The 121,896-nt window shown below is 39.4% G+C and overlaps 1 protein-coding gene and 1 pseudogene across 19 annotated transcripts; both read right to left on the bottom strand.

Moving 5' to 3' along the window:
* Positions 1 to 9,200: 9,200 nt before the first annotated feature.
* SMAD1 (SMAD family member 1) lies at positions 9,201 to 87,653 on the bottom strand. Of its 19 annotated transcripts, none has more exons than XM_063603933.1 (8): positions 86,327 to 86,429; positions 68,817 to 68,924; positions 53,073 to 53,648; positions 28,302 to 28,559; positions 25,663 to 25,779; positions 21,444 to 21,665; positions 14,304 to 14,560; positions 9,201 to 10,584 (listed from the first exon to the last, which is right to left on the bottom strand). In XM_063603933.1, exons 3-8 carry the CDS (start codon positions 53,470 to 53,472, stop codon positions 10,441 to 10,443), a joined length of 1,398 nt encoding a protein of 465 aa, XP_063460003.1. In that variant the 5' UTR covers positions 53,473 to 53,648; positions 68,817 to 68,924; positions 86,327 to 86,429; the 3' UTR covers positions 9,201 to 10,440. The 19 variants fall into 19 exon arrangements, with proteins under 19 accessions (XP_063460003.1, XP_063459996.1, XP_063459997.1 ...); XM_063603926.1 differs by lacking the exons at positions 68,817 to 68,924; positions 86,327 to 86,429 and adding exons at positions 84,900 to 85,073; positions 85,256 to 86,015; XM_063603927.1 differs by lacking the exons at positions 68,817 to 68,924; positions 86,327 to 86,429 and adding exons at positions 54,710 to 54,847; positions 85,256 to 85,293.
* Positions 87,654 to 110,645: 22,992 nt separating this feature from the next.
* Positions 110,646 to 112,061, bottom strand: LOC100988229 (nicotinamide/nicotinic acid mononucleotide adenylyltransferase 1-like; annotated as a pseudogene).
* Positions 112,062 to 121,896: the final 9,835 nt, after the last annotated feature.

The raw sequence follows: 121,896 nt of genomic DNA, 5'->3' as shown, positions 1-121,896 counted from the left end.
CCCTCAGCATTTGCTTGTCTGAAAAGGCTCTTATTTCTCCTTCACTTATGAAGCTTATTTTGGCCAGGTATGGAATTTCTTGTCTTTAATAATGTTGAATATAGGCCCCCAATCTCTTCTGGCTTGTAGGGTTTCTGCTGAGAAGTCCACTGTTAGTCTGATGGGCTTCCCTTTGTATGTGACCTGACCTTTCTCTCTAACTGCCTTTAACATTTTTCTTTCATTTTGACCTTGGGGAATCTGATGATTATGTGTTTGGGGATGATCTTCTTGTGAAGTATCACGAGGGGGTTCTCTGCATTTCTTGTATTTGAATGTTGGCCTCTCTAGCTAGGTTGAGGAATTTCTCATAGATGATATCCTGAAATATGTTTTCTAAGTTGCTTCCATTCTCTGCATCTCTTTCAGTGATGCCAATGAATCATAGATTTTGTCTTTTTGCATAATTCCATGTTTCTTGGAGATTTTATTTTCATTCTTTTTTCTTTATTCTTGTCTGACTGTCTTATTTCAGAAAGCCAGTCTTCAAGCTCTGAGATTCTTTCATCTTTCATCTTGATCTATTCTGCTGTGAATACTTGAGATCACATTATGAAATTCTTGTAGTGTGTTTTTCCAGCTCTCTTGGGTTGGTTACATTCTTTTCTGTACAGGCCATTTTGTCTGTCAGCTCCTGTATCATTTTGTTGTGATTCTTGGCATCCTTCAATTGGGTTTCAATGTTTTCCTGAATCTCAATCATCTTTGTTCCTATCCATCATCTGAATTCTATCTCTGTCATTTCAGCCATCTCAGCCAAGTTGAGAACCCTTGCTAGAGAACTAGTGCAATCATTTGAGGAAAAAAGGCACTCTGGCTTTTTGAATTGTCAGAGTTCTTGTGCTGTTTCTTTCTCATCTTTGTGGGCTGATATTCCTTCGGTATTTAAAGTTGCTGTCCTTTGGATGGTCTTTATTTTATTTATTTATTTATTATTTTATTATTTATTTTATGGTTTTTGTTTTATTTTATTTATCCTATTTAATGACCTTGGGGGTTTGATTGTGGTATAAGGTGGATTCATTTGACTGGCTTCATTTCTGGAAGATTTTAGGGAGCCAGGCCTCAGCTCAGGACTCCTAGACTGCATGCTGTAACTCTGGGGAACTGGTGTTGGGTCCTGGCTTTGTTCTCTGGCTCCTTGAGGTTGGAAACCTGCTGCACTGGAGGGGCTGATGTATTCTTCGGCTGCTAGTCACAAGCTAGTCACAACACTCCAATGGGTAGTGCCAGCCAAAGCACTTTGTAGGGCACTAGCAGTGGGATCTATCCTTGTTTGCATAAGCCAGCAGCAGCAGCAGCAGCAGCAGCATGGCGGGGTGCACACTCATTGGCTGCAGAAGGTTGCTAATGGATACCAAGGTGTCTGTCTCTGTGTGGGCATTTGCAACAGCAGTGGTGGCAGCATGGCTGAGAGGTGCTGGTGTGGGGGACATGAGGGATTCTGCTGGTGACTGTGCATACATTCCTGCCAGTGGTGGTGTTAGCATGGGGGCAGGGCACTGTTGGGCACAGGACTATGTGCCTTCTGTGCACGTTCACACCAGCAGTGGTGGCTACTTAGGGTGGGGGCACATCCACTGTTTTCTGTGCCTAGTTTTGCACCAGTGGCAGTGACAGTGCAGGGATGAGGCACTGGTGGGGTCATGGCTGGCAGACTGTGTGTCTGCCAACACTTGACAGCAGTGACAGTGTGGTGGGGGAAAGGGGCAGGGTGCACTCATACCAGCAGCAGTGGCATGACAGGGTGCACACACACATGCCTGCTGGTGGGGAAAAGGAAGCAAGGTCTGCTGATGCACACATGCACTGGCGTAGTGATGTTGGGGGTGGCTGTGTGTGAATGCATGCAGGCAAATCAGCGCAGGGGAGGCTGCAGTGAGGAAAGTGTGTGAATGGGCTGGTGCATGTCTGTAGGAGCTGCTCTGCTTCCACTGGAGCTGTCTTCCAGTCAGGCATGGTCTGCCAGCACAGGAACCATGAATGTGGGCCCCCAGGAGGTATCCTCCCTGGGCACCCGAGGCTGCACTGCAAGTGGGCATGGCCAGGCTGGGGTACCAGGAGAGGCCACTAGACTGAGGGGTGCTGAGGTCAGGCTGGCCCCATCTTATGGGCAGGATCACCCTGCAGAGTTCAGGCCTGACAGTTCTATTGGAGCTAAAGTCCCCTGTGGGAGTGAGCGGAGCCTATGGTCATGGGCATCCCTGGCTATGCTCCACTATATGTACTTCTGCACAAAACCCTCTGGGCTCTGCACCAGCTGGAGTTCTGCCCCTACCACTTCTCTGAGCAGCTCTCCTTGTCAATTCAAGTGGCCATGGTGGTCATGGAGTCTCCTGCTGTCAGGATTCTGGAGGTCTATGGTGAGAGTGGGTTGCTCCTTGCCTGTTCAACTCACCCTTTCCCCAGGAGTCACTGGGGGCTAGGACCAAGTCCCAGTGTGCGGTGGCCCCGTGCAGGGTTCCCAGCTTCCTCCCCCTTTAGCCCAGCATCTGTGTCTTCTCATCATCCACTCTCAATGCCTTCCTTCTGAAGATCTGTTAGAAATATGCCAGTCTTCCCAACGTCCAGGTTTCTTGGTGGCAGATATTCCTCCCGGCTGTGTCTAGTCAGCCATCTTGCCATCTCTCCTCAAGTTTTAAGTATGGAAATTCCCTGCCTTTTAATTATCAGCCAACATTTAGTCTGAATAGATCATGGCCTTTCAGTTGCAAACACTGAGCTTCCAGATCTGTTGAGGTGGTTTTACAGTTCCAGTGCTTGAAAACTGCAGGCCTGAGGTTTCCCTACAGCACTCTCTTTGGGGAGCCATTGCTTTTGAAACCACTTAAGAATTATGAAACTACACATGGTACACGGTTACCAGGCACAATAAAAAGTAGACTTTTCAGTAAATTGCCTACAATTTGTGCAATCCCAATTATCCCAGAAAAAGTAAAAACAAACACATGTATATGTAACAATAAATATTGTGGCCTACAGCTCATCTTTTATGTTGGGTGAAACCTGAATCTGGCTCTTTTCTTTTCTTTTCTTTTTTTTGGACTGAGTCTTGCTGTGTCACAGTGCAGTGGTGCAATCTCAGCTCACTGCAGCCTCTGCCTCCTGGGTTCAAGCAATTCTCCTGCTTCAGCCTCCCAAGTAGCTGGGATTGCAGGCATGCACCACCACGCTCAGCTAATTTTTTTTTAGTAGAGACAGAGTCTCACCATGTTGGCCAAGCTGGTCTTGAACTCCTGGCCTCAAATGATCCACCTGCCTTGGGTTACATGTACTGGGATTACAGGCATGAGCCACTATGCCCGGCCAAATTTGGCACACTTTGAAGACACTCAGCAAATTATTTCTTTTTAATAAGTCCTGGTAGTACACAAAAATGCAGGCATAAAATGAAACATTCTTTTAAGAAATACCTACTGTTCTAAATGATTATATTATATCAGCCCAGGAAATACCAGATGTCCTATGCTTATGGTCCCTAGAGTTGGCAATAGACAATGAGCTTTTCAGAGATTCACTATTGTTTCACTTGTGGCTAGAAATACAGTGTGCTTTGGGAAGAAGAGAGGTCTGGCTGAGATGAAAAGATCTTGTATCCCCATCGCCATATTCCTTTCCTGCTATTCTCTCTATGACCTTCTCGCTACATTCCATTCATTCCACTTGCTGGGTGTGCTCTTATTCTGCATATTACTGACATAGTAACATATGGGGAAGCAACTAGTTCATACCTGAAATATGAGAAAGAAGGAGACTCTCAGGAGCCTGGGAATTCTCAGCCAGTATGCTTCACCAACCTAATTTTCTTCACCCCACACTTCTTTCGTTTTTCTTGAGTTCCTACTTTATTTAACAGTACCACAACCTCTGTGAACTCAGCTAGAAATTCTTCAGAAATCCTTCTAAAACCTCAGGTATAGGGAATCTTTAAAAGATACACAAGACAGAAGATGAATGTCTACTGAGCTCTGGTATAATACCTGCCTCTGCCAAGCATGTGGAAGATCATTCTGATCCCAGGATGACAGATGTTGCTGATTTGCCCTGGTTTTCTTTCTCATTTATCTTCCTTTTCAGACCCTTGTTCTGGATTGTTGATGGTTTAACTTTTGTTTCTTCACTACAGTGGCTCTGCCCCTCCCTTTCCCTATTTCCACTGTAACATTCACAGTGTCTCCTGTATCACCATAGATAACTCAAATGTCTATGAGACTAGACAATATCATTCATTCATTCTTTACTGAAAGCCTGCTGTGAGTTAGGCACTACCTGGTGATGCAAGGAGGAGCAAAAACACTTCGCTCCTCTCAGCCTACTTCTTGGTTCCTTGATTTTCCTCTCCTCCAATGACTTTTGCAACTCTGTTTCATATTAGCAACCCTCGTGAAATGGCCTTGGTTCAGGATTTATTATCTCTGAGAATTTCAAGATGCTTATCTTCTCAAATTTCTCTGGGGGGAAGTAATGATTGAAGACTGCGGACATTCAAACTGAATGCACTCTTTGCTGTCATCTCAGCTTCCCAGCAACTCCCTTTGGCTTCTTGCTCCTAGTTTGATTCTTAGCCTGCTCCACATAGGCCATCATTCCAATGATGGTCATTAGTCTGACAGAATTTCCCCAGGACTGCTTTGCCGATCCTCAACTCTAAGCACTTTACCATTCTTTTTCTCTGATTTGGTCCCCAAATTCCAGAGACTTTGTATGATTATGTGGACTGAATCCACCTCAAGGTCATATCACCCAACCTCTGCAGTGCATATTGATACTTCTTGGCAGTGCTTTGCTTTATTACTAGTGGACTCCTCTCATCACAGTTGGCTGCTCTGACCTTTCTGTTCTTCAGCTCGGTCTTAGTCCCCTTTGAGTGGATGACCTCACCAAGAGGCAGACATCATTGAACAGGCATGTCCATAGCTCCTTGTTCTAACAGAGCCTCTCTCCATAGCTACTCATCTCTCCAGCCAACTCATTCTATCCTCTTTGTGTCCTTCTCATCAATAAACTTTTCTAGAATCAAAATGCTTTTGAGCTGGGCACAGTGGATCACACCTGTAATCTCACCACTTTGGGAGGCCAAGGTGGGAGGATCACTTGAGCCTAGGAATTTGAGACCAGCCTGGGCAACATAGTGAGACCTCATCTTTACAAAAGAAAGAAACTCTTTCCTCCACTTTTTTTAGTCCCTTGTAATCTGGCTTTATGCTGCACTCCTACAAAACTTTAAGGTTATCAAAGACTTCCTAGTTACTAAGTGTAAAGTTCTTCTAAATTCCATCCTTCTCTATCTTGTAAATCAAGCCCTGCTTGTTGAAATGCTTTCCTTGGCTTCTATGATTATTTCTCACTCTTTGTTAGCTCCTTTCTCCCCCTTATGTGTATGCTTGGCTGTTGGTTTTCTCCTGGCCCCTGTTCTGTTTGATCCTTGGGTTGAGATCCCTAGGACCTAAAATCCTTGGGAAACATCTCATTTCTTAGCAGAACATACACAAGATTCTTAATGGCTTGGCCCCTTCCTACCTCTCCATTCTCTTACTTACCATTGCATATAATTGTCCTACACCCCAGCTACGCAGAATTACTGGTTGTTCCCAACAGTCTTGCCTTATTTTCTGCCTGGTACACATTTCCCCCTCCCCATTCCTTGCTGTGTAATACCTATTATCACAGCAAGACTCAGTTCTGAGGCATTACTCCTCTGAGAAGTCTCCCCTTACTCCTGTCTGGGTTATGTACTGTTCTGTGCCCCTTGCTATCATGGCACTGTGCCATCAGTCTATTTACTTGTCTGTCTTTCCCATTAGAGTTCAGGCCCCTTGAGGGCTGGGCTGAGATTTATTCATTTTTTTCACCTAACACAGTGGCTAACACAGGATTAGTACTCAATAACTGCTTTAAAAATGGAGTCAATCATCATCTTTTTACTAAGCAAGTAATCCAACTAACCTCTAGACTTGCATTTCCTATAGCATGCTATCTCTGTGCCAGGTTATCATCACCTAGTGCAAGGATAAACTAATTCAATTATCATGGGTTAATACAGGTAATTTTAGGTTTCTTCTTTTTGTTCATCCCGTACTTTATGGGCCTGGCACGCTTCCGCTGCGTGACTCTGCTTGTTTATTCCATACTTTAAAAATCTTTCATGAACAAGTATTATTTTGGTTAAAAGAAAATGATCTATTTAAAAAAGATTATCTTTTTTTAAAAAGTCAAACATTTTCATACTGTATTACTTAATCCTCATTTGCTTCTAAGGAACAAAAACCCAACTGAAACTACACTAAGCAAAAGGCGAGGGGAGGGGGGCATCTGTACAGATTCTGGTGTATCCAAGGACAGCAAAGAACAGAAATGTGGCAGGTCTTGGTAAATCCTAGACCCAGGACACTGGATGCCCTGAGATTTCTGTCTCTTCTTTCTTGTCTCCAGCCCATGTAGCAGGTGAGATGACAGGGGACAATTCCTAAGGTTTACTGTATCTTCAGCCATGCAGAGACTTTACTTCTAGCTCCAGAATTCCCAAAGAGCAGATTCCACCCAACAGTAGCCAGAGGGGATATGTCATGCAGTATGATAAATCCCAGTCACCCTGAGGCCAGGAGGCACATCTTTAAAAATTGGGGGGTAGATGCTGGGGCATGGCAAACAACAGGTATCTGTCTTGGAGTCTTCTCCTGCCCACAAGTTCCTCCAATTATCAAAATGCTTCCCATCATTCAAGCTCAATCTTAAATGCCACTTCCTCTGTAAAAACTCCACTGATCTCCATCCAACCAAGTCTGAACTACTACTTCTTCCCTCTGTGCTCTTCATTCTACTTTATAGTAAGTGCATGTGACTGTAAACTCACGAGAAAGAAGAATATAGTATTTAATAGAATTAACTCAAGATTTTAAAGTCAGATCTGAATTGAAACTCTGATTTCCACACTAACTAGCTAGGTGACTTTGGGCAACTTATTTAGCTTCTGAGTTAAATTTCCTCATTTATAAGAAAAATGGCAGCCAGGTACAGTGGCTCATGCCTGTAATCCCAGCACTTTGGGAGGCTGAGGCGGGCAGATCACCTGAGGTCGGGAGCTCAAGACCAGCCTGACCAACATAGAGAAATCCCGTCTCTACTAAAAATACAAAATTAGCCAGGCATGGTGGTGCATGCCTGTAATCCCAGCTACACGGGAGGCTGAGGCAGGAGAATCACTTGAACCCGGGAGGCGGAGGTTGTGGTGAACCAAGGTTGCGCCATTGTACCCCAGCCAGGGCAACAAGAGCGAAACTCCATCTCAGAAAAAAAAAAAAAAAAAAAAAGCAAGAAAAATGGTATAAGGAGTTGGGGACAGAGTAGTATCTCATATGTCCTTGGGGGGATGACAGACAATGTTTGGGAATCCCTTGCAGAGTCCTGGAACACAATAGGCTAGGCACTCAAGCATTGCTAGTTTTCTTTCTCCAGGTTTCTCTCTCTAGACTCTGAGTTCCTCAAAGATAAAATCTTCCACTGTGTTTATTAAATACTTCAAAGGTAAGTAGGTCTTCATCAAACATCTCTTGAATGAAATTCCTTTCAGGTGTCTTCCCAGCCAGATTTAGCTGGCCGTATTAACACTTATTAAGAGGTTCTAACTGCTTTGCATGTATCGGCTTAAACTTCATAACCCCAGGAGGTAGGCTTTATTGTCTCCATTTTACAGATAAGGAAACAGGTGCAGAAAAACTAAAAAACTGGATGGAAGTCAAATACTATTAAATCAAGAATGAGGCAAGAGCTCTAGGGCCCTCCACTTCTAATAGTTGATTTTTTCCATTCCTTTAATTAAACCTTTCCAAGAGACTTAATAGCCTCCTATGGCTGATGACAATGGTCTTCCTAAGATTTCACCAAAAATACATAGAGTTGCACTTAACCATGAGGGACCTACTTATGCACCATGTTGCAAACTCCACAGGTCCCCAACCAGGAGATTTCAATTTACTGGATGATCCTGGTGTTTTATCTGATAGAACTTCAAGCTGGCTACCAGCATTGCTACACCCAACTAACAACTTGCCTAACTGTCCCACCAGGCAACCATGGGAACTCAAAATTGGCTTTTCACTAGGAAAAGGATGAGGAATCCTAGCCTGCGTTATCTCTTCATTGTTAAGCTTAATAATTTTAATATCAACTTTTATTATATCTCACCAATCACTATTATCTAGATTGCCTGAGCTTGAAATGACTTAGGTAAGTGGAAAATAGAGCGTATGGGGGAGTTCAAGTGATCCCCATACTTGCATGGCAGATGTGTTTTTAAGGCATCTTCACCTCAATTTTGTGACAAGGCACAACTATATTATTTCCACTTGACAAATGAAGAAACAGAGATTCACAGAAGTTAAGTGACCCAGCAAAGATGTGCGTGAATTTGTGTTATAATGTAGGACTTCTGTCTGGGGCTTTCTCTAATTATATCATGATGTTTTTTGGACACAAAAAGCAGCAGTAGAAATTTTTCCTTAGTCATAGTTTAGGGAATAAATGTATTTTGGGGGTGAAAAAGCAAGGCATTCTTTTCTTTAAAACTAGGTTTAAAAAGGGAGGGTCCTTATATTTCAGGTCTCATAAACACACTCCAGGAAAGACACATAAAAATGTAAAGGAGAAATAATAGCATCTATTGGGCCAGGAAAAAATCTAAGTGTCCTTCAATCTGTGTCCCTCATTGGTAAACTTTTTTGTGGGGGAATGGGTACTGTTGGGATCATCCCAGCCTTAAGTAGACTGCAAAGGTAGTCATCTTCTCCTGCTGCAGTGTGAGTTCTCATCCCTCCCCCTTTATTACCTCCTCCCACAGTCACGCTTGTATCTTCATCTGAAGTTTAGAAATTGTTGCTTTGGTTGACTGCATGGTACTAACCAAAAAGTGCTGCTGCTGTAATTTCTAAAATTAAAAAGTTTATACACTTAGATTTTGGTAGTTTTTCTCAATTTTTCAAGGTGTACGTGTCCTTTGTTTTGTGATTTAAATTGGCTCTGGTCTCTTCATGCTGCTGTGTTCCAGTCTCTGTATTAGTAATTTCATTCATGTTTGGTGGAGGATATTTGAGAAAAAAATTCTCAGAAGAGTAGCAAACTTTACTGATCCTAAAATCTAGTAGGTGAATAAAGGAAATGACAAATTTTTAATCAAAGTAAGCAATAATGACAGGTTTATTGAAAATTTCCAGTAGAGAAAACCCACTAGTTTTGGAATAAAAGTACTCAATGTACGAGAGCATAAGTGAATACAAAAGATTAACAGAAGGAAAATAAAGCCAAACATAGTACAAAAAAATTTAAAAAGTTTGAAATGAATTCAAACTGGGATGTTCTTTAAATCCTCCAAATATTTAACAGAGTTACTAAGTTTGGCAAAAAATTCACTTGAAAATTAAAGCCTATTTCTGTACTGTAAACTCCGTAAAAACTGCTTATTAAATTCAAGCACTCCATATAACTGGTATTGAAACATGTAGGCAATTTCAGAATAGCAGGAATTATTCATTTGCTCTCACAGTTACATGAATTAACCAGCTGCAGAACTGCTTTTTGAAGAGTATGAGATAAAAGAATGCCAAGAGAGAGAAAAAAATGATAAAAATCTCTAAAAAATGGAAACACAGCAAAATTCAGGTATCAGTTTGTTTCTTTAAAGCAACAAACTGAATTTTTACAGTATAGTCTACATTTGCAGTTGTCATTTCCCTCTTCCCCCCACCCACCTCAAATACTCCTAAATTCACTAGTCTAATCAATTCTTAACTTCCAAATACTCTGTACATACATATTTAGCAAAAAGCATATGCCTAGCATTATTCTGACAGCAAGTATGGTCAGCATACAATTTTAGAAAGATTATTATGTATATCATCAAGATTAACCTTTACTTAAACGAACAAAACCATTGCTAAACAAATAGTTTTAAAATATTATGAAAACCCATGAAAAGAAGACTCAGCATGGGCTCTAAACCTGATAAAACACGTTTCAGAACAACTATTAATGCTAAACTTCTGCCCAACGATGACCTTAAAGTGCCAAACACCAAAGAATCTCTTAGGATTTTCTAATAGACAATTTGCCCCTGGCTTGGCCATCTCTCCTTTAACTGTACACAAAGTCCTGCTAGAAGTCTGCATTTTAGTTGATTTTACAATAGAATGTTACAATGTAAACTAAACAGGTTCTTGATATCAACAGTATGTTACCAAGGTGTGTTTTTTTTGTTTTGTTTTGTTTAAATTTCTGAATCCAACAGTTGGTCACAGAGGTCAAGTATTATCAAGGCTCCTTTGTCAGTTCTCAATCGTGTCTGACTCATCCATCCTTCAAGTACATGCAAGGCTCAACAGTTTTCCAGAGGCAGATGCCTGGGGCCATTTAAGATACAGATGAAATAGGATTATGAGGTGAACCCATTTGAGTAAGAACTTTATCCAGCCACTGGAGGGGGCCGTGCAGATGTATCTCAATCCAGCAGGGGGTGCTAGTAACATCCTGGCGGTGGTATTCTGCTCCCCAGCCCTAGGAAAAACATACTGGAGGTCATTTAACTTGTTTAACTCAGTGGTTAAACTTATTAAGTAAGAAGAGTTCACATAACCAAAGACTCTGATTAAAGCTATGCATCTTTCCTCCCTGACCCCCCACCCCTGGGGAGAAAAAAACACACATGCACAAACGCACACATAATTTCGCAGGCAATTTCAAGGGATGGATGTTAGCTCCCCAGGGTCCATCCATGGATTCCAATAAGAATTGCTGGTCTTGAGGAATGAAGGTTTTAAAATACATTATAAAGTTATCTTAATAAAGACACTTTAAAACTTTTAATTGCCCATTACTGATAGTAATGTAATAGCTATTATTAAATTCTCATTTTATCATCAAGAAAATAAAACAAAAAAGCTATGCTAGACAGACTGACATTCAATTTCTTCCCTATTCAGCCACTGAAGGTCCCCCTATCAACACACAGCTCTTGATCTTTCAATCTCTAAGCAAAACGGGCAGGAGTACATTCAAGTATCCAAAAAGCTATTATTGACACCTAGCCATTGCCATGAATACATTCTATCATTCATTTGTACAAGAAGGTAGCTTGGCAGAATTAGTGCATTAAGACAGTACAGTTCCATAGAATAAAGTCACTATGAAAAAGAGAAAAGTAACTGCTACTGCAAAGATCAAAAACTCATTGGTGAGGGTGGACAATGAATGTGAAGTTCTGATTAATCCTTTAATCACTGTTTCATGAGGAATATCACAGAAGGTTGGGTTCTATTTATTTCTGCTATCTATCTACTCCCGTAGTTTTAATAAATACATCTGGGGCCAGGCGCGGTGGCTCACACCTGTAATCCCAGCACTTTGGGAGGCTGAGATGGACAGATCACCTGAGGTCGGGAGTTCGAAACCAGCCTGGTCAACATGGTGAAACCCCATCTCTACTAAAACCAGGTGTGGTGGTGTATCCCTGTAATCCCTGCTACTTGGGAGGCTCAGGCATGAGAATCACTTGAATCCAGGAGGCGGAAGTTGCCGTGAGTCAAGATGATGTCACTGCACTCCGGCGTCGGTGACAGAGAGAGACTCTGTCTCAGGCAGGTGATCACTTGGGGTCAGGAGTTTGAGACCAGCCTGGCCAACATGGCAAACTCTGTCTCTACTAAAAATACAGAAATTAGCTGGGTGCGGTGGCCACACGCCTGTAATCCCAGCATACTCGGGAGGCTGAGGCAGGAGAATTGCTTGAAGCTGGGAAGCAGAGGTTGCAGTGAGATCGCACCATTGCACTCCAGCCTGGGCGACAGAGCGAGACTGTCTTAAGAAAAAAGAAAAAAAAAGAAAATATATCTGAACATTAGAACTTGTATGAACTACATCTATGTAGATATATATATCTACATAGATGTATGTACACTCATGCATTTGTAAATATAAACAAACTCCTAAAATTAATTTACAGGCTTATGTGCAGGTTTCCTCCATCAGATAGCAAGATCTTTGAAGGCAGGAATTTATCTTTACCTCCAATATATAGCATAATGACAGAAAGCAGAAGCTCTATAAATATGTGTTCAGCTGAGCTGACTTGGAATTTTCAGACATAGAATTTAAAGTACAAATAATTTATAAAATGTGTTTTATGTTAACATCCAAAAATGATCATTTTAAAAACAGCACAAGATTGGCTATTGTTAGTAAAATGTTCTAATTTCTTTAAAATGTTGAATGGGAGAGGATAAAGTATGCAGTCCTTATAATAAAGAACAGTTTTGTAAAAACAGTGTGCAAATTTTTTGTTGCTAATACATGATAAACAACTTTTCTTTAACATTCAGCAGGATTTTTAAATAATATTTACCTTCAGCTCTCCAAATCCAACTTCCAGGCTAAGTTCATTATATCTTGTATAACTCTCCATTCTAGTGCTTATCAGATTATAATTAAAGATATACTAGGGCATAAGGATCTTGATGATAGAGACTTTAGGTGCTTTTTCATCTTTGTATTACTTCTCTGAAATAGTGCTAAAATATCTGCTGAATGAATGAAATCTAATAAATTTTGAATGCATAACTTTGCATTATAAATACCTTTTATTAGTGTAAAGGTTGTTTTTACTTGTGTAAAAGTAAATTATTAAAACTCTACAAAAGTAAAATAATTAAAATTGATTGGGTAAACAACAAGAAATGAGTTTGAGCGGAAAGCTAATTGGAACATTAAAGTCATAAATTCTCTTAGAGTGATCCTTCAATAACAGACTCACTGAGGGACCTCAGTAATAATTACCACAGTTCTCAACTCCATCCACCCCCATTTCAAAGACGATAAACCTGAGAACCAGAGAAGAAATCTGTGCCTTAATCACACAGTTAAAATGGCAGAAAAAACTGGAAACCGCATCTCGACTCTCAAGAGCTGTTCTTTCCTCCACACCAATTAAAACAATAAACAAAAACACTTCTGGCAGGTCACTGTTCTTATTTTAAAAATCATTTGAGCCAAATGCTAAGTCAAAAATTAAACACCACATGTTAACAATGAATAAGATAGTTCTTTGTAGTCCCATATGTACATAGCATACAGGTTAACCTCTTTAAAGGGTAAAAAAATTTTCTTAATACTAACAAGGTACCAGACTCAGCTACAAATAACTGTTGAAGTATACTGCAAAAAGCAAGCAAGCAAACAAACAAACACACAAAAACAAACACTAAGGGAACACACTGAAAATCTAAGATGCTTTAAATAAGTAGGAAAAGTAATTATATTCAGGAAAAGATATCTTTGATCTAAGGGATGATTAACAAGTAAGGCTCCAAAATTATCCTCAGTAATAAATACATTACAAAACAGGTTTAACAACAAGTTTGGTGAGCTTCTGAAGAGAAGACATAAAAGGTAATTGCCTCACTCAAATATATAATTAGTTCTGTTTCTCAAAGTACGAGAGGATGAAATTTATTTTTGAGAATTCAGAGACAGGTCAGTTACTAGAATAAGTCACTGACTCAGAAATCTAATCAGACATTTAAGGTTTTTAAGATTTCAATGGCATCTTAAAAATTTGTATTTCTCAGAGGCAGAAGATGAGACAGCAAAAAGATCAATTATTATGAGCAATGTCTTTAACCTCTTCCCTCATCAAACCTTACAATGCAATCTTTGAGCTAAGGCATCTATTTATCTTGGGCAAGGGCCTTATTAACTTCTGAATTGTAAGAAAATCATGAGGCTTACTGAAACCACTAAAAAAAACCTGACCAAACACAATTTCCAATGTGATGAACTTTAATTTTTACAAAAAGATCACTTGCTTACTGTTGAAACAAAAACAAGCATTACCATCATAAAAGTACTAAAAACAAAGAATGAAAAGGAAGATATGCTTACTCAACTGATCTCGTAAAACAACCATGTATTTAAATTATATGTTAAATATATAACATATTCTACTGGTAATACAATAGCTAAATTGGTGCTATCTGAATAAGGAAAAGGCTAGTAAAACCTACTGCTATTGATATTTAATACAAGTACTCCTATGTTCCAATGATATTTTCCTAATAATTGAAATTTTTGTTAAAGTTTAAAAATGCCTAGATAATAAGTCAGCTAATATGATAATATGTTATCAAGAGGATATAGATTCATATATCGCCAAAAAAAAAAAAAAAAAAAAGGAACAGCAAAAGTATGTTAGGCCCTAAATGGAGGAGTTGGAGCTCACTTACCTTCACAAAGCTCATACGTATAGTACACATTTTTGTAAGCTCATAGACTGTCTCAAATCCATGGTTCACAGACTGTGCCAATAACTGAGCAAATTCTTGGTTGTTAAAAATTTTCAGACTACACCCACTAGGGATCTTGCAAACAGTAGTAGGATGAAATCCATGATGGTAGTTGCAGTTCCGACTTTGCACAAAGATGCTACTGTCACTAAGGCATTCGGCATACACCTCCCCTCCAACATAATAAAGATGAACTCCTATAGGAAGACAAAGCATATCATTTAGTTATTATTAATTTTTACAGCTCAAAGGCACCTGTGCAGCTTCAACACAGAAACTTAAATATACATGGATTTAAACTTTGGCTAGTTAGCTAGCTATTCTCTAGGTCCTGTACAACAGGAGTTCCCAACCCCCGGGGCCATGGACCAGTATCAGTCCGTGGCCTGTTAGAAACCAGGCCACATAGCAGGAGGTGAGTGAGCAAGCATTACAGCCTGAGCTCCACCTCCTGTTAGATCAGCGGCAGCATTAGATTCTCATAGAAGCAAGAACCCTATTGTGAACTGTGCATGCGAGGGATCTAGGTTGCGTGCTCCTTATGAGAATCTAATGCCTGATGATCTGAAGTGGAAGTTTCATCCTGAAACTATCCCTTTCCCATCCCCTGTAGAAAAATTGTCTTCCATGAAACTGGTCCCTGGTGCCAAAAAGATTGGGGATGGCTGATGTATGACTGATAAAATCTTAGTTAACTGTATTAGTTAATACAGTATCTAGGAGGTTTCTAGAAAATAACACAACAAAATGTTTTAAAAATAGTAATAGGCCAGCACAGTTGTTCATGCCTGTAATCGCAGCACTTTGGGAAGCCATGGTGGACAGGTTGCTTGAGCTCAGTTCAAGACCAGCCTGGGCAGCACGGTGAAACCCCATCTCCACAAAAAAAAAAAAAAAAAAAAAAAAAAAAAAAATACAAAAAATTAGCCAGGCATAGGGGTGCACGCCTGTAGTCCCAGTTACACAGAGGCTGAGGTGGCAGGATTGCTTGAGGCAAGGAGGTTGAGGCTGCAGTGAGCTGTGATTGAGCCACTGCACTCCAGACTGGGTGGCAGAGTGAGACCATCTCAAATAACAACAATAACAACAACAACAACAACAACAACAACAACAACAACAACAACATGTAGCAATTTCATTTTGGTAAGTGATTAATGTCCTATTTGGCCACACATTGAAAGTATATTTTCACTCTAAAAAGATAGCATAATAAAACCTGGATGCTATGTATTTACTATAAAGCGCTCTTGCATTTATTGTACAGCTAAGATGTTTGGAAAATTTTAGAAAGGGAAGAAAGGAGAAAGAGAAGAGAGGAACTGGAAAGCCACAGGTGGAAGAAGTATTGCCGAAAGCTGTAAGATATAAGATCCAGTAAAAAAACATGAAAATGAAACTAGAAAAGTCATACTGTGTGTGTAAAATTAGATCTCACTGAACTATCACCTGCTCCAAACTTCTTCCTGTGAGACCCAGAGTGCTTAAAGTGTAGGAAATTGGGCCTACCCTGCCTTTAAAAAAAGGAAAGTAGGGGTAAAAAAACTCATTCTCACAAAGCCCCACACCATTATGGAAGATGACTTTATACAGGTCACCCAGCAGCGTTAGATCCCATGTGGGTTTAAATGATCCACCTTGTAGGTAACTCTGGTATAGCTTAGTCAAGGCTATATTGTGTCTCACAGAAAACATTACAAGTTGTGTTTATATGTATACACAGCGGTTAGGATTTCTGTAATAATTAAATAGCTGCTAGAGCAGAAGGCCATTTTTTTGGCCTGATATAGAGAAAACAATTTAAGAGTGTGTGTGCTACTAATTTTTCCTGATAAAAATGACAAATTTTCACCCTGAAAAATCAGAAAGTAAATCAAAATATAAAGAAGCAGAAAATATTATCACTCTTTTAGTGACTCAGAGGCAATAATTATTAATAGTTTGATACACTGTATTCAGTTTTGGGTATCATTAAAATGTCTTTGCAAACATTTAAAATATCTCCATGATTGTATGAATGTTTTTAAAATGATTTTCCCATTAGTGGACCACTGGGATGACAGCAATGTTCTGCTTTTATAGTTAATGCCATGATAAATGTCTCTGGACAATTTTTGATAATATCCTTAGGAGAGATTCCTGGAAGTTAAATTATTGGATCGAAGGCTGCTGATTAACTCTGCCAAATGACTTTCCAGAATGCATCAATTTACACTGTCACCAGCAGTGTAGGAATGCTTTTCTCATTTCACCCATGCCAGTACTGAATTTGAGTGTAGAGCAAAAACAAAATGTCCCTAATTTATAGTTGACAAATAATTGTTTAATTTGCCTGTGAGGCTGGATATGCTCTCGTAGTTTATTAGCCATCTGCGTTTCTCTTGTGAATTCACTGTTCACATTTCTTACCTATTTATCTCACTGGGGTCCTATTTTTTTTATTTTTTAATGAACTGTTCATGTAAGAAGGATATACTTTCTTATTTGCTTCCCTGTTAGTCCTTTGTCTTTTAATTTTATTTGTGACATATTTTTAACCTACAGAAGTTTGCAATCTCTTAGTCAAACCTCTTATGGTCTTTTGTTGCTTTTTATGCTTAAAAAATTTCCACCTCTCTGATCAAGCATATTTTCTTCTAGCTTTTTAATTGTTTGACTCTTGAAAAACATTCAACTCATTTATCTGTTTGCATATATGGTATGAGGTCAGGGTTTCTCTTTCCCAGCCTCACCCAAACGCTAACTTGGTTATTGTAGAACCATTAGAAGACTCTACTGATTTGCTATGCTTCATTTAACATACATTATATTTTTATAACAGTATAGTCTGAGTTTAACTCATTCTGTTTTGTCTACACACTGGTTTACTTGTAGTTTTACAATGTTTTATTAACCCTAATGCCGATAATTTTTTCTTTACTTTTCCATTTACAAAGTTAGCTAGCCTCACTTGTTTATCCTTCCAGGTAATATTCAGAATACATTTTCCAATTTTCAAAAAAATCACATTGTGATTCTGAAAAGAGTTGTTTTAAATTATAAATTAAATTAGATGGAATTAATATGCTTAAAATGTTCTCACAATATTAAGCCTTCCCTTTAAGGAACACAGACTGCCTATTTATTCAAATTGTCTTTCTCTCAGTAAAATTTGGTTTCTTCATGTAATTCTCACATATTGCAGGTTCAGATTATTTCCAAGAAACTGATGTTTTCTGTGGCTATTGGGAAGGGGATATTTCCCCTTTCATTATATTTCTAACTGGTTATTACCAGATTAAAGGAAACTGACTTACATAATTTTTAAAAGATAGATTCTTTGGAGGTTTCTAGATAAATAATCATATCATTTGAATAGGCACAATGCCCAACCATAATACTGGCATGGATGAAGGGAGAAAGGCACTCATATATTTCTGGTAGGAGTGCAAATTCATTTTATGTATGTCTGTATTTATTTATTTATCTATTTTGTTTTAATTAATTAATTAATTTATTTCGAGACAGAGTCTCTCTCTGTCACCCAGGCTGGAGAGCAGTGGCTTGATCTCAGCTCATTGCAACCTCCGCCTCTCAAATTCAAGTGATAACTTTGCCTCTGTCTCCCGAGTAGCTGGGATTACAGGCGTGTGCCACCACACCTGGCTAATTTCTAATTTTTAGTAGAGACCCGGGTTCCACCATGTTGCCCAGGCTGGTCTCGAACTCCTGACCTCAACTGATCCACCTGCCTTAGCCTCCCAAAGCACTGGAATTACTTTTTGGAAAGTAATTTGGTGAAATATATCAATGGATTTTGATATACTAATTTCACTTCAAGAATCTATCCCGAGAATACTGTCAATCAAACATATCATCTACACATAATGATCATCTTGCCTTATTTCCATTATCTATAATTGTATATTTGAGTACACTACTAAGGGCATCTGGAACAATTTTAAATAACAGCATTCCAAGATTCTTTATTTTCTTAATAATGTTTTAGGAGGAAATGTCCCATAGCACAGTTTTTCTTTGCTACTTTGGGATAAGAGTCATCTTTAGAGTTTAACGAAAAGTATGTCTTTCCCTCCCAAATGTATGCAAAATTGTGTTTACATACAATTTCAGAGGTTTACAGACCACAGAAAGATATCTATGTATGTTATGAACCTAGGTTCTAGCATTTCATTATTAAATTTACAGTCAGAGTTTTTTCCTTTAATTACATAAGAGAATATCTATCAATTCCTAATTTAAGAGTTGGAGTTTTCTTCCCCTCAGGATTAAATGTTACACTTTATCTTGAGTGCTTTTAAAGCATCTAATAAATAACCTTTTAATCTGGTCCACTGTTCTAAATTTCATAGTAGGTCACTGTTTCATACTTTTACTCTGGAAATAATTTCAAATTTTGTAGAAAAGTTTGAAAGGGAACAAAGAAAAACAGAACAAAGAACACCCATATAACCATTATCCAGATGCATCTATTGTGACAATTTACTCCATTTGCTTGATCACTTGGGCTCTCCTTCCCCACTGCTGCTGCACACGCACCGTGCATGTGTGTGTCTGTATGTATGTATGTATGTATTGTAACACAGGTTTTGGATAGACAGATGGTGAGTAGACAGGTATCTTTATACACTAATTTCTTCCTGAACCACTTCCTTAAATACTTAAGTATTTCCTAAGAATAGGGATAGTCTCTTATATAGCCATAGTATAGCTGGCAATGCTAATACATTTAACATTGGTCTAATCTACCATTCATATTCCAGTTTTGCCTGCTGAGCTCAATAATGTCCCTTACAGTATTAATATTTTTTCTCCCGTTCAGTACAGGATCATGTCCAGGGTCAGATATTGCATGCAGGTGTCATATCTCTTTAACTGCTTTTAATCTGGAACATTTCCATAACTTTGTCTTTTCACATTGATATTTTGAAATAATTACTCCCCCTTCTTCACCCTTTTTAATAGAATGTTTCTTGCTTTGAGTCTGTCTGATATTTCCTCAGGATTAGATTCGGATTTGCATTCTCAGCTGGAATCCTGCGTAGGTGATGTTATGGCCTTCTCAGGGTATGACATCTGGAGGTATATGATACCCATCTGTCTCTCATTGGTGATGATAATTTTGATCTCCCAGTCAAAACAGGGCATCAATTATACAATTACAATTAAAATACAAATGATACGGTTTCTCCACTGTTTAGTTAATGCTTTTTATTCTCCCTTGTACTAACAGGCAGTTTGAGGGTAAACACTCTTAAGACCATGCAAATAAACTGATTCTCATAAACATTTTCTTTATATTTAGCATCCATTGATGATTCTTGCCTGATCCTTACTATGATGGTTGCAAAATGATATTCAAACTTTAGCACTGACTCTACATTTATCAACCAGCCTTCCCCATTCACTTATCTATCTATTTATGAGTATGGACTTATAAATTTGTATTGCTTTTCAATGGTGTAAAATTCAATACCGTACTGAGGCCAGGCACAGTGGCTCACACACCTGTAATTCCAGAATTTTGGGAGGCCAAGGCAGGCTGATCGTTTGAGGTTAGTTCGAGACCAGCCTGGCCAACAAGGTAAAACTCAGACTGTACTAAATATACAAAAATTAGCCGAGCGTGGTGGTGCACACCTGTAACCTCCCAGCTACTGAGGAGGCTGAGGCACAAGAATCACTTGAACCTGGGAGGTGGAGGTTGCAGTGAGCCAAGATCACACCACTGGACTCCAGCCTGGGTGACACAGGGAGACTCCGTCTCAAAAAAAATAAAATATAAATAAATAAATAAATAAATAAATAAAATGAAGTAAAATTCATCACTGTAATTATTTTGGAGCTCAAATTGTCTGAGAGCTGGCCAGTGGAAGGCCCTCTAAGTTGGCTCCTGAGGCATGCCCCATGAGTTCCATAAGCATTTCTTTACTTTCTGCCACAACAAGATGCTCCAGGGTCCTCCTATGCCTACCTATCCCAGCCTAGGGGTAAGCCATTTCTTCAAGGAGCCCTAGTTCCTTTTAGTGGGACATGGTATTAGCGATGATGATCTGAACACTAGATGTGCTTATTGCTACTGGGTATGTATGCTTCTGGGCCCTTTCAGCAGGCAGATCAGAAACTATACGCAAGTAAAAACGCATATACATACCCATGCATACACACATACGTAATACATGAGAACATAAACATGCATACATATATACACATATGTATTACTAAAATCAGAATTTTGCACTGATACCTCTATTCTCCTTCACAGGGTTTACTTTTTGCTCCCCTCCGCATTTATATGTCTGTTTTCCACAGTGGAAACCCAAGCTCCCAACAATATCCACACATTTAGTCATTTGCTTCATCTTTACATATGAAAGTTTCAGAATGGTTTCACTCATACTGCTACGAAATAATCAAGTTTACTAAAAAGAGTTCGGGATTTATTTGAAATCCTACCCCTACTCTATCTACTCCACTCAGCCTAGGCTGAGGATATATAGTCACTTACTATATTCATAACTTACTAGTTTTTTGGTCTTTATTTTTTCTTATTATAAATATATCCATGCCTGATTTTTTGTTCTTTTGAAGGTGCTGTCTTATATGGACAGTTGTTCAATTTGGTGTCCCTGTGGGGGTACAATCACTGCAGGGTTCTATCGTGCCACCTTGCACGATGTTTGTGCTAGAATCTAGTTCTTTCTTTTCTATTTACTGAGTTATGGTATTCATTTGAAATACAATTAAGCAATTAACTTTAATTTGCTTTTAATTTTAGGTTGTGATTCATTTTATAACAGCCAATTTATTCTGCAGCAAAATATCATACAGAATAGTGTCTTAAAATGGCAAATCATAATTTCAACTAATTAATTTCAATATTATGAGTTGATCGACCACAAAAATCACTGACTGCAAGAGCTTCCAGATAGCAGAAACTGGAAAAATATTTACAAACTGCAGCAAGTGAACATTACCTGGTCTTTGCTACAACAGTTTGTTACAGGAATGATTTTAAGTCAGCTCTGGAGGAACAGGGACACAACAGATAAACATCTGAAAGAGGTTAAAGCAAAAACTCACCTTTTCCAATATGCCGCCTGGTGTTTTCAATAGTGGAATTCCGGTTAACATTGGAGAGCAGCCCAAGGCAGAAACGGTTCTTATTGTTGGAAGGATCAGTGAAACCATCCACCAACACACTTGTGGAGGAGGCATGGAACGCTTCACCCACACGATTGTTGAGCTCATAGTAGACAATAGAGCACCAGTGTTTTGGTTCCTCATAAGCAACCGCCTGAACATCTAGAGGAAAGAAAATGTTATATCAACCAAGGTTAGTGCCTCAGGCTCTCAAAAACTGAAACCGTGTTGTTGAATTGGCTCAGGATCATGGAATGAAGACACTGGAAAAGCAATTGCTATTATAATGTATACAGTTTTTCTATGATGTTTAAAGCAGGTACTTCTTACTAAATATGACACTCTCCTTATTCTCCTAATTGGAGAAAACTGGAAAACAATTTTCTCCAATTACTATCAGATAACCAAAACACCAGCTAAGGAAGCACAGCAAAAACTTTTGCTGAATATTAACAATATGCTAATTGCTCTGTAATATGCAGAAATGGAAATCACCCCTACCACAGACTTTGGCTCACCATCTAAAGAAACACAACAAGTGACAAGTGAAAAAATAAGTGGGAAGAGAACAATAGAAGACTGAAAATATGCCAAAGGTACTGGCATAAAAATGAATTACTTTTGGCAAAGACTAAGTATGCCTATGCTTATTCAAAGCCATGAAAATCAGTTTCTAATTATTGATAAGAAGTTACTTTACCTCATATTAAGTTGCCAATAACTATCACAGCTACAGTGTTGCTCCAGTTCTCAAACTCAGGAAGAAATCTTGCCAGCTGGCCATTCTTACAGAATGAATCATATCTTTCTCATCCAGATTTCATGCTAACTTCCTTATACTTGCTTTAAGTCATGCAGAGCAGGTGTGTTTTGTCTCTCCATTCCCAGAATGGGCCAACAATGGAAATTACCCAACTTTACTGACAGGATGCAGCTTGTTAAGTCAAATCTCTTAAGACTAACAAATCTCCAAACAGAACATGGTTCTAAACATTTGCAACTAAAAGGTTTTAAAGATGAATTCCTTCTGTAGTAAAACCTCTTGTACCACTGCTTTAGAGATTCCAGGAATACAAACCATATATTTCCAGCATACCAATATATAATGATCTGAGGTTTATGAAGTCTTGGGTGTACAATAATAAAAGAAAGAAAAGAAAGAAAGTTCACATCAGAAGCCCAGACTACAACTGCTAAGGGAGAAGCACCTCTGTGTTCTTAACATCAAATTCCACAAATACTAAAATGCACTTTACTTTAGAATTTGGTAAAAAACAAAACAAAACAACAATAACAAACACACACACACACACAAAAAACCAAGGAAAATACTCATGAAAAAACCCACACATAAGTTAGTCGCTTTACATATGTAAGTAGTTAGCTAAAAACATACACTATCTTCCCTGCTTGCTAAGCAACTCTACCACGTCAATTTGCTATAATTCAAAGAGCAAAACTTTAGTGATTTACAAGTGCCAAATCTTAAAGCAGACTGCAACATTATTAGCAGAAGGCTTTTATCAGCTATCAGGATACTTCAAAATACTATTCATCTAGGTCAGAGGTTGATGAATTTTTTCTGTGAAAGGCCAGCAAGATTTTATGGGCTGTATAATCTTTATCACAACTATCCAATTCTGCCCTTGTAACACAGAAGCAGTCATAGACAATATGTAATGAATGAATACAGCTGTGGTCCAATAATGCTTTATTTACAAAAACAGATAGCAGGCTGAATTGGCCTGTGGGCTGTAGTTTGTTCACCCCTGCTCTAGGAAAATCACCAAAGGTTAAAAACAAGTTAAAAAAAAGCGGGGGGAAGAAAAAAAATGGCCAACATTCCTTCCTCGTGAAAATATTAACTGACTATAAACTATAACGGAAAAAAAAATTAAAGCTATTTAAATGAAAAAAATCTTAAAGCAATTTAAAGATCTGTTTCCTGAAATCAGACATTTTGGGTTTAGTAATAATAGTTACTGGGTCCACATGCTCCTAATAGTGTGGTACTGTGCCTATTTTCTCCTGGTATCCTGGTCCCCAAATATAAATTCCACAGATGTGTGAGATAGGGGTTATTTCCCCCAACCAGAGTGTTCATTGACTCAGAATTATGTTTGATAAGATGTTCAAGAGATAATCAGGAACCATAAAATACAGAGGCAATAAAAAAGATTTAAAAAATCATAATGATTAAAGTGGTGTACATTCCAATTTATGACACTGCACATCCAAGAAAGGTCCTTTGAGTTTATCACCAATTTTTTTTTTCTTTTTTTTTTTGAGACTGAGTTTTGCTCTTGTTGCCCAGGCTGGAGTGCAATGGTGTGATCTCGGTTCACTGCAACCTCTGCCTCCTGGGTTCAAGTGATTCTCCTGCCTCAGCCTCCCAAGTAGCTCGGACAACAGGGGCCCACCACCACACCCAGCTAATTTTTGTATCTGCAGTAGAGACAGGGTTTCACCATGTTAGCCAGGCTGGTCTTGAACTCCTGACCTCAGGTGATCCACCTGCCTCGGCCTCCCAAAGTGCTAGGGATTACAGGCGTGAGCCACCACGCCCAGCCTTCATCACCAATTTTTAAATCGATGTTTAAAGCAGTTTTAGGTTCACAGCAAAGCTGAGTATAAGATAGAGTGATTTTCCATATGCCCCCCACCCCGACACCTTCCTAGCCTCCCCCATTATTAATATCCCCCACCAGAGTGGCACATTTGTTGTAACTGATGAACCGACATTCATCCTACAACCAAAGTCTACGGTTTGCATCAGGGTTCACTTATGGTGTACATCCTATGGGTTTGGATAAATGTATAATGACATGCAGTTACCACTGTATAATGTGTCACAGAGAAAAAATCAATTTTAAGTACTTAAAAATATAAGCAACTCCTATTTTAATAAGTATCTCCTATTTTAATAAAAAAGCACTAAAATGAAACAAGACATACCTAGTAACCAAACTGCACTTTAACTTCAATTTGCATAAACATTATATAAATTGTATGACCCATGCCATGTGTTGAGTGCAGCAGCAAAGCACTTTCTTTCATGAGAGGTTATTTAGGAACAGTTTTATTTGCCAGGGTGACTGTGGATTCTAACAGATTTCTCAGACAGTCTACCAAACTTATTTACCTGAGTTCTCTGCTCACTTAAGTCTATCCTACTTGCCTATGTAGAGCTGGAAGAATGATGGCATCCTCCACTCGGTCACTGCTAAGGATATATACAGCGCTGGAATCAAAGACCCACCCTTTACTAAAGGGGGAAAGAAAATTTTCATTTCTGCTTGCAAGTTCTTCAGGCTGAGAAGGGGAAAAATTTGTGCCTCAATTCCTTTTAGTAACAAAGTTAGAAACAAATAGCAAGAAATTCTATTAGTTTGTTCCAGTTGTAGTTATACATACATAAGAGCTGAAAAACAGATGGGGTTTATGTGTATCTATCCTAATTACAGAAGAAAGCCTTTGGACAGCCCAGTTATACCAACTTTCAACTTTGGAAATCACCAGTGAAAACTCTACTTCAGTACTGTTATACTTATTGTTTCTAAATACCAATTTGTTCATTTAAAAATACTCTTTTTGGCTGGGTACAGTGGCTCACGCCTGTAATCCCAGCACTTTGGGAGGCCAAGGTGGGCGGATCACCTGAGGTCAGGAATTCGTGACCAGCCTGGCCAACATGGTGAAACCCTGTCTCTACTAAAAATACAAAAATTAGTCGGGCGTGATGGTGTACACCTGTAATCCCAGCTACTCAGGAGGCTGAGGCAGGAGAATCACTTGAACCTGGGAGGTGGAGGTTGCAGTGAGCCAAGATCGTGCTCCAGCCTGGGTGACCAGAGCAAAACTCCGTCTCAAAAAAAACAAAAAAAAATTCTCATCATCAGTTAAAAATGATTAAGTATTAAAGATCTAAACAGATTACTGCAAAATTATTCTCAGGTCTTCATTAGTTAAGTCAGTGTATTTGTTCTTTAAATTAAAGACTTACTTGTTATCCAGCAATTGTACTGAGCTTCTCTTAACATTGGGCTCTATTTTTCTCAAATAGCTCTCTTTTTAAAGACTAACGAAAATTTGTGAGAGAAAGTAACATCTGGACAAACTTTAGACTCTAAGAAAGGGAACAGGCAGCAATTAGTTTTACCTCCTCTGCTGATTTCTGAGGGCAGGGGAGGCGCCATCATGTTTGTGTCCATCGGCTGAGAGCCATCCTGGGTCATGGGGTCTTCAGGAGGCAGGTAAGCAGGTGGGGGCGTATCAGCTACAAAGTTTTTAAAGAAGTTATTTCTTAACCCTTAGTAAACATACACGCTCAAAACACATATCCTCTTCTGTACTGAAATTCTCAAGAGATCAAGTTGTCATTTCAATCTCCCCATTAAAAGACTAAATGCTACAGGTACTGCCTTGACGTACAATTTCTGAAAAGTATTAACCATGCCACAATCATATACATTTTTGGGAAAATTCAGTGGGAGGAAAAGAATTATACTATATGCCAGTTCCAGAAGCTGTTTGCCTATCCAGGATCATGCTGTTTAAAAGCAATCAGAAGAGTATTTTAAGCACACTTTAATATAATCTGCTTTGAGAGGACCTCTGCATTTCAGTTTCACGGGTAGATGGAAAACCTCTGAAAGCTTCACTGGACTTCTTAAGAAAAGGAGCTTCAGGGTCTTTTGCATTAAATCTATGGGCTTTTAGAAAATTTACCGAGTTTCATTATAGCCTACTGATTTGAACTGTTAATTTTCCATGACTTTAGGGAATCTGTTAGGACCACATTCTCCCTACTCATTTAAATAATCACTAGATTTAAAATCTCTAGTAACAGAATAACAGAAAATGAATCAGTTTATCACAGCTATCTTCTATTTCAGAATTTACATATATGTTTCTTCTGGCAAATAAGAGGCAAACATGATTTTTTAAACAAAGAACACTAATACAAGTCTTGCATTTTCTTAATATAAAACAAAGGGTATAGGTTTCTCACAAATAATCCTTTTCCATCCAAAAGCAAGCTCCTCACTAGCTATCATGAGCCCATCTAGCATATGTGTCAGAGCCTTGGAGACAAAATTTTACCTGAGGGAATCGTGAATGTTTGGATAAGTAATCGAGACCACTCAGAGCAACTGTCAAATACAAACTACTCATGTTGTTCCTTCAGAGAGCCCCAGTGATTTCCAAGACTCACTCTCCAGCTGAATCACAACCTGGTAACTTCACATCCAGCTGCTAACAAGCAACAACTCATAGTACTGAGATGGGACTACTGGGACCTTCTCTGGATGCCTCTTTTGCCCCTTTTCCAGCTTCTTTTAATTCAGCCTCTTCTCTGCAGCTGTAAGGCTGACTCGGCTTTATCTCAAGCCAGGAACAAAGACAAAGAGCCTCCTCTGAGCCCAAGTCAATGAATTTCTGCCAAGAAGCTGGTGAAAATTTCATTGGCAACCTACGGCATCAGCACAACCAAGAGGGACCCGAAAACTCTTGATACTATTCTACTATTCCTACAGGCACCTCCTCCCATCCCTTGCAACTGTTTTCCATATTTCCATTACTTGGCCTTTGCCTTAATCCCTGACATTTAGGGACAAAGTGTAAATTCAAGCAATAATCTTTAATTCAATCTTGGGGCCACTCTGGGCTGCCACTGCTCAAAAGTCTTCTGAAATGTATCTCCTCACCACTAACCTGCCCATCATACAGGTTAGTGGTGAGGAGGAAGGGAGAGAGGTAGACAGGAAGTCACCAGTTACTTTGATTTTTTAAACTAGTCTGTCTCCCAACCCTCATCCCAAACAGCTTTGGACTGAAAAACAGACAAAACAATGTGAAATAAACAAGATTGAAATAAAAGAAGGTAATAAATACATAAATAAAAGGAAGCAATATAAATGTGGACCACTTTTCAATTTTTGAAGGCCTAGCACTGATGTTGAATTCAAATTTACTTAAAAACATTTCAAGCAGCCCAATAAACACACTTGCCCAGTCATTTTCCCTTCTGAAAACATTAATAGATGTTAAGTATATTTTTGTTTAGGGTATCTTTCTTAAAGTCTACTGGCAAGAAATTTGGCACTCTTTTTTTTTTTTTTTTTGGAGATGCTTGCTCATTAACCTGTAACTTAAAAATATATAATGTCCTTATTAATCATTTATTTTGATAACCATTACACCATCAGTTATGTCTAGAAAAAGAGGATAATTGTTTTTTGTCTTTGCTAAGTTGAACAAGCAGATGGTTTCCAGTACTTCTGTTGTAATTCCTTTGTTGTTAAAGTATACGTTTCTTGGGATTACATCATCATTTGAATGAATTTAATTAAGTAGGGGGTGGGATCCCTCAGGAAATATTTTTTCTGAGGTTGCACTTGCAACAGGAGTTTTTTCCATGTATGAAAACGATGCTGATTGAGGTTGTGTTCTCATAAGAGCAAATGTGTGTAACACACTATTTTTCTTTTTATCAAGAGTAAAGACTGTAACAATTATGCCACTCCCAGAAGGATGCAGCTGTTTCAAAACCTTTTAAAAACAAGGAGAAAATATAGCTTATTCAAGCATCTGTGCCTGACAAATAAAATAAGACATTTGCTTACTTGGCTATGAGGTCTCCTTTCACCAAAAGTTGTATCCTAAAAGTGCGAGAGCACTATGTCATATACCAGGGCTGAAAACCTCCCTCCACTGCAGGTTGACCCAGCTTTTCCGTGACACTGTGATAACACTGTCTGATATGACTACAGAACATCACTGAACATTCCAACCTACCTGGCATCTGGAAAGGGCTTCCTGGGTCTGAGCTGGTGGGAGAGTGAGGGTAGGTGCTGCTGCTGCTCCCAGGAGAGTTTGGGTAACTGCTATTGGGAGAGTGAGGAAACGGGTGGCTGTTGGGTTGCTGGAAAGAATCTGGAAAAGTGGCGTTGAGTGGCATGTGAGGCTCATTTTGTCCTAAGTTACGGAACTGAGCTAAGAGGCTGTGCTGAGGATTATATTCGCTGTGTCTTGGAACCAGCACAGGAGGAAGTACTAGAAAAAGGAAGGGAAAAAAGAGAAGGACAAACATGAGAATTATGATCTATAATTACATCACAATAAAGTAAAACATAATCTGTAAACAACAACAAATTATCTGATCCCTGTCCTGCTGCCAACTCAAAAGCATCATTCAAATGAAAAGCTATTTTACCCTCAAGAACAAATGCAGGAACAAATACAATCCCTTTAGAATCACTGATGACATATGCCTGAGATTTGCAGTATTCACAAATTGCCCAAGGAAAGTTGGCAAAATACAATCGTTTAGGTTAAAAATGTTAAGGTTCCCTCATTCTTAATTTTTTCATTCACTAAAAACCAAAGCATAATTGTTTATCACCATTGACAATTATATTTCACAGCCCTGGCTGATAAGACTTCACATTTAAGAGTTAATGCTTATTGAATGATATGAATTATTCACCACAAGTGTTTTAAGCTGACACACTAATTCACTTTAACACAAAAAAGCAGCATAGTAAATAAAGCTGAAGAGGTAAAATCAGTGAACTGTAGAAAACGCAAATGCCATGAAGATAGTTAATTATACAAAATATGAGGTGCTTTGTGGGACAGAATTTATCTTGTATCCTGTCCTAGGAGTCACACTTTATGAACATCTTTTTTCTAAGGATCTTACCCACTTTTCAAGAATCCTTACCACCACCTGTGAGGTCAAGGAAGAAATAGTTCATACAATTCACATTTTGCTAACTGAAAACTCAAGGTACAAAGGCGGCCCAATAGGTAGGCACCTGTTGAGAAGCAAAGAAAACAACTCCTGTCACTCCTAAATGTTCTACATTAGGAAGCTAAGGAGTTAATAATTGGCATGGTCATCAACCTCCAGAAACCTCCTGAGGCAAAGCCACTATAAATATAATTATCCTGGAAAGGCAGGGCTGGCTAACAGTCAGTTACAGAGCCCTAGCCAGATCCTAGGGTTAGATCCTAAGTTTCCCTGCCAGGGTCACCAGATGGATGCTCTAATAAAGGTCTTTGCAATCCCTCCAGCTCCTGTGGCCTCAGCTACAAAGAGAAAAGCAACCCATTTCATAAACTGCATGAGAGGAGAGAGGAGAGATTTAAAACTTATGATTATTGTTGGTTGTTAGGAATCAGAATATATTTCCCCAAAGAAACAATATTTGGTGGCAACAGGAATTTAGCAGACTTTTGAGGGCTTTCCAGGGAATCTATGCATAATTTATATCATTTCTACAGTAAAAAGTGCTCTTAACACTTGGATTATCACTTTTTTATGAGCTGAAAATTGCTTTTTAGATAAAAACAGGTTTTTAAAAAAGTATTAAAATTTCTCATGTGCTATATTTTATACTCCTACATAATCCCATAGCATCAGATTTGTTATTTCCCTATTTGATCCTTCAGGAACAAATCTTTTGAGTATATAATAAATGTATTTTCTTTTTAGTACAGTGATGGAATCTTCCCAAACCAAACCATTAAAAGCATAAATTCTTCTTCTACCTTTCAATAGTCATCTGAACTATAAAATGCTTTTGTTTTGTTGAAGAAACATTCCTGATAAGGGATCCCCAATGCCAATAAAAATTTATATTCCAAAACAGTCCAATACCTTTCAATTACCTTTGCAATGACAAACATTCCCTTTTCTTTTAGCTGCTGTGACTTGAGTTACCATTTCCCAACTTGCCTTTTACAGGCATCTAGCTACGGTCTCAATTATGATTTTTACCCTTAAAAGGGGGAAACATTGGCCCCTAAACCACTCCCCACAAATGCAGCACCAGACAGCAATCCTTCATGTCCTCTATCCTTCAGAGGACCCCTCCCTCTCACAACACACACGCACAGAGTCCATTAAGGTTGGTGCAAAAATAATTGCAGTTTTTGCATTTAATGGCAAAAACTGCAGCAACTTTGCACCAACCTAACACTTAGTGGAGCATCTGTTTTAGCAGCTCTTATTTCCTAACAGTTTTAGAACTGGGGACTTACTTGTTCCTACTACTTGCAGATGGGGGCAGTCAGGGAGGAAGAACTAGCCTTTGCAATAGCCACAGCAAAGGGCAATGTATTTCTGCTTCCCAAGTTGAAAATCTGCATATGTATTCCTCAAAATGTGAGATTCATCCAATGCTGTGTGTGTGTAGCATCTTGTTATATATATAAACTACAATTTATCTGATGATACAATTTTATCTTCTGCTGATAAATACTTGGGTTGGGGAAAAAAAAAACAACTCAATGCTTGGGTTATTTCTAGTTTGAGGCAGTTATAAAAACTTCTATGAACTTTAAAAAATTTAACTTATTTTGAAATAATTTCAAACTTACAGAAAAACCGCAATAGTACAAAGAACACTCAAATACCCTTTACCCAGATTCACCAATTTTTAACATCTTGCCACATTAACTTACTTATTCTTTCTCCTCCATTCCCCAGCCCTAGAACACAAATACACTTCTTCTGGATTATCTGAGAGCAGGTAACATACATGTCCCTTTACCCTATAGCATTTCAGAGTAACTCCCAAAAGGAACATTAACTTACATATACACATTTGTTATCAAACTTGGGAAATTTAACATTGATGATTTTATCTAATATAAAATCATATTCCAACTCTGTCAACTGTCTCAACCATGTCCTATGTAGCAATTTCCTGATACAGGACCTAAGGTGGAATCACATATTGTACTTTGTTGTCATATTTCTTTAGTCTCCTGTAATCTGGAATAGTTCTTCAGCGTCTTTTTTCCTTCTTGCTTTCATGCTACTGACATTTTTGAATACAGGCAGTTATTTTACAGACTGTTTATCAATTTGGGTCCCTCTAATGCTTCCCCGTGATTAAACTCTGAGATTTTTGGTTGGACTACTAGATAAGTGGTATCATTCCCTTCTCAGTTCACATGCACAGAAGCACACGATGTGTCTGCCTGTTTGAGGTTTAATCCTGATCACTTGGTTAAGGTATTGTGCATTTCTTCCACCATAGACAGTCTCTTATCTTTCCTTTTGTAATTAATAAGTAGTGAGAGATACCACGAGACTGTGTAAATATCCTGTTCCTTATCAAGCTTTATCCCCTATATTTAGCATCCATTTTGCTTGAATAAATTTTTGCTATAATGGTTGTGAACTGAATTTTCTTTAACTCCATTATTCCTTCATTATTAGTCAGAATTCTAATATGAAGACGTGCTTTTCCATCTCTTGTGCCTATATGCCTATATACAACAGTCATCAGTATGGCTTCGTGGATTCTTAAACAATGAGCTATAATCTATAAATATCTTTATCTATTTTGATGGTCATATTGTCTTAGATTTGGCCATTGGGTGCCTGTTCAAGCTAGTCCCTGTGCCTTTGTAACATGTTCCAATTATTTGAGTATTTCTTAATTTCTGGAACAAGACATTCCAGGCTTATCTCTTACCTTCCCTTTCCGCCACTCCAGCAATCTCTGGTTCCCTTTAGTGAGGAACAGTATTTAGAAACCAAAATCTGGGATTTGGCTGTGTTCTGTATGTCTACTGGAGCCACATTGATTCTAAGCCCTGTGTGTGTGCGTGTGTGTACTGGAAAATGGGTTATGCTGTTACATCCAAGTGTTAAGCCAACTCCACAGGGTTTTCATTTGCCTTTCTCTATTTCGTAACTGTATCTCCTTATTTCAACAGTGAGAACCTTGGCTACCAACATCAAAGTATTTATGAATGTGCTTAATTCTACGATATACTGAAAAAATTTCAGAAATTATAAATAAACCTACTAAGACAAGTTTTGGGTTTATTCTCTTTAATTTTTTTTTTTTTTGGTGTACTAAGAACTTGGATTCATTCAAATTCATTCAAAATCTACTTGGATTCATCCCTCTCTTCTCTTCAGTGTTATTTTATTACTTTGAAATTTTATTCAATTTCTCCCTTTCACAGTTAGTTTATTTGAATATATCTGTTGCTATTTGCACTTAGTTTTAGGAGTTCCCCTCTCTCATTCTTGTTGATTTAATTTTGCTTTTTAAATACAGACAATATTAACATGATTTTAAAGTCAAAACAATATACTCCCTACCACATCCCTTCTAACTTAGTCCTCCAATTTTAACATCCTCCTAGGGTCACCAATTTCATTTTTTTCTGGCTTATCCTGTGTTTCTTCTTGAAAAAAGCAAGCAGATAAATGGATGCTTTCTTATTTCGTCTTTACTGCTAAAAAGAAAGATAGCCTACTATATAGGCTCTTTTGCACTTTGCTTTTTTCACCTATATATGAGAAAAACTTCATATTAGTGCACAGAGGTCTTCCTCATGTGGTTTGACAGATAACAACACCAAAGGTGATTTAACAATCTCCCATATCTGGCCATTCAGGTATTTCACAATATTTTACCAGAAAATGTAATACTGCAATGACTGTGCATATATATGGTAGCACTGTCAAAGGTGTATCTTCAGGGCAAATCCCTAGATGTGGAAATGCTGGGTGAATGGGTAAATGTATATATAACTTTGTTATTGTCAAGTACCCCTTTCCAATGGTTGCACCATTTTGCACTGTCACATAGGAGTGCCTTTTTCCCATACCTTCCAGAATAGAGTCCGTCAAGCTTTTGAATCCTGACAACCTGATGGGTGACAAATGACATTTTGGTGCAATTTTAATTTACATTTCTCTTATAGTGAAAGTTGATCATCTTTTCATGTATTTCAGAGAGCGCTTTTCTATCTTTTTCTTTGAACTGTTGGCTTATGCCTTTTGCCCATTTTTGGTATTTTCATCCTTCATTAAAAAAAACAACATACTAGAGATACTAGCCTGTGATATATGTTGTGGATATTTTACCATGACTATCATTTGTCTTTTCACTTATGTATATTTTTTGGTAGGCACATTTATCAACATATTATTTTATTGCATATTTATTTTTGAGTCCTAGAAAGCCTTCTCCTATACCCAGATTATAAGGAGGAATTCATCCATGCATACTTCTAGTGCATATAAAGTTTCATAATTTATTTAGCTCTGTGATCCCTTTGGAGTTTAGTTTTATTTGTGGTATGAGGAATGGATCTAATTTTATCTTTCTCCAAATGGTTAGCCAGTTAACCCCAACACCATTCATTAAAAGCCCATCTTTGACCCAGTGATTGGAGTTGCCACTTTAAAAAAGTTCCATAAATGTTCAAGTCTTTTAGACATTTAATTCCACTACACTTCATCCTGTTCTAGTCTGTGCCCCAGTACCACTCTGTTTTAATTATAAAGGCTTTATAGAGATTTTAATATCCGATAGGGGCCAGCCCCTCTCACAGTTCTTCCTTTTCAGTGTTTTGTTTGCATGCTTAAGCTTTCCATATGACTTCAGTTATCACCTTGTTTACCTCTGGTAAAAAAAGTTATTAATACTTTTATTGAGGTCACATTATATGCATAAACTAAGTAAAGATTAATATCTTGATGATGCTGAAATGCCCTTCTGAAGATGTAGGAAGGTCTGTTCAAGGCTACTTTTGTGTTCTACAAGTATTGTCTGTATTAGTTGCTAGCACTGCTGTAACACAATACCATAGACTGGCGGCTTAAACAACAGAAATTTATTTTCTCACTGTTGCTGTGAAGGCTGGAAATCCAAAGTCAAAGTGTTGGCAGGTTGGTTGGCAGTTTGGTTTCCCTGAGGCTTCTCTTCTTGGCTTGCAGGCAGCTGCCTCCTCAGGGTGTACTCACACGGCCTTTTCTCCTGAGGTCTCTGCATGTTTCATCCCTCTTCTTATAAAGACCCCAGTCAGACTGCATTAGGGCCCATGCTCATGGTCTCATTTAATTTAATTACCTCTTTTAAAGGCCCTATCTCCAAAAACAGTCATATTCTATGGTGCTTGGGGTTAGGGCTTCAATATATCAATTTTGGGGCATGCAACTCAGTTCCTAACACCACATATAGGATTTGCACATTTCTTGTTAAATTTATCAAGTGGTTGCTATTTTCAATGAGATTAAATGAGGCTTCTTCTCCAATGTATCTTCTAACTGGTAATTACTACCACATGGTCCACAGCAGCACTTACAAAAACTTCCTTATTTGCTTTTTTAAAAACAAATTTTATTATTATTTTTAGAGCTGGGGTCTTGCTATGTTGCCCAGGCTGGAGTGCTGTGGCTATTCACAGGCATGATCACAGAGCAATTCAGCCTCAAACTCCTGGGCTTAAGCGATCCTCCTGCCTCAGCCTCCTGAGCAGCTAGGACTACAGATGCCTGCCACCATGCACAGTTAATTTTTATTTTTTGTAGAGACAGGGTCTCGCTATGTTGCCCAGGCTGGTCTCAAACTCCTAGTCTCAAGCTATCCTCCTGCCTCAGCCTCTCAAAGCACTGGGATTACAGGCATGAGCCACCACACCCACCCTGGAGACTGTATAAGTAGGGTGTCTGTAAGTTCTAGCTTGCCTGGGATAGTCCCAATTTGTACCTGTTGTCCAATGTAATTAGTAATAGGTGACTCTTGTCAATTTCAAGCCTCCTGGCTTGGACAATAAATCTTCACACTAACTATAAGCGATGACTAATTAAATTCAGGAAAGTAAAGAGACAGGTCTGGAACAGCTGCCAGCCCTAGAAAGAAGTATTAATGTGGCAGAGAGGAGACACATAGAAGTTAGTCAGGCTGGGTTAAGCCTACACACACGTGCTGCTCTAAAATAACAAGGCCCAGGCCTCTCTCCCTGTGTGGAATCCTGAAGGACAATGCTGTGGTTCTCTCCCAGATGTCTCTCACTCTACCCCCACTTCATGCTCCTTTCATTTCAGCAAGATTTCAGTAAAGAATAATTAAAATATGTTTTCTATTAGGCGAAAAGGAAAGAAGAAACATTCAGATAATTATTCATGTTTAAGCACACTTTCTTTGTGCAATTCTCATTTCTTGGGTGAGAGATTTACCAGCCTAAAGAATGAGGATTTGCAAACTGCAGGCCCAACTCAGATCACCAATAGGAAGGGAGAGAGGGTGAGCAGTGTTTCCCTCTGACTTGTTCTACGTCTCGGGCTGTTCCTATTTTATGGAAAACAAATATGGGAACATAGACTTTTCTGGGGAACCACTTTCTTAGTGCACTAAGGTGACCCTTGTTTGGTAACTTCAAAATATGGCTAAAGTGTGGGACTTCCCTCTTTAAGGGCTGCTCCTATTGGTTAATTTGAATAAGAATCTGCTTTCAAAGAAGAGCCCAATGTTAAAACATCTTTCTTTGTACACATGAATTTCTTCTGAGTTATTTAAAAATCAGACCATGTATGTCCTTCTTGTATCCTAGGAGCTCTAACTCTGGTAAAAACCCAAATCTTTTCTCCCACCCTAACCCCTCAAATATATTCTGAAAAAACGCCCCTAGGTGATTTCACCAATCCTCTCCACCCATTTGAAAATGTCTAATTGTGTTATGTCTTTAAAAGGCTGAAGCTATCTTCTTTTCCTGATCTCTTTTCCTTTTCTCTCAGGAGAAAAAAATCTTCAGATTTCTGCCTTTTCTCAGTGACGTTAACTCTGCTTTTCAAACTGTGCATCTCTGTTAAAAATAAAATCCCTTTTCCAGTCAACAGGGAAATCCAACTAAGAATGTTTCAGGAAGCAAAAGTTTCAGAGATATTTGTGATTCTGCTATTATACTCAGCTTTTCAGCGTTGCTAAGGTACATGGAAAAGCATGAAAAAGAACAGTTAAAATTGTAGAGAGGGGCTGAGCTCTGGAAAGGATTCCTGTAAACTCTAGATGTGAGAGCTTTTTTAAGATTTTGAAGTACTGCTTGAAATTCTATCACCAAGTTGTCAGTGGTAAAGTAGTCTACTAATGAGACAAAGTCTGACAAATCCCCATGTGGGCTGTGACCCACCAAATGTTCGTGAGAAAGCAGCTTTTTTCTTTTTTAAACACGCAAGAGAGTTCTGATATAGGTTTGCCCATATAGAAGTAACAGAAAAAAAAAAAAGAAGTAACGGACACAAGCTACCTGTTACCTGGCAGTACAGAAATGCTTTCTAGTTCTGAGAAGGTGGAAAAGGCATTTAGGTTAGAGTCAAGACACCTTAGTTCTAGTCCTGACTCCCGTAACCACCTTTGTGACTTTGAGCCAATCACTTAATGTCTCAGGGACTCAGTTTCCTCACACAAAAGAGCAAGAAACTTGCTCTCCACAGGGTCTTCCTGCTCTAAATTCTGCAAGTCTTCTGATGGATGAGAATGCTGCTCATGTACACCTGAGTTTTGTAATGTCCAAAGCTCAGCCCCAGATGGCATCTAAGTTGAATCTCAGGACATTTCAGTGAGGCCACCTACAAGCAGAAAGGAGGCCCAGGGGTAGGGACAGAATGGCCCCAGAGCCAGTCAGCTGCAGCAATTCTCGTGAGAAAGGGAGGGCAAGCTGCCAGAGCAGCTGTGCCCAATATGATGCCTACACGAGACAGATGTCCCCAGTAGAGTGTGTTCAGTGACCTTCTAAACAGAGACACTTCAAGTAGGAAGTGCCGGAAAGGGTAAGAGTAAGAACACTTAAAATTAATAGTATACACATTTATGAAATAAAATTCCTTACCTCAGCATATGTCAGGGAAACTTTACGCTGAAGAAATGATTCTTGGAACCTCAATAGAGGTTAAATTTTAATGAAAATATATAACAGCCTAAATCCCTGAGTGGTGGCACTTTTTTGTCTGCTTATTGGTGATGAGGTGATAGTACGGAGGGTCTATAATATAAGGTTCACTGGGTACCATATATGCCTCCATCATGCAGGGCACTGCAGGTATGAGTCAACAGGACAGACACTGTCCTTGCCCATTGGGAAAAGTGTCTATCACTAAATCCTCACAGCAGTTATCTCTGTTTTACAGGTGAAGGATCAGGCTCAGCCTAGCTAAGTAACCCATGCAAGGTCACACAGCTGCTAATTGAGGGCCAGGATGTGAATCAAGGTCTGCTCATAACCACTAGACAATCACTCAGTACTATAAAACTGGAAAGAGACTGTGGAAGTTGTTTTTTAAATTCTTTTTCCATCCTTCTGTTTGTTTTTTGGGGGGCAAGATCTTTTTAAAAGGTATGATAGTTTTGCCTAAAGGTAGCAACACGGTAGTATTTACTTTCTGGGAGTATAGTTACTCAAGTACAAATATATTAAAAGACAAATATGTGAACATAATTTGACATAGAGAAATGAATTTCATTCAACAATATCATAAAGCATTAAACAAAAGCCACTAAATTTACCTAAAAATCACCTAAATCTAACTCAACTTCTGAGAATCCAACTTCCTAGATAATGCCAGGCCAATGATTCTTTTTGTATACCACAGATTATTTTCTTGAAAAATACCTTCTCTGGGCACCCACAGAACATCTGCTATGACTCCATAACCTAGTTCAGATTCCTGCTTCAACCTATCTTTGTGGCTTTTTGCAGTTTTCATCTGCTAGTTTCATACTTCTGCACCTTTGCTCACTTGGCCATATTTCCAAGTCTCAGTTCTAACAGCACTCCCATGGTGCCTTTCCCGGTCTTTCTATCCACCCCTGGTAGAAAAGAATTCCTCCCTATGCCTCAGTGTGCCCTACACAGACTTTCATTGTAGCATCTGCAACATTTTATTGCTAAGTTGACTTTACTTCACCTGGACTGTAATGCCTTTGTGGGTAGAACTGATTTTCTTTCTTTTGAAAGGAAATAGGTGCCAGTGTCTGGCACCTAATAGGTCCCGAATGAATGTTTTTTCAATATGTTTGTAAATTGTATTGCTATTCCTGACCTGTCTACTATAAGTGGGTTCATATAAACCAGTCTTTCTCAAAGTTCGGCCCTCAGACTCTTTGCACCTGAATTAGATACTTATTTAAAAAGGCAGATTCTTATACCTCATCCCAGATATAACAAGTCAAAACCTTCAGCAATTCTGGGTGAATACAGCCTAGGTACAGGAAGACAAATGATTACTACATGCACTGGCAAGAGAGCTAGGTGTCTGGCCCTATCTATGTCTCTAAGTAGCTGTGGAACTTGAACTTCAATTTTTCTCATCTTAAGTCAAATTTCTAGAGATCATCCGTTTCACTTACAAAAAACTCTACACAGTGTTGGTCCTGATTCTTTGATAGTATACAGATATAAATCCAAATGACATGGAAAAGGCTGGCATGGCCTTATAGTAAGCTTACAGAAAATTTACAGGGCCCAGTTTTTTTGGTCAAGAGGTATGTTGTCATGGAAAAAGCACTGGCTTGGGATCAAGATAGCCCACGGTCTTAGCTGTATGAATTTAGGTGGCATAAATTCTCACCTCAGTTTCCCCAAAGGGATAGCAAGCCCTTAACAGCACTCTGAGAATCAAGAATGGTGGCACACAGCAGTTTGTCAAACCTAGTTCCCTCTCTGTCTTTTCTCTTCCTACTTTCACCCTGGTAGTTTCCTTTCTTTTGCCAAGTATTTATCTGCTTTACTTCCACAGAAGGAAGGTGCTCTGTTATTAGAGACTTCGAGAGTTGTTAGAGGTAGAAAAAAACTTCAGGGTATAACCTAAAAACATCAGGAGAAAAAAAAATACCTTCAAAAGCCACACATGAAGTACAGTAACAGTCAGAAGCAGGTTTTAGTTTCTCAGTTCCAAAATTGGAAATTCTGCTTATTTACTAGCCGATTAACTAGGGCAATTTACTATTTAAACCTCACTTTTAATAGTAAAATAGGAATAATAGTACTTCTCAGATTTTCTTTTAATATGGTGCTTATACATGTGTGTACCAAGTGCCACATACCAAGCTGTACCAGATATTAACTCATTGAATCCTCTGAACAACTCTGATCCTAGGTACTACATTACCTCTACTTTATAAAAGTGGAAAATGAGATATAGAGAATGAGATAGAGAATGTATCACCAATAACCAGGGAAGACAGGATTCAAACCTAGGCAGCCTGGCACTGCAGTCCAAGTTCTTAGCCACTGTGCTATGGTGTCTCTCAACGTTGCACAAGTTAGTGTTAACAAAGTTCCATAAGCACACAGTAAGAGGTAGTCATTACACAAAGAGCAGTTAGCCTATGGTGTCTATTCATCTACTGCACGATTGATATGTAAATGATTAACCTAGGTGTCACCCAGGCATCTTTAATTTGTAACTGCAGCTGAATTAATTATATTCAGCTCATTCTGAGTTTATATTTGATGCAATTAAATATATTCCACGAAAATGAGATACTTGGTATCTAATAAAGAACATTATGGTCAGGCGCGGTAGCTCACGCCTGTAATCCTGGCACTCCGGGAGGCCGAGGTGGGTGAATCACTTGAGGTCAGGAGTTCGAGACCACCTGGGCAACATAGTGAAACCCCCCCCGTCTCTACTAAAAAATACAAAAGTTAGGCCGGGTGCAGTGGCTTACGCCTGTAATCCCAGCACTTTGGGAGGCTGAGGAGGGCAAATCACAAGATTAGGAGTTCGAGACCAGCCTGGCCAACATAGTGAATCCCTGACTCTATTAAAAATAAAAAAATTTAGCCGGGTGTAGTGGCGGGCGCCTGTAATCCCAGCTACTCAGGGGGCTGAGGCAGGAGAATCACTTAAACCCAGGAGGTGGAGGTTGCAGTGGGCCAAGATCGTGCCACTGCACTCCAGCCCTGGTGACAGAGTGAGACTCAATTTCAAAAAAAAATATATATATATGTGCGTGTGTGTGCGTGTGTGTGTGTGTGTGTGTACACACAAAAAAATTAGCCGAGAGTGGTAGTGCATGCCTGTAGTCCCAGACACTTGGGAGGCTGAGGCAGGAGAATAACTTGAACCCAGGGCCGGGGCCGGGGCGGGGAGCGGTGGAAGGTGCAGTGAGCCAAGGTTGCGCCACTGCACTACAGTCAGGGTGACAGGGTGGGATTCTGTCTCGAAAAAAAAAAAAAAATTACTGATCAATGGGAAATAAACAGAAGCCTCCATAAACACTTCAAGGGCAGATGTGGACTCGCAATCCAAAATTCATGCAGCTGGTGCACATATGATCACATTCTCTACTACCAAAAACTCTGGATGCCCCTCCTTTTTGTTGAGAGAAAACTGATTAAAGACTTCTTTTGGGAAGTAGTATAGTACAGTGGTTAGCAGCATGGATTTTGCAGTTAGGCTTTAATTTGAATCCTGGCTTTCCAGATATAAGTTGTGTGAAAAATTTACTCAAATTCTACATATCAGTAGCCATGTTGGTACCATCTTCCGGCAGTCGTGGTTAGAATTAAATGAGAATAGATGGTAAGTGATAAGCACAGTGTCCAGCACACAGAAAGCATAAAAAGTCACTATTTTAACTTTATTAATATTTTATTCTAATAATATCATTCCTTTTCTGAATATCTGTTTAATGAAAAGTTGTTTACATTACAAATTTTGTTTCTATTCTAAGAAAGATACACAGAAGTGATGTTCCTTGTATCACTATTTCAGTCATATTGTTTCAAGAATGCATTAGTACATAAAGCCTTTTCACATGCATTAACTTTATCCTCAACCTGAAAAGTAGATGTAACCACTCCCCCATTTTATGGGTTAGCAAACACAAGCTCAAAGAGGACAAATGACTAACCCAAGGTCAAAGTTATCAAGTGCCAAAATTCAATCCAGCCCTTCTAACCCTAGATTCTTCCCACCATATTTTAACTACTAAAGAGAAATAAATATCTCCTTTAAATGGCCTTATTGTCCAGAATATCCTAAAGAACTCCACATTTACTGGTTGGCAATGGCATTCTACTGTGAGCAAGAGCCTTTTCCTTCTCCCCCATTCATCATCAGCATGGATTCCTGTTTTTCTCCCAGTGGTTTGTAATTCACTTCTGTCCTTAATTATTCCGTTGATCAAACTGTCTCAGATTTGTCACAAGCTGGCCTCTGGGTCCTTGTGACATGCTCCCATCAGTTTTCTCTTAAATAACATTTTAAGATTAGCTATTATTTTTCCTATTAAAAGCTGTAAGTTATATGGGAATAGACATTTATCCACAACTTTTCTCCCAAGTTGATCATCTTACTTAAATATCTGTCAAGCACACCACCATACCCTGGGTAAACTTTTCAGGTGCTCAAAGAAAGGTATTGTCACATACAAAAAATACTGCAAAATCTGCTACAAAGCTAGCTAGCTAGAACTGATAGGGAAACTACAGGGAAACAAAGGCAAAAACATATAAGGCAATTTCACTCTGTTATTTATATGTTTATTTTTAGTTTACAATAAGCTGTCCAAATGCTCCTTATAAAATCACTCTTCTTTTACTTTATTCTCACTGAACATCCCAGACAGGCCACTGGGCAATTAGTCAAGTGAAGGTGATGTGCGACCACATAAGCCAGACCACGCCAGGCCACAATTTAGATAAAAAAATGTCTTTTCTCATGCGAAAGAATAAAGAACTAAGAAGAGCAGCATCTCTTGGAGAGCTGTTTTAGAACCAGGGTAGTGATATAGCAGAATATAAACCCGATCTTCCATTTTTAAAACCTGCTAAGATTCCAGAGCATGAACATTACAATTTAGAGAACTGGAGGAAAATTGCCAAACACTCCTTTGTTGACCTAAATCTTGATTTAAGCCACAGAACGTGTTTCCAACACCCTAGATCTTTTATCAAGGAAATTACATTTACCTCTAGTTACATAGTTTTATGTGGAGCAGACCTGCAATTGAGTATTATGGTCAGGCTTCAGTGCTAGAGAAACCCTGTTGAGGACTGAGGGCAATGATAATTAGAAAAGTGGAGTGGGTAAGCAGCAAGTGATTATCTCTCCATCTCCCATACACCGGGAGGCCTGGCCCAGCTCAGCCCAGCTCAGCCCAACCCACCCCAGCCCAAACCCAGGGGAAACGAGTCTGCATGCAGATATTCAAACTAGATTCAGCACCAGTATCAAACAACTACACCAATCCCCAGCCAAACTGGCAAATTAACAAAATGTGGGGGTTTTAGCTCTACTATTCTGCAAGCCCTCTTAGATTTTTACCACAGTGCTCATGGTATCCACCCTACAGCTGCTCCAAATCCTCCAGCTCTGCTTCTTCAAAAACAAATAAACCCTTGTTGCTTCCCCATCTCCTCCCCAAACAAATCTCATTTTTCCAAATATCAGGGCAGAGGTTTGATGATCTGGCTAATTCATGCTTATTAGTCATGATGCTTAGTCTTTCCGGAGAATATTTTCATTTTAAGGGGAAAATGGCAAGGGGATAGAACATATATTTGAGAGAAAGCAATCTCTGGTCTGTTCTCTGGCCTTTTGATATCTAGCACCAAAGAGGCTGAAAGTAAAACCAAATTAATCAGCCTGAGATCATTACATAAGCCGACCATCCTCTTCTATTTCTCTCCTTTTTTGCCAACCATCCTCTTCTATTTCTCTCCTTTTCCCAAGTATCCAGCAAGGCCACCGGGCACTCCCACATGGGGCAAATCACCTGTGACTCCTCCTAAACTCAACCACATATAAAACTTACTCAAACCTCCAAGAAATCATTGTTTCAGGATGATCCACATGTGGGAATAATAAGCCAAAAAGCACAATTCAGAAGGTCTTAATTATTATTTCACCCTAAGCTAGTCTTGGAAATATTGGCCTGGTTTTTTTCTTTTAATTTAAAATATTATGACAAATGTTTTTCTACGGTTTTCAAAACTGCTGTTTTTCTTCAGTCACTTTTTTTTTTTTCGTTTTCTTTTTAACAGCTGCTGGCTGGCTGGTGTTCTTTCTGCTCTATGAACCAGCAATGGAGGGTGGAAGACAGCTGCACTTTAAATGAATCTGAAAGATCTGAAAACATCTTCTCTTGCCCACCTAATACTGCAGAAATAGAATAAGAAGAAAAATAATAAAGCAGAAGACAAACGTCAGGAAAGCAAAAGTATGAGAAAGGTACTTTGTATGATCTATAGACTACTGTCTTAAAATTTCAAATTAAAGTAGATTTGGCGATAGAAAAATTCTGCCCAGAAACAAATCACATTGTAGTTGTCTAGATGTCTGCTTCCATCGATGTATAACAACTTATGTACTTTTACAGTTTATGTAAAAGTAACATACAGTAATGGCTGAAACAGTATCTATTCATCAATTAATAACCCAAAACAAATGCCACAAATGCATTTAAGAACAGTTGCTCAGAAAAGAAAAAAAATGAAAATAACAAGCTTCACATCTGCCTAGGATTTAACACTGGAATCCACTAAAAGATCTGGGTATAAAATCCTACTCATGACTATATTATTTCATCTGTTTCTAGTAATATTATAGATGAAAATAATAAAATTATCAACCATAAGCCAATGCCAATGATAAAATCCTGGAAAGCATTCACTGTCTTATCTCCATGTCCACTAGGCTGTGTGGATAGAAATCTAAGTAGTGACCTTGTGCTTTTTCAAAAAAGAACTTCCAGACTGAGCATGGTAGCTCATGCCTGTAATCCCAGAACTTTGAGAAGCTGAGGTGGGAGGATGCCTTGAAGTCAGGAGTTTGAGGCTGCAGTGAGCTATGACTGCGCCACTGCACTCCAGCCTGAGCAACAGGGACAGATCTTGTCTCAAAAAACCAAACCAAAACAAAAAGCCAAAAAAGAACTTCCATGTAGACTGAAGAATGAAGCCCTGAGAGGACTGTGGAAGAGCAACTGCAAAAGCCAGAGGGCACCCACCCCACCCTAAGGCACCCCTCCTGCCAGAAGCCTCTGCAACCGCCTCAGTGGCTCTGCCCGGAACCCAACCATCAAGCGCAAAAGCTGATTTGTATCTCCTAACTCTTAAAACTTTCTTCCTTCATCTCCAAGCTATTAATACATACACCTCTCCCCCACACCAAAACTATTACGAGAAACATGCAAACTAGGATTACAAACATATAATAACGATACATAGTTATTTTTGTTTATAGTTATGCAAATATACATAGTATATTTGTATTATAGTAACTCCTATGGAACACCTTTGTGCTAGTTTTTCTCAGTCTTGATCTTTCATTGTATTTTCCCTGGTCTATTTTATTAGTAATTCTTTTCTATTTTATTGTATGTCCAAAACCTGTAAACTGATTTAAGTCCTTTCTGCACTGAAACATACACATATATCCCATCACCACACAGATTGCAACACCATGTGTTATATGTGTCAGAGTGAGCAAGCTTTCCTGTGGTGACTCCTGGGTGTGTAAGAGTTAGCTGCAGCCTCTATCCAGTGTGTAAGAGTTAGTCGCAGTCTCTGTCCACACCTCTATTCAATTTAGAATATAGTGCTGTAATTACATGCTAACCTTCTGGGGCAGGCACAGTTCCTGAGGAGTTAGTTTATCATGTGCTTTAAATGTCTGAATAAAAAGAAATTTAGACACGCAGGAACACATGGCATAATGCCTTATTTTAATTTTTATAGTTAATATTATTGCTAATTAATCCCAAATATTTAAAAACTTAAAAAAAACTTGAACTAGACTGAAGTTTTTTGTTCCACACACATGTCATATAAAAACACATTCACAGCCAGGCACGGTGGCTCACGCCTGTAATCCCAGCACTTTGGGAGGCTGAGGCGGGCAGATCACAAGGTCAGGAGTTCGAGACCAGCCTGGCCATATGGAGAAACCCCGTCTCTACTAAAAATACAAAAATTAGTTGGGCATGGTGGCGGGTGTCTGTAATCCCAGCTACTGAGGAGGCTGAGGCAGGAGAATTGTTTGAACCCGGGAGGCAGAGGTTGCAGTGAGCTGAGATCATGCCATTGCACTCCAGCCTGGGCAACAGGGCGAGACTCCATCTCAAATTAAAAAAAACAAAAAAACAAAACAAAACAAAACAAAACACATTCACAACGTGGTGAAGCAAGACATTTTTTAAAGATTTCCATTTGTTTTTTTGGAGACAGAGTTTTGCTTTTGTTGCCCAGGCTGAAGTGCAATGACACAACAATCTTGGCTCACCACAACCTCCACCTCCCAGGTTCAAGCGATTCTCCTGCCTCAGCCTCTGAGAGCTGGGATTACAGGCCGTGCACCACCACGTGGGCTAATTTTGTATTTTTAGTAGAGATGGGGTTTCTCCATGTTGGTCAGGCTGGTCTCGAACTCCCGACCTAAGGTGATCCACCCGCCTTGGCCTCCCACAGTGCTGGGATTACAGGCGTGAGCCACTGCACCCAGACCATTTTTTTTTGTGTGTTTTTTTGAGACAGAGTCTTGCTCTGTGGCCCTGGCTGGAGTGCAGTGGCGCGATCTCGGCTCACTGCAAGCTCCACCTCCTGGGTTCACCCGTTCTCCTGCCTCAGCCTCCCGAGTAGCTGGGACTACAGGCGCCCGCCACCTCGCCCGGCTAATTTTTTTTTTGTATTTTTAGCAGAGACGGGGTTTCACCGTGTTAGCCAGGATGGTCTCAATCTCCTGACCTCGTGATCCCCCCGCCTTGGCCTCCCAAAGTGTTGGGATTACAGGCGTGAGCCACCACGCCCAGCCTGTTTTATAAAATATTAATTTTATTACATTTCCTCTCGTCTTTTTAATATTCTGTGTGACAAAATGAAAAGTGCACAAAGAGCACCAGTGTGAGCTGAACTAGCTGCTTTTTTTTTTTTTTTTTACAGAAAACCATTTGTTAAATCAAGGTAATTGTAGATTCACATGCAGTTTTAAGGATAACAGAGAAATCCTACTTACAGAATCAGAATATTACAGACTATCACAGAATATTACAAAATTATCACAATCAAAATATTGACATTGATACAGTCAAGATACAGAAAATTTCCGTCACCCCAAAGATCTCTCACTTTGCCCTTTTATGGCTTCACCCACTCCCCTTCCCCTCTTTCCTCTTCTTGGCCCCTGGTGAGAACTAATCTGTCCTCTATTTCTATAATTTTAAGACTTTCTCTTCAAGGTAAAATTTACCAAGACACGAATTACACAGTGACTGAGGCAGCCAAAGAGTGAAAACATGCATTCAGTCAACAGGTGAAGAGGATTTTACGTGAATTTTAAACAGCTGGCAGCCATCATGCTGAAAATGAAAGCACCTGGAAGCTAATGCCTTAAAGATCAAAACTGAAATCTCAGAATTTCAAGCTCAGATTTAATATGCCCTTTCAAGCTGATTAAGTTCAAAGTGCAGAAGATAATTTTCAAGAACCATGTGAAAAACATTAAAAAAAAATGGCCAATGGCAGGTAATCTCCATTAAGGCATTTTTAATAGCAGAAGAAAGCAACTGAATGGTCTTCTCAATACCACAGTTAGATTGCTTGCTTAACCACTGTCAGCATTTACTCTGGTAAGAAAGAATAAACCCTACATTTAATTCAACCACTAATAAGTAGCCCTGATTCTGAAGGCTAGTAAAAGTCCAAGTAAACAGTCCACCTATTAAATCATCAGCAGGGACATAGTCTTCAGAAGCTCCACGAACTTTCTCTTTCCTGTAAGTATTCACACATTTGCAGAAAAAGAAATTCCTAACATTTTCTACTTTCTCAAAGATCTATTTTTCAGCAATGGTCAAAGTGGCAAATTTCAACAAAAGGAAGGTTTTTCTCCTTGCACATTTGTCATTGTTAACTATAATAAACACAAGTTGTAGCAAAGTGTTTTCATAAATTTGTTTTTCCCCACTACCATTTTTTTACACTGTTTTATTTATAAGAAAATAAATGGCATAGGTTAAGGAAAAGCAACAATTATTCCAGTCCGTAATATTACTTTTGTCAAAGAGACAGAGATAGTACACTCTAAAGAACAATTCCAAAACTTGCACTGAGCCGAATAACAAAAGCATAGACTTCTCCCCAACTTCCCCACCCACTTAAAGACAACTTATCCCATCTTGTTAGAGGGCTCATCTTAATGAATATCAGAAGGAAAACTCTGGAAAGAGCAATTTTCTATCTGTATCCAAACATGCAAAACTAAAAATGCTGGAGGATTTAAAAGACTAGCTTATTAGCATCTCTTCTGAATTCAAGACAACTTCATCCAGACAATTGGACTTGATGACTTGCCTGGATACCTTAAACCAGTGGTTCTCAAACTTTTGCAGTATCAGTTTCACTTGGAGAACTTGTTACAACACAGATGTCTGTCCCCATCTCCAGAGTCTGATTCAGTATTGTAGGTCTGTGGAAGGGTTTAAGAATTTGCATTTCTACACATTAATCCACTGAAGAGCACTTAGGTTAACTTCATACCTTGGCTATTGTAAATAATGCCACAGTGAACTTAGTAGTGCAGACATCTCCTTGACACACTGATTTGACCTCCTTTGGACATATACCCAGTTGTGAGACTGCTGGATCATATGGTAGTTCTATTTTTAATTTTTTGAGGAACCTCCATACTCTCTTCCAAAATGGCTGTCCCCTATCTCTACATCCTTGCCAACACTTGATATCTTTCATTTTTTTGATAACAGCCACTCTAACAGGTGAAAGGTATAACTTACTGCAGTTTTTGCATTTCCCTGATGATTACTTATGTTGAACATTTTTTTCAAATTAAATACTATTCAGCCTTAAAAAAGGAAATTGTCACTTGTGACACCTGGCGGACATTATAGTTAAGTGAAATAAGCCAGGCACAGAAAGACGAATACTGCACAATCTCACTACATGTGGAATCTAAAATAGACTCATAAAAGTAGAGTGTAGAATTAGAATGGTGGTTATCAGGGGCTGCAGGGAGGGGTGAACATGGACAGAGGAAATGCTGGTCAAAGGGTACAAACCTTAAGCTAGAAGTAGTAAGTTTTGGTGATCTATTGCACAGCATGGTGACTATAGTTAATAATACATTGTATATTTCAAAATTGCTAAAAAAGTGGGTTTTTTTTTTTTTTTGATACAGGGTCTCTCTCTCACCCAGGCTGGAGTACAGCAACATGATGATAGCTCACTACAGGTTTGACCTCCTAGGCTCAAGTGATCCTCCTGATTTAGCTTCTGAATAGGTAGGACTACAGGCACATGCCACCATGCCTCGCTAATAAAAAAAAAAAAAAATTAAGACGGGGTCTTGCTATGTTGCTTAGGCTAGGGGTGGATTTTAAATGTACTCACCAAAAAGAAATTAGTATGGTGAAAAAAAAAAAAAGTTCAGCTGGGCTCAGTGGCTCACGCCTATAATCCCAGCACTTTGGGAGGCCAAGGCAGGTGGATCAACTGAGGTCAGGACTTCGAGACCAGCGTGGCCAACATGGTAAAACCCCATCTTTACTAAAAATACAAAAATTAGCTGGGCGTGGTGATGCACGTCTGTAATCCTAGCTACTCGGGAGGCTGAGGCAGGAGAATCTCTTGATCCTGGGAGGCAGAGGTTGCAGTGAGCCGAGATCATGCCACTGCACTCCAGCCTGGTCAACAGAGCGAGACTCTACCTCAAAAAAAAAAAAACAAAAAAAAACCCCAACCAAACAAACAAAAAAATGGTTCAGAGAATAGGCAGTAAAAAAAAGAGAAAAAAAGAAAAAGAAAGAAATAAGCAAATACACATGGGAGGTGACAGATATGTTAATTAGCCTCATTTGATCATTCCACAATGTATACATGTACCAAAACATAACACTGTACTCCACAAATATATACAATTATTTGTCAATTTAAAAATAATAATTAGCTTTTCTAACAAGTTCCAAGGTGGTACTGATGCTACTACTCTGTGGACGACACTTTGAAAACCACTACTCTAAACCTAAATATTCTCAATTTTTGAGTTTTTTTCAAGAGTCATTGAGACCTCAGCAGAAATCACCAAGTTTGGGAGACTTAAATATGTTAAACTGCTAAACTGTTCTTTGAGATACTTCATCAGAAGTAAAATAGTGACAAAGTTCAAAATAATTCAGTGTTGAGCTGTGTATATGTGCAGCTTAGAATTCCAGACCCCCTTTTTCTGATTTCACAGAAACAATACCCAGGTGTACTCTGTACGGCTTTATAGAGGGCTTCAATTCTGGCAGTGTGAGGGGCTAAGTCCCCTTGCACATTTTTTTTTTTTTTTTAAGATGGAGTTTCACTCTTGTCCCCCAGGCTGGAGTGCAATGGCATGATCTTGGCTCACTACAACCTGCGCCTCTCAGGTTCAAGTGATTTTTCTGCCTCAGCCTCCCGAGTAGCTGGGATTACAGGCGCCCCCCACCTCGCCAGGCTTATTTTTGTATTTTTAGTAGAGATGGGGTTTTACTATGCTGCATTTTTTTAACTTTATTTTTCTGAGACAGAGTCTCACTACACTGCCCAGGCTAGAACGTAATGGCTATTTACAGGCACGATCATAGTGTGCTGCAGCCTTCAACTCTGGGGCTCAAGTGATCCTCCCACCTCAGCCTCCTGAGTAGCTGAGACTACAGGCATGTACCACCACATCTGGCTGCCTCCTGCACTTTGATTTAGTAGAGTTTCTCTTCAGAAGGTACAGGGACTGCTTCATAGTGGTCTCTGGAAAAAGTCCTTTGTTCCAATTCCCACATCAGTCACTTCATAATGTGAAAAATATACATAAAATCTTGATATGTTCAAATTAAATAGATCTTAGCCTCAGCCTCCATGTTTTCCAGAACTGTTCTATTCTATCCATGACTCACAAGATTCCTGGGTAAAGGAGAGGCTGAAATGGCATTGGTGGAGTCTCAAAATGCCTATGTAAGCCAGTTTTCCACCTCTTCCCCATTATTTTATTAGCACATATGTTATTAAGAGTAACAAATTCATCTCAGTATTGGTTTTAACTTTTCACCTTGTATCAGAGGTGTAATAGCCATAAAATGACCAAAGAAGGGAAGAAGATGGTCAAAAGGTATAGATAAACTGAAAATTCAGCACTAAAAAAATGGCCAAATGACGATATTAAATTAAAAATCAGCATCACCATTTAACAGCAAAAATTTATCAAATTATGCTTGTTGCTAAAAATAGAGATGTTAATAATACACATAGTCCCTGCCCTCATGGAGCTTTATTTACTGTCTTGCAGAGAAGACCAACAGAACAATCATTACAAGTGTGAAGAACATTCTAAAGAAATTCAGGTTGCTATGGGAAATGAGACCTAACCTCCCCAAGCAGAGTAGGGAGATATGTGTGAAGTAGGAGGTATCAAGAAAGGTTTCCCAATGAAACTGACCTCCATCACACAATTACTTAGTTTATTAAGTAATGACCATGTGCTAGACACAAACGATAAATAAGAGTGGGCTAGACAAAGAGGGAGGAGAAACAGGTACAGATAGAGGAAACGTGCATGGAATGTTTCCAGAGAACTCAAGCACACAAAGCATGCAAGAGTACAAAGGAAGTTGGAAAGGGAGGCAAGGACCAGAATGTGCAGACCTCTCTAGAGGACTTCTCAAGAGTAGGGAAAAGCAGGACAACAAGAGGATCATGTCTGCATCTTAAAAGATCCCTTTCTGTAGACAATGGACTGAAGGGGGTGACCAGTCAGGAGGCAGTTGCTGCATTGCAAGATGAAATGCTGGAAGGTTAGCGCAGGGTGAGGGGGAGTATGGATGGAGAAGACATATTCATAGTGTTTTTTAAATAGTGAATTTTGCCTTTCATGTCAAATGCCTCTATTTTCTAGTTCTAACACAGGGCACTTAACTTGTAGGGGCCTCAGTTTCATCGCATATGGAGTAGAATTAAAATCTTACCTATGTATTAATACATTTAAAGGTTACTACGAGGATCAAAAAAATCATGTGCCTAAATAATATTGCTGGTACATATTACTTATCTACTACATTTTACTCTCCAAAACTCTTAGCTCCATTTCCATTTCTGGCTAGAAGAGGGACATGTACCTCTGTGCTGAGTTTAGAAAAAAGAACACTGCATCACAGCTGATATAACAAGCAGTAAAGAACGTCTATATCCAAACTGGTAAGGAGAATTCAGCACAGTTGTTAGAAAAAAGGCAATGCTCTCTTAACCAAGAGCAACTGTAACAAAATGTAACTTTTAAAAGGATACAATAAAAACCAGTTATCTAGAAATAAATCTAGTATGTGCAGGAGCTGTATGGAGAAACTTAAAAGTGCACTAAATAATATTATGCTCAAGAGCATAGTAGGCCAATCTTCCCCAAATGAAATCAACAAAATTCCAATAAATTCCCAAAGTGTTTTTCATAGGACTTAACAAGGTAGTCCTAAAGTATATAATCTAGAAATCACAAAAACGTAATGTTGGGTGAACATGAGTTGTACAAAGAAACTCCAATATTATGTAACATTTTTAAATATATAAAATATTACGTATTGTCATGGACTCATACGTATGTAATAACAGTATAAAAACATGCATGAGAATGATAAGCGTCAGATTCAGAACAGTGGTTACCAAAGGGAGCAGAATCAGAGGAGCAAAAACAGGGGTTCCAGTTTACACATAATCTTTTATTTCTTAAAATGAGTAGGGGATACGGAGATGTTTGTTATACTACTGGTCTTTAAAATCTTTTTTTTACGTATGTCTTAAATATTCCACAAAAATACAGAATGCCTTTTATTTGAAAACCATGTTATTACATGATCTAGTTTAGTAATTCCTAAACACCAATCCAATAGCTACATCAGTAACACCTGAAGTACTTGTTAGAAACAAAGATTACCAGGCTATCCCAGGATCAGGATTTCTGGGAGGAGAGCCATGTGATTCTAATATACAGCCTTAGTAACCCAGGAACTATAAACAGCCAATCCATCAACAAAATTGGTCCCAATCGACAATGAGACATTTAAGTGCTTGAATATCTAATCACTTTCCAATGATCCAACTCTCTAGAATGTAGATTCTAACTTGAGGGCAAAACCGTACAAATTTTAAAATATATCCTTTACCATACCCTCCCCAAAGACTATACATGTAAAAACTGGGTATATTTTATAAAGTAATAGCATCAAATGATTCCATAGAAGGATATAATTCCTTCATATTCACCACAGGAAATATGCCACAGCAAAATTCCGCCAGAGATGATAAAAAGTGCTGTTCTTAAGTTCAGAATGGTTTAAGTCACTGGCAACTACCCTCATGATGTACTTCCCTCAAGCATATAGACAGCAATAATGCATTTCTTTCCTAATTTTCTTCCCTTAGAATACAATTCATAGCTAATTTTATCTAGAGAAATGCAGAGAACCATGTGAGACATAAAAAATAAATTTAGAAAGAAAACAATTTATTAAAAATTAGAGGTATTAGTACTGCAATGACAATTGTCATAGCCTGCTCCCAAGACATAATGTTAACTAGAGATGACTAAGCTGTTAAAATGTATGAAACACTCAGGGGCCTTCTCTCTTGCATTCACACAGACACACACACACACACACACACACACAGTTTCCCCAAATATTTTTAAATTACAACTAAAAACAAGCAAAGGGATTATTTTCATGTTCTAAACAACACAAATCCGGTACTGGGCACACAAAGCACATCAACATAAAATAACTCACTTACCAGGGCTTTCTACTCGCTTATAGTGGTAGGGATTGATGCAGACCTCCTTCTGCTTGGAACCAAAAGGAAACTCACAGCATTCCAGTGGTTTTAGTTCATGGTGGCTCTGAAGATCGGGCCAGCGCCACACACGGCAGTAAATGACATGAGGCAGTCCCTTCCGGTGGGAGACTTGCAGCCTGCCATCCAGAGAGCGGGGAATGGTGACACAGTTACTCGGTTGCCCTGGGCAGCTCAAGGCCTTTTCCAGTTCCTCCATGGCACCTTTCTTTTTCTTCAGTTTTTTCACCAAAGCATCAACAGCTTTCTCTGCCCATTTTTCTTCTTCATCGCCCTGTTTCCACCCAAGAAGTCTCTTCACAGCTGGACTTGTAAAGGAAAATAAACTTGTCACATTCATAATGACAGCACTAGTTATACTCCTTGGATATGGTGAAATAAAGCTGTCTCCAAATGCAAAAGGACAGCAGAAGAGATTTGTTTATTTACAGAGAAGTCTCTTTAACTTCTTAGTTTGAAGTCCAGAAGAGTAGAAATTACCATTCCTAGTGTTTAAAAAAGTAACCCAGTCAGCACCTACAAAACAAAAAAAGAATGGTTAGAATCATCTTTACCATACAACCACATTTATTAAGTAATCACCATGTGCTAGGTACTATTTTAAGTGCTTTTATGTAATACAGTATGCTGTGGACTGAATTGTGACCCCTAAAATTCATATGCGGAAGCCCTAACTCTCAGTATGACTATATTTGGAGATGGAGCCTCTAAGAAAGTAATTAAAGTTAAGTAAGGTCATCAGGGTGGGGCCCTAACCTGATAGGACTGGTGGTCTTAAGATTGCTATCTCCCTCCTCCAGCCTCTATGCACACACACTGAGGGTACTGCAAGAAGGTGATCCTGCAAGCCAGGAAGAGAGCCCTCAACAGAGCCTGTATTGTCCAGAACCTTGATCTTGGACTTTCCAGACTCCAGAACAAAGAGAAAATCTATTTCTGTTATTTAAGCCACCCAGTCTATGATATTTTATTATGGCAACCAAAGCAGACTAATATATAGCATTTAATGCTTTTCACAATCCTTTGAGTTAGGTAATACAATTGCTGCCACTTTACAGATGAGTAAACTGAGAAGCAGTTTAAAAAGTAAGCCACTGTTAGCAAAGGCTCTGGGATAAAAGCAACAAAGTTAAAAAGCCCAAGTTCTCAAAAGATATTGTAATATTTTAGATTTAGATTCATTTATAACCTCTAAAAATATATTTCAAAACACCTCAATCAACAAAAACTGAAAGCAACAAGGAGAAAAAAATAGTCTAATATCTCTGTTTTTTTGGTTTGTTCTACAAATATTTCTTAGGCTAAAAGAAAATTCCTATTATATAAATGTAGTAATATTTTAGGGTATTTCTTCAGTGAACAAGCCTGTGTCTATGGGCTACAGGACAAATAGGATAGGAAATACATCTCCTGCTTTAAAAATGTTGCTATTTATTGACATAAAAGGAATAAAGCACATGGACACATACTGTACCAAATTCTTTAGCCAAGTTGCCTTATTTAAACTTTCTGTTTACTCTTTAGCACATGAAAACATAAAATGTGAAAAAGGTTAAGGAGGTTAACTTTGTACAAACCTTGGCTAAACTGGAGTAGCACGTATCAGACCAACCTCCTTCCAAACAAACAAGCCAGAAAACAAACAAACAAAAGCCCAGCTTTTTAAAGGCATCAAAGAGGAACCAAGGCACTCAGGACTTGAGGGGGCCAAGATCCTGGAGAGAGGGGAAATGCAATGAAGTGAGCTGAATATTCGTCACCACTCTTTCCAGGGATTTGCCAATAGCTAGGCTATGAGCAGCAAAAGGTCTAGGAGCCGAGCAGAAAGAGGTAACTAAGAGGCTAAAAACTAAGCAGAGCTTCTAGTAGCCTCATAGCACTGAGGAACCCCAAAATAACAACACAGCAACAAATGGAGTTGAGGGCCTGCTGAGGAGAAACCCTGGTAAATAGTCTAGGCTTTCAATGGAAGCTCCTGGAGGAATATGCCCCAGTCTAAGGGCAAAAATGAAACGGATCAGTCTTTACAACCAATCTAGAATCATCTTAATCCTAGCCTTGGTCTAGGTGATGGGTATTGCTCTCTAACAGCTTGCCAGAAGAAAAACAAATTCTCTGTAGAGGAAGACAACATCAACCTTAGCCACTACAATTTTAAATTCACAGTGTATGCAATGAACCAAAAGTTATCAAGCATACCAAGAAACAGGACCAAATGATCAAAACAAAACAGAATAGAAACAGACCTAACGGGTGACCCAGGTAATGGAGTTACCAGAAACAGACTTTAAAGTATTAATGATTACTACTTACTATGTCAAGGAAAGAGAAGACAAGGTTGAAGATTTTAACAGAGAACTGGAATCCATAAAGAAGAATGAAATAAAAATTCTAGAACTGAAAAATATAACTAATGAGACTTTAAATAGGATGAACTTAACAACAGGTTAAATACAGTAGAATAAAAGATTAGTGAGCAGGAAGACTGGTAAAAAATGCTCACACTAATGCAAAGAGAGGGAAAAAATGAAAAATAAAGAACTGAGGAGACATAATGGCTCTAGTGAAAGGTCTAGCACTGCATAAGTAGAGTCTTAAAGGAAAAGAAGAAAGACTGTAACAGAGCAATATTTTTAGATACTAGCCAAGGATTTTTCCAAAACTGTCAACAGACATCTAACCATACATTCACGAAGCCCTACACCTTCCAAGGATACATACAGAGAAATCCACAAATTTCAATGTGTCATATTACAGTAAAATTCTTGAAAACCTAAGACGAAACTCTTTAAAAAGGCACATTACCTTCAAGTAAGTACAATCAGGTTGACAGCTGACATTTCAGCATAAACAATGGAAACCAGAAGACAATGAAATGACATCATTAGTGCCAAACGTAAATAGCTGGTAACTTAAAATTCTACATTTAGAGGAAAAACACATTCAAAAAATGATTGTGAAATAAAGATGCTTTCCAACAATCAAAATCTGAGAGAACTGGTTTACAGCAGATTGTCACTAAAAGAAATACTAACAGGAATTCTTCAGGCAGAAGGAAAAAGACTCTAGAAATAAGCAAAGAACTGCAGGAAATGAGGAAGAGCTCCTGAAGGGGAAATAAGGGTAAGTTTAAATGAATACTGACTTCACAAAACAACAATAGGAATGTCTTGTGATGTTTAAAATATATGTACAATTAAAATGCATGGCAACAGTAAAAAGAGATATATGAAGTTAGCATTCTAAGGTCCTTGTGTTATCCAGGCCATGGTAAAGTATAATTTACTATTAGTACAATAAGTTATGAATTCATGTCATAATAAAGCAACAACTGAGAGAATAAGTTAAAAATTATAACAAGCTAATAGAAGGGTTAAAAATATGGAATTAAAAAAATATATATGATTAGCCCAGTAATCCCAGCACTCTGGGAAGCCAAGGTAGAAGGATAGCTTGAGGAGTTCCAGAGTAGCCTGGGCAGCACAGGAAGACCCTATCTCTACAAAAAGTAAAAAAGTAGTCCAGCAAGGTGGCATGTGCCTGCAGTCTCAGCCACTCAGGGGGCAGAGGCAGGAGGACTGCTTGAGCCTAGGAGTTATGATAGGTGTTATGATTGTGCCACTGCACTCCAACCTGAGTGACAGAGTGAGAGCTGTCTCTAAAAATCAAATAAAAATTTTAAAAATGATTAATGCAAAACATATGAAAAGGAGACAACAGATGAGACAAATAGAAAATAGTAAGATTTAGATATAATCCCAAAGTATAAGCAATTACTTAAATATAAATGACTAAAATATGACAACTAAGAGAGAGTTGTGGGGAACACTATTTAACTATATTGTACTTAAAAGAGACACACATTAAATATAAGAACACAGTATTGAAAGCAAGAGAGTGGAAAAACATATACTATGCATATTCTACCCAAAAAGCTGGCATAGCTATCCATTCAGATAAAATAGACTTCAAAAGTAAGAGGTATCACCAGAGATTTTTAAAGACAAAAAAGAAAAAAAGGACATTTTATAGTGATGAGTTAAGCCACCATGTAGTTTTTAAATTCCAAATTTTATGTAAATAATAACAGTCTCAAATTCATAAAGCAAAAGACTAACAATTACAATGACAGGCAAACCCACAATCCTAGTGGGAGATTAACATAGTAAATGATAAAACAAGCAAACAAAAATCAATAGATACAGAAAAAAAGTGTTTAAAAACTTGATCCAATTCATATACATATTATCACAGCACTCAACAACTGTACAATTCATAACACTTTCAAATACGCAAGGAATACTTACTGAAATTGACCATATAATGAACAACAAAGCAAATCTCAATCTGTATCAAAATACTAAACTCATATAGAACATATTCTTTGATTTTAGTATAACTAAATCAATAAAAACATTGTTATTGAAAAGAACCAAACTTTAAAATAACCCAAGGGTCAAAGAAGAAATTATAGCGGAAATAGAAAATATTTTTAACTGAATGATTGTAAAAATATCACATCAAAAATGCAGGATGTGGCTCAAGGCACAGAGGGAAATTTATAGTCTTAAATGCAGATATTAGAAAAGGAAAAAAGCTGAAAACTAACACTCTAATACCCGCCAAAGATTTTTTAAAAGGAAAAATAAACCCAAAGAAAGTAGAAGAAAATGAAAGCAGAAATTTAAAGCATACTAAAGAAAACCTATAAAATCAAAGTTGATTCTTTGAAAATACTAATAAAATTGGATAAATCCCTAGCAAAACTGATAAATAAAAAAGAGAAGGCACAAATTACCAATAAATGGATCAGAATGGGGAAATCATTAGTTAGCCTCAGAAATTAAAAATTATAATTATTATAAATAGCTGTCATGGCAAACGGTGCATGTCTATAGCTACATTGTGATAATCTACACATCTGTCATCTTCACTACAGGAAACAATGTAGGACTCCAACTTATTATTTTCTTACCTTTGGAACTTGGCATAGCACCTGGCACATAGCTGATTCTCACTAAATGCCTGATGAATAATTTAGCTCCCTGAAGAACTTAGAAAGCCAAATACGGAGCGTCAACTCTATTTGGGAGGCCACAGGGTGTCTGCTGTTTTCCTTTTTAAAGAGTTCACCCAAATTTACTAGTTTTTTTGAAGTTGGTATTATTTTCATTTAACATTAAAGGAAAGAGAAAACATAACTATGCTATTATCAAAAGTCACACTTGGTCAGAGTGTACCTATTGATATGATAATTTCCTTTTACTAAAAGGTTAGTTTTGCAAAAGAACAAGAACTTTTTTCTAGGCTTCTAGGAATAATTTATAGAGGGAGTGTATTTCTTCATATTCTATATGTCCATCTCTTCTTCAAAAACAGCTTTTTAACATTTTAAGCAATAATTTTTAAACAGAATGGCTAAGTTTGCATCAAAATAACTTGGGGCTATTTTAAAATATATAACAAATACATTTAAACAAATACCACCAAAATCACTTGGGGGTATTTATTTAAGGCAAGTGTTGGGCAACGTATTATATAAGAACCACCATTTCAGATTTTTGTTTTAACTATTCAAATCGACATTCATTCAACAAAGCTGTATTAAGCACCTGCTAAGTATGCCTAGCACAGTGCTAGACACAGGAGACACAGAGGCAACATGTCTAACATACTGGAGGAGCTCACAATCCATTGGGAAAGCCAGTGTGTAAACAACTAACTCCCATAAAGCAAATTGCTAACCTGCATGCTAATTCTAAAGGACTTTGCTGAGATGTTTTATTAGGTGACCTTCCAGGGACTCAGTCAGAAGAAATACTACGATTATACCATTGCCCATGGGCACAAGAATAACCGAAGAAGAGGCCCATGTGCTGTGCATTTACCTACTATTAACTTACTCTAATATCATGTGATAAAGGCTATAAAACAAGTATCAACAACACTCTGGTCTGAATATTTGTATCCCCTCCCTAAATTCACATGTTGAAATCCTAACCCCAAAGGTGACAGAATTAGAAGGTGAGTCCTTTGGGAGGTGATTAGGTCATGAGGACGGAGCTCCCATAAATGGAATTAGTGCCCTCATAAAAGAGATCCCAGAGAGATCTCTCCTCCCTTCCACCATATGAGGTTACAGAGAGAAGAGGCCATCCAGGTACCTTGATCTTGGATTTCCCAGTTACTGTAACTTTTGAGAAATAAATTCCTGTTGTTTATAAGCCACTCAGTCTATATGGTATTTTGTTATAGCGGCCTACAAACTAAGACAATAATATATAAAAACAGAAAAGGAAAGAACAATTCCAGAGATTTCAGAACTTTTTTTCCAAGAGAAAACATCAGACTTAAAGGATAAGTAGAATTTTGCAAAACAATAGAGCAAACATTTTGTGTGTTCATTACTTGACAAACACTGTTCACTGCTGTTTATCTATTAACCAGTTTAATCTTAGCAACAATACCTTAGTATTTACTGTGAAGTAAATACTATCATTTTCTTTATTTTACATGTAAGGAAAATAAAATATAGAATAGTTGAGTATCTTGTCCAAAGTTATGTAGACAGCTATAAGTGGCAGAACCTGGATCTGAACCCATTTTGCCTGGCTCTAGAGCCAGAATTTTTAAATCACTTTTCCAAATGGCTTGTTCCAACAGACACATGATAGAAATGCTAGGGTTTAATCCGCTGGAGATGATGATACAAGACTGATATGAAGGAAGGGGCAAGACTGAAGAATCTTATCATATGGACAAGTGGAAGGTTTTAAATCTGAGAATTAGCATGATTAGATCTACATTTTAGAAAGACAACTAAGGTAACATCTTCAATACAGAAAGATTTCTTCATACTGGGAGCAAAAAAAAAAAAAAAAAAAATCTAAACCAAGGGCATCCAAACATTATAGAAGCCAGTTAGGTGGTAAATGTCTTGAGGCCACTCACGAAAATTAAAGTGAAAGATCACAGCACTTTGCATATAAACATGCCCAGACAAAACAAAATGCAGGCTGATGACTAATTTTTACCCGAGTTAAGCATTTTTTAATATACAAGTCAAACAGGTAACCTACCTCACATAAGGAACTCAAATGAGTCCATGATACTATGGCCTTGGCAAGACAACTACTTTTTTTCTGCCCCTTTTTGTACTTCCTGCCTTAGTTTATGTCAAAAGCTAAGTGGCCTTATCAGTTTAAAGTGCAAAATAAAAACATGAGTCAGCAAACAGAGATTTCCTTCCCTCTTGTCCAAATATAAACATTTCACACTAACAAAAAAGTATTCATCTAGTAAAAAAAAAAAAAAAACCCAGCAGCCTTAAAAATATTGAGATCTTTTTATTCCAGCAACTTTGTCTTCAGAAATTTACTCTAAGGAAATATTCTGAACCAGAAAGGGAAAATAGTTTTTGCACAAAGATTTTCATCAGAGCATTATTTATAATAGGGAAAAAAAGAGAAACATCTAATAATTGAAAAATAGCTAAGTAAACTGCATACATCCACTCAATGGAATATTATACAGACCTTAAAAATTATGTTCATAAAGACTACGTAATAATTTGGGGAAAATTGTAAGCAGAACATAAAATGGTTGGCTATATGTACCATGAACAACCATGTAAATATATGAAAATATTAACCATGACTGGGTTTGGAAGATTAGTAATGTGTCTCTCTCCTCCTTTTCTAAACTTTTCAAACGTTCTTTAATGAAAAAATGTAACTTCCGATTTTTTATAAAAAGGTTTTCGAAGCAAATATTTGCTAATTACAAAAAAAACCCCACAAAAATCAATTCATTATCTCAAGCCACATCTATACTCTACTTAGAAATCAGGTTGGATTTATAGTGTGATCTGGTTTGAGAAGCAAAAAAAATATAATGTAGTTTAAAGCAGTGTTCTGAATTCAGAACGTTTTCCTAAGGAGTCTTACCCATGGGAAAGATTTCTATCAGAACTGCCAGAAGTGAAATTAGAAAAATACTCTTATACTACCCGACACGGCTAATTAATTTTCCAACTTACGTGTTATTCCTTAATATTAAAAGAAAAAAATGTTAAAATACTCTTAACTGCTATGTAACTTGCTTTATATTTAAAGGAAGCCTAATCAGCCAATTGCAGAACAAATGGGCATTTTCTTCACCTTGGCCTCATCTAGTAAAGCAACAAGTAAATTATCCAACTCCTGTGAATATCAACAAAATACACTCTCTTCCATTTAATATGTTACAGATCCCAAATTCCCACAGAAAGTTTTTTTTTAATTACTCTAATTTGTATATGAAGATATAATTGTTTTTTAAAGGAAGGAGTAACCACCAAATGTTACAACCCCCTTTAATAAAAAGATTAGGAGACAAATAATGTTCAACCACTCTCTGTATCAGCTTCAGACTAGAGGCTGTTTTATAATTCTTGCACCAGTATGGAATTCAGCAGACTAAATAAATGCTCCCATTAAACATTGAGGGAATAATTGTATTATTCAATAAAATAAACAAAAAATACAGGCTACAAAAAGTGACTGGGGGAAAAAAATCCAAAAACTCTCAGTACTTTAAGAAAGGCAAATAACAGAAGATAAATGGTCTATTGTCAAATGAAGCAGGCAACTCTTTTCTCCCCCTACTTCTTGTTCTTTGGTTCATTACACTTTCTTAACTAATAGTAAAAAAATCATGGCACAAAGATCAAAAGAATTAAGGAACTAAAAGTACAGGGTACTGATTAACTTCACTTTGAAAATGTTTAACAGCTGGATACTTTTTTTTTCTTTTTTTTAAAGACAACTTTATAAAAATTCTGTTTGATCGGCCGGGTGTGGTGGCTCACACCTGTAATCCCAGCACTTTGGGAGACCGAGGAGGGGGGATCACCAGTCAAGAGTTCAAGATCAGCCTGGCCAACATGGTGAAACCCTGTATCTACTAAAAATACAAAAATAAGCCGGGCATGGTGGTGTACACCTTTAGACCCAGCTACTTGGGAGGCTGAGGCAAGAGAATCACTTGAACAGGGAGGTGGAGGTTGCAGTAAGCCAAGATTGTGCCATTGCACTCCAGCCTGGGTGACAGATTGAGACTCCGCCTAAAAAAAAAAAAAAATTGTTTGACCTTTTTTTTCCTTTTTGGAAATAAGTATTTCTAAGTAACAAAACCACCTAAGTGCGTATTTCCAGACTTACATCGCCAGATATATTCTTAAACAGATAGACTGGTCTTGTGAATACACAGAAAAAGTAAGACTTGAGCTTCCAGAGTAGACCTATGGTGGGCTTCAGAGTGATTATAAGCAAACTGCATGAATTTTGTAGTTCAGCATTTTTTTTTTTTTTTTTTTTTGACAGAGTCTTGCTCTGTCGCCCAGGCTGCAGTGCAGTGGCGCGATCTCGGCTCACTGCAGCCTCCACCTCCTGGGTTCACACCATTCTCCTGCCTCAGCCTCCGGAGCAGCTAGGACTACAGGCGCCCACCACCACGCCCGGCTAATTTTTTATATTATTTTCCAGTATTTTTAATATATGAAACTATTTCACAATACACCTCATTAGATGCCGTGGAGATGCAAGATATCTCAGAGACATGTTGTAGAAAGTGATCAATATTAACTGGCAATATTAATTAGTATTACAGAAATGTATGTGTCATCTATCCTAACATCCAATTTTGGATAGGATTCAAGGCCTGGTGAGATCAACTCTTGCCTTGTTTGAGATGCTTAAATTAAAACATCAAAAAAGGTCAAAGGGGAACATGCCAGGGGACTTGTAATGTAATTCTCATTACTATAAAACAAACTACTTTTTTCTAACCTGCTCCATTTCACTTAGGTACTCAAGTCAACTGTATAGTCCAAACAAAGATGGAATTGTCCAAATAGATCATGATTTCAAAGGATAATAAAGACACCTGAAAAATTCCTGACACTTATAGAAACCACAGACTCACAGAAGATTATACACTAAAGATGTAGGGTTAAAAATGCATAAAAACACAAAGGTTGCAAAAACCATATTATTTCAGCAATTTAAGGCCAATAAATATTTTAAAACAATAAAGAGCAATCCATCATTGCTTGCATCGTTCAAGCCATCTTGTAAGCAAAGAATTGCAATGAGATTTATTGGTAAAATATGAAAAATTCACAAAATGGAAAGGGGATCATAATCATTTGCCCTAAATAAAATCAGGCTGAATTAATCAGAAGTCCAGAAGAACTGGGAACTTACAAACTTTTGATAAAGCTGAAATAACTATTACTTAAATGTGGAACAGCAGACAACCCACATGAGACAATGGCCCAGCAAGAGGGCTGAGGCAGAAACTGCCATCCGCTCACATTTCCAAACAGAGAAATAGTACCCCTAAAAAACAGTACCCCTAAAAATGAAGACAGGTGGAGACAGAACTCTAGAACAAGTAGAACACAACGATAAGTAGCAGATAGTAGGAATTGTAAATGGTTCCTAACAAAAAGCATGAAAGATTATTGTACAGCTCCTTAAGGAAAATGATAAATATCTACCCTTAAGGTTAAGGCAGACAGGCAAAAGACAAGTTAAAATTTGCTATACAAGTCCAATGCCATTACAATGAATATAAAAACAGAAATGGATCTAGTTATTTCAGTTCCAGAAAATACCCTAAAGTAGCAATGTTCTTTGATCTGGTTCAACAAATAATGTTCAAATGCTTCTTTAACCCAGTTACTCCAGTTAGGAGCTAACCAGGTTTTCAGATACAGTAAAGTCCTTACTGGTTCTTGGAAACTGTGGCTCTAAGTGAAACGATGTAAAACAAAATTAATTTTAGCATCAGCTAATTTATATAAACAAGTGTTAAGTTCCTTCAGGACATTTCTGGTCACAAAAACATTACCAAACTTCTAAGACCCAAAACACTTCTAAAATTAACACTGAAATAAATGTGAGCCATATATACATTTAAGAAAGATGAACAGAAACAAGATAACTATTTACCCAATTATTCCAATTCAGGGTCGCAGTGGCCCGAGCCGATCCCAGCAGCTTAGGGCACAAGGTGGGAACCACCCCTGGACAGGACACCATTTCATGGCAGGGCGCACTCACACACACACCTACATTCACTGCAATGGGGACAATGTAGACATACTAATTCACCTAACGTGCACACCTTTGGGATATGGGAGGAAACTAGAGTAGCCAGAGAAAACCCAAGCAGACATGGGGAGAATGTGCAAACTCCATACAGACAGTGGCCTAGGCTGGGAATGTTTTTTCTCATCAACGTTATAAGGAAATGGCATTGAATGAAATGAGGTTGTCTGAGGACCTGCTGTATTTGTATTGGAGGAGGAAACAGGTGAAGTGCCTGCATTCCTTTTTCCTGTTTTAAAACAGCAGTTAGCCCTCAACTTTCAACATTTGTCTCAATCTCAAATGAGTCAAATTTAGCTAAATAAAACTCACCACTAAGCAAACTAAGGGAGGAAAAAACCTCTAGAACAGAAAGAAAAATGAAAATGGATAAAACCTTGCTCTTTACTGATGCTAACGTACTTCATAAAGTACAGCGCTTAACTTCATTGCTGAAAAGGCTATAATGAACTCTATTTCGCTTTACTCCTTAGGGGAAAAATGTATTTAAACAAAATTCCTACACAAGAAAGCCATATGGAGACCCACAGAGAACACAGAACTCTGCTGCTCTCAGTTCACAGCAGCAGGAGAGTCCTACCATCAAACACCACAAGTAAAGTTCCATCTTACTGAGCCTCTTACTATTCAGCCTTGATCTGGTTACTTCCAAACATGGGACTGATGATGCAGAATAGCTAGTTTGACATTTTTCCCACTGAAAATTTATTTTTGCCAGAGACTGATTTTCTAAATCTGGAGAAATTGGGGGTTGGAGATAGGAGAGAGGTTCAGTTCGTGAAATTCTATTTATAGTGATGCAATAATGCAGGTACTATTGCCTTTAAAGCGCAGACACTGTGCGTTTAAAGCGCAGACACTGACAGCAAGTCTTCCAGTCTCTCCAGTATAACTTAAGTGACATGCTAGCAAGAGATGCAATTTGGTCCCTCAACAGTGTTAAGTGAGTAGAAATCTTAGGAATCAAAAAGAAAAGGAATACCATGTAGACTAAATTCCAGCTTACTACTTACCACTTGTAAGTTCACTGAAGCTGTGAAATTTCAGCCAAACAATTTCAAAAGTAGCATCTCCTTGATGAAAAGGAAGCAAGGAACTTATGGATGTCAGAATGACAAGAGTCTCTAAGGATATAACTGTAGTTTATTTATTTTAGGTGTGCCAAGTATGCTATTAACGTACCTTCATTATATCAGAAAATTCTTTAAAAAGAGTTCTTTCTGGTTCTGTTCTGCATACACAAATCCTTCCATCCTGACAAATCTAGGCTGTTAATAGAGTACCTGGTTAATTTTTCTTAATCACAGAGATTCCCTATAAAATAGCAGCTGTCACATCTGTTTTGTTTGATTAGATGATTACTTGAATAGTTAAGGCAATTGAAAGTTTTCTTATTGTCCCCAACTTCAACAAACAAAGTTGACTTTTCTATATCTTCTTGCCATTTCCTCTAAAAGTTGTACAACATTCCTTAATCCCATTGAACCCCCATTCCCAAATTCATGCTTGTAATGACATACTGTCCTTCAGGACATGGTAGCCTTTCAAGATATCCAGCTCCCCATAAGCTCACCCTGATAAAGGCCATTCACATTCATGTCAACTCAAACACTGTAAAGACTCCTGGCCTACAAATGCTCACTCCTCAAACACAGGAAAGATTGAAGACCACAGACATTTTAAGATTTAATTTTATTGACTATCCCAGGAGAAAGTCTATGGTAGTTGTCTCAGAAAAAACGATTCTCTTTGAGTCAGTTATCCTAAAATAGCAATTTTAGACTACAAAGAATGCTAAATGTGGTAGATTTCCGTAAGTGGCTAGTTATGAATGATTCGTCAGTAGCTAATAAACGAAATTGTTTGAGTTACCAACTTATACAAGCATTATACTGGTTGTTTTTACAAACATTATTACATTGACTCCTCACACCAATCCTTCAAGGTAGAAATCATTATCTCAATTTTACTAATAAACTTGAGGCTCAGAGGTTAAAGTAACTTTCTCCAGACCATATTCTGGTAAGTAGTATATCTATATTTTAAACCAGTACTGACTAATACTAAAGTCCCTCAGTCAAGTTTAAAAAAAAAAAGGTAATCCAAATATCAAATTCACAGATGAAAATGGAATCAACTACAGGAGGAAAAAACTATCCCTTTAAAAAAAAAAAAAAGAAACAAAAAACCTGCTGTATTTCATGTTTTGGAACATATTTCTCTCGCTCCACTGATCTCACAGGTGCTGTTTATGACAACAAACATGCACATCTGTAGGGGTGAACTGACAGACACAAAGCAGGACGGCCTGAACTCTCTTCCTATATTTAGATCCTTCAGCTCAGCTCTTAATTGCATAATTTAATCAGGACCCTCTAGAAGGGAAACACATCCATATTCATCACAGGCATCAAAGGAAACATCTTTACAAGTTATATCCTTTTACAAACCAACATATGGTCTCACGCCACTTTCCCAATTGTTGAACTCCTCCTCTGGGAAGAGCATGGAATTTTATTTCTTTTTATCACTTGAAAAAATCACTTCCCTCCTAATTCAGTAAAACTGGGTGGAGGCCACTTCCTCCACAGGTGAGAGAAATAAAACTTGTTGATCTGTCATTGTCAGGAATTTTAAAGTTAACCATTTATTTTACATATTTTGAAAATGGAAACAAAAGGCAGACAAAACCCAGAATGAGAAATTGGGGCACATTCTCCATGCTTTCAAATAAAACCTCTACCTACTTTTTTGTCATTTTAAGATGGTTTCTAAATTAGAAAACAAGTGTCCTTAACTTGAATAGGTTTGAACTACAGCTGTCCACTTAGTAGCTGTACTTTGAAGAAAACAACTCTGAGCCTCAATTTGCTTTTCCACAAAATTGTGATACCATCACCCAATCCACTGGGTTAGGCAGATTAAATATAAGCATGAAAGGCTTACTTCAAAATTATAACATGCTGAAAAACAAAGTGATTAACAAATCAGGTTCACAAATAAGGCTAATTTTAATATTTTGCATATCCAAAAAAATGAGGTTTACAGTCTAGTTTTTGTCTGTTTAATGAAGTTCTAACTTCATACAAAAAGAGAAAAACTAGTAACCACTACAGTTATTCAATTCACTCAACAAGCAGCTATCACATGCCAGGCACTATTCTAAGCACTAGAAACGCAGCACTGAAAGAGACACAAAAAGTTTTTCAAAGTCTGTTTCTGTGCCTTGGTGGGGCCTACATTCTGGTGGTCAGGGAAAGCCTCGTCGCGAATGTGGTATCTGAACAGCCCCCTGAAAGGAATTATCTGGGGAAGGGCATTCCAAGCAGAGAGAAGGGCAATTGCAAAAGCCATTTGAGCCATTTGGCAAGAATGATCTTGAGATGTTCAAGGAATGGCAAGGAGTCCTCACTGAGGCTGGAATGGAGTGAGGGGAGAGAAATGAGAGATGAGGCCAGAGAGGTCACAGGGGAAGGTATGTGCGGGACCCACAGAGACTTCAGAGCTTTTGACCCAAATTGAGATGGAAACACTGGGAGATCTGAGCAGAGGAGAGCCATCATCCAACTTAGAGTTTAATAGAATTACTGTGGCTTGCTGGGTTGAGAACCTACTGAAGGACACAGGGATCGAAGTAGGGAGTGGTGGGTAGGGAGACCAGTTAGGAAGCTACGGCAATTGTTAAGGTACAAGATGATAAAGATTTCAACCAGCGTGGCAGAAGTCGTCAGATTCTGGATATATTCTCAAAGTACAGACATGAACAAATAATACTTTACTGCTTATATAAAGAAAATAATTAACTGTAAGGTTGGAGAATTGTTTAATTTTTAGAAGTATGAAAACCCGTATTATGGGAACTGTAAGACTGAGCGAGATTTTTTTTTCTTTTTTTATGGAATCTTTCTACCCAGAGATTGAATATCTGAGGTAGGACCAAAGACAAGGCCACTGGAGGAGAAGTAGTCCAAGAATTATGGACTAAATGTCCATAATTCCTGTACAGGAATACAGGTTGAGTATCCCTTATCTGAAATGCTTGGGACCAGATGGTGTTTCAGATTCCAGGTATTTTTGGATGTTGGAATATTCTGAATATACAAAATGAGATATCTTGGGGATGGGACCCAAGTCTAAACATAAAATTAATGTATGTTTCATCTACACCTTATGCACATAGGCTGAAATTTCTCTTTTTTTCTTGAGACATGGTCTTGCTCTGCTGCCCACGCTGGAGTGCAGTGGCATGGCTCACTGCAGCCTAGACCTCCCGGGTTCAAGTGATCCTCCAACCTCAGCCTCCTGAATAGCTGGGACTACGGGCAAGTGCCATCTCGCCTGGCTAATTTTTGGATTTTTATTAGTGACAGGGTTTTGCCACATTGCCCAAGCTGGTCTCAAACTTCTGGGCTAAGTGATCCACCGCTTCAGCCTCCCAGAAGGTTGGGATTACTGGCATGAACCACCATGCCTGGCCAATCTTATAAAATAATTTTAATAATTTTGTGCACAAAAAAGTTTTGACTGTGACCTGTCAGATGAAGTCAGGTGCAGAATTTTCCACTTGTGGTGCCATATCAGTCCTCAAAAAGTTTTGGATCTTGGAGCATTTTGAATTTTCAGATTAGGGTCGCTCAACCTATAGTATAAAGGGAATAACAACCAGGAGTTAAATCTTGTAGGAATTAGAGTGAACGATATGGGCAATGGGGCAGAAAATGACTAACAAGGAAGAGTAATGAGTGGTATAATTTTACATGATAGTTGAAGTTGGGTGTTTTTTATAGAGGATGGTAGAAGAATGGTCTGAAGGTGGCAATAAGAGGTAAAAGGTTTATGGGAAAAACCAGCCACGGCTTGAGAGAGCCACAGGGGAAACAGCTCCCTCAGATGAACACACACAAAGATCTATGTTCAAGTATATTCGTGTTCTAAATAACCCAGGTGCCTAACAATAATGGAATGATTAAATAAATTGATACATTTGACTATGATGTAACTGTTAATAAAATAAGAAAAAACAGATGGACTTTCATGTACAATACTACCATGAAAAGAAAACCATACCACAACTGTTCAGTAAGAAGTGGTAAAAAGTATCTATAGTATGGTCTCTTTTTAAAAACACAAATAGAAACAAAAACTGTCTATGTATATACATGTGCATTTTTAAAGGCCTAGAAAAAAATAAATGAAACTGAACAAGTAGTTACCTTTAGGAGTGAGCTGGGTACAAGGGAGTGCAGGAGAGCCAACTACTTTTAGTTTTAACCAATTGCTGTTTTCAAATTTAAAACCACAGTAACAAAAATAAATAAAAACTGACAGTAGGTAAGAGTTATTTCTACATGGCTCCAGAAGACAGCATTATGACCAACAGGTGGCAAGATATATCTTTGTATAAAGGAAAAAAAATAATTGAAAGTGTATCTGCATAGGATTTTCAGAGAAATGTATTCTGGTAAAATACATGACCCTATTCTGGGTTAATATGATATGGATAGGAATGGAATGTACTCTTTTATTAAGGATTCAGGCACATAATCAAAAAATTCCATTTCACAAAATGGCATATTATAGCAAAAAAGTAAGTTTCCCTCCCATTTTAGACCCTTACTCCCCTTTTTATTAACTGTTCAAATATCCATCAAATTTTTCAATGCATGAACTTCTTATTAAAATAAAAATGTTCTATGTTATTCAAATATCTTCACAAGCAATTTGGTCCTGTCCTTTTTCCATTACAGAAATCTGTTATTTGAAAAAATAACTTCTAAAAATCAAAGTTTATCTAACCACTGAAACAAACATTGACATCGGCCAGACTTCACTCTCATATGACAATCAATGACAGACTTTTTCAATCTGCCAAAAACTGGACTGGAATTGCAAACATTCATTTGGCCACCTTGGAGGAGAAACTGAACAAATAGCAGCAACCCCCTCTTCCAGAATGTGAGAGCTCCCTCCACCTAAGAGCTAAAAGAAGCAAATGCAAAGTTTTTCACTGATTTTAGAGAAATAATGCTTTAGATATAAGCAAGCATCACCTATAGAATTAGGTGAGCCCTGTGCCCATGAATCTAGTCCTTTCTACCTCTGATCACTTGTTCAGTACGGTCTTATCTGCTAACTTCCCTAAAGTAATTTATTTACCAATTACAATGGAAAAACCCAAGACAATATTCTCAGAAGACTTCAGAACCCAAGTTCTCCTCCTTTACACGCTCAGCTACTAAGAAGGCTTTCATTTCCATTAATCCAGTATTTAACTGAACAAATTTTTAAGCCCTTATCACCAACATAAAGGTGCAGTAGAAAGAAAATGAGTATAACACAGTTCCCATCACCATCAAGCTTATGGTTATGAAGTGTGTATGGGAGAGATGGGAGAACCATATCATATGGTAGACTATGATAAGAGTCACAGGACCGCCTGTTCAGGCTCTTCATCTAAGGAGAAACATACGTGCAGACAGAGCGACCTACAGTCTGTGCTACAACGACATCTTCCACGCATCCCGAGCTCGGTGTTACTTACCCTACAGTGGAAATCCAAATAGTCCAAATATCAACCAGCTGTTTCAGTGGGTATGAAAAATGGGACAGATAATCCAAAGCAGCCTTACTAGTAATTAACTATTGCTTCTACAATGTATTATGATTCATCAAAGCTTTTAATCATTTATATTTTGCTTACACTATTAATAAAACTACAATATGCCCTGAGAACATAGTAAATTCTAGAGAAATGCCTATTTAAGATTCAAAAATTGCTGTGGAAAATCTGCAAATGGATGACGGTTAACTATAGTGTTTTAGTATATTATAAAAACATAAAGACAAACATTTTATGTCATATAAATCACTCTTTCTCTTGGAATTCAGAGTATAGGCAAAAAAACAGACTTTTACAGAACACCTGAAACATACTAGTTTGAAAACTCAAGAAACTTTTATCACTATCACCACCAACTTCAAAGGGAGAAAGTGGTAGGTGGTTTTATGGGAAACACTGTATAAAAGTGCATCCATGGTCTCCATCAAATTTCAACAGAAGTATAGTCATCCCTTGGTATACCTGGGGCACTGGTTCCCAGACCCCACCACCCAATACCAAAATCCTTGCATACAGGTCTCAGTGGGCCCTGTGGAACTCGTGCATAAACAAAAAGCTGCCCCTCTGCATATTCGGGTTTCACCTTCTGCAAATACTGTGTTTTCTATCCATTTTTGGTTGAGAAAAAAATCTGAGTATAAGTGGACTCATGCGGTTCGAACCTCTATTGGTCAAGGGTCAACTATATTCAAAAACAATCAAAAGTCATCCTTATATCATCCTCATCACCACAACCACAACCATAATGAATCACCACGCACTGTTTTGAGCACTTTAAATTTAATTAAATAGGTCTCTTAATCCTTACACAAGTCCTATAGAACAAGAACTATTTTATAGATGACAAAACTGAGGCACAAAAAAAGTTAAGGAACCTGCCAAGGTAACCTCTCTACTGCTTCTCCACAGTAGTCCCCTCCTTGGTTTGATGCATAAGGCAGAGTAACAGGCAAGGATTTGCTTACAGTTTTAAAAAATTCCCTCCATCTCCTTCCGTCCCTTTCTAATTTATTCTTGTTTTTGCTATTGCTTTCCTTCTTGATATCTTCCCACTTACCCAGAACATGAAAAAAAAAAAACAAGAGTTTTATCAAGGCAGCAGTGACAAAATTAAATTCACTTTAATCTAAAGAGCTTAGAATAAGACATTATAAGCTATCATTCAACAAGACATCAGAAAATTGGCACCATTAGCTCTTGTATGTGTTCAAATCTTAATAATCCTTTTCTCATGATGAATCTGTAGAACACTACAATTAAACTCCTTTTAAGAAATTCATTTTCTTGACCCAGGTGCAATGGCTCACACCTGTAATCCCAGCACTTTGGAAGGCCAAGGTGGAAAGATTGCTTGAGGCTGTGAGTTTGAGATCAGCCTGGGCAACATAGCCTTTATTTAAAAAAAAAAAAAAAAAAAAAGCCAAGCACTGTGGTGCATGCCTGTAGTCCCAGCTGCTTGGGAGGCTGAGGCAGGAGGATCACTTAGGCCCAAGAGTTCGAAGTTACAATCAGCTGTGATCACCAGCGTTCAGCCTAGGCAACATAGCAAGACCCTGTCTAGTTAAAAAAAAAAAAAAAAGGAAATTAATTTTCTTTACATTCCCACTGATTATTTTAAGATCCTTTATTGAAAACATAAAGAAAACAAAAATTGCTAGCTCTTTTTATCTTGAGGTTAATAGTTTTCCAATCAAGTAGATGTAGAGATAAAGAAAATTTAAAGGAATTTTTCAGGTATATTTTAACATAGATAAGATGCTAAGATATTAATTTCAACACCTAATACACAGTTGTAAGTCACAATGCTACTTATAGATAATGGCAAAAATAGTACTCTGGACTCTGAAGGATTTGTGGTAAGGGGGTAAGGAAAGTGGGAAGATAAAGCACACAAACTGTGTGCTGGTGTGGCAGAAACGGTCATGACACTACCACTTCAGTTATCCCATCTGTCTCCTGATCCCCTTTTTTATCCTCTATTTCAGGGTTCCTCAACTTTAGCATTACAGGATGTTTGGCTGCATCCCTGGCCTCTACCCACTAGAAGCTATTTGCAACCCTCCAGCGTCTCCCTCCAATTCGTGACAACCAAAAATTTTTCTGACATAGCCAGATAAGCCACAGCTCTATTCTGCCACTTTTCCTCTCCTTTTCTCTTTGCAATCTAAGCACCTCAGGCCTCAACAGCTTTCTATAACTCATTTGCAGACTCCAGGATTCACAGAACTGCTGATTCTTCCACAAAGGGAAAAGGGAGAGATGTCAAACACACATATCCTTTCTGTCTCTGCTCTCCTCAATGAAAAAAAGGGGAAGCAAAGCAGTCAATCCTCAGAACTTAACTGGTGTGTCTGAGCACCCACAACTGACATCACACAGTGCTGGGTGCTACAGAGTATAAAAGACATGGTTCATAACTACAATGAACTCACAACATACCATATTTCCTGATGTAATTCTAAAAACAACAAAATGAAAAAATTCATTCACCAAGTACCTACTGTGTGCCAGCCCAACCGTTCTTAATGTTGCTGGATATTAACAATATTTTTAAAAGCTTCCTTACCATAACCCTTCAATAGGATGGGCCCAGGCATTTTTGTGGTGGTAGCTGTTCATACGATTTTGATGAGTAGACAAGGGAGAACCACTGCACTAGGCACTGTGCTAACACAAAGATCATAAAGACACTGGCCATACCCTCGAGGAACTCAGTCTAAAGAGTTAATAAGGTAATTGTAATAAAAGGCATTACAACAGATGCTAGACTAGACAAGCAGGTTTGTATTGTTCCTTAAAGTTAGAAGATCCTCAGTGCAGGTCCTGTACTTACAATTCCTTATCCCCAACTTTATCAAGCTGTCTAAGAGATACACTATGAACATAAGCATAAATAGAAATACAGACATTCAAAACCTTGCTGAAAGAATGAACTGGGGCCGGGCGCGGTGGCTCACGCCTGTAATCCCAGCACTTTGGGAGGGAGAGGCAGGTGGGTCCCAAGGTCAGGAGTTCGAGACCAGCCTGGCCAACATGGTGAAACCCCGTCTCTACTAAAAATACAAAAACTAGCTGGGCATGGTGGCGGGCACCTGCAATCCCAGCTACTCAGGATGCTGAGGCAGGAGAATCACTAGAGCCTGGGAGGCGGAGGTTGCAGTGAGCCAAGATCACGCCACTGCACTCCAGCCTGGGCGACAGGGTGAGACTCTGTCTCAAAAAAAATTAATAAATACAGAATAAAGTAAGGTAGAAGTGGGCCAGAGGCAAAAAGCTCTACCAAATGCATCAGACTTTTTTCCCCAATCCCTTGATTTTGAAGTGAAAGTTTCAAATGCATAATCTCCTCTTACCAATTAGATTGCTTCTTCAGGGCAGAAAATGATTTACAGTTTTCTCTATCCCATCCAAAACATAGTCCAGTGCTGGATGCACAGCAGGAATGCATGAAATACTTGCTGAATTGATTAATATCAGCTTAACAAAAAAGGAGAACTCCACAGTGAGGACACACCCCTTTTAAAGGAGCCTTTTCTAGAATACAGAACATCTCAGCCCACACAAATTGACAAAACTCTTCAGCAAATATATGCTATAAATGAATGCGAATAAATGCTATAAATACAGTTTGTGCCAACATTTAAATGATAATCAAATTAATTTTGTTCACAGTTAACAGAAAAACATTTAAAACTAATCAAATATTCCCTCAAGCTTGAATAAACTAAATAGAAGTCCTGAGCACACAAACATAAACACATGAAAAATAAAGAGGTTGTTATTAAATATGTTGGACTGCAAAGCCAGCAATGTGCAAAAAGCAAAACAGGAAGCTGTAATAGATGAGATGGCAAGCTATACGCAACCAGCTGTATAATTTCTACAGCAATATCCACTGTATCATTATTCTCTTTCATGAAAAACTACTGTCTCTGATAAAATTAAGACCGATTTTCCTGGCATTTCTCTTCCCTCTACCACTTAGCTCAAAGAGTTTGAGTGACAAGCCTCACCAATGCATATCACTTCAGGGCCCGTACTCCCAGTCACAACCCACTCAGAAAGGACTTAAGGATGGGCAGGGGATGCTAGTGGGCCAAGTTGTGAGCCTGAAGGTGAGATTTAAAAGCCTTTTTTATCCAACTTTAAAATGTTTGCAGGTCATTTAAAAGAAAGGAGATGGTAAGACAGAAGACGCAGACAAATTCTGATTCTGCCTAGTGGCAAGGTAAGAACTCACTTAAGGCTGAATGTAATTCAGTTAGGTAAGGATCCTACCAATAACCAGCAGACTCATCCCCTTATGGGCAGCATATGAATAGACTTTTAAACCTGCGGTACTGTAAAATATATATTTGGGCTTCAACCTTGTTTCTGGCATACAGCTCCTAAAATCCCTGGAGACTCCAAAGTGATGTCTTTTTGTATGCTAATGATTGACTGTTGGCTGGCAGCCCCTAACTAGCTTTAGGATGGTGGCAGGATTAGAGGATTGAGACTTTCAGCCCCACCCTCCAACCTCAAGGGAGGGGGCAAGGGGCTGAAGGTTAAGTTGATCACCAGTGGCCAATGGTATAATCAATCATGCCTATAAAATGAAGCCCTATAAAAAACCAAGAGGACAAGGTTCAGAGAGCTTCTGGACAGCTGAACATGCAGAGGTTCCTGAAGCGTGACACGCCCAAGTTAGGCATGGAAGCTCCATGCCCCTTCCTCCACACCTTGCCCTATGTATCTCTTCATCTGTATCCTTTTTAATATCCTTTATAATAAATCAGTAAATGTAAGTTTCCCCGAACTCTGTAAGCCATTCTAGCAAATTAATTGAATCCAAAGAGCGGAGTCATAGGAGCCCCAACTTGAAGCTGGTCAGCCAGAAGTTCCAGAAGCCTGGACTTATGTTGGAGGGGGGTGGGACTGAACCTTCAATCTGTGGGATCTGAGGCTATCTCCAGGTAGAGTCAAAATTGAATTGGAAGACACCCAGCCCAGCCAGTGTTTGGTGTGTAGCGAAAAACCCACATACATTTAGTCACAAAAGTATTTTGTGTTGGCTGTTGTAGTGTGAGAGCAGAGGGAAAAACAGTTTGAGTTTTCTACTGACAGAAAACCCATGACCCCTATTATCCTTTAAAAAAATTTGTAAAATTAAACACTGATGCCTAACTTTTCCGTTTTTTTAAAACATTATAAGGTTTTACTACAAGGGGAACTTTTCTCACTTTATTTAATACCTCATAAACTCGTCCATCTTAATAATCAAAACTATACTCCAAGACCATCACTGCGTCTCACATCAATGAGCAAATGCCACTATAAAATCTAATACTGCAATTCAGGTAGGAGAGAAAGGGGCCTATTTCAATACGCTCTAGGAAGCACTGGTGTCTTCAAGGTTCATCATCTACGCCAGGTGACTGAGAAACTGTGTATAACTGATAGCCCCTCACACTGCAATAAGGAAACTCCTGGACGGAAAACCACGTTATGGAGGGAAGCAGGGTGCCTGCCTCTTATAACTCTACTGTGTATATATCTTGTACCTCCTTGACACTCCAGATTCTCCTAGGAGGCTGGGAAATTCGGGCTTCCTTTCCTTAAATGAGAAAAGCCCAGTCTTCCCAGACTGATACTTCCTAGTATACAAAGAATAACAAAATACAGGAAAAAGGAAGACATCATCCCCGTTTCAATCAAGAGTCTGATCCAGGACATAACCAAAACATTGTGGGTTCATTAGTAGTTTGTACTTCTTTTTTCCTTTTTCTTGAGACAGTCTCACTCTGTTGCCCAGACTGGAGTGCAGTGACACAATCATAGCTCACTGCAGCCTTGAACTGCTGGGTTTAGGTGATCCTTTTGCCTCAGCCTCCAGAGTAGCTGGGATTACAGGCGCAGAATCTTCCCGTCAGCAGTTGGCATTTCATTTGTTTGTGAAATGCTTGTTCACGTCCACTACCAATTTTTCTATTGGGGTGGTGCTTCCTATTGATATAAGTCTTTCTTGTAAAGAACAATATCTTGTTGCAAATCTCTTTATCTGTCTTTCAGGTTTTGTTTTTGAGTATGTTTGGTCACATAATAAATGCTATCAAATCTATAAAAAGTTTCCTTTATTGTTTCTGCCTTTGGAGCCACATTTTGAAGGGCTCTGTGGCTGGCTATTAATAACCCTCCCCCCAGTGGCATAAATCAAGCTCCCCTTTCCTTCTAACACTATGACAAGAATCCACTGCAGAATCTTTCTGCATTAAGCACGTATTGGTTTAATGAAAAAGAAATGTTTTTAACCGTAATGAATGCTGTAATAAAAGCCACAGAAAAATTCAGAATACAATACTTATTTTTTTAAGTTCTAATTAACTTAAATAACCTTTAAAATCATTACAGGGATTCTTCTGTTAGTTCAATTTCTATACTTTTCTTAGAAACCTTTATCTAGAATTGTTAGGGAAATGCTCTATCTACAAATTCCCAAACTTGATATTTCACTACTTCATTACCAAGATTCTCATTGCTTACTGCTTCTCAATTCATTTAGTTCATCAGGCTTCTTATAAAACAAGTAAGTGTTGGGGCTTGGTCTTACACCCAGGCAATCTGACTCTAGAGTCTTATCTCTGAACCCATTTGCTATCCCTAAGCCTACCAGGCCACAAAGTGATACCAAAAAGTAACAATTAACCTAGTCTCCTATACAGCAGCCTCACCACACTTCACCCCAGGTTTCCCCCCAATTGTTTAGAATTTGACTTCTCTATAGATTGCCTGGCACACTATCTACGGTGGTTCTTCTTCCCTTACCATGTGCTGATCTTCCTCCTCACCATCCCAGTGAAAGGACTTACCTCCAACAATACAGGAAAATCAGCAAAAGTGCACAGGAGCTCTGCCACATGCTTTCCTCTCACTCGGACCCCATTCTGTTTCTTTCTCAGACAACTCTCCCTCCTTACCACGGTCAACATTTGTCACTTGTGCTCCAGATGGCTAACTCCATCACCTCCAATTGCTCTCTGTCCACTGACTTCTTCCCCTCAACCTTCAAATATGAAGAGGTCTCATCTATCTTAAAATTCAAGTCACTTAAGGCAATATAAGACTCTCTCACTTCTTAATGTATTCAGCCTTCTCTGAAATTGCATTCACATGATTATCTGACTTCTTCTCCTTCACCCTCAACTGTACATTTTCCCCTCCAAACCTACTTCTAGAATCTCTCTTCCAGTGGCTTCCTGGTTTTCCCACTCCTCTGACCCCATGCCTTTCTTCCAGTTTCTTCTTTGGTCTATGTCAAACAGCCTCTCAGGCAGTCTACTTCAAATTAGCCTCTTCCTTCTATTAATTCCTAACTGTGGGCTCCAATGGAAGATTCAATCCACCAGTTCTTTCTCTCTTTGTGGTTGTCTCAGAATACCCAGTAGATGACTGCAGAGAGTCTAACGTAAAGCTTTCAAGTCCTCCCAAACCTTATCTCCAACCTGCCTGTAGCATACTTTGACTTAGATATCGCACCTTAAATTTAACACATCAAGTCTAATTTATCATTTGCACAATTTTTATTCCTTCTACAACCAGATCTTCCCTATTCTTAAGTAACACCTTTATTAGTTTTCCAGCCACCAACTTAAGGATATATCTCCGACATCTCTTTCTCATTACTTTATAGCCACATAATCACTAAGCCTTCATGGTTTTTTGTTTTATTTTATTTATTTATTTATTTTTAAATCCTTCTCTTTCCATGTCTACCTTTACCAGAGATTTATCATCTCACACATAACTCAATAGCTTTCTTATTGATCTCCTGGCACTGGGCTCTATCCCTCCAGTGCAAACTGCATGTTCAAACACTTTTAGTGACTTCCCAGTGTTTCCTTATTCTGGCACTCTAAGGCCCTAAAATTCTCACTGGAAGTCAACCTTTCTGAGCATCTCCTCCACACCACCATACTAGGCTCCATGAGGAACACCCACTGAGGTCAGGCAGGGCTGCTCACTGCCTCTGGATCTGTGCTATTTGATATGATAACCACATGTGGCTACTGAAACATAAATTAATTTTTTTAAAAATGCTGTTCCATGTGTGGCTACAGCTACTGTATTAGCACAGATGTGGAACATTTCCATCACTGCAGAAATTCTACTGGACAGTGCTGCTCTACAGATACTCAACACTCATGCTTATCTCCCAGTTTTTCATGCCATTACTCTGTCTATAATGTCCCTCTTCCTTCTGCCTATGCAAACTCACATGTCCTTCCAGGCCACAGTGGTCCTGATGTGAGTTGTCTGTACAATTTACTCCTATACTACCTTGTAACGGCTCTTATAATGTTGCTGCATTTAATTTTTCATGTTTATGTATCCTCTAATTATTGAGCCTCAGAACTAATAAATATTCAGGGAATAAATGAAGCATATACTTATTACAATACTGCAGCAAAATGATCAAATAAGGGCCCATTTAATATCCCTCCTTCATTAAAAAGATACGTTTCTTTTCCATCTAAACAAACAAAAGATCTTGCATTTAGTTAACTGAATAATGGCTTAATTAATGCCTAATTATAACCGTTGAGAGAGTCTCCCCCCCACCTTTTTTCTTGAAGTGTTTGAAACTAAAAGAAAAAAAGCTATAAAGGTCTGGAATACTTCTACTTTGCATAAGCACACCACAAAGAAACCACACACACACACACAAAAAGACAGGGAGAGGATAATAAATGAATAGTTGGAGTAACTACACCCTAACAATCTCAGATTGTAGAGCAAAATATCCACAGTACAGCAGCCCTGCAATTAAGGGGAAACTACAAATAAAGCATTAAACCTTATGTATAAAAATATATTCTGAATCAACAGAGACACCCCTCTCTCCTCCTCTTCCCAAACAGGACCTAGTGAATATTCATTTACATCCTGAACTCAAAAGCATATACATGCATAATTAACAATTGTATGTTCTTTCTTCAGATCCAGGCTTATTGTCTCAAAAAAAATATTTGTTAAGAAACCAATCTATACTGCAAACCTAGGTTCTTATTAAAAAAAAAAAAAGTTCCTTTTTCAAACACTAAGAACATAGAAGAGATTTGGGAGAATCACCAGGTAAGGACTTCCTCACACCTTAGAGAATTTAATGCTTTATTTTCAAGAGAGAGTCTTCTCTAAAGTTCAGATTTTAGCTTATAACAAAAATTATAAAGATGCTGAACTGTTCAAATACCGTAGTTCCCAGTACCTTACTAAAACTCTGATGTAGTCACTGGAGTGAAACTGCTTATGAAACTTTTGGCTTTTCTTTTCTGAAAGATAGTTTCCTTTATGCAAATGAATGTTCTAGAGAAGCCGCTCATTTCTGCAAGTCAGCCCGCAATAGCTATAGACATTACTGTTTTGCATATAGGACTAGCCCTGCACCTCTAAAACTGACACCATCTTAATAACGCAGAGCAAGATGAGTATTTTAATTTAGATTTTAAGCAATTACATTAATACTATTTGACTCTGCCTTTTTCTTCTCTTTCCTTTTCTTTTTAAAGGTGGCTACAGCAGTGATGAAAATACTTCAGGTATTTTTGCTGCAAATCAGATGCCAGATCAACAGATTAGACTGAATATTTGTACTACCAGATAACAGCAGGAAAGGAAAATAAAGGGTCAAGAGGTTTCAGATTGGGGCAAAGAGGACATGCCCCTATTTGTTATCAAAGTATGTCCTAAAATCTTGGTACCAAAGAGTAAAACCACATATAGAAGTAGCAGAACATTTCATCAACCTCAAAGACATGCTATGACTTAAAACTGATTTTTTCCACTTTTTTATATTTAAATTATCCTTTTTCTCCTCAGACCTGTCCAATTCTCTCCCTAGGACTCCCTAGCTCCCTAAATACCCCAAATTTTAGCTTTTGGTTAGGAATGTGATTTGTTTTCGAGAGTCAAGAGGAGATTCGTATATTTTGCTAGATGTCAGAGTTGCCTGCTTTAATTTGAACTTTGTGCAATCTTGGATCTCCCATTTTCTAATAAGGTCTCATTGATTAAATTAGATACAGGGCTTTTCTTTTCCATCTCCAGAATGAAAAAGAATCAATTTTAATATGTAGAAAATAAGCATTTCTCTCTGGTTGTCAGATTTGATTCCTACTTAGCTCAAACAATGTTAGGTATAAAAAGTTGCTAACAGGCCAAAAAATTCTTTCCTCCCTTCCCTAAATTACACTGGATATGCTTACACCAAAGCCTCAGAAATACAGTGAGCGTGGTAGGGAGAAAAAAAAACCCGAAAACAAAAGGGCACTTAATGCTAAGAGGAGTCCAGATCTTGGCTTTCCCTTTTCCAATCACTAGACAGGTAACTTTGGATGTCAGTTACCTTCTCTGGACTTCAGACTGTTCACCTTGATATGAACCAACCAGATTAGAAAATCTTTAAAGCAACTTTTAATACTAAATATCTCTATTCTCTGTAAAGGAAATTACAAATCTTAATGTTTATGAAAGCACTTGGCAGTCCCATGGACATATTTCACCCGAAAGACCATGAGATTTGGATAGTTAAGTGTACACATTAACTCACCATGACATATAAGCATTTTGGGATAGGAAGGTGGGAATAAGAAGATACAAGATCCATAGTTTCATCAGATTCTTAAACAGCCCTGACCTTGTAAAACATTTACAAAAATAGATGTTGAATTTTTTTAAAAAATCGCCAATGAATTTGCAATTACTATTCTTACAGTGTTTAACAGCTCAGGGAAGACAGACTAATTTTGGTAAGACAGACAAACTGCATTACTACAACTTTCCTCCTAACTTAATATCAGTTTGTGATTATGTAAGAAAATGCAAGAGGAAAGTGACAAGAATTATGCAGAAAAGCAGAGATAAAACTAATTTGGCTTTGAAATGCATTATTTTCATGCCAGATTTATTCTTCAAATTATGTGCTGCTTAGATGAGCATTATTTTTCCTTTCTTAAACACTTACAAAAGAACAACAGAAGATAGCCCAGAAAGGCACAATAGAAGGTAAATTTATTTAAAGACCTACAAAATACACAAGCCAAGTCATGTCTATACTGGCATAGTAAAGCACAGCAGAACAATGATGATTTGGGTCTTCTGAACGAAAGACCAAAAAACATAGTTAAGATGGAGTTTCTAGAGTTGGACTGCCTCGATCATATCCCAGGTAAGATTAGAAATCATAATCATTCACTGTACCTCCTGAAGCAAGATACTGAATCATTCTGGCCTCAGTTTCTTTACCTGTAAAATGTGACAACAATAGTACTTAAGGAAGTTTTGAGGCTTAAATGAGATATGGGTATTATAAACAATGCCTGGCATACATACAGTAAAAATTCAGAAAAAAAGGTTAGCTACAATTATTTCTTCTCTCTAAGGCTCTAAGCCAAATTAGAATCGATGACACTAATAATAAATAAGATCTACAGAAAAGTCAAACTCCTTTTATCCAGTAGCTTCAACTGTCCCTTCCAAATTGTGTTTTATTTTAAAAAGAACAGCTAGTTAGTGATAAAATTAGTTTATATATGTCTTTCCATCTTTGACTCCACAAATCATTAGTAAACAAGTGAGAAGAGGTAAAGGTCCTGGGGCAGCACTGGCTAGCAGAACCTCCTGATGGAACTATTCTATATACACGCGGTCCAGTATGGCAGCCACTAACCACAAGCAGCTACTAAGCACTTGAAATGTGGCTAGTGCTGAGAAAACGAATTTTTATTTAATTTTAATTTAAACTTAAATAGCTACACGTAGCCGAGTGCAGTGGCTCACACCTGTAACCCCAACACTTTGGGAGGCCGAGGCGGGAGAACAGCTTGAGCCCAGGAGTTCGAGACCAGCCTGGGCAACATGACGAAACCCTGTCTCTACAAGAAATACAAAAACAAATTAGTCAGGCAGACATGGTGGCAGTGCCTGTAGTCCCAGCAACTTGGGAGGCTGAAGTGGGAGGACTGCCTGGGCCTGGGAGGTCGAGGCTGCAGTGAGCCATGATCGTGCCACTGCACTCCAGCCTGGGTAACACAGAGAGACCCTGTCTCAAAAAAATAGAATAAAATAAAATTTCAAAAAAAGCTACGTGTGACTATGGCTAGGATAGCAGAGCCCTAGATAATCCATAAGCTAAATAAGGATTGTCAGAAACTTAAGCAAAATATGGATCTTCTTTTCCTGAACTGTTTATATGTTCAATTCAAATATCTTTGTTTCTGGTATAGGCCTGGTAAGTTTGACTAGTTAAAGAAATAACATGTCAGTAGATATCAATACAGTGAAAATTCAGGGGTAATAAAAGGATCAAAGTTAAGTATGTGGTCCACTGATATTTTAGAAGGTCCCTAAGGCCAAGTTAAATTCAAACTCACATGAAGCATTCAGTACACATATCAGAGCTGCAAAGGTCCTTATCAGCATCCCTAAAGCATCTGTTTCTCCTCTACCAAATGAAAAGCTACTTATACAATTCAGATTGAATACCTCTTCATTTATCTTAAATTTTTCTACAGAAATTCATAGTTCTGTAAGCCTTTTCCCTCTTTCACGCACACTGGTATCCCTGGCCATCTCAGCCTTTCTACTATAAACAAAACCCATGTACCACCCATATCTGAAATATAACGCCAGACTCCTGCTTAGCTACCCCTGTAATATGGTTTAATTATGATGACTGAACTAATAGGCTGACATCATAGACTTTTACAGGCTGACCCCATGTCATCCTGATGTATCATTTTGCACCAGTTCAGTGCTGTAAATCAATTTAAGATCTCAAGCAGGTTGAAAAGGCTGGTAATGATGCTTTCTCTGCCGTCTCTGGAGACTCTACATTATACCCAACTTACATTATTTATAAAGCCTCAGTGATGCCTCCATTAGCCTTGTAAGACCACACAAATGAGATCTTTTATACACACACACTTGGCCTTGATTATGTAGGCTACTGCAGCTTAAACATGCTAGTCTAATTACTATACCCAAGCTACTTCTTTTTCCAATCTACTAGGTTATTAGATTTTATATTTAACCCAGAATTGCTAGAAATCAAAATTACAAAGTGAAATTTAGTTTTTAACTAATAAATGTAATAAACGTAGTTGAGAAAATGTGACAACTTCCTCTTAATGCCTTAATGAACTTAGTAAAAATACCATAAAATTCCAAGAAGTATAAGAGGCCAATGTCTTTAATTGCCTAAAAATTGTCATTTCTCTAAAACACAAAGGTCATCAGCTCTTCAAGGATACGAAACCAAAGGATACTGCAAGAGGTAAAATGTATTTGGTTACATACCTATGGTTGTAGGGGTCAAAACTAAATCAAGGACAAATCCCTACCCTCAGAAGAAACTCGATCCTGCCTGGATCCTCTAGAGGCTCTGGCATCACCCACCTCCAGAAAAATCATCTCTCACGACCCTAGCTACACTTTCCTAAGAACTGCAGTATTACACCAATGATACACCACCTGCACAGAAATAGCAAATAATTGCAAATGGGAAAGAGAGTGGGAGAGGGCAGAACAAACACTTTAATCAGTACAGCATATTTAGATCTGGCACCTGCATCAGAATAACACTGATGCAACAATATTTATACCAATTGAAAATGCTGGGGCAGTGAACACTTCTGTTCCGATTCTTTTTTAACACGGTCCACCTACTTTCAATACAATTTAAAGTAATTACAAACAATTTGAAAAATCAACATGGGCAGGGAACAGTTTTCTCATTGTGTTACTGAGGTGTGGGCAAGTTATCCACAACAGGCAATTAGACCCAGAGATGTTCTGAAATAGAGGCATTCTGAGATTTAGCGGCTGAGAGTTTCAGCAACAGGAAGACATAACAGAAATCATGCAACTTCTGTATCATTCCATGTACTTTGAAACTTCAGATACAATGGAAAGAAAAGAGGGGGGAGGGCAGAGAAAAAGGACAGTTGTCTCAGCACTCACGAAAAGGATGCTTTCTCAGGAGATGGTTCTGAGACCGGCCTCAATTTTCAGAAGGAACGCGCCTTTACTGGTTATCTTGCACCGTGTATTTAAAAATTGCATGCTCTTCAAAATAAACAAAAGCTCAGCTACTGTAGTTGTGAGATCTGGCAGGCATTTGTTCCTCCTCCCCTCCTAAAGCACATCAAGAAAACGTTCTCCCTTTAAAGCCTTCATACAGTTTCAGCAACTAGAAAAACAAGCCCACGTCTGTCTCTCACGCCCACCACCCCCACCTTCCTACAGAAACAACCCCGAGAAACACTAACAAAGACAGGGAGCAGAGTAAAGGAACAGTTGTTCAACCGCGAACTCACGAATACACATGCAGTGAGGCAATCGACTCCGGTAAAGGGAAAGGAATGAGACACCAGGAGACGCAGCGGGTGTAGGCGGAAGAGGGGGAAAAAATTACGCGCCGCCGCCAAACCTTTGAATAAATTAGAGGGGATCTCGGTGCGAACTTTCCTTGACCTCGACCCCAAAGAGGCTTGCTGGGGCCGAGAAGAAAACCCGTGCGGGATGTGGAGGGGCCCGGGGCGCCGGGGTCCCCCGCCCGCGAGACCCGCTCCACCAGGCGCCTTGGAGAGCAGCGCCAGCGGTCGTCCTCCAGCTCCCGCAGGGGTCGCCCCGCCGGCGCGGGGGACACAATGGGTCTGCGGGCCGCGCGAACGGGCCTCGGCCCGGCGGCAGCACGGGAGAGATGTGAGGAGCGCGCGGAAGGGGAGCGCGGCCGGGGAGATCCCAGCGCGGTCAGGCCCGGGAGCCGAGGCTCGGGGGCCCGGGAACTGGGCTTCCCACAGCAGAAAACCCAACAAAGACACCAGGGGAGCCCGGCGGGCTGGGCGCGAGAAGACGTGGTAGCAGGTTCGCTCCTCCGAGCAGACGGGAGGCGCCATCATGGGGGAGGTCGCGGCCCGCCCCGCGCAGAAAGAGCCCCCTTCCCGCCGCCGCCCGCGCCCCCAGCCCAGCACGACCGCGGCGGCCCCACGCGTGCAGAGACGGCGGCGGCGGCGCTGGAAAGCCCGGGGCGCCGAGGGGAGGGCTGGGACGCGGCATGAAGTGAAAGTTCGGTTCGGGTCTGTTTCGTTTTACCGGGTTGGCGGCGCGCCCGTCCGCGCGGGCGCACGAGTGGCCGGGCGAGCGGGGTCTCGCGGCCCGGGTCCGGACGGCCGGGCGCTGCGCCACTCTCCGCTCCCAGGGTCCCTCCCCGAGCCTCGGCCCGGGTTGAGCCGCTCGGCCTCTCCTGTCTCCGCCCGCCCGCCTGCTTTCTCCTGGAGCCTGGATTGATCTGGTCGCGCTGGCGTCAGGGAGTCGGAGCTGCCCAGCCTCCACTCCTCGGCTGCCAATACCGGCGCACTCGCCTGCCCGCCCGCTCACACGCTCACCCGCTCACCCGCGCGCCGCCGCCGCTGCCGCGCGACCAGGGATCCTCTCCAAATTCCCGGCCCGGCCGGCGTGAGCGCAGCGCGGCCGGGGCCGGAGGACGACGCGGGGGAGCGGCCGGAGCCACCCCCTTCTACCGGCAGCCCCACGCCCCGTTTCTTCCTGGAGAAAAAACAGTGTGGCGGCGTTCAGGCTTTCCTAACCCTGCCTTTTTAGTCCCGGTGGAGCGGACTTAGTCCATTATCTGCAAGTGAATTTCGATGTTCCATATGTTTATTTTCTGAAATGTTCATTAACGCTTCCACCGCGCCCACCGAATCGTTCTATAAACGTGGAGTGCATGTTGACAGTTATCTTTCGAGACGCGCCCTTTTATGTCTATCTTTCGTTGCCCTTCACTCACTCTCCAATAATTTGCAGGCCCCAGAAGTTGTACGTACCCAGAATTGGATAGCCTAGTAAATACTGCACGTGGTTATACAAACCCTGAGTCAACAGATGCGTTTTGTGTCAACTCAGGATCCAGTGATTCGAGTAGGTAACCTTGTTGCTCCAAATAATGGCATGCCATAAGGAGATACTGCTTTAGAACTCCACATTTTTGGTCCAATTTCTACAGTCTTTTAGATGATGCCAACTCCCCCGCACTTAACTCTTACCTACCTGATCTGCATAGACATTGAAAATATCTTCTTGCAAGAGTCAACTTTTCTCTTGGCTAACTCTTGAAGCTGCATAAAATCTTGCATAATTACTATAATGTTGAGTTACGTTTAGAAAAAATGATTTTTTTTTGAGGAATAAATTTCACATGAAGCAAAAAAAAAAAAAAAAATCACTCCCAGCAATGTATATCAGAATATGTCTTCTAATTAAATTCCTTTTTCCCTTAACCTATTTGAGCACTTACTGGTCAATTCGTGGGCCTCATCTTATTTTCCCTAAAAGCAGCGTTTGACGCAGTTGATCATTCTCTGCTCCTTAGAACAACAGGAAAGTGAACCTTGTTAAATGCCACTCGGATCAGGCCACTCCTCTGTTGAAAACCCTCCCTTGATAAATAGTATAAAGTATCCCATACAAGAGAACATTATTCAGCCATAAAAAGGAATGAAGTACTGATACTGATGCATGCTACATGGATAACCTTTCAAAACGTGAAGGGAAAGAAGACAGACCACACATTGTATTCTTCCACATATGTGAAATGCTCAGAGTAGGCAAGGCTATGGAGACAGAAAGTAGATTGGTGGTTTGCATAGGGTTGGGGAAATGAGGAACCTGGGGAGTGACAGCTAAAGGTTATGGGGTGACAAAATTGTTCTAAAACTAGTTTCTGGTGATGGTTGCACAACTCTGTGCATATACCGAAAGCCATTAAATTGCACACTTTAAATGGGTCAATCATTTGGTATGTGAATTTTACCTCAAGCTATTAAAAAAAAAGCATGACAATGAAATGCAGTATATGACCTTGATTGGATCCTGAATGGGGAGGAGGAGCTATAAACTGTCATTTTAAAGTCGTTAATTTTTAAAAAATCAAAAATGGCATTTATTTAATTTTGAGACAGAGTCTCGCTCGGTCGCCCAGGCTGGAGTGCAATGGCACGATCTCGGCTTACTGCAACCTCTGCCTCCCGGGTTCAAGCAATTCTCTTGCCTCAACCTCTCGAGTAGCTGGGACTACAGATACACACCACCACGCCCATCTAATTTTTGTGTTTTTAGTAGAGACGGGGGTTTCACCATTTTGGCCAGGCTGGTCTCAAACTCCTGGCCTCAAGTGATCCACCCGTCTCAGCCTCCCAAAGTTCTGGGATTACAGGCATGACCCACCGCGCCCAGCCTAGATGGCCTTTCTTAGTGCAGTCCTAGTAGTCTTAAATGATAACTATTAATATTATTATGTATGCGATAAAATTTGATTTTGCCCATTGTGCAAATTATTTCTTTAAATGATAATACAAATTTGGATATTCTTTTTAAAAGGACATTGATGAGACCATTATAAAAACCTAAATATGGACTGTATATTAATAGCATTTTATTAAATTTTTAAAAAATCCTCCCTTGGGTCCTCATTTCACTCAGAATAAAAGTTCCCATAATAAGCACAAGACTCTACATAATCTTTCCTTCCCCTCCTTTAGCACTCTGACCTGCACTTCTACTCTTCCTCTTGCTCACTTCCCCAAGTCACACTGGCATCCTCACTCTTCTGGAACAATCTGGGCACATTCTCACCTCAGTATCTGTGTGCTAGCTGTTCCCTCCCTTTCTGAGTTCATTTTGTGTTGCTGTAATAGAATACCACTGATAGAGTTTGGCTATGTATCCCCACCCAAATCTCATCTTGAATTGTAGCTCCCATAACCTCCATGTGTCATAGAAGGGACCTGGTGGGAGGTAATCGAATCATGGGGGTGGGTTCTTCCCATGCTGTTCTTGTGATTGTGAATAAGTCTCATGAGAATCTGACGGTTTTATAAAGGGCAGTTTCCCTGCACACGCCCTCTTGCCTGCTGCCACGTAAGATGTGCCTTTGCTCCTCCTTCACCTTCTGCCATGATTGTGAGGCTTCCCCAGCCGTGTGAAACTGTGAGTCCATTAAACCTTTTTTTTTTTTTTTTTTTTTTTTTTGAGACAGAATCTCACTCTGTCACCCAGGCTGGAATGCAGTGATGCAACCTCAGCTCACTGCAACCTCTGCCTCCAGGGTTCAAGCAATTCTCCTGCCTTGGCCTCCCAAGTAGCTAGGACTACAGGCATGCACCACCACGCCTGGCTAATCTTTTTTTGTATTTTTTAGTAGAGACGGGGTTTTGTGGTGTTAGCCAGGCTGGTCTCGAACTCCTGAGCTCAGGTGATCCACCTGCCTTGGCCTCTCAAAGTGCTGGGATTACAGGCGTGAGCCACCATACCCAGCCCTAAACCACGTTTTCTTTATAAATTACCCAGTCTTGGGTATTTCTTCATAGCAGTATGAAAATGGACCAATACAACCACCAGCTGCGCAGTTTATACACAATAAAAGTTAATTTAGCTCATGGTTCTGGGGGCTGAGAAATCCAAAATCAAGGGGCTGCATCTGGTGAGGGCCTTCTTCCTTCATCACAACATAGCAGAAGGCATCACATAGCAAGAGAGAGAACATGAGAGGGAGGGTAGAAAAGGGCCAAACTCATGCTTGTATCAGCAATCCCCTCCTGAGATACCAAACCACACTCCCATAATGCCATTAATCCATTCATGAGGACAGATCCCTGTTAAAAGAAAAACTTTAGGCAAATTAAATTTAACAGAGTTTAATTGAGCAAAGAGCAATTTGAGAACTGAGCAGCCCCCAGAACCAGAATAGTTTCAGAGCAACTCTGGGGCTGCCACAGGGTCAGATGATATTTATGGGCAGAGAAAGAAAAGTGACAGAAAATGGAGTGAGGTACAGAAAAAACTGGATTGGTTAGAACTAAATATTTGCTTTATTTTAACACAGTTTGAACAGTTGGCTGCCTGTGATTGACCAAAACTCTGTGATTGGTACAAGAGTTGGCTACAGTCTGTTTGCATATCCAGTTAGGTTACAGTTTGCTGTGTACAGAGAAACCTTTAGGCCTAACTTAAAATATGTATGGGCCGGGCGTGGTAGCTCACGCCTGTAATCCCAGCTACTCGGGAGACTGAGGCAGGAGAATCAGTTGAACCCAGCAAGCGGAGGTTGCGGTGAGCCAATATCATGCCATTGTACTCCAGCCTGGGCAACAAGAGCAAAACTCCGTCTCAAAAAAAAAAATATATATATATATATATGTGTGTATATATATGTATATATACATATGTACATATGTATATATACATATATATATATATGGAGGCAGCTATAGCCTAAACTTAATTTAACAGTCCTCATGACGTAATCACCTCTTGAAGTTCTCACCTCTCAACACTGTTGCGCTGGGGATTAAGTTTACAATATATAAACTTTGGGGAATGCATTCAAACCATAGCACTCCCTGGACAGCTCTTCCCACAGATGTCCACATGGCTCACTCCTTCATCTCCCTCAAGTCTTCACTCAAATGTCTCCGTATTATTTAGCCAAAAGAGCAGGATTTTTGGTCTTCTGTGTTCATTGCTATAATCTCAGCACCTGAGCAGTGCCTGGTATTTAACAGGAGCATATTAAATACCTGTTGAATGAATGAGTAAATGAAGCACTGTTCTAGCAGGGGATGTGGTGGCAAGCAGAAAAAAATCCCTGCCCTCATTAAGGAAGACAGATAATAAATAAATACACGGCCAGACATGGTGGCTCACACCTGTAATCCCAGCACTTTGGGAGACCGAGGTGGGCGGATCACGAGGTCAGGAGTTCAAAACCAGTCTGGCCAGCATGGTGAAACTCCATCTCTACTAAAAATACAAAAAAAAAAAAAAAAATTAGCCGGGCATGGTGGCATGTGCCTGTAGTCCCCGCTACTTGGGAGGCTGAGGCAGGAGAATCACTTGAACCCGGGAGGCAGAGGTTGCAGTGAGCCGAGATCGTGCCGCTGCACTCCAGCCTGGGCGACAGAGCGAGACTCCATCTCAAAATAAATAAATAAATAAATAAATAAATAAATAAATAAATACGCAAATATGCTAGGTAGTGGTACAAGTGATGGAAAAAACAGGGGAAGAGGGATTGAGAATGGGAGAGATGACTATTTCTAAAGGGGCAGAGGAAACCTCACTGCAAGAGGTCCTGAAGGAAGGGAAGGAAGCGCAGTACACACTCTGAGGGATGAGTTCCCAACCTCCCAAGCAAAAGGAAGAGCAAGTGTAAAGACCTAGAAGCTGAGTCTACTTTACACATCCACTGAAAAGCTGGGGGGCAGGGTTGGGGACAGTGCAGTGATGTAGGAAAAGCTAGTGACTGGAGGGAAGGCAGAGTGTGTGGACGCAGATGCACACAAGCTGGTGCTTGCTTGCAGAGGTGAGAACACAGGGATGGTCTCTTCTCACCACTCTCTCATCTTGGTGAAATTGCCCAGGAACCTGCTTCCCGAGAATGGTGGGATTGAAGAGATGCTGGAGGTTGGAAGAGAGAGGAGTAATATCTAAGTCATCTGGGAGGGTTTGAGAGTGAATGAACTATGGAAATGTGGTAAGATTGCTACTATTAAGTGTCCATTTGAGGTTAGTGGCCATTAATTAATTAATTAATTTTTTTAATTTTTTGAGATGGAGTCTTGCTCAGTCACCCAGGCTGGAGTGCATTGTCACAATCTTGGCTCACTGTCATGATCTCAGCTCACTGCAACCTCTGCCTCCCAGGTTCAAGTGATTCTCCTGCCTCAGCCTCCCTAGTAAGTGGGATTACAGGCATGCACCAGCATGCCCGGCTAATTTTTGTATTTTCAGTAGAGACAGGGTTTCACCATGTTGGCCAGGCTGGTCTCAAACTCCTGACCTCAGGTGATCCACCTGCCTCAGCCTCCCAAAGTGCTGGGATTACAGGCATGAGCCACTACACCCAGCCTAGTGGCCATGAATTTAAAATAAGACCAGTCAGCATGGCTGTGGGTTTTTCTCCAGCCTCGGTTAACCTGAGGGGACAGAGCTGAGTTTAACTAGGGCTGGGGTTTTGCAGGTGTGTGTCAGGGAAGGAAAGGGGATCAGACAGCAGAAGCTATAGGCAATAGAGTGACTGTTGGGGGTCTGTGATAGGAGGAAGGCGAGAACATATAGTAATGTGAAATGTTGGAAAGATGATAGGATCCACCGAGTGAAGGTCCTAGTGTGGTCCATGAGTTACTGGAGTTGGGAGCCTTTCCCAAAAGCTGGGAAGCAGTCTGGGAATGAGATACTTGAAATTGAAATCACGATGCTGGAGCAGTTTTGAGCAATGCCAAGATGTAGGGGTGTGACCAGAGATAGCGGATGGCTGAGGTAGAGAGGAGAACAAGATCCTTCCAGAAAAGGAGATATTAAGGAACTGAAGGCAAATTAATTATGCTATATAATCAGTTTATCAGGAAAAAATCAGCTGCTAATCACTTATAATAAGACGAGTCCTTAAAATTGGCTGCAAATTTTATATAGGCAAAATGTAAATCCAAAAACCTGTTTTAAGAGATGATTCTACTCAATAGAAAAATAAATGTAATGATTTATAGTTCAGCTCCCTCAGGGAATTTAAGTGACTCAGTTTTCCTGGAATGAGCCTGCCAAGGATCATTGGTGTGTTATTTTTCATATTAAAAGGAATGCTGGCCAGGCATGGTGGCTGATGCCTGTAATTCCAGCACTTTGGGAGGCCGAGGTGGGGGTCAGGAGTTCGAGACCAGCCTGGGCAACATGGTGAAACCCCATCTCTACAAAAAATACAAAAAATTAGCCAGGTGTGGTGGTATGTGCCTGTAGTCCTAGTTACTCAGGAGGCTAAGGTGGGAGGATGGATTGAGCCTGGAAGGTCAAGTCTGCAGTGAGCTGTGAGGATGCCACTGTACTCCAGCCTGGGCCAAAGAGCAAGACTCTGTCTCAGAAAAAAATGTTGTTGTTGTTGTTGAAATCCTTTATTCTCTCATCACACCCTTTGCTCCAAAGAACTTATAGCTCTCTGTAATTATAAATGTATTTAGTCAAATTATTGAATATCCAATGAGGAAACCCCACTGCTCTTCTAAGTAATATGTGGGTGGGAGCTGTATCTAGTTTGTGTTCCCATCTCCAAGCCCAAAGTTTGCACAGACCTGTCATGGCAGACCCTGAAATATTTGCTGAAAGAATAAATCTCTAATACAACTGTTGCGGTCAAATACAAATTGGTATTTTTTCTTAATTACAGCTAGTAATTGTTCTCATTATTGCCCCCAAGTCTGAAATTCAGATCTAATTTTAAATTGTAGGAATTCATAAAAAGTTGTCAGCCCTTTTCCTGAGAGTTTTGTAACAGTCTATACATTACAAAGTTCCATGTGAAAATTCTATGGTAAACATTATGATGGCAGTATAACTTTATATTTCCAGCTTCTTAAATTTGTGGGGTGATTTGGTTTGGCTCTCTGTCCCCACCCAAATCTCATGTTGAACTGTAATCCCCATGTGTCAGGGGAGTGACCTGGTGGGAGGTGATTGGATCATGGGGGCAGATTTCCCCCGTGCTGTTCTTGTGATAGTGAGTGAGTTCTCATGAGATATGATAGTTTAAAAGTATAGCACTTCCCCCACCTTGCTCTCTCTCCTGCTCCACAATAATAAGACGTGCTTGGTTTCCCCTTCAACTTCCACCATAATTGTAAGTTTCCTGAGGCCTCCTAGCCTTGCTTCCTGTTTAGCCTGCAGAACTGAGTCAGTTAAACCTGTTTTCTTCATAAATTATCCAGTCTCAGGTAGTTCTTTATAGCAGTGTGAGAATGGACTAATACAGAAAATTGGTAACAGGAAAGTGGGGAATTACTATATAGATACCTGAAAATGTGGAGGCAACTTTGGAACTGGGTAATGGGCAGAGGTTGGAACAATTTGGCACACAGAAGACAGGAAGATGTGGGAAAGTTTGGAACTTCACGGAGACTTGTTGAATGATTTTGACCAAAATGATAATAGTGATATGGGTAGTGAAGTCCAGGCTGAGTTGAGCTCAGATAGAAATGAGAAAGTTATTGGGAACTACAGTAAAGGTCTCTCTTGCTATTCTTTAGCTAAAAGACTGATAGCATTGTGCCCTTGCTGTAGAGATCTATGGAACTTTGAACTTGAGAGAGATGATTTAAGGTATCTGGCAGAAGAAATTTCTAAGCAGCAAAGCACTCAAGATGTGGTCTGGCTGCTCCTCACAGCATACAGTCATATGTGTTCACAAAGAGATGGTCTGAAATTGGAACTTATGTTTAAAAGGGAAACAGAGCATAAAAGTTTGGAAAATTTGCAGCCTGACCATGTGGTTGAAAAAAAAAAAAGAGCCATTTTCTGGGGACAAATTCAAGCTGGCTGCAGAAATTTGCATAAGTAAAGACAAACCAAGTGTTAACAGCCAAGACAATGGGGAAAATGTCTCCAGGGCATGTAAGAGACCTTTGCAGCAGCCCCTCCCATTCCAGGCCTGGAGGCCTACGAGGGAAAAAAGGTTTTGTGGGCCATGCCCAGGGCCCTGCTGCCCTGTGCCGCTTTGGGACATGATGCCCTGCAACCCAGCCCCTCCAGCTCCAGCCATGGCAAAAAGGAGCCAAGATACAGCTTGGGCTGTTGCTTCAGAGGGTGCAAGGCCCAGGCTTTGGCAGCTTCCACGTGGTGTTGGGCCTGCAGGTGCATAGAAGACAAGAGCTGAGCTTTGCGAGCCTCTGCCTAGATTTCAGATAATGTACGGAAATGCCTGGATGTCCAGGCAGAAGTGTGCTGCCAAGGTGGAGTCCTCATGGAGAGCCTCTACTAGGGCAGTACAGAGGGGAAATGTGGGATTGGAGCCCTCAAATGGAGTCCCTACTGGGGCATTGCGTAGTAGAGCTGTGAGAAGAGGGTTGTCATCTTCCAGACCCCAGAATGGTAGATTCACCAACTGCTTGCACTGTGCACCTGGAAAAGCTGCAGGCACTCAATGCCAGCCTGTGAATGCAGCTAAAGGGGGCTGTACACTGCAGAGCCACAGGGGCATTGGAGTTGCAGAGCCACAGGAGCTGCTAAAGGACTTGGAAGCCCACCCCTTGCATCAATGTAACCTGGATGTGAGACATGGAGTCAAAGGAGATTATTTTGGAGCTTTAAGATTTAATGACTGCCCTGCTGGGTTTTGAACTTGCATGGGGGCCTGTAGCACCTTTGTTTTGGCCCATTTCTCCCATTTGGAATGAGAGCATTTACACAATTTCTCTATCCCCATTGTATCTTGGAAGTAACTAACTTTTTTTTGCTTTACAGGCTTATAGGCAGAAAGGACCTGCCTTGTCTCAGATGAGACTTTGGACTTGAGCTTTTGAGTTAATGCTGGAACAAGTTAAAACTTTGGGGGACTATGGAGAAGGGATAATTGTATTTTGCAATGTGAGAAGGACATGAGATTTGGGAGGGGCCAGGGGCAGAATGATATTGTTTGGCTCTGTGTCCCCACCCAAATCTCATGTTGAATTGTAATCCCCACATGTCAGGGGAGAGACCAGGTAGGAGGTGATTGAATCATGGGGGCAGATTTCCCCCATGCTGTTCTCATAATAGTGAGTGAGTTCACACGAGGTGTGATGGTTTAAAAGTGTAGCACCTATAGGCTCTCTCTCTCCTGCTCTACCATGGTAAGATGTGGCTTGCTTTCCCTTCACCTTTTACCATGTTTATAAGTTTCCTGAGACCTCCTAGCCATGCTTCCTGTTAAGCCTGCAGAACTGTGAGTCAATTAAACCACTTTTCTTCATAAATTACCCAATCTCAAGAAGTTCTTTACAGCAGTGTGAGAACAGACTAATACATGGGCCATTCTATACTCTTTGCTTAATGGAATTATTGTCTTGTGCTATATTGTCAGTGTATTCGTAGTATTGGTGAAGTCAGTAAGTATTTGTAGTATTTAGACACAGACCTTTGAGGATGATTTATTCTCTCACTCACTTTCCTGCCACATGGAATTTCAATACTTCAATGTCCTTATTCCCCAAAACATCACAGAGAATATTAATGCTACTGGATTCCTGTTATAGACTGACAGCATTCTCTTCACTTATCTGATCTCTATTAATTCGATCATTTTATATATGTTGTTCAAATGTTGCTCCTAAATTCACCTAACAAAAGCAGAGTAAACAGACAACCCACAGAGTGGGAGAAAATATTTGCAAACTATTCCTCTGACAAAGGACTAATATCCAGAATCTACAAGGAACTCAAAGAAATCAGCAAACAATAATAATAATAATAATCCCATCAAAAAGTGGGTTAAGGACATAAATATAAACAGACAATTCTCAAAAGAAGATACACAAATGACCAACAAACATGAAAAAAATGCTCAACATCACGAATTATCAGGGAGATGCAAATTAAAACCACAGTGAGATTACCATCTTACTCCTGCAAGAATGGCCATAATTTAAAAATCAAAAATAATAGATGTTGGTATGGATGTGGTGAAAGGGAACACTTTTACACTGCTATTGGGAATGTAAACTAATACAACTACTATGAAAAAGAGTATGGAGATTCCTTAAAGAACTAAAAGTAGACCTACCTTTGATCCAGCAACCCCACTGTTGGGTATCTTCCCAGAGGAAAAGAAGTCATTATATGAACAAGACACTTGCACATACATGTTTATAGCAGCACAATTTGCAATTGCAAAAATATGGAACCAGCCTAAATATCCATCAAGCAGCAAGTGGATAAAGATAATGTGAGCTGGGCATGGTGGCTCACCCCTGTAATCCCAGCACTTTGGGAAGCTGAGGTGAGTGGATTACCTGAGGTCAGGAGTTTGAGATCAGCCTGCCCAACATGGAGAAACCACGTGTCTACTAAAAATACTAAAATTAGCTGGGCATGATGGCAGGCACCTGTAATCCCAGCTACTTGGGAGGCTGAGGTGGAAGAATCGCTTAAACCCAGAGGCAGAGGTTGCCCAGTGAGCCGAGATCGCACCACTGCACTCCAGCCTGGGTGACAGAGCAAGACTCTGTCTCAAAAAAAAAAGTGATGTGTGTGTGTGTGTGTGTGTGTGTGTGTGTGTGTGTATACCATGGTATACTACTCAGCCATAAAAAGGAACAAAATAACACCATTCACAGCAACCTGGATGGAGTTGGAGACCATTCTTCTGAGTGAAATAACTTAGGAATGGAAAACCAATTGTTGTATACTCTCACTTATAAGTGGGAGCTAAGCTATGAGGATGCAAAGACGTAAGAACGATACAATGGACTTTGGGGACTTGTCGGGGAAAGGTGGAGGTGTGGGTAAGGGATAAAAGACTACACATTGGGTACAGTGTACACTGCTCAGGTGATGGGTGCCCCAGAATCTCAGAAGTCACCACTAAAGAACTTATCCATGTAATGAAAACCACCTGTTCCCCAAAAAGTATTGAAATAAATTTGAAATGAGAGCCTTTTTCAAGTGTTGTTAAATATCAAATTTATAATGGCTAGAGTTGACAGAGCATTTACCTGTCACAATACTAAACACCTGAGAGGCATCATCTCTTTCAGTCTCAAATCTCCATACAAGGTAGATGCCATCTTCCTTATCTGTGGATAGTATCAGTGTTTATTGAATAGAGTTTGTGAGAAACAATAATACTAGTGATAATAATAGCTAACACTTATGTTTACTATTTGCCAGACATTGTTTTGAGCACCTTACATATATGTTATAAACTCCTTTATTCTTCAAATCAATCCTATGAGATAGATACTATGCTATTTCCATTTTATAGATGAGAAAACTGAAACACCAACATGTTACGTGACTTCCCAAGGTCACACAGAGAGTATGCTAATGCCTCTAAAGTACTTAATGAGGTATCTGGCATATATATGTGTTCAGCAAATGTAGCCAATATTCTTTTCACTGGACATTCATAGTGTTGTACTTAAGTGAAGTATTTTAGGTAGACTCAGTTAGTGGGTTAGTCCCTTTTTTAAAGTTTTAATGATCACATGATTTCCAGAAACAAATTATTTAACAGTTTTGCTTTCAAAAGTAATTTCCCTTCACTAGGCCTTCATCCATTGGCAAGGTTTTCCATGCTGAAAGATTGGCTTTGGCTACATTTAATACAAAACCTAAATAACAGTGGCTTAAGCAAGATAGGATTTACTTCATCTCTTCTAGAAAGAGACCAGAAAAAGGAATTTCAGGGATAGTTCAGTAGGGTAGCTCAGGGCCATATCTGGCACAAACCAGGGGTTTGAACGTGTGTCAGGTAAATTTTTAAAACCCCAAGTAATCGACACAGAGGTGTTAGGCCAAGGTCTCTGTGATTCCCTTTGCCTCTCCCTCATTGTTGATTATAAAATGGCCACTGCAGCTCCAGTCACCTCTTTATTCTTGACAGGAAAAATAAACAGGCAAGGACAAGAGGGATGGACCAAGCCTGAAGTCCCTTTAAGGAAGACACCACCTACCACCACCATGGGTGATAGGCTGTCATCACTACTACAACATCTGCCTGTGCATCCTTGGTGAGAACTCTCATGTGGCTTTTCCTATTTGCAAGGATGGCTAGGAAATATCATTTTTGGTTTTTAATCTAAGCAAATTATTTTTAATCCAGGCAACAAAATGACAAAGTGAGAAAGAAGGTAAAGGATGAATGCAGTGGTGTACTCCAAATGACTTGTACTGGCTGTGAGAGCTGAAGGTGACATTTTCAGATTTTTTGCAAGCTTATCATGAAATACATTGGTAGCCTGAAATTGGCCATGGTGGGAGTATTTACGTTGCAAAAATTGTCAAACACTGAAAATTAAGGCCCTGCCCCCTTTTCTGGCGAGGCAGTTGTTAAACTTTTACCAGCACACCACTGAATATTGGATAGGCAAATGGGAGTCTCTGCTACTGAAGGCTTTTTTTTTTTGTCTTACTATGTTTGTCACTTATTTCTGACTTTACTGGTTGAGACTTATTAACACATAGGTAGGTAATCTTTTGAAATACTTGTTGTTTTAATAATCCTCCTGTCTTTATTCTATTGAGTTTTACTCTTTCTGCAGAGAATGTACAAGTTGTTTCTTGGTAGTAAGTTAGAAGAGTCATAAAATATTGTGAATTTCTGTTCTAGACATTTAAAAGGTTTTATTTTAAAATATTCTGATCTAGAAAGATTCAGATATATTCAGAAATAGCTTCTTAATTTTATATCTGAAGCAATTGTGATCTCAAGCTGTTGCTAAGACCATTAGCTTTTCTAAGGTATAATTTTACTGAGGTAGAAAAAAAAACCTTACAGTAATTTTTCTTCCCAAATTTAACCCTGAGAAAAGGGTAAAGTGGAATGTTGTCTCCTCCTGGTTATATGGAAGAGTCAATGGCTTTTCACTCTCAAGGCCGAGACTTCCTAAATAGGTCTTTTCCCCTTTTCTTTAGAATATGAACAGGTACTTAAAAGCACAGCATTGACAACAAAAAATGCTTTCCTTTTGGCTTGAAAGAAGGCAATAAGAAGAAAGATTTTAGGAGCTGAGCTGGAAATTAAGAAGAAAGCCTCAAGGTTTTGTGAGCATGAACCTACTTAAGGGGTCTTGCCTCCAAGACAGTATTTAGGATATATGGAAAGAAGCACGGGAAACAAAGGTATGTATCAGTTAGAGTTGCAACATGTACCTTATATGTTTCTTTGAAAAATCTTGCTTTGTATGACTTCCTTTAATGTTATCCAACTGTAGTAGTTATGATGAAGAATTTTTTTAATTAAAAATGATCCATAATGATCAGTCTGAAAGGATTGGCTATGCAGCTGAATTATACATATTTGAACACTGTCTATTGAGGGTTTTTAGAGGATGGTCAATAAATGACACCTGCTTGCTCTCCTAAGTATGAAGGCAAATAAGGACCGAAATCAGACCCAGCGTGGTGGCTTATGCCTGTAATTCCAGCGCTTTGGGAGGCTAAGGCGGGAGGATCGCTTCAGCCCGAGAGTTAAAGGCCACAGTGAGCTATGATTGCACCAGGGCACTCCAGCCTAGGTGGCAGACTCTGTCCCAAAAAAACAAAACAAACAAACAAAAATCAGAAGTCAGAGAGATAAAAGTCTAAATATTATCTTTATTATCTAAAAAGTGGACTGGAAGATTTGGCCTTAGATCTGTGGCCAAATTTGCTTGCTAATATTTTACCTCTAAATTAAAAAGTCCCAGATACTACCATAGTGGAACAGCCACAGGCTGCAATTTATTTGCAATAATTGTGGATCATAAAAGTTCACTCTCTCATGAGAAAATGCCCTTCTTCTGGTTTCCCGAAAGATTATTCCACTCTGTATCAGTTTATACCCTAAGTTACCTCATCTTTCAAAAGACAAGCTAATGTTGTGCCTTTCCATTTGAGACAAGGTGATCTCTTTTTTCCCCAGCTAACCAAGGGAGACTCCATTTTGCCTAAATAAGACTTCCTGAAGTTGTTTTTTGTTTGTTTGTTTTGAGGTCTTACTCTGTCTCCCAAGCTGGAGTGAAGTAGTGCAATCACAGCTTACTACAGGCTCGAACTCCTGAGTTCGAGCCATCCTCCCATCTCAGCCTCCCTAGTAGTTCTAGGACTGAAGGTGCATGCCCCCACAACCAGCTATTTTTTTTTTTTAATGGAGATAGGATCTTCCTGGTCTTGAACTCCTGGCCTCAAACGATCCTCCAGCCTTGGCTTCCCGGAGTGCTGGGTAGAACCCAGAGGGATTCAGATGTAGGTGAGCCACCACAGCCGACTAAGTTTGTGTTTAAGGTGCTTAAGGTGCTTCTAAAGGTGCTTAAGCTCAAATTGTATCCATTTCAAATGGACTGTATTGTCCCCAAAAGCCATGGCTAAGTTGGAATGCTTTGTGTAAAATCACAGGAGATAAAATAATAAGTAAAAACATGGGAACGTTACTATAGAAAGTCCTGGTGACAGTGAAAGAACAATATTAACTTAGTTGGCTAATGTTTAATGAGTACCTGCTGCATGCTGGGCACAGTTCTAGGCACTGGATGATTGCAGTGAGCAAGAAGCTTCCACTTTAAGTTGGCAATGATATTTTAATTGAGGAGAGCAACAGTGAACACTGGAACACAATATAAGATGTGAAATCTAAGCTATGAGGACAATAAAACAGGGTAATGTAACAGAGAGTGATGTTAGGGGGTGGACAGCTTTATATTTTTCAACCATACACTCAATAACCTCAGGAGTCTTCTCTTCAAAAAATGAGGAATCGCACAATTTCTTCACTATAGCAACAACCTTTCTTTTCCTGTAGTCTCAACTCTTTCTCTCCATTGGCTCCTTTCCCCAAACAGTAAACATCCTAAAAATATACACATATGTACACGCTTATAAATACACAAAACAGAGCCACAAAAATAAAACCCCTCTTGCTCCTAAATATGTATCTAGTTTTAGCCATTTTCTTTTTCTCTTCTCATTCACGCTTCCAGAAAAAGCAGTTTAGGCCCCCACTGTCTTCATTTTCGTAAGTCACATTCATCCCATAACCCACTAAAATCCAACTTCTGTCTGCTCCATGCCATTGAAACTATTCTTGCTGAGGCAGGGCCACTGCATACTGCTGGGTAGGTTGTGTATATACATCCCTGGTTAAAATTTTATTGACCTTTGTATTGCCAAATCTAATAAATACTTTTCTGTCTTTATTCTATTGCATGGCTCAGATTCATTAAACACTACTAGTCATTCTTCCATTCTCAAAAACCTTGGCTTTGTCAAAGGCTGGAAACAACACAACTGTCCATTCCTAGAGGTCTAGCTGAATTAACACAATGGAGTACTTTGGAGCTATAACAAAGTGTTAGGACTGTTTTCTATATGCTACAGAAAGTAATTGCCAGGATATATTGTTAAGTGAAAAAAGTTGAGTAGAGAAAAATATGTATTGTACGTTGTCATTTATTTTTAAAAGGTGAGGGATATGAATATATACATGTTTGATCATAAAAAACAATAATGGAAGGATAAACAAAAAATGTTTTAAAGTTACATAGAGGGCAGAGGGGAAGAAAGGTAGAAAAAACAGGATGGAAGCTAGATTTCTCTGAATATACCATGTTTTGTGGATTTGACTTTGAACCCTGGAAATATTTTACTTACTTATAAAGTGAAAGTCATTTTGTAAAAGAATCAATAGAAACTAAAATAAAAAACAAATCAACCTGTTAATCAAGCTTGTGATACAGAAAGGAATTATTTCAAATGACTTAAAAAATGCAGGCAGATCACGAGGTCAAGAGATCGAGACCATCCTGGCTAACACGGTGAAACCTCATTTCTACTAAAAATACAAAAAAATTAGCTGGGTGTGGTAGCACGCACCTGTAGTCCCAGCTACTTGGGAGGCTGAAGCAGGAGAATCGCTTGAACCCAGGAGGCAGAGGTTGCAGTGAGCTGAGACTGCATCACTGCACTCCAGCCTGGTGACAGAGTGAGACTCCATCTCAAAAAAAAAAAAAAAATGCCGGTAGTGGTGGCTCACGCCTGTAATCTCAGCACTTTGGGAGGCTGAGGCAGGTAGATCACGAGCTCAGAAGTTCAAGACCAGCCTGGCCAAGATGGTGAAACCCCGTCTCTACTAAAAATACAAAAAATTAGCCAGGCATGGTGGCACACACCTGTAATCCCAGCTACTCCGGAGGCTGAGGCAGAGAATTGCTTAAACCTGGAGAGGTGTAGGTTGCAGTGAGCCAAGATCGCGCCGCTGCACTCCAGCCTGGGCGACAGAGCGAGACTCGGTCTCAAAAAAAAAAAAAAGCAACAATCTGTAAATCCTTCGTGGAGTATAATTGAAGGGCAAAAATAACTAGAAAAGAAAATTTTCAGTAGTCATATCATTATTAATAATATTTGGCATTTTAAATTTGAAATTATCATAAAAATATACAATGATGCAACACATAGTGATGTTTTGGTCAATGATAGACTGCCTATAGGATGGTGGTCCCACATAAGATTATAATGGAGCTGAGGAATTCCTGTCACCTAGTGACGTTGCCATCATAATGTCATAGCATGATGCATTACTCCTGTTTGCAGTGATGCTGGTGTTAACAAACTGGCTGTACTGCCAGTTGCATAAAAGTATAGCACATACAATTATGTACAGTACATAATACTTGATAACAAATGACTATGTTACTCGTTTATGTGTTTGCTATACTGTATTTTTTATCATTATTTTAGGGTGTAGTTCTTCTACTTATTAAAAAAAAAGTTAACTGTAAAGCAATCTCAGGCAGGTCCTTCAGGAGGTATTCCAGAAGAAGGTATTGTTATAGTAGGAGGTGACAGCTCCATGCATGTCATCTTCCAGTGGGGCAAGATGTGACAGTGGGAAGCAGTGATACTGATGCTTATCCTGTGCAGGCCTAGGTTAATGTGTGTATCTGTGTCTTAATTTTTGACAAAAAAAATTCAAAAAGCAAAAAAAAAAGATTTAAAAATTAAAAAATATAAAAAGTTTATGGAATAATAATATAAAGAAAGAAAATATTTTTGTACAATTGTACAATGTGTTTGTATTTTAAGCTAAGTGATTACAAAATAATCCAAAAGTTAAAAAATTTTAAAGTTTATAAAATCGAAAAGTTACAGTAAGCTAAGGTTAATTTATTATTGAAGATAACTTTTATTATATAAATTTAGTGTAGCCTAAGTGTGCAGTGTTTATAAAGTCTACAGTAGTGTATAGTAATGTCCTAGGCCTTCCCATTCACTCACCACTCACTCATCTACTCACACAGAGCAATTTCCAGTCCTGCAAGCTCTATTCATGGTAAATGCCCTATGCAAGTGTACCATTTAAAAATCTTTCTATTTTATTTTATTTTTCATCTGAATGAAGATGCCAATAAAGGACTTTTACTGCAGGTTTGTTGCATTTAAATGACACAATGTAAGGGGTAAAAAGTGTACAACACATAAAACCCCAGCATCAAACAAACAAGCAAAACAAAACACCAGCATCACTCGTTTCCTCTAAATTCACAGTACAAAAAAGCAAATTGTGGAAATGATGCGAGAGGGAACCAACAATGGCATATTTTCTTCTTCCTTAAAGAAAATCATGGCTGTCATTAATATTTATTCCCCTGTGAAGTACATTGTTCTAACTTCCATTCCAAGGGGAAGTTCTGTCCTTGAGGACACCCAAAATTATGCTGTTACACGGCCGCATCAGCAGCATCCTGGGCAAAGGGAGAAAAAGCCAAGCAGCTGGTTCTCTGTACAAAGTTGTTGCTCCATAGATAGTGTAACGATAGGATCATTTCACCATTACCAAGTCTCCTGCAAGGGTCCCTACATGCCTTGACCAGTGAGGTCCTGAGGTCAGTAGAGTCACAGCTGAGCAGGCCACGAGTACTTCTAAGTAGGAAGGCATAACAGTGTGAGAGAAGTCCACTCAGGTCTGCTGATTAAGCTATCAATAAAGGCTAAGAACATTCAGACTTATTAACTCCTTGAATGAGACCCCTCATTCTCTGTGGTTCTCTCAATTCAAGGTAGCAATCTGTCATCTCTGAAGTTGCTCCTGAAAATAGAGGGAAGATGATGGCCAGGCATGGTGGCTCATGCCTGTAATCCCAGCACTTTGGGAGGCCGAAGTGGGTGGATCACTTGAGGTCAGGAGCTCGAGACCAGCCTGGCCGACATGGCAAAACCCCATCTCTACTAAAAATATAAAAATTAGCCCAGTGTGGTGGCTTGCCTCTGTAATCCCAACTACTTGGGAGGCTGAGACACGAGAATTGCTTGAACCTGGGAGGCAGAGGTTGCAGTAAGCCAAGATCATGCCGCTGCACTCCAGCCTGAGTGACACAGCGAGATCATGATCCGCAACAAAGCTAAGGGTATGTGTATAAAGCGTAAGGCAGCAGCTCTCTACCTCTGGTGGGCATCAGAAATACCTGTGTATGTTTCTAAACATATGAGGGCTTGGACCTCACTCCCTACCTCCAAAGGTGGAGCTCCAGGGAGATAGGTCTTGCTAAAGTTCAGTTGGCAGTTCTGATGTCTGCCACAGAGAACTAACTATTGGTACAATGTTTCTGCCAGGCCTATGCACAATCTTTATTTGGTGTAACTGGAGATGATTTATCAATGGTGCATTTTACAAGATCACCACGTTAAGAAATCCTTCTTTTGTCTACCCTGGCTGCAGATTACCCACAAAGAGGCACACATAAAATGTCAATTCACTTCATAACCAAAGTTAGAATTTTATTTTTTTTATTATTGTACTTTAAGTTATAGGGTACATGTGCACAATGTGCAGTTTTGTTACGTATGTATATATCTGCCATGTTGGTGTGTTGCACCCATTAACTCATCATTTACATTAGGTATATCTCCTAATGCTATTCCTCCCTGCTAACCCTACCCCACGACAGGCCCTGGTGTGTGATGTTCCCCACCCTGTGTCCAAGTGTTCTCATTGTTCAATTCCCACCTATGAGTGAGAACATGCGGTATTTGGTTTTCTGTCCTTGCAATAGTTTGCTCACAATGATGGTTTCCAGCTTCACCCATGTCCCTACAAAGGACATGAGCTCATCCTTTTTTATGGCTGCATAGTATTCCATGGTGTATATGTGCCACATTTTCTTAATCCAGTCTATCATTGATGGACATTTGGGTTGGTTCCAGGTCTTTGCTATTGTGAATAGAGCCGCAGTAAACATACGTGCAATAAACATGTATCTTTATAGCAGCATGATTTATAATCCTTTGGGTGTATACCCAGTAATGGGATGGCTGGGTCAAATGGTATTTCTAGTTCTACATCCTTGAGGAATTGCCACACTGTCTTCCAAAATGGTTGAACTAGTTTACAGTCCCACCAACAGTGTAAAAGCATTCCTATTTCTCCACATCCTCTCCAGCACCTGTTGTTTCCTGACTTTTTAATGATCGCCATTCTAACTGGTGTGAGATGGTATCTCATTGTGGTTTTGATTTGCATTTCTCTGATGGCCAGTGATGATGAGCATTTTTTCATGTGTTTTTTGGCTGCATAAATTATCTTGGGCAGTATGGCCATTTTCACGATATTGATTCTTCCAATCCATGAGCATGGAATGTTCTTCCATTTGTTTGTGTCCTCTTTTATTTCATTGAGCAGTGGTTTGTAGTTCTCCTTGAAGAGGTCCTTCACATCCCTTGTAAGTTGGATTCCTAGGTATTTTATTCTCTTTGAAGCAATTGTGAATGGGAGTTCACTCATGATTTGGCTCTCTCTTTGTCTTTTATTGGTGTGGAGGAATGCTTGTGATTTTTGCACATTGATTTTGTATCCTGAGACTTTGCTGAAGTTACTTATCAGCTTAAGGAGATTTTGGACTGAGACGATGGAGTTTTCTAAATATACAATCATGACATCTGCAAATAGGGACAATTTGACTTCTTTTCCTAACTGAATATCCTGTATTTCTTTATCCTGCTTGATTGCCCTGGCCAGAACTTCCAATACTATGTTGAATAGGAGTGGTGAGAGAGGACATCCCTGTCTTGTGCCAGTTTTCAAAGGGAATGCTTCCAGTTTTTGCCCATTCAGTATGACATTGGCTGTGGGTTCATCATAAATAGCTCTTATTATTTTGAGATATGTCCCATCAATACCTAGTTTATTCAGAGTTTTTAGCATGAAGGGCTGTTGAATTTTGTCGAAGGCCTTTTCTGCATCTGTTGAGATAATCATGTGGTTTTTGTCTTTGGTTCTGTTTATATGCTGGATTACATTTATTGATTTGTGTATGTTGAACCAGCCTTGCATCCCAGGGATGAAGCCAACTTGATCGTGGTGGATAAACTTTTTGATCTGCTGCTGGATTTGGTTTGCCAGAATTTTTGCATCGATGTTCATCAGGGATATTGGTCTAAAATTCTCTTTTTTTGTTGTGTCTCTGCCAGGCTTTGGTATCAGGATGATGCTGGCCTCATCAAATGAATTAGGGAGGATTCCCTCTTTTTCTATTGATTGGAATAGTTTCAGAAGGAATGGTACTAGCTCCTGTTTGTACCTCTGGTAGAAATCGGATGTGAATCCATCTGGTCCTGGACTTTTTTTGGTTGGTAGGCTATTAATTATTGCCTCAATTTCAGAACCTGTTATTGGTCTGTTCAGGGATTCAATGTCTTCCTGGTTTAGTCTTGGGAGGATGTATGTGTCCAGGAATTTATCTATTTCTTCTAGATTTCTAGTTTATTTGCGTAGAGGTGTTTATAGTATTCTCTGATGGTAGTTTGTATTTCTCTGGGATTGGTGGTGATATCCCCTTTATCATTTTTTATTGCATCTATTTGATTCTTCTCTCTTTTGTTCTTTATTAGTCTTGCTAGCAGTCTATCAATTTTGTTGATCTTTTCAAAAAAACCAGTTCCTGGATTCATTGATGTTTTGAAGGGTTTTTTGTGTCTCTATCTCCTTCAGTTCTGCTCTGATCTTAGTTATTTCTTGTCTTCTACTAGCTTTTGAATGTGTTTGCTCTTGCTTCTGTAGTTCTCTTAATTGTGATGTTAGGGTGTTAATTTTAGATCTTTCCTGCTTTCTCTCGTGGGCATTTAGTGCTATAAATTTCCCTCTACACATTGCTTTAAATGTGTCCCAGAGATTCTGGTATGTTGTGTCTTTGTTCTCATTGGTTTCAAAGAACATCTTTATTTCTGCCTTCATTTCATTATTTACCCAGTAGTCATTCAGGAGCAGGTTGTTCAGTTTCCATGTAGTTGAGCGGTTTTGAGTGAGTTTCTTAATCCTGAGTTCTAATTTGATTGCATTGTGGTCTGAGAGACAGTTTGTTATAATTTCTGTTCTTTTACATTTGCTGAGGAGTGCTTTACTTCCATCTATGTGGTCAATTTTGGAATAGGTGTGGTGTGGTGCTGAAAAGAATGTATATTCTGTTGATTTGGGGTGGAGAGTTCTGTAGATGTCTATTAGGTCCACTTGGTGCAGAGCTGAGTTCAATTCCTAGGTATCCTTGTTAACTTTCTGTCTTGTTGATCTGTCTAATGTTGACAGTGGGGTATTAAAGTCTCCCATTATTATTGTGTGGGAGTCTAAGTCTCTTTGTAGGTCACTCAGGACTTGCTTTATGAATCTGGTTGCTCCTGTATTGGGTGCATATATATTTAGGATAGTTAGCTCTTCTTGTTGAATTGATCCCTTTACCATTATGTAACGGCCTTCTTTGTCTCTTTTGCTCTTTGTTGGTTTAAAGTCTGTTTTATCACAGAGTAGGATTGCAACCCCTGCTTTTTTTTGTTTTCCATTTGCTTGGTAGATCTGCCTTCATCCCTTTGTTTTGAGCCTATGTGTGTCTCTGCACATGAGATGGGTCTCCTGAATACAATACACTGATGGGTCTTGACGCTTTATCCGATTTGCCAGTCTGTGTCTTTTAATTGGAGCATTTAGTCCATTTACATTTAAGGTTAATATTGTTATGTGTGAATTTGATCCCATCATTATGATGTTTGCTGGTTATTTTGCCCATTAGTTGATGCAGTTTCTTTCAAGCATCGATGGTCTTTACAATTTGGCATGTTTTTGCAGTGGCTGGTACTGGTTGTTCCTTTCCATGTTTAGTGCTTCCTTCAGGAGCTCTTGTAAGGCAGGCCTGGTGGTGACAAAATCTGTCAGCATTTGCTTGTCTGTAAAGTATTTTATTTCTCCTTCACTTATGAAGCTTAGTTTGGCTGGATATGAAATTCTGGGTTGTTGAATATTGGCCCCCACTCTCTTCTGACTTGTAGAGTTTCTGCCGAGAGATCCGTTGTTAGTCTGATGGGATTCCCTTTGTGGGTAACCCAACCTTTCTCTCTGGCTGCCCTTAACATTTTTCCTTCATTTCATCTTTGGTGACTCTGACAATTATGTGTCTTGGAGTTGCTCTTCTCAGGGAGTATCTTTGTGGCATTCTCTGTATTTCCTGAATTTGAATGTTGGCCTGCCTTGCTAGGTTGGGGAAGTTCTCCTGGATAATATCCTGCAGAGTGTTTTCCAACTTGGTTCCATTCTCCCTGTCACTTTCAGGTACACCAATCAGACGTAGATTTGGTCTTTTCACATAGTCCCATATTTCTTGGAGGCTTTGTCCATGTCTTTTTACTTTTTTTTCTCTAAACTTCTCTTCTCACTTCATTTCATTCATTTGATCTTCAATCACTGATATCCTTTCTTCCACTTGATCGAATCGGCTACTGAAGCTTGTGCATGTGTCATGTAGTTCTTGTGCCATGGTTTTCAGCTCCATCAGGTCATTTCAGGTCTTCTCTATGCTGTTTATTCTAGTTAGCCATTCATCTAATCTTTTATCAAGGTTGTTAGCTTCTTTGTGATGGGTTCAAACATCCTCCTTTATCTTGGAGAAGTTTGTTATTACTGATCGTCTGAAGCCTTCTTCTCTCAACTCGTCAAAGTCATTCTCTGTCCAGCTTTGTTCCATTGCTGGTGAGGAGCTGTGTTCCTTTGGAGGAGAAGAGGTGCTCTGATTTTTGGAATTTTCAGCTTTTCTGCTCTGGTTTCTCCCCATCTTTGTGGTTTTATCTACCTTTGGTCTTTGATGATTGTGACATACAGATGGGATTTTGGTGTGGATGTCCTTTCTGTTTGTTAGTTTTCCTTCTAACAGTCAGGACCCTCAGCTGCAGGTCTGTTGGAGTTTGCTGGAGGTCCACTCTAGACCCTGTTTGCCTGAGTATCACCAGCGGAGGCTGCAGAACAGAAAATATTGCAGAACAGCAAATGTTGCTGCCTGATCCTTCCTTTGGATGCTTCGTCTCAGAGGGGCACCCGGCTGTATGAGGTGTCAGTCGGATCCTACTGGAGGTGTCTCCCAGTTAGGCTACTCGGGGGTCAGGGACCCACTTGAGGAGGCAGCCTGTCCGTTCTCAGATCTCGAACTCCATGCCGGGAGAACCACTACTCTCTTCAAAGCTGTCAGACAGGGATGTTTAAGTCTGCAGAAGTTTCTGCTGCCTTTGTTCAGCTATGCCCTGCCCCCAGAGGTGGAATCTACAGAGGCAGGCAGGCCTCCTTGAGCTGTGGTGGGCTCCATCCTGTTCAAGCTTCCTGGCCACTTTGTTTACCTACTCAAGCCTCAGCAATGGAGGACGCCCCTCCCCTAGCCTTGCTGCTGTCTTGCAGTTCAATCTCAGACTGCTGTGCTAGCAGTGAGCGAGGCTCCATGGGCGTGGGACCTGCCAAGCCAGGTACGGGATATAATCTCCTGGTGCACCATTTGCTAAGACCATTGGAAAAGCACAGTATTAGGGTGGGAGTGTCTCAATTTTCCAGGTACAGTCTGTCACAAGTTCCCTTGGCTAGGAAAGGGAATTCCCAGATCCCTTGCACTTCCCGGGTGAGGCGATGCCCCGCCCTGCTTCCGCTCACACTTCATGGGCTGCACCCACTGTCCAACAAGCCCCAGTGAGATGAACCCAGTACCTCAGTTGGAAATGCAGAAATCATCCATCTTCTGCATTGCTCACGCTTGGAGCTGTAGACTGGAGCTATTCCTATTCAGCCATCTTAGAACCCAAAAAGCCCAGAGTTAGAATTTTAAATGAACTTTTGCGCTTCACACTTTGCTTCTTTTATGTGGTAGAGCTAGGATGTTCTTTTTGACTTCTTATTTGTAGTTAGTTTCACAGAAAATTCTTCTGGGTTTAGTGTGCTGCTAATCTCTTGTTTGAAAGATTAAAAAGATTTATATATACATATATTTTTTAAAAAGACCAAACAGGTTGGGTGTGGTGGCTCATGCCCTGTAATCCCAGCACTTTGGGAGGCTGACGTGGGCAGATCATCTGAGGTCAGGAGTTCAAGACCAGCCTGGCCAACCTGGTGAAACCCCATCTCTACTAAAAATACAAAAAATTAGCCAGGCATGGTGGTGCATGCCTGTAGTCCCAGCTACTCAGGAAGCTGAGGCATGAGAATTGCTTGAACCTGGGAGGCGGAGGTTGCAGTGAGACAAGGTCACACCACTGTACTCCAGCTTGGGTAACAGAGTGAAACTCTGTCTGAAAAAAAAAAAAATACAGAAAACATTCATCTTAGCACCTTCTGATAAAAATTTTTAAAAAAAGACGTTGATTTTACCTTACCACTGATTTTTACTAAACTTTTAAGCTTTAGTTTAAGCAACAGGATCACAATTTCTTTCCCGTCGCTAACACCCAGATTGTTTCAAATACTCAAAAGGGAAGTGCAAAACATCATGCTGTAGGATTTCTATGCCTTAGCTTCTGCAGTATTTCTCTACAAAGGGGCCAACATGACCCTAGCATTCCTGTCTTCACTCTCAGAGCTGTACAAATTATGCTTTTCGATGTATTCTTGAAAAAGATCTGGTAGCAAGTAGTGAACGCTCTGGCCCCTTCTAAGGGCTCTCTGGATTTTTGTGGATGAGATATCATTAGTGATCCATTCATTCACCACATGAATGTTGCTGTGGTGTTTCCATAGCACATTAGAGTCATAGATGAATTTCTGAGCATCATTTGCAGCCGAAGTAATACATAAGAGCCCATAGTCGGCCACAGTTTGGGTGATGTTTTCACCTTTCCACAAATTAGGAACACCAAAGCACTCCAGTAAATCTGCCCCACACAGCAGCTTGACCTTTGATGCACCTTTTGGTTTTGGCTCTAGGGATTTTTTTTTAGTAGAATCTTGTCTTTGTTCAGTTCTCTTCCTCTTCCATCCAGGCCTTTCTAGTGTAGGTGAGTTCTGCTGGTGATCACAGTTAGTAGCCTCCAGTTTCTCCTGATGGTGTGTTAGCAAAGTAATAGTCTCTTTCCACTTTTTCTGAAGACTTTCCCATGTATCAACTTCCACTCACTTGGAATTCTTGGTGGCAAGTTCGGCTATGATGACCTGGTGATGGGCAGGAATGAGTCCTTTCTTCTTATAAGCATCACCAACAGGAAAGATCATGTGTTTGACAACTCTATATCTTCCTGTTCCATTCATATAGTCCTTGGCCAGCTCAAACAACCTTAGGTGCCTGTTGGTGATAGGATTGAAGGAGCTACAGCAAGGAGAACCACTTCAGTCTCTGACTTTTCCATAGTAAGAACTTGAAGTTGTTGATGTAAATGGAAAACTGTGATACCTCCCTTGTTGTTTTTACAAAGGAAATTCTTTGAATCTGAAGTGTCTTGCAAAGTAGACTATTGGAACCATTCCAATTAGTGTGTCAAAAGTCTCTAAGGTGGGCTAGAAAAATGGTTTTATATCCAAATTGTAACTTGCGCCCTCACTGTCCACTGGCCTGAGTGCTCCTGGAGACAACCCATGTCCAGGACGCCAGTGAGGTGAACACCTTTCCTATTGTATTTTTACTGGACCTTTTCCAGTATTCAGTACAGTAACATGCTGTATAGATTTATAGCCTAGGAACAATAGGCTACAGCATATAGCCTAAGTGTGTAGTAGGCTATACCATCTGGGTTTGTGTAAGTACAGTCTATGATGTTCACACAACAATGAAATCACCTAACAATGCATTTCTCAGAATGTATCCATATCATTAGCAACATATGACCGGGTAACAAAAAGTAATTACTTTAACATTGTCATCAACCAAGCTTTACCACATAAGAGAAAAGCAATAGAAATACAAATTTAAACAATTTAATTAAAACTACTTTAACCTTAATTTTGAATTGAGAATATCAGTATGAACTCATGATGTACTTTGTCTAAAAATACATATTCCCTGGCTCTTCTGAAGAAAAAGTTTTAAAAACAATTACCAATGCAATAGCAATGAACATCTTTCACACTCAGATTGTGACCTCTAAATAGCATTCCCCATTTAAAAAAACTAAAACGTTTTGGAGAAATGACTGATTCTACATCTGGAGCAAGACATGCATAAGATGACTATGGGTCATTCTTACTTTCCCTCCCTCCCTTCCTTGCTTCCTTCCTTCCTTCCTTTCTTCCTTTCCTTCCTTCCTCCACTCTTTCCTTTTCTCTTTCTCTCTCTCTTTCTCTGTGTTCTTTTCTTTAAGGTCTCACTCTGTCACCCAGACTAGAGTGCAGTGGCATAATCACAGCTCATTGTAACCTTGAACTCCTGGGCTTAAGTGATCCTCCTGCCTCAGCCTCCTGAGTAGCTAGGGCTACAGGCGTGTGCCACCATGCCCAGCTAATTTTTTACTTTATTTTTGTAGAGGCGGAGTCTTACTGTGTTAGCCAGGCTGGCATTAAACTCCTGGCCTCAAACAGTCCTAAAGTGCTAGGATAACAGGTGTGAGCCACTGCACTTGGCGCCATCTACATTTTCCTAATGTCAGTTATGCTAATTGTATAAAATGATCTCACTACCTGTTATTCTATTAGCAAAATTGCTTTGCAGACACCTAAATAGTACTTTCATTAAAAAGGAAATGCACAGAAATTGTAGAACATTATTACCTGTTAAATTTTACCTCTACTTTTTTACAGTAGTGAGAACCCAGCCCTGAATAAATAAATTTTCTAACTGTGTTTGTTTTCCCACATATGATTTTTGAAGCCCATAGCTATTTCAGTCTTTCAAACTCCTATGCTTTGAAATTCCTATAGTTGACCAGGAGTGGTGGCTGACACCTATAATCCCACCAGTTTGGGAGGCTGAGGCAAGAAGATTGCTTGAGTCCAGGAGTTTGAGACTATAGTGAGCTATGATCATGTCACTATACTCTAGCTTGGGTGACAGAGCAAGACCCTGTCTCAACAAAAAGAAAAAAAGAGAAAAGAAATGCCTGTTGTTGCAGAAAAGCCTCGAATTTTTTCTTTTCTTCCCCCCCCCTTTTTTTTTTTTGAGATGGAGTCTCACTCTCTTGCCCAGGCTGGAGTGCAGTGGTGCGATCTCGGCTCACTGCAACCTCTGTCTCCTGGATTCAAGCAATTTTCCTGCCTCAGTCTCCCAAGTAGCTGGGAATACAGGCATGTGCCACCACACCTAGCTCATTTTTGTATTTTTAGTAGAGATGAAGTTTCGCCATGTTGGCCAGGCTGGTCTCAAACTCCTGACCTCAGGTGATTCACCCTCTTTGACTTCCCAAAGTGCTGGGATTACAGGTGTGAGTCACTGCGCCTGGGTGCTTCCAATTTTTTCTGAATGGGATAAAAACGTTGTAGACCAGAGAAACCCTGTGTCTTTTCTAAACTCTTCCCAAATTATAAATGGCAAGATACAGTTGACTTACTAGGTCACTCTCAACATTAGAATAAAGGGGGAAATGTAGTATAGAGTCCCAGAAAATCTGTAACAATAGAGTTTCCTGACAGTATAACAAACATTTCAAATCAAATATAAAATGTCCCTCTTTCCCAGTAAGTAGAGCTACCCTGGCCCTTTCAGTAACTCTTTGGGATAATCAACTATTAGTGCATACTTAGCCACAAGAACCCGTGGACAAGATACATCTTACTATCTTCCTTTACCTGGAGATCCACCCATTTCTTCTCACTTAGTCTAGATATCACAGGATTAGTTAGACCTCAAGCTTCCCAGATACTGTAGCTCCTAAAATTATAGAGAGAACAGCAGAAACCTTCTTTCCCCACATTCTCTATTACTTTCTCAACCCACAAAAGGAGAAAAATATACAATCTAACCCACAAACGGAGGAAAATATACAATCTGGAATAAATCTTAAGGTGTCATCTCCTTTGTCTGTCATCTTTAATGTGCTAGAATATCTGGCATTAGGCCCAGAAAATTGAGATTTACTTCCACTTCTCAAAGATCTCTATTTCCTCTACAAAGTAATACTCATCAGTAAGGCAATGCTCTTGGCTCAATTTAGCTTAAAGGGACTTAGACTGGAGCCCTCCATTACAGAAGCTTTCTCCCCTGTGTGTTTGTATTAATGTATTCTTTCCTCTTGACAATCTTCTCCTAGAAAATTTCTCCCTCCCTAATAGTGTTTTTGGTGGACAGACATTAACCATCATCAGTCTTCAATCCTACTTTGCAGTATTTAGATATTCTGATGTCCCTTAGTTCACTAGATTCATCAGTTTGTTCAGTAAATATTTACTGAGCATCTACCAGGCCCTGGTATAGGTCAATAAGCAACACAGAACTCTTCCTTTCATGGAACTAACATCCCAGTGGCTCTTGCAAATATCCTGTGAGATGGCTTCAAACAGGCAGCATAACAGTGTGTCCTAAACAAGCGGAAAAAAGAATCAGACTAGTACATGCAGGTTTCCTCTTCACGAAGCTCTCATTCCTGTCCTCTGGGTCCATTTTTCTCATAGGTAGGTTGTGCACTCTGCTTCTTACATTCTCAAAAACAGTGCACTGAACTGCAGGTGTTGTGGGAATACATTTAAGAAATGTTAAAAAAGACCATAGGGGAAATGACTCACTTTGTAGAAATTCACATCAATAGTGTATCTGGAATGATCCACTTTGCTAGCTTGGAATACAAACACAATTGCCTCATATTTATTTATTCAATTTATTACCTGCCCTTAGTGATAGGAAGTCCACTTATTTCCTAAGGCCTCCCTCAGCCAGCCTGCTTGGGTAAGAACACTAGGAACTTACTCAGTTCAAAGGCGATCAGTCCTGCAAAAAGCCAGGACGAGAGAGAAATCTGGGAAGTATGAACAATCCACTAACGCCTTGGCTTGGTCTCTGTCACATGAGGTTAAAGATGGGTCCCGCACATTCTGATATCAGGACATTTGTTTGTGGCTGCTGTGATGCTCCTACTGATTCAGCTCTCTTCTTCCCATCACCCCGCCAGTGTCCCTCTGGAGCTCTGAGACCACATCTATTTTAGGTCACATTCACACACTCATCAATTTTTTCCCTTCAATGCTTAGCACCAAGCCAGGTGGGCCAAAGCTAGAAAAGAACTCAATCCCAGCCTCTTGTCATGCTGGAGCACATAAGTCTTCTCCATAAATCCTTCTTTGGTCTGTCTTAGCATCTCTTCCTGCCACTGGACTACCTCGGCATACCCCAACAATGAATCTCCCTGTTGCATGCAAAGGAGAAAGCCAGATGTTGTTAAGCAACAGACACATGCTCATTTTGGACACCTACACCTACACACAAACTCTCACAGGCAAAGATTGTCTGTTTGCCTTACATTTTCACAACTTGGAGGGTCTTTGAAATGATTTTCCTACAGTGAAGCAATATCCTTCAGGGAACTGTTTTTGGCTGACAGTAAAAGAAGTGGAAGCTCATGACAACACTAACTTTTCATAGAGAAAGGTCTGCTTCTAGCATTATGGATGTTGAGTGAGACCAAGTCATCATTACGTAGGGCTTCATTATTCATGAGGGGAGGGCTACATTGTTTGCTTCTCTCCCACCACATGGTATTTTTACGAAACATTAGCATTTTAATAACTGAGGAAAATATGAATGAGAATATGTTAGTGTGCCATTTGTGGTGGCTTTTAGAAAGCATGATGTTGGACAAATGAAAGTCAATGATGATGGTGACATAAGATTTCCTGGGCCACCTATTTGAAGGCTCCTTTCTCCTTCAAACACCTTATTGTTCTGCTACTTTCAATAACACTACATGAACTGCAGAATTAAATCAGAAATCTTTAGCCAGGCATTCAAAGTCTTCTGCAATCTAGGACTTACCCACCTGTTCGTCTTAATTTATCATTATCTTTCTAACTAAATTCTGAGCTTTGGCTGTATTTGTTTACTCACTAGTTCATGAACTTACCATGCACAGTTTTAAAGATAAACTTTAATTTGGAATAATTTTTAGATGTACAGAAAAAAATATGAAGTTGGTACAGAGAGTTCCTATATGTCTACTCTTTATCCAGTTTCCCCTAATGTTAACATCTTACATTATCATGATACATTTGTGAAAGTTAAGAAAACAATGTCGGTATATTACTTTTGACTAAACATCAGTTTTCATACTACAGTCCTTTTGCTGTTTCAGGATCCTATCTAGGATAACAAATTATATTTAGACCACGCATCTTTTTTGTTTCTAGTCTCTGTTCATTGCATTTTCCCCCCAGGATGCCCTTTTCTCTCCTTTCATATTCTCCAAGGTCCATTCATGTCTTATCTCTGCAAGCTTTTCCTAATTGCTCCTGTCCTCTGTGATTTTTCTTGTCTTCAAATTGCAGAACCACTTTTGTCTGGATCACATATTTGGAACACAGCATACACTGACCTGCATTATTATATATCTTTTTATATTTTGTTTGCCAATTAGCTTTTAAGGAAAGGATAATATCTCATTCATTTTCTCATCTCTGGCACATGTGCAGGCATTGTGTTCTGTAAATATTAATGGAATTATTAGAGGCCTAAGGCTACTACATTTATATTTTATAATATACTAAATATAAATATAACTTGACAAATCATAATAACTAGTATTTATTGAGTGCCTCCCATATGACAGGCACCTTAAAGGCTTTAGATGTAGTTTTAGAGTTAATTCTTTTAATTTGTCCCTCGATGTTTTTACTCTGTACACTGGGCTGGGATTTAGAAGCTATTTTGCATCATGTCCTGTCTCTTTACTCTCTGAGGGCAGGAACTTTATATCTTCCTGCCCAGAACTAAAAGGTGAATGTTATAGAACACAGTGCCAACTATTTATTTTTCTTCCTTATGACAATATATTCTCTTATAATTTTTTAAATTATAAAAGAAGTTTATGCACATGAAGAAATTCTGAAGTGTACATATATAGTAAGAGATACCTTCTTCAATTTTTCCTTCCAATTCATCAAGATCAAATTGTTTAAAATTTTGAACTTGACACAGGTTGTTAAAAATTTGATTATTTTAAATTATAAATAAACACATATTCATGATCTTAACAATTTCAAACTCCAATTATACAGAAGAATAAATACAAAAAAGAAATCTCCATGAGTCCTACTTTTCAGAGGAAACCACTTGTGAAAGTTTACTATTATAAAACCTCCAGGAGTTTTCTATGCATATAAGCTTTTCATGTTTTATTTTTGGCAGGAATGGAATCCAGGCATATCTGATCCTGATATTTCCAAGGTGTTCCTAGACACCTTCTGCTGCCTTGGACATCATTACCTGTTATTTCCCCGCCCCCGCCCCCGCAACGCCCATTCTAGCCAATCTAGTTTTCCTGGGCACAAACCAATCCTTCCCCTTTTTCAGGCTTCCTCTTTCTGACTCCAAACAGTAAGTTTTTCTAGGATTTTTTTTTCTTTCCCTGCATGTTTTCATCCTCAGAGTTTATCCATTCTCTGGGTTGGTTACCATTTTCTCTTGCTCTATTTTCTTATGGTCAAACTTCTTTTTGGAGTTTCCCAACCCACACTCATTCCTTAGCCCTCTGAAATCTGACTCACATACACCACTCCAATAAAATTATATTTGAAGATTCCTGAGACATCACGGAAATTATTTTAGCTCCTACCCCTATGGGCTTCTGGGTACCATTAACTCTTCTTTCTCCTTCTAGAAGCACTCTTCCTGGCTTCAGAGGCATTGCAAAATCGTAGTGCTAATTGTACCTTTAGGATTGGCACCTCCCCTACTGACCCTATGGGGTCTCTTGTTCCCCTTCTTTCTCCAGCCCACACCCCCTCCATCTCTTTGGGGAATTTTTCAGCTCCCCAGACCTCAAACACCATCTAACTCCATCTGTCCAACATAAACTAACCTTTCTTAAATTCTAGTCCCACACTTCCAACTCTCTGCAGGTCATATTCACAATTTTACTTCAGCATTAACAGCTCAAAACTTAAAACTCATCCGCTTGATTTTTTATTTTTGTTAATGGTACTGCCACTCTTTTGGTCACCTAGGTAACATATTGGTCATTTTTCTCTCCAGTGACCTTTGAATCTCATCATTGTTTCTCCCGTAAGTTCCACTGCTACATGTTTTGCCTCCTTCTCATATCTAGTCCATTATCTCCCCAATTCTCAGCTGCACTTTTATAGCCTTCTGATTGTTTTACCTTCATTTCCTTCTTCATTGCCTATCCATCCATAAATTGCCAGGCAAGTCTTCACTGAAGCCCGACTCTGATTATGACACTTCCCTGCTCAAAACTCTTCAGTAACGAGCCTGAGAGTGAAAGATAAATTCTTCAGCATGATTTTGGAAACCCGGTATAATAGCCATTCTCAAACTTCTTTGTTTTAGGATCCTTTTTTTTTTTTTGAGATGGAGTCTCGCTGTGTTGCCCAGGCTGGAGTGCAGTGGCACGATCTCAGCTCACTGGAACCTCCGCCTCCTGGGTTCAAGCGATTCTCCTGCCTCAGCCTCCCGAGTAACTGGGACTACAAGTACACACAACCACACTCAACTAGTTTTTTGTATTTTTAGTAGAGACAGGGTTTTGCCATATTGGTCAGGCTGGTCTTGAACTCCTGACCTCGTGATCCGTCTGCCTTGGCCTCCCAAAGAGCTGGGATTACAAGCGTGAGCCACCGCGACTGGCCAGGATCCCTTTTCACTGTTAAAAATTATGAAGGACTCCAAGAAACTTTTATTTACATGGACTATACCTATCACTATTTATTAAATTAGGAGACTGAGGGAACTTTTAACATATTTATTTCTCATATATTTTAAAATAGCAATAACAAACCCATTACATGTTAACATATTTTATGAAAAAATTATTTTTCCAAAACAAAAAAAATAGAAGAATGGCATTGTTTTTCATTTTTGCAAATTTTCTAATGCCTGACAATAGAAGATGGCAATAGTCTCATAGCTGCTTGTACGTTCAATCTGCTATGATATCACACATCATGTAGACTCTGGAACATTCCACTGTGTATTTACAAAAGAGGGAGCATTAAAAGGCAAATAGCATCTTAGCATTATTGAGAAAATAGTTTTGCCCTCACAGTCCTGTGATAATGTCCCAGGTCCCCAGAGCCACTGCTAGGTACTTTTGTCTCATTGATCCTCAACCAAACCTCATAGCCAGTTAAAACCAGGCTATCCATCCTCTAAGCAAATTCACATTTTCATGGCTATTCTCTGAAATGAGTAATGTGATCAGAGAATTTTACTTGTATATTGGAGGTACCCTATGGTTGGCCCAGGGTAAAAAAAAAAAAAAAAATAGAGAGGAGAGAGAGAGAGAGGGATTTTTTTGTCCTCTGATTGGCTGGAAAGCCTATAGTGCTTCTAGAGTACTAGAGTCTAGAGTACTGGAAATCAAGGAACTTAAGTGCTAGTGACAATTCTGTAACTAACATTTTATGTGATCTTGGACAAGTCATTTAATATCTTGATTCTCAGTTCTTGAATGTATAAGCCAAGGAAATTAGATGAGATGATCTCTCGGAGAAGTTCGAGATCTAAAATTATCAGTGAGTTGGAATTAACTCACCCGAAGTCTGTTCTGAAGAAGTAGGAGATACCTGCCACTTCCCATCTTTTGTATACCTCTCTCTCTCGCTCTCTTTTTCTGAGTTAATCACAAACTACTGTCTTTTTGTGGGTACATAAAAAATCAGATTCCTTGTTTTTGTAGTTTCTAATGACTGTCTTGAATGGCTTCAGGAAATAATCTGGCTGGGTGCCGGTGGCTCACGCCTATAATCCCAGCACTTTTGGAGGCTGAAGTGGGAGGATCCCTTGAAGTCAGGAGTTCAAGACCAGATTGGTCAGCATGGTGAAACCCTATCTCTACTAAAAAATATGAAAATTAGCTGGGCGTGGTGGCACATGCCAATAATCCCTGCTACTCGGGAGGCTGAGTCACGAAAATCTTTTGAACCCAGGAGGTGGAGGATGCAGTCAGCCGAGATCGTGCCACTGCATTCCAGCCTGGATGACAGAGCGAGACTCTGTCTCAAAAAAAGAAAAAGAAAGAAATAATCCACTAGATCTTTGTTAATTAAATTTGGAATAAAATTTCAAGAAATTTCATGAAATTTAGAATATTTTCAGCCATTATTTTTTCCATTCTTTTTATGCCCCCCGCTTCCTTCCTCTTTTCTCTTTCAGAAACTCCAGTTACACATTGTCACATACTCAATGATGCACTGTGCTTTTTGGTTTGTTTTGTCTTTTTTCCTCTCTGTGTGTTTCATTTTGAATGGTTTCCACTGCTATGTCTTCAAATTTACTAGCCTTTTCTTCCACAGCATCAGCTCTTGTTAATTACTGTATTTTTCATCTCTAGCAATTTTATTTGGGTCTAAAAAGACCCAAATTTTTAAAATTAAATTTTTTAAAAAATTTCTTTCATATCTCTTCTTAAAATGCTCATGTTGCCCTCTATCTTCCAGAGCATGTGAAGTATACTTTTTATAGCTGCTTTAACATCCTTGTCCACTAATTCTGTAATCCATTTCATTGGGTCTGTTTTTATTGACTGATTTTTCTCCTCATTATAGATCATATTCTTCTTCTTTGCATGCCTGGCAATTTTGATTGGATGTCAGACATTGTGAATTTCATATTGTTCCTTGCAGGACATTTCTTCATTGCTTTACATATTCTTGAACTTTGTTCTGAGATGCAGTTAAGCTACTTGAAAACAATTTGATATTTTCAGTGCTTGCTTTTAAGGTCATTCAGGTGGGAACAGAGCAGCGTTTAGTCTAGAGCTAATTTGGCCCCATTAGTGAAGCAATGCCTTTCTGAGTACTCTATGGCCCTGTCTAATACAGGTTTTTCCATTCTGACTGCAATAGCCCTTTGTGTGATCTCTGGGGATTATTGCACCTGCTCCTTTCTGGTGATTCTTTCTCTGGTTCTCAGCATATACATTCACTGATCAATAATTAACTGAAGATTCAAGGGGAACCGTCTGCAGGTATCTGGAGCTCTGTCTGTGCAGATCTCTTCTCTGTGAAACAATTTTTCTGCTACTCAGTTCTACAAATTCTAGCTGCCTTGGCTTCCCCGAATCCATAGCCCTGTCCCCTTAACAATGGGAG

This window comes from Pan paniscus, chromosome 3 (genome assembly GCF_029289425.2).
Source record: "Pan paniscus chromosome 3, NHGRI_mPanPan1-v2.0_pri, whole genome shotgun sequence".
NCBI classification, from domain to species: Eukaryota; Metazoa; Chordata; class Mammalia; order Primates; family Hominidae; genus Pan; species Pan paniscus.
Note: the sequence above shows the minus strand (reverse complement) of the source record. Positions and strands in the feature narration are given on the sequence as shown.

Bases quoted from the DNA above. Each gene is read 5' to 3' on its own strand.
- SMAD1 (XM_063603921.1), bottom strand. From the start codon at position 53,472: ATGAATGTGACAAGTTTATTTTCCTTTACAAGTCCAGCTGTGAAGAGA. The intron at 14,561-21,443 runs GTGAGTTTTTGC...GTCTTCCTATAG, and splicing joins CAGGCGGCATATTGGAAAAG to GAGTTCATCTTTATTATGTT. The intron at 10,585-14,303 runs GTAAGTGAGCTC...TGTTTTTCCTAG, and splicing joins TACGTATGAGCTTTGTGAAG to GGCTGGGGAGCAGAATACCA.